Source organism: Fusarium tjaetaba, assembly GCF_013396195.1.
Source record: "Fusarium tjaetaba strain NRRL 66243 chromosome Unknown NRRL66243_c0000231, whole genome shotgun sequence".
Taxonomy (NCBI): domain Eukaryota; kingdom Fungi; phylum Ascomycota; class Sordariomycetes; order Hypocreales; family Nectriaceae; genus Fusarium; species Fusarium tjaetaba.
Genome location: NW_023501427.1, coordinates 43,980 through 149,811, shown reverse-complemented (window position 1 = coordinate 149,811; position 105,832 = coordinate 43,980). Strand labels below are relative to the sequence as shown.

The window sequence follows — 105,832 nt, the reverse complement described above, 5'->3', positions numbered from 1 at the left end:
GGTAATAAGTATTTTACCTATAGTTATATATTTATTAGTATCCTTTATTTTTATAGCCTAGAGGCTAAAGCTTCGTTTAAAACCTAAACCTTACCGCAGTCCTGTTAGCCATGACATTAGTGAGCTTGGATAAGTGGGCCACGATCTATGAAATAACGGCCAGACTTTCCTGTCTCTTCAAAAACAGGCTATTCATCAGAGGGAGTGCACCCGCTCTGGCTAGTGATGGCAGGGATCCTACAGCTTTCCTTCAGCACTCAACATGACCCATATCTTAGTCTCGGCTGCTTGTGCTGCTCCTAACTCCGTGAGTTTACAGTCCCACCGCCACAAACTATCCTGATCGACGGAAAATTGCGGTTGCGTTAAGGATCCGTTGGGAACTAGCATAATTATCCTTAGAAATAAAAGCCCTCGGTTGATGTGTTGCTAAGCCAGAAACAATGTCTATAAGTTTCTGTGCTGTTCGTGGCAAAGCCCCTATAGAAGGCTGTAAACGAACTCTGGGTAGTTTCGTATTTATACCTCCATCGGATTGTATAGATGTCGGAGTCTTATAAGCACCCGAAGCCCGACTGCAGCAAGACTTGTCGGCCATCTTAAGCGGCAGCTCTTTGTCTGAGACTCATCAACTAGTAGACTAGCTTTACTACATTTTCTTTATTGCCTTGATCTGTAATGTATTCTCTATTACGGCCAACACCAGGTGCAAGCAATAAGCCTCCCGACGACAAGTCACCCTCCGAGTGAACAGACCCCCATGCGACAGCTTTATCAATAAGTCGCACCTCAGGGGCTACATGCTCTAATTGCTAGAAGAAATTCAGAATGGAGGCTATCACTACTAAGCTCCTAGTTCGTCATACTAACACACTGCTCCCCTATCATGTCCTTCCACGCCTGAAAGGAAATGATCGCACCTCCTAGTATACCTGGTACCTATTATTGGCAACGCAATACTTGCTGGGAGCGGACGGACGTTTCTCCTCAAGGTGGCTTGATATGCTGGTCGTTGGTCATGCGGCTGAAACCTTGCCGTAGTATCTCACGCTTTGCAGCTGCTGGCTTTGCAGAGAGGCCAATCATTAAACATCATGAATCTCAGAATAAAGTGGGAATATGGTCGCTGCTGACACAGTGCCCAACTTGGGAATGCAATGTGACGAAATGTATAGCTACTTTTAGCTCACTCCCCGCGCATCACAAGTTTATACAAAGGAAGAACATTGCGCAACACAGCAAGCCAGCAAGCCAGAATATACAATACAATAAATACTAATGCGCTAATATCTGTGCCTAAAGGTTTATACGCACATTGTTCGAATTTCAGTTAATGATACGTTATAATACAAATCTCTTCTGTAAGTATATGCCAAGCAACAAAGCTCCTTCCATCCAATGAAATAAAACAGCTTCATACCTCCCCTATTAGCACTCCTGAATGCCTCTCTAGTTATCCTCTTCTGATAGGTTCACAACTGAAATATCCTCGTCGGCCACTGTACCAGAGGCTTCTGACTCCCCGGATGAAGATTCTGGTACAAGTTCAATCTCAATTGGTGGCGCGAGAAATTTACTCTGGCTTTGCCTTCTCTTAGGTGCCCCAGCTGCCATAGTTACTCTCAGACTTGAAGAGACTATCTCTACTCTTGAAGTGATTTCCTGAGACGGCTGTGCTTTGTTCCGTGGTTCCAAACGCGGGCTTCGTCTCGGAACGCTTAAAGAAGTCATACCTTCAGATTCAGGAGTAGCTTTCCGGGATGGTTCGCTAGGTGTCCGTGCTCTTCTGCGTGTAGTGCTGCTGGACGGAGCTCTTTGTTTGCCTTCACTTGATCGTTTGAGTTCCTCCGCGATCAATCGATCCACATCGTGGACGAATCGGTCGCAGAGGTCGACAAGCCTGTTTGTAATGGAAAGATACGAGTCCTCGCAGGACTTGAGGTCTGGCTGAGCATGTAGGCAAGCTTGAGTAAGTCGGAGTGCACACCTTGAGAGGCCCAGCCTCTCTTGCCGTCGCTTCATTTTCAGTTTTCCATTGCCAGTGATATCTTCAGCGCAGGCAAACTTCCACTGATCAATATATGTGGCTATCAATGGTTTGAAAACTCGCTTTGCCCAGGTGTATGTGTTTTCGAGAATAAGCCGGAATTTGATAATGTCTTGAGGTTCTGTCATGTCACCCGTCCAGATACATTGCATCATCTAGTTTGCGTGGTTAGTGCCGCTCAGCTGCTTAACCTGGATTTGAACTCACGTAGCCTTCTTTCTGGGGGCGATACTTTTGATATCCGTTAACGTCATAACAATATGCGCTAAAGTCTTCAGCAAAAAACGTTATCCAGACCTTGACTTGCGGCCCAACGGTAGTCACGCTGGCAACAGGGGGGATCTCTGCGTGATAAGCCAGCTTGATAGCATATTTCGCAGCATTCTGGTTTAACTTGACAGCACATCCACTGGCATTGGCTGCCTGGCAGTAAACGACTTCCCTCAATCGTTCAAGCTCACCAGGGGTGCGCTCTGCTTTCTTGCATTCGACAACAAGCCAAGGAAAACAACTGAGATCTCGTTCTCGAGGTTCTTGAGGCTCTTTACTACTAAAAACCTTAAAGGGAGTGACTAACAAGCCGGACTTATGTAGTTGCTTTAAAGTGGACCATGAAAATGACTCCACAAGGGATGGCGCTGATGCTTTATGCCACTGGTGGGCTTCGTGATCAGTTATCATAGGTATGTGAGTATCTAGATGATACATCGGGAGAGAAAAGACTAGATCGGGCTTGGGTGCCTTGACAAGTTCATTCTCTTCGTCGTTCTTGTCAAATGCGCACCATATAGCGTCAGTGTCGCTATTATCGTTGTGAGTTTCTGCTCTTCTTGCATTCGGAGTTGCTTACAAGACTATAGAATCATAGTAATAGAGGCATCTTGATGACCTAGGAGTACACCTGTTAGTTGGGACTTCAAATATAGCATTGTACTGACATTCGAGATCTTCGTCCTGAGACTGAGGCATGTTGCAGAAGCGGATTGAAGAAGTGTGTTCGAAATAAGTCAACCCAACGATCTTCTGAGAACCCCCCATTGGTAAGTCTTTCAGCCTCGCGTTGGATGTTGAGATCTTTCTTGGTAGGCAGGTCTGGCTCCTGGCACGTAAAATCAAGCATCTCTAGCTCAAGCCTTCGAACATGGGGCGGGAATTGTCTTTTGTCTTTGTCTTCTCTGTCTTCATTTCTTCTCTCGTCGCTTAGCAGGTCTTCATCATAGAAGAACCCGGTCTCAACGAGAGAGGAACGTTTCCAAGACATGATTGATAAAGCAATGGCTGTAGAGTTTGATGGTAAGAGAGAGAGATACTGTTAGACAAAGCTATCGGGTGTTGGGTTCTTGTCACCACTATATGCAGCACAAGGTTACATCTGTTGGTTGTCATGTTCAAATCCTTGCTTGGTGGCGTCACAGGATGCCTACCTATTAGCCTTAGTAACATGCAGCTGCCTCTTCGGCGAACCTCCCCGGCTGCTGTTGTGATGAAGTTCAGAATATCGCCATTAATATTGGATCGATTGAGTGATGAAAAGAAGCATACCCGAATTCTTGTAGTAGTCTAGATTCTCTGTATTATGCTTATATTTTAAACGATAGTCCTCCTTCTATAGTTATTTCACTGTAATGAGATCACCAGCTTTGTATTTCTGCCTCCTTGCCCTGCGCCTTGACTTCCAAACCACCTGCTTAGACAGGATAGCTAAGCAGGCTAAGGCACGCAAGAAATGAGCTGAAACAGGGATTGGCCACTGAGCCAATTAGACGTCATGGCTAATACACTCCCACGGTAGCGCCCGGACCACCCGGTCACCCGCCCGCTCTCCCGAGTCTAGCGACAGTTTCAAGTATCTATCTGCAAGGGAGATTACACTTTACAGATAAGAAGTGACGTGATTGTAGATTATATACCAGGGGAGCTAAGGATCTTCTAAGCTCTATGGCCTTGAGCCGGCTTTCCTGGAAAGGCAGAATTTTACTAGTATTAGATACAGAGGCTCGCAGGGGCTCGCATTGGCCTCATTCTTGGGTCTGGCAGCAGACGTAGAATGCATAATGCGCTTCTATATTGTTATTTAAGTGCGACGTCCTGATTCTCTAGACAAGGTGCGAAAATAAGGACTTAGTCATATTGAGGAAGCGAGAAGAATTCTAATAGAGAATCAGGTAATATACGTTCTTAAAGATGGTGCTGAAGAGGGCTTGGATACAGGAGATATTATTCAGTCATAGCTAAGGAACATGGCCAGATTTAAAAAGTATTAATAGAAGAATTATCCAGCACAGGGCATTGATGCACTTAACTAAACATTTACTTATTTACTCCTAGTAGCTGCTGTATAGTAGTTAAGGAAGTACTAGTTATATAAGTTTAGGTATTACATAAAGTAAACAAAACAGGACTCTGCAATGTCTACCTATAAATTGCATTCTAGGGTAGCTTTAACAGCCAGGGCCTAGAAGCTCACCAATTGAATGTCGACGGACTGGAAGATCAATCTACCGACCCGGCGCCAGTAGTGTTGTTTCCGGACACTTCTTTTTACCAACGGGCCCTTGGTGCCTAGAAGTATCTTACTCATAAAGCTGAGCTTTGTATCTCCTCAGTATATCATTAAAAAAATGCCCTCATTAACATACGTCGATCAGGCTGATCCCGGAGAAGACGGTTGGTTCACCCAGCACAAGATCTCTGATCTGATATCTTTGTTGCTGGAGTCGCAAGATGCCAGCGACGCTTTGCGACGAGTCAACCGCCTCATCCAGCTCCTCCTACTGTCCAACCATATTGATAAAGCTTACACACTCATCTGCGCCTTGTATGAATATCACAGTCTTACATCGAGCAACCAAAATGCCTTTCAACTAAGCAGTCGGCCTTTCGATAATTTCTGGGAGGCCCATTCTGAATATAATAATCCTTTTCGTGGCCATCACGAGAGTTCAGACGTGGCTTTTGGTCGGAAAGAAAGGCTCGAAAGACAGCAATGGTATGAGTATCGAGAATGTACCCGCACTGGCTGGATGCTTGAGCATTGCAACCTATCAGAGCCGGAGAATGTACATATATGGCGCGAGACTGATGACGAACCAACGATTGCAATGTGTGCGCGACTACTGGCCAAGAGCAAGACGATAGGCCAGTATCCTACTCGAGAAAACATGGAGGAAGCTCTCGCTGCATCAAAGAAGCTCTATGCACAGCCTCAAATTCCTATCACCGAGTGGGAACACAAACGGAACGGGCATCACCCTGTTAGGAGGCATTCTTACTTACTCTATCGACGACTCGTGGTGGAGTTGGCGATAAGACTTGAGGAATTTGATACTGCCGCCGAAGTTCTGTCCTTAGGCCTTCGGCTGGATGGTTTCAATGACATTGATGGGGGTCAATTGGACCGGTATTTATTCCTCCCAGGAATCTATAAAGTATCACCCCTTTTGGCTCAGAGTAAAAAGGAAGGGAATCCATTTTATATTGAGGCGGACGAAGCTGATGATATGGTTGAACAAGTCATAACGGCGTTGAAGATGCGCGCCGAAAACGGCCGGCAATGGTCACTCGCACCAGAAAGAGTTGGCTGGAAAGAGTTGCTTGACAGACTTGCCACAGCTGCATGGATAGTGAACCGCAAAGAGTATCGAGAACTAGGCCTCACCTGTGCAGAAGATATTCTCTATTCGCCAGCCACAGAGGAGGAGATATCAGAAGCTGAAGCTAAAGTTGGCGAGCTGCCATCTGACTTTAAGGACATGGTCCGTGTTGCAAACGGGTAAGTCAAGTATTGCACTGTCACTCATTAGCTAACTTCTTCTAGGTTTCAAGGAGGTTGGCATTTTCTCAATGGTGGTATCAACGGTCTTGATGACATTGACCTCGCCGATGATGACGTCGAAAACTACACGTGGTTTCTTGGTGACCTAGACCAAGATATCTATTCCAAAGTCATTGCCCTTTCACCAGCAACCGAGTGTGACGGATTCATGCATTTTATGATCTCACCAGCATATTGGCGAAATCCAGAAGATAGCAGTGGCGAGACTTTCAGTGACGGAGAATATCCGTACTGGCAATGGGCTTCTTGGCAGGCCGGTGAAACTTCTTGGCACAGTTTTCGCGAATGGGCAGCTACTGAGGTTGAGCAACTTGAGAAGATGGTGAAAAAGGGAAAGACGCTTGATAATGATAATTAAAGCCTCAGGGATGATAGTGAGAAGGAAGGGGAGTCTTTGAACTGCTCGTTTGGCCACGGGAGCAGTAGCTTGAATTAATTACAGTCTATTAAATGCTCTAAACCAGTTCTATAGTAATATTAATATTATTTAAGTAAGAATAAATCTATAAGCTAGAGATAATAAAGATAGTATAAAATATAGTTAAAGCTAATTAGATTAAATATAAAGCTATAAATCTATATCTTTAATTAAGTTAATCAAGCTTAAATCTCTTAAGAAAGTTCTCCTCATGGAGCCAAATTCGAATATCCTTGCCTTTCAAGTAAAGGCCAATTGTCGTCAAGTGAATGGCGATATTAATTGCAGCGATAGTCATGTAAACTGTAAGCATGCCATCACTTATGATCCAGTCGTTAATAATCCATGTCCAAATCCACGCCATGAGGGACTTGAGGGATGCGACTACGACCATCAACTCGACCGATAGCTGTGACTTGCGTTAGTATGTACTGGCGGATACAGGGACAGTAGCCACTTACCTCTTTGTGGCAGTCCAAAGCATAGCTCATTGACAGAGAAACACCAATCTGCGACCCAGCAGTCAAAACACCTAGGCCAATGACAGGCCCTGCCCAATGTGTGTGATAGTGATACGTTAGACTTGCGACAAGGGTTCCGAATAACAAGAGTAGGGTCCCCATGCATAGTGTAGGCAATCTCATCTCGGGCTCTCGAATACCATCATTTTTGCGTGTAAGATAGTTCGACCAAGAATCTGAGACAGAGCCACAGAGCCACGCGCCAACAAGTGAACCTACAAAAAGTGATAGAAATATCAGACCCTGTGCTTGGGAATCAAACCCGTAAGCTTCTCCAAATAACTGGGCCACGGTGGAACCGATTATGACATTCCATCCAAGCGACACGCCGTAGATCATAGAGGCCCATAGTACAGTTGGATAGCAAATGAGCGCAAAGGGTCGAAGGAATACCTTGAGGAGAGAAACTTGAGGATCACCCTTACGGAATGGTAAGAGTTCCTTTAGATAGCTTTCCTTCGGCGGAGAAGACTGAGATTCTGAGTCGTTGCACGAGCTTCGACGGACATCCTCGATGTTTTGAGAGGAGGTCTTTGTTTCCGGATGACATTCATTGGAGGCTTCCAAGGTGTTTTGATCACGAGGTTTCGTGTACTTTGTCTCGGTCATGAAGAAAAACATGGTAATGCAACTGAGACCAATGAACATGGCTACAATGTAGAATGCCCAAGCCATGTCAAGGTACTGGATAATTAGAGCTGAGAACTAAAAACCACATTAGCTCGGGCACAAGAAAGTCATGGTTTCCCTTACCAAAGGTCCAAGCTCATTGCCGCTGAGGACGGAAAGACCATACGCCGAAACCATGGCACCACGCTCATGAAGGAAGAAAGTATCCGTTATAGTTGTAGGAACAATCGACTCAATGGGTGCTTCGAATAAGCCCAGAAACGCTCGACCGATAACGAAAGGTGTGTATGAGGCGTTGGATGCAAGACCGAGCCAAATGCAAGCTACGCCCATCAGAAGATTGGAGAGCAGATATACCGGGCGTCTGCCGAACTTGATAGCAAAAGGCCTAACCAATTAGTCACAAACTAGACACGTAAATTGTCGAGCTTACATCCAAAATATATTCCCAACACCTTGACAGATCAACGTAGCACCATTCGCATACGTCAGCTTCTGCAGCGAAACACCGAATCTTTCTGTTAAGGGAATCATGCCAGCAGCCATGATTGGACCTGTGACACTTCCCATAAAGGCGTAAAAAACGCCGTTGAGGAAGACAATCCACTTCTTGGCCCTGGACCATCTGAGCGGGTCATTTGGGTCAGTTGTAGAAGGCTGGGGCACAAGGATGATGTGGTTTCCTTGTTTGTCTTTGACATATTGCAGATGACTTGTGTTGTCGTAGAGGAGTTCTGTGCCAGGTGGGCGGGTGCTGGCAGTTGTATCGACATGCGTCATAGCATCTGGATCTTGGTGGTTTGCCATGTTGCAGGTGGTAGAGACGAGGCAGCACAGATGATGATACAAATGGTGGGCAGGGATGGCTTTGGCTTCTGTACTCTTATAGCCCAGATCAAAGTCAGACCCCGCCCCCGGAATCTGGGGAAGAGGACTAGGTACTAAGATCAATCTGGCCCAATTCTGGTTGTTAGGCGACCCCAGGAGCTGGACGCCCTTTCCTTGTGGAAACAGACCGATTTGCTACTAGGTAGACAGATGATGCCGACTAAAGCGCCTATACGGTCTAGACAAGATGTGGAGAAGTCGCGGGGTTCGTGGGGAACAAGACTTGGGTCTGGAAACCAGGCTGAATGAGGTTACGTTTGTGGGGAGTTCGAACCATAAACTTGGAAGCGAGGAGATCGGGGACTGCTCACCAACAGAGGGGGTCGTCTTGGGTTGACCGTGCACCAAGTCCATCCAATGCTGGCCTAATAATCACCCCCATGGATCCTAAGTTACAAGCCCTTCCCCGCCTGCCTGTTCCCGCCGCTTAAAGCTGTCAAGTCTCAAAGCAGAGCATTGTAGGTATCTCTGCGACACTTTAGCGCTAATCGCAGCGGTGAAATTCGTACGAGTTGATTCAGTCGACAAATGCCTCGAGCAGTTCTTGCCACTGGACATTGCAGCTCTAAAAAATACCATGATAATTTCTCCAACATCTTAGAAATTGCTATTCATCTATGTTGCTATCTTTGCTTTGCTGGTAACAGATCTTGACCTATTACGAGTTTTTGACCATGTTTGTAAGAGTGCCAATGAAAGGTAGAATCTCCACTGCAAACTCATCTCCGTCTTTCAAGGTCTGTCGTGGAGACCGTCCATATCCTACCCCCGCGGGCGTTCCCGTTAAAATAACCGTACCCGCTGGCAAGGTAGTGTCTTCAGATAGATAGCTTATGATGCGAGGCACGTTGAAAATCAGGTCACTAGTCAACGTTAGAGGTCAATCGCTCGAGGTATGAGGCTTTTCTCACTCTATGCCACTGTCTTGAACAACTTGGTTGTTCCGGAGACCTCTCAGATTGAGCGTGCTTGGGTCGGGGATGATTTGGCTAGACACCAATGTCGGGCCTATCATGTTTAGTACCACTGCATAAATCGAGAGTTTATATGCTAGCTTACCTAGAGGACAAGCTCCATCAAATCCCTTGGAAAAGCACCACTGACTATCTCGAAACTGCGGTGCTCTGGATGACACATCGTTGCAGGCCGTATATCCAAGGACATAATCATAAGCCTCGTCCTCTTTCACATTGCGGCACGTCTTCCCAATGACTACTGCTAGTTCTGCCTCGTAATCAGCAGAATCGGACGACTGTGATATCTTGGGTAACGGAATTGGCGACGGGAAAGGATCGTTGAGGCTGGTGGCTGGCTTCCTATAAACATTTAGCTAGTATAGCAGTGATAAAGTGACAGTAACAAACAAGAAGACGGTCGGGACGGTCGGTATGGCGAGGTTGACTTCTCGAGCATGCTGTCTGTACTAAGAAGTATGAAGTGAGTAAACGACCATTGAATCATGCTGATAATTAGTAATCTTACATTCAGCCCAATGCACCTAATAGTGCCTACCTCTTGCTGCGCAAGAGGAGAAAGCAACCGATCAATTTGCACGATTTGCTGTGTCTTGTTTCCTGGTGCTAGCATGGAGGACCCAGTGAAGAGGTAGGCCCAGACATCCAGGCCTTTTCTCAGCGCTAAGCCTACGTCCTCACTGGCTGAGGTAGGCTCACCAATTAGAATCTTGGACGCATCATTCTTGGCGATGAAACGAATTAGTCCTATTTGTTCGTTAGGCTTCTTGGTTGGATAGCAGTGTTCTGCTGGGCTCGTGCTTACGGGTGAAGGAGGGTAGCGACATGGTTACCAAAAGAGTTAACGGAAAAGCCGACAATAAGCTCCTCGTAACAAAGCACGGCATTCCATAATAAGGCCACCATGCTTCCTATATCAGCCATGCTCCGTTAGAGCCGCAACGGTGGCCGAGGTGTTTGTGGAGAGACTGTTTCTCCACAACCTGTTACCTCCCCACCAACTTCTCCACGGACGGAGCTACTTTGCCTCTAAACAGTCCCCGCCGTGTGGCTTTCGAGTGTAGATCGAGCATTTGGAATTAATTAGCAAAGTCTTGCAAAGTGACTGGCGTTGCACTTTTCCCCTACTACTTGACCGAGCACATTCTAGCCCAATCTCTGGCCACCGAATTTATATCCCCTTACTATCTCAACCCGGTCAATCAATCTCAACCTACATCAAATCTAATATCGGCAATCAATATCTACTACAATGGGCATCTCACTTTTCAACTCCAATGCCGATGATAAGGTCTTTATCCCAGTATCCAGCAAAGCCAACTGCCACTATACCAATGGTGATCATAGCAAGGGCCATGGTGAAGCAGTCCAAGTCCCCGTTCTCATCATCGGAGGCGGTCCAAGCGGCCTCTTACAAGCCTACCTCTTATCCCAACTAGGCGTAAAGTCTCTTATCGTCGAGCGCTACCCAGAGAGACTCGGGGCTCCGAAAGCTCATGCTCTGAGTCCCAGATCACTCGAGATATGTCGACAGTTTGGTCTGGACACAGATCACATCAGAAGCCTGGGCACACCAAGGGACGATGCATACTGGGTCAACTTTCTCACAACGCTATCCGGTCAAGTCCTGGGACGGCTTCCGTACGAGCGCATGGATAAAGAGGTTCTTGACTTTACACCTGAGATGATCCACAATATTCCTCAGCCTGATTTTGAGCAATATCTCGCTGACAAGTTGTCGTCTGAAGACCTTGTTGACATCCGGAAGGGAGTTTCGTTTGTTTCCTTGTCCCAGACTCAAGACTCAGTCACGACTATCGTTGAGGAACGTGCCACTGGTCAACTATATAGGGTCAGCTCAAAGTACGTGATTGCGTGCGATGGAGCCAAGAGTAAAGTTCGTCAGTATGTGGGCATCGAGAGCGACGGCGAGGACTCATGTGAGTTTCGTGCCCCTATATTGTGTCAGCATAGACATCACTAACTTCCATTCAGACGAGACCATGATGACGATTCATTTCAGTGCTAACCTGCGTGAAGTTGTCGGTGATCGTGTGGGTATGCTTCACTGGCTATTCGATCCGCTTGCATCTGGCTTCATCATAGCCTACAATCTTGAAGGAAACGCCGTTCTCATCACCAATTTTGACTCTGACAAGTACCCTGTTGAAGAGTGGAATGAACAACTTTGCCACGAGGTACTCAAAGGAGCTATCGGCAAGGACACAGATTCCAAGGTACTGAGCTATCGCCCTTGGATCCTTAGTCGAAAGGTAGCAAACACATACATTCAAGGGAATGTGTTTCTCGCGGGGGATGCAGCTCACTCGTTTCCACCAACAGGCGGCCTGGGTCTCAACTCGGGTCTCGCAGATGTTCATAACCTTGCTTTCAAAATTGCCCATGCCCTAAACAATCCTACCAGTAATGTCATGCTGGAATCATACACCGAAGAGCGCAGGCAGATTGCCGAGGTAAACTCACGACAGAGTGTCAAGAACGGGCAAAAGATCTTTGGCCTCTTGAAAGCTCTCGGAACAGCGGGCATATCTGATATCAACGAAGGTCGAAAGAATCTACTGAAAGCTATCAATGATCCGGAAAAAATGAAAGAGGTCGATGCTGGAGTCGAAGACCAGAGAGAGCATTTCGATAACCTCAACTTACATATCGGTTATGTCTATGGTGATACAGAGTTTCCTGCTCATGCATCACACTTCAAGCCAGCCTTTCGACCAGGAGCAAGAATACCGCATGCATGGTTACGAGGCTCACTGCCATCCTCATTGCCGCAGTTGAAGCCCGTCAATCTCAGATATGTCAAAGAGTTGGGTGTCAAGGATGTCGAAGAACGACGGTACAGCACTCTAGATCTCTGCGCACCTGATGCGTGGACGCTTTTGCTGCCTGCGAACGACGATAAGGTACATGCAGCTTCTTGCATCATTACTGAGAGTCACAAGAATACCAAGTTCAATAGTCTTAGGCTGCGCAAAGACTTTGATGTAGTGACAGGAGCTGCGAAATGGGATTGGTTGAGCGAGTCTGGTTTAACTCTAGGACGTGCTTTGTTGGTTCGACCCGATCAACATATATTTGGGTCTTTCAGGACGGAGGGTGAGGTGAAGGCGGTGGGTCAGAAGCTGAGCAATTTCTTAGGGGCTTGATGCAGTACCTACAGTACCGTATGATATACAATGCTTTCGAGAGGTCATGTATCTACTTTCTACCTGCGTGTCAAGTGTCAGTATCGTAGCCAATACATCTTAAAACGGTCGAGATGCTATTCTAGTTCATTTCTTATATCCATTAACATCAGCTGACGTAGTAATGCCTTTAACAGTCTTCTTTGTCAGTCTGTGAATAAGAAGTGGATTCTAATTTCCTGGGCATCAAGTTGCTCATTGTTTGTCGAACCATGTGCGTCTTGACGTGGGGTGCCATTGCCGATCGTACGACGCGTGTCCAGGTCCAGAGTCGAGACCAGGCCTGGTGTGCCCCTCTCAGTACCATTCCCCACAGTATGAGCATTTTTTCCTCGGCCGCAAGAAGTAGCACGCGGCGGAGAAGCGATCCTCGCGCCGCCGCAAAGTTATGACGAACAAAACAGGTTCCACTAATCCTCAAGCTTGTTGTGGCGATTATGGAGACAGTGTATATGTAAAGTGCAAGTGTTCTGCGTATGACCAGACGAGATCATCACTACTTGCACCGTGCCGAGAGACTTGACAGTCACTTCAACCTACCTGGCCTATACAGAGCTTTCAACACCAAATTCTATATCTGCGTCGCTATCATGGAGACCAAGAATGTAGCCAGCCGAGGAGAGTTCCGCAAATACTTGCCCGACTTGTCAACACCTCGATTTGTCGCGATGCAGAAACAAGATGCGCGCTCATATGCAGCCGATTTCAAGAATAACAAAAACCCGCCATGGCTGCACGCATTATGGGAGCACTGGAAAGATCTCTATAAGGAGCCTTTCAGGGGTGTAACAAGTGATGGGGTTGTAAAACAAGACTTGTTTAGCTTGGAAGACAACCAAGTCCCTGTTTGTGATATCAGCACGGCTGCAAGACAAGTTCTTGACGCCTTGGACGAGACGGAGACGAAAAAGACACTTCATCATCTGGATGACCCGCAATGGCGTACTTGGTCGAATCCCGAGTTTCTTTTAAGTGACAAGGGATTGAGGTTAGACGAAATCGACGCTGACCTGAGGGACAAGATCCTTGAGGTTCTCCGTCTCACCTTTTCACCAGATGGATTTGCCAAAGCAAGATCAGCAATGCGACTCAATGGATTTCTCGGAGACTTGGTCAACGCAAAGCGAGTGTGCAATGAATTCTCATACAACTTTGCCATCTTCGGGTATCCCTCTGAGAATAAGCCTTGGGGCTTTAGCTTCTACGGTCACCATCTTTGTCTCAACATTTTCTTGTACCAATCGCAACTCATTATCTCCCCTTGGTTCACGGGTGCGGAGCCCAATGAGATCGACGCTGGTCCTTTTGCTGGCACCACTATTCTACAGCGAGAGGACAGGCTTGGGCTTGAGCTTATGCAGTCACTGCCAGCGGCACAGCAGAGCAAGGCTCAGATTTACAAGCTCCTACGGGACCCTTGTATGCCGGTAGGGCTTTGGAACCGAGATGACCAACGACACCTTTGCGGAGCATACAGGGATAATCGCGTAGTTCCATACGAAGGCATCACAGTATCTTGTATGAGTGGCGAACAAGTCGGCTTGGTAGAAGCTATTCTTGAAGAATTTCTGCTCTATCTCCCCTCCCAGTCCAGAAAGGCCAAGATGAATGACATACGTACCTACTACGACGAGACGTATTTCTGCTGGATCGGGGGGTTCACAGAATCCGATGCCTTCTATTACAGGATTCAAAGTCCTGTTATCATTATCGAGTTTGACCATCATTCTGGCGTCTTTCTCAACAATAGCGAGCCAGCGAGGTTTCACATTCACACGCTTCTTCGAACGCCAAATGGGGGCGATTACGGAAAGGCATTGATTCCGTTGATTCCGGGTGAGGAACAACGGTTTGTCTGGGAGGATCACGGGAGTAACGCCGTAGCCAAGCAGAACGGATTCCAGGAGAAATAGATATTGTATTGCTTTGTTCTAAACTGCACTTAGACTGATGATCCATGAAGAGATGTGATAAGTAACACCTGTTAGCGATACCTGACGGTGGGCAACTAAGCTTGCTCAGGTAGTTGGGCACAAAAGGTTGATGCAGTCACGAAAGGCCAGGATGCATCTTTATTTGTGTCAGTTGTCCTGCCTGTATGACATTATCCCATGATTCTGCAAGGAAAAGTCCGGAAATATTAGGGAATTACATAGATACATAAATCTTGGCATTTAGTAACTAAATCTGCTAACATTGAAGATTGTGCCAGCCTTTTGTCATTGTATCACCCTTCTTGCTTACCTAGTTGCCCACCGCCAGGTCTCGTCACTGCGTAGGCTGGCTGTGGCAGATACATATGCAGGCAAAAAGTCAAGGCGTCACCACATTGTCCCCGCCACATTCACGACCGTGCCTGGTGGAGAAATTCCCCGCCCTCTAGACCACGCTTGTCCACAATTGCGGAGAGCTCGGTGTACAGGTATGTACAGAAAAGACACCCGCCTCAATAGCCGTGGAATGAATCTAGTTGCACCTAGGAAAAAAGCCTTTCGAATAAGAATAAATAAATGTATAGGTTTTTTTTCTTCCCTCTTGATAATAAAAAAAATAAAAAAAAAACAATCCCTGATTAAGGCACTACACAACAGGTAGTCATCTCTATCTACCCAGTTCTTTCTTCTCCCAATCGCGCTCAAGAATGTCATCACGAGGTCCCTGGCGGTTGGTCACGGTCAACACAGCTCCCGAGAGAGCAAAAGTGCTCATACCCCGTGTCGCCGAGGCATTGAAATCTCAATATGATATTCAACATGTTGCAAATTGCTCCTGCAAGCCTCCTCATAAATCCCTCAAGCTTCTCAACTGACAACTGCAGCAATTGATGAGGTAGAAAGCACCGTCGAGCAATACCAGCCCAATATCTTGGTACGTAGCTTGCAATGCTTATCTGGTGAGAGGTTGGCTGGCTGATCTGGGACAGTTTTCTGCTTCCATGTGGACTCCAGATGAGAGCGCAAAGATACACTCAATTGCACAATCTGTAGTGCCTGATATCAAGTTGTATGCAATTCCTGAAGGCTTGCAAGTTAAGTATGGGCCGGACGCTATAGTGGAGCATCTGATAGAGAATGTTCCAAAGGTCATTGAAGGAAATTAGAAGCTGTCGATGGGTAACTAGGAACCGATACAGCGAGGCTATTGAGTTGCGCTTAGGGCTTACCAACGACAATCTGCGAAAGAGCCGCCTTGATCTAAAACGTATATTATTATGAATCTAAGGCGCGATAACCAGTATAAGGGAATATTTGTATGATCCTCTTCTCAGACTCAATAATGATGTGTTCTAAGCGTAAATAGCACTCCACGTACCTTACCCTAGGGACTCAGACCTCAGAATGTGGGTCACACGCTAAGGCCTGACTAATCCACTAAATCTCGAATCCCCGCAATCTACTGCCTTCCCCACGCCTCCGCATCCAACTTCTCCTCCAGGCCTTCTCGCTTCTCCTCTCCCCATCACCAAAGCTACCTTGACTGTCTGCCACCGTGATGCACGAGTCCATCATCTAGTATGGCAAGACATAACGCACGACCCCGCCATCAGCGATCAGCTCTTACATGCCCCACATGTCACAAGACGTATTCCAAAGCAGAACATTTGCAGGTCAGTGTTGCTTACCTCCCTTGAGTTATCGTAGGTAAAGCTTACCAGGTTACTAACATGAGCAGAGGCATGAAAGAACGCGTGAGTTTCCTCTCCGCCATTGTTCAACCCGGCATAAATGGCTGACCCTGGCTCCGCTCTAGACACTGGCTCCAAGCCATTTGCATGCCGCATCTGTGGACGACAGTTCAGCAGGCCTGACTCTGTCACGAGGCACCAAAAAACTCATAGTCAAACCGAGCAACAGCAACGTACACAGCAAGCTCAAGGTCAGCAGCAACATCAACCCCAAGATGGCTGGCCCTTGTCTCCTAGCATGTCGGACTATACAAGCATTCAAAGTGTTATGGAGCAGAATCAGAGCATTACCTATAACCCAGTATCAGATATGAACGAGCACATGTTCACCGATCCAGCTTTGTCTAATTCAGAGCTCGATATACACCTGGAATGGCCTGATTCAGAAGCCCTGTTGCAAAGCATAGTCACATTCGACTGGGGTTCTTTGACCTTACCACCAGGAAACATACTCAAACCTCAAGCATACCAAGAGGCAGCAGGACCCCAGCCAAATATTATCTCCGTTGCACAGCCCGTTGGTGGCAAGGAGAACCAGGATCCCAATCAGTTATCACCCGTCAATGGCTCCCGGGATGCCATCCAAAGCCTCAGTGACATGGTTACATGCCTTGTATGCCCTCTGCTGCCATAAAGCTTCCTGTGCTGACAGTGAAACAGTCACAGAATGTCACCTCAGCGGCAAAATCTTTACCAGAACTAAACCCTGCTTTTCTTGACAGCTGTCTTCAAGCATACTTTTCCCACTTCAACATCTACTTCCCTATTCTTCATCGACCAACGTTCGTATATCGCGATTGCTCACCTAGTTTAATCCTTAATGCTATGGCACTTGGATCATTGTTCATCGGCACAGAAGACGCCGCTAAAGGGGTTGGTTCACTACCCAGGGTTTTGTTGGGGTGAGAGATTTGACAGCTGACTAGACAAGGGTGAGGTATTATGGAGACTAGCTCACACCGCCGTGGCAACTGCTGTATGCACTAGGTGATTCAGCGGCGTTAAGGTCGTTTGCTAATATGGTGATGCAGTGGACGGCGCTATTACGCCATCGAGGTCCCTACGATTCGCATAGGGGCGTCCAGCTCGTGCTAACAGCTCTTCTTGGCCAATGTTATGCTGTGATGTCCGAGGTAACTTATTAGACTCGCTTAAGAAATGGTAACTGATTGATTCTTATAGAAAACAGACCTTAAATTGACCAGCCAAGTCTTCCATAGTCTGGGATTTAGCTGGGCACACCAGAACAAGACTTGCAGACCTCGATCATCTGAACAACAACCCGGAGAAATCAGCGATGAATATGCCTGGAAGCAATGGGCCGCAGAGGAAGTCTATCACAGAGCTCTTGTTGGCCATTACATACTCGACGGTCAGCTAAGCTATCTGTCAGGTAAACCAGATGCTGCTACGCTGCATGCAGCAAACACTCTCAGGCTTTCAGCTTCTTCAAAGGCATTTGAGGCCCGAGATCCTCAAGAGTGGCGCCGAATCATGGACGATGAACAATCCGAAGACCCCACGTTCTCCTTCAGTGATATCTACCACGAGCTCTTCGCCACGACCAATCCCGACGATGAGATTAGTCCATGCTTACGCAGTGTAAAAGCATCACTCGATGTGCGTGTCGTGCTGGAATGCCTACATGCCTTGGTCCTAGAGAACCGCGAGGCACAATCTCCAAAATCCATCGTCAAAATTCCGGCGCTGCTCGATGTGAAACATGCTCTGGTGCGGGTATTCCATCTTTTAAACGACACCTGGTCCTTCGATGAGAACGAGCGGCTAGAGTTAATGATCAGGTGGCATTTTATCTGTCTAGATATGGTTTGCAACTCAATGGAGCTTTTTGACCAAATCTGTCGACATCTCCAGATAGACCAGCACATTTTCAAGTCAAGAGAAAGCGGCAAAGAGCTTAAAGATTCCATCCAGTGGTTTAGAGGATCTACAGACGCCAGATGCGCCTTTTTACATGCCGCTGCTATTCAAGACAGCGTCAATCAACTCCCCTTCAACCGCACCAACACCTTCTGGATGCCAATGTCTATATTCGCCGCCTCCGGCATGTATTCATTCTCCCGCCTCAGCGGAATGGCATCCGTTTCTGTACCTGCATCGATTCACTGGGAGTCTACACTGGTTGATCAGTCAAACGTTGGGGAAGCAATGCAGCAGGATATTTCTTGGAAAAAGACCCAGGCTTTTATCTCCTCAAACATGAAAACAACAAACTACGGTATAGGACCAGCACGAAATCTGCCATTCGAAATGAAGAAAATGCAGACGTTGATGCGTGGGCTTGCTAGCCAATGGGGCGTAGCTGTTGAGATGGTAAGAATTTTGTCACAGTTAGAAACCTTGGGACCGATGCCAAGTTAAGCAAGGTCTACCGATTCATGGTTGATCAATAAACAGTACCTTGTTCATACTATTGAAAGAAAAGGCAGATAGCTATGAGTGGCGCTTGTGAGGTATATTTATCGAAAAAGGCTAGGGTAAGGCGCCAGGCGCTGATGTATTGCAACATGGTAAACAAAATCTCGCTGTGTTTTGGCGTCTTCTGGGCAGGCATATAAACAAGTCCTTTTGACTATCAAGTTCCGCCCTAGATATTATGAACATATACCTAAGAGCCTGCAGACCTATGATTCTTCTCTGTACTATAGCATGTCATTTCTTGTCAAGACGAGATACAAGTCATTACACCACTAATGCTCCTGGATAAACAAGCTTTAGCTAGGCTTTAACTCTCACCTAAAGATTTGTTCTAGAACATGAACTCAGGTGGAACAGCTGAAGAAGGATCCATCTCGAGCGGCCGCTCAATATTTGAATGGTGCACGAGCCAAGATCCTTCTCAAATCAATTCAAAAGAAAGATGCGATGGTTCAATATCAGCTAATTGATAAGCAGAGTGAAGGTTTGTTGTTCACGAAGTACATGTTTTGTCGCTATTAGCACCATGGTACTGTGACAAACGCCTAGCAGTCACAACATGTAATATGAGCCATGATCTGAAGAGTGATAATGCGATCTAAAGAAAGTCATTAGTATTAGAGACAAGCCAACAGGCCCTTCAACACTCAATAAAATAATCGTTATTATGGAAGCCACAAGACATCGTGTTTATTTCATGTCTTGGCTGCTTAAACCTTGTTGTTCTGCTTTACAGTTTCTCCCACAAAGCCCTTGATAACAGGAATAATCAAGTGGCTATTATACTTCCCACCGGTATGCAAACAATGCTGCCCAACATTCTCATCTTCCGGCTCAGTAAGTGCACACAGCTCTGTCTCAGGTAGACACATATCATGACCTGATATGTTCAGTGCAATACCCTCCCCAGCTTCAAAAACCATTCCGATAGGCCATATAGGAATCTCCAACCGCACGACGGAGCCTGGTTTAACAGGCTCCCGAACCCGATGGCTATATAGCACATCGGTCTCACTAGAGAGATCATTCGAAGGAACAGATCCTCCCTCCAGTGACACGTGATGTGATGCACGGAGGAAGCCTTGAGGACCTAGCGTCTTCACAATATTGGTATTGGGGACCTGGTCGATGGGGACTGGGCATGGATAGTTGAGGTGGGTAAGTTGTCTGTCCTCTGAGTCAATCTTACGGATCTGCACAGCGACGTCAAAGTCATCGTTGTCTGGGCACGACATGTACAGGACAGCTTTGGGATACCCGGCGAGTTCTGTTGCAGTATCGAATTTAGTAGTAAAAGTCTGCCTCATCAGTTAAAATCATAGTCCATGACTAAAAAGCCAAGTTAACGTACCAGCTGATCGGTCATACTCTTCCCCTTATAAGACTTCATAGTCTCCTGATCCTTTTTGACTTTGCCGAGCTTTCCTGTCTCAGAATCAAGGTAAAGAGTCACGAGTTTCTGCCTCTTGAGCGGATAACTGTCCTCAACTCTCTCGAGGATAGTCTTTGCGGGACTTCCGTCTGACTCGAAGCCAAGGAGTGAAAGTCGAACACGTGGTGTCGACTGCTCCCAATCTTTAGGAGTAACAGCTGGCCCAGGCTTGCTATAAGCATCGAAATATCGCTGAAGTTCATCATTAATTTCTGGGCGGTAGAGGTCGAACCCTGAGAACAAAATTGTTAGCGAAGGAGTTTGCGGAGAGTGTTGAGAAATCTTACACTCTTGGTATGGGTGAACTCGTAGCCACTTTCTCTCCGTCTTGGCTAGACGAAATGTCTGAAAGGATCCGTATGTATGTAACATGCTTGAGTAAGAAGCTACAACATACATAGGAATATCAATCTTCTCAACGGGAATCCTCTTAGCTTCCCAGTAATGATTATAAAGAGGATACTGCTCCAACATTCCAGCAATGTCCTCTGTACCTTCTGGTCCAGCAAAACCGCCAATTATCAACTTTTGGAAGCTAGGAATATGCTGACGACCGCCTCTCGCGATGAACTGGCGATAAGGATCTGTGAAACTCTCCCACGGTGCAATAGCTTTTAGCGCTGGATGAGATAGCCTTGAAGCAAAATTAATCTGGGCAATAGCAAGCCACGAGTTTCCAGCCATAACGACTGAACCGTTACACCATGGCTGATGAGAAAGCCAATCAATAACATCAAAAATATCCTCAGCCTCTTGGTTACCCCAAAAGGCAACTATACCCTCACTATGTCCGGCACCACGGGCATCGATATTAATGACACTATAACCGCGCTCTGTCCACTCTGCTGGATCAGGCGCTTCAAATTTCTCGTAGCCAGATGTGCGGTCAAGTTTAATACCGCAGTTATAAGGGCCCATCGTCTTGTAATTCTGTGGACCAGTGCCTGTCTTTCCGTACGGACTCCAAGGCAAGATACACGGGACAGGTTCAGAGTCTGCTGGACGAAAGATATCAGCGTAGAGACGTGCGCCATCGCGGACAACAATGCCTTGATCTCGGTTGTAGATAGTCCTGACTCCAAATGGCCTGCGACCAGGAGCCTTGACATGACCTACATCCAGGACTTGAAGGCTGGGGTTGAATCCATCATAGTTGTAGAAAGGATGTTCAGTTGCAGCGGGGATAGGCTTAATGATGGCTTCAGGGAACTGATCTTGGATCCTGGGGCCAGCACTTGGCGGGTTGTTGGTAGGGGAGGTCATATTGAGATCTTGGGAGTAAATAATCGTTCAGAATCTGATGCCTTTGTATTCGAACTAGGGTGAGCTCAGTCTTAACTTTAGCGCAATTATATATGAAAAATGAAGATCGTCATCATCGGATGTCCGGATATACAGTTGCCGGCAGTTACAAAACTTCTCCGCAACTCAAAGTCTCTCCACAACTAAGTTCTCCGCAAACCCAAAGTCTCTCTATAACTAAGTTTACACTATGCGGGGATGAGGTCATCTGTTCTAATCTAAAATCCAGAGTTGATAAAGCCGGTACAAAAAAAAAAAAAAAAATATCGTGTATATCTGTGTTTGCAGCCTAAAGCTTAACCTTATAGGCCGCCGTCATCCATAGCATGTGTGAGAAGAATCCGAGTGAGTAGTTGACTCCCGTCTTGGTGCACCCCTCATCATCGTTCTTGGTACAGAAGCCTAAGATCTCGCTGTTCTGGGAGAACTCCCAACCTTCGCCATTCCAATTGAAGTTGATCACGGAATCGGATAAATGATCCTCCTGACCCCCAACACTTTTATCCATCCCAACCCTATAAATACACTCACAACATTCAGCTCTGATTCTGTTCTGATAACGATTGGTCTTTGGCCTCTTGAAATGATAGTAAATGGCTGTAGGCAAGTAAAAAAAGAAATGATATGCACGCCAAGCCAGAAAGTGGAAATTAGCAACACATAGGCCAATCAGATGCATCACCTTCGCGCTCACCCTAGAACGGCTGAAGTGAAAGCGACAGGGGCCGAGGTCAAGTGCCAGAAGATAACGAAGTTAAAAGCCAGAAGACGCTGCCGGGAAATCGTGAACATGGAGAGTGAAGTCAAAGTTCTCCATTAAGCGCGCGAAGCCTTGTTCCTCAGGTTTTCTTCCTTTGCCTCCTCATTTTCCAAGCCAAATATTGAATCTTGACCATGTCAACTGGACTCCCAATCAGGCTTCTTTACAACGACAACGGCAACTTCTCGGTTGTTGACCCTATCGTTCACCATGTGACAAGATTTGACATCCTCTCCTATACCTGGGGTAAGGAAGTGCCAGCGTACAACTGCGGCCTTGGCGGCGTCACCTGGGAGATCAAGATCAATCACGACAAGCTGGAAGACATCAAGCGGCTCATGGTAGCAGCCAACATCAAGTACCTTTGGGCAGACTGCGTGTGCATAAACCAGACAGATGAGACTGAGAAGTCTGCTGAGATCCCCAAGATGTTCGAGTACTACAGAAACGCTGAGCGATGTCACCTTCTCATGGACATGAAAGAAGCCTGGATCCCGCAGGAGATTGTCGATGATCTAAAGTTCCTTGACCACGTCCTGTATCATATGCAGGGTACTGCTCTCGCCACCGAGGCCGTCGGTCTGACTGAGAGGGTCATCAACCTCCTTGACCGCTGGGCCAAGACAGACTGGAAGTTTGACATAGGCGCGTCAAGCGTGAGGTCTGCCGCCATCGACATGGGCGTTATCAACTGTTATTCAACCTGCATTGAACGTGTTACATCACTCTTCGACAATGACTACTTCACTCGTGTCTGGACGTTTCAAGAGATGATTCTGGGCAAGAATATCACGATGTGGGGGGTGAACCCTGACAGTATCTTCTACATCGGCCAACTCCATACCTGGATGGACTTGGCAATCGAGTGCGCTGACAAAGCGGCCAAACTGTACGACTGGATTGAGAAAGGCAGGTTCTTCAACACTGCAGGAGTAAACGCCATACTGAGGGTCATTGGAGAGGATATACTATCCCTCGTCAGCCTGCGAACTCAGGTGAAGGGGATCAACAGTGCAAGAACTGACATCATTAACGGTGGTTCCTACTGGTGGCGAGAGAACTACAAAGGGATAAGCAACATATTCTCTGCCATCTCCCTCAGGCCACGCAAGTGCAGAGACTCAGCCGACATCTTCAGAGGCCTCTTGGGCATCTTTAGCGGACTGTTCACCAAAGATGAGGTGGAAACGGAGTTGTCAGGAAAGGACATCACATCCATCTCATTCAATTTCTTCAAGAAACTGTCTTCTGAGACCGGGTTGGCATGGACCAAGCTTGGTGTAGCCAGCAAGGCAAGGGAAAGCGGATGGAACTGGATTCCGCTAGTTGAAAGCGACAACCAAGTCGCGTCTACCGATTGTTTCGCCGGAGTCCTCAAACTTGGGAGGCTGAAGAAGGAAGGGCGAGCGAAAACATCAGCCATGACAGGCCTGATTGGAACACCACGAAAGTTCATGAAGATCCGGCTAAGCCAAGGAAACGGAGACTTTCAGTTCATCTTCAAAGGCTGCAACTGTGGCAAGAAGATCAAGACTGGGCGGATTAGCAGGGAGCTCATACCCACATATGACCAGCCTAGAGACGTGGTCAAGGACGAGACGGGTAGGACCCTGGTACAATGCGCCACCATCTTAGGAGCCATCATGGACCCGGGGTGTGATGACCTTGTACATTATCGGAGGAAATTACTCGAGAAGCTGCAGCCAATGTGGGAGACTACAGATCCCAGTGCAAAGCCCGTGGGCTGGGAAGACCGGTCGGTGAGCGGAACGGCCTGGGAACATCCCAACGCCATTGGCTTCCGGGTGCATAATTGGTCCATGAACTACAGGATGATCTCGATGAAAAGGTGTGGCTCACGTCTTGCAAATGGGAGCACAGCGAGTATCACTTGTCATGTCAGTGTCAACTGCGGCTGTACCATCGTCGCTCCATTCGCACTCATCTTTGAAGCCTTGACCGCGGTCGAAGGAACCTCCCTAGGTCAAAAAGCAGCGAAAGGAGACAACGATGACAGGATAATCTTGCAGGATGGACTGGGACTTGTACAGATTGGCGATGTCGGCAAAGCCTTCGACGTGGTAGCGTTCTCGGGTAATGTGCAGGCCCACAGGCTGTATGCTGCGCGTTGCAGGAAGCGCAAGGAGACCGAGGAAATTGTCCACGAAGTGCCTGTTCCTAGTGGCAGGGTGCTCGTCCGGGAGGACTTTACCCATGCGGCTATGGACATAATGAAGGATTATGGGTATGTGCGTACAGGTGGATCTGGAAATTTGCTCTTGTCGCGAAAGCATCGCCTGGATCCCTATAAGGTTATTGGTGTTTGCATTGATGAGCATATTCCATTTAAGAATGAGAATCAGCCAGTCAAGATCGGATAAAATAACCGATATATGCTTTTGCTAACTTCAGAGAGGAGTAGTTATATTAAGAGTATTTTCTTTTCTTTTATCTATCTCTTATATATAGTTTGTTAAATAGAAAGTATATATTTAGAAATTATATCTAAGATTTAGTCAATTATTAAAAGCAGTTCAATTTATTAATAAAAGATCCAAGTTTTAACTACAGAGGGTACTTTATAGCTACGGACCTTGTATAACCCGGCTTACCCGACGCTTAGCCGGGTTGATCTAGCTAGCACATACTATCATTGAGCAACCAGGCTGTGGACTGATTGGGTCTTATTGTTTTGCATTTTCAATCCGTTGCTTACACCAATAGTTATGACTGAAAGTCAGCATGCATCTTGCACAGCCTCCACAACGTATTACTAGTAATCTTATATCAGGCTGCGTTACCCCTCCCCACGCAGACCTAATTCCTGTCTCTAATCTTCTGCCAACACCTTTCTCCTAAATCTATATGATCATGTCGTCCACGAAGCTTGATCAAGGAGAACACCCGCTAGATATCCCAAGGCCAGAGGAGAACGACATTTTCGCAGAAGTCAAAGACTTGGCTAGGCAACGGCGAGAAAGTGACGAGCGATTACAGGAAAAACTAAGCAAAGAAGTGAAATTGGCAGAGTTAAAGAAATTTGCCGAAAGTTTCAAGCTGGCCACTCCAGTACCATCGGACTTGATCGATATTCTTTCCAAGGATCCTTCCAAGCAGCAGGAGATAAAGGAAAAGGCTATACGTGCCGCAGAGGCTATACGTGCCGCAAAGTCTTTCGCGCATAAGAAAACAGAAGCAGCTGAGACTAAGGAAGCCGCGGAAGCCGAAAGGCAGAGCCCGCAGTCTCAGACAAACAACCAAGTCGTATACGAGCTCCCACAATCCAAATCATGGGCTGATGTAGTGCGTGGCACGTCTTTGAAAGTCGACCAGCCTATTGCACCCATTACTAGTCCCAGGAGCAATAACCCGTCAGCAAGTATCTTTTCTTCATCCCTCAGTGGCTTCACGAGGAGCAGTGAGGCAACGCAAACGACAAAAGTGACTTCGGTATCTAGTCGGTCTAAGACTGTTCGTCCCAGCCAAGTTCGGAATCCAAATGCTTCCTTGGGAATCCTCAGAGATATCCAAGAAGTTGAAGAGGATGCACCATCTGTACTAGGCCAGAACCCGACAAGACAATTTTTACAGGATGAGCCCTATGGCAAGGATGACGAATCGCTCATCTCGCAAACATCAACGACCTACACGCCAGAGCAGAGAGATGATGTAGTTGAGAGATTCTCGCAAGCCATGCTCAAAGGCCTCCACTCTCATGTCAACTATGGTGCAGCAAATAAGTCGTCAAGGCAACATGTCCTTACTCACCTCCGCTCAGCATTGAGGACATTTGCTGAAGCTGTTGAGGCGGATACGCCAGAAAGAACACAAGCAAAGGCGAGAAAAATGGTGCGAAGGCTGAGGTCCGAAATTGCTCGCAAACTGCAGGACCAAATCTTGAGGGACGACCAAGTTCAAGAAAGCAATCGCATGCCGATCAATTTGTCTGACAGGGAAGAAATGGGCGCTGCTGAGAAGATCAACCGCTGGGATATACCGACGCCTGATCTGTATCTCAAGACCGGGTGGCAAGCAGGACCAGATATACAGTCCAGGCATCAGTACCATTCAGAGGCATCTTTGAGCCTCCCTACAAGGTCAGAGAGCTCCGTCGGGCAGAGCGATGTAGAAGTGTCGCCTCGTGATACCACGCAGATATACGGGACATCTATCAATCCAGTTGAAGTCATGAAGCACTTTTCAACGCATCCAGCGTTTAAGGAGCTCCTCCAAACTACGCGGAAGCTCTTTGAACGATTTCACAGTCAAAAAATGGATTTGGTACGCCAACGCACGTCCCTCTCAATTCGTCGCCAATTGGGAAAACAGGGAAGCAATAACAGTGTCGCGATCTTCAACCTCGACTGGGACCTCCATGCTTTCTTAATCGGCAATTATGATGACGGCGTCCATCAAAACATTGACAAGATACTTGCTGTCACTGGTACAATGGGAAATGCGCAGCTATGCTCGGTTGGTCAATACTTTGCGTGGGCCTGGCCAAGTTACAAATTCCAGCTGTTGGAGGAACTACAGTCAAAACTGCGTGGCTCTACAAGCAAAAGTAAGCGGTATGCGCTTACGAGTAACCACTACTCTAGCTAATCTTCTATCGCAGATAGACGACACAAGAGGCTTCCGGCGGGACGCGTGATTGTAGACTCGACACTTCGCATGGTAACAGTCCATGGAGCCGAAGATTTCATCATTGCTATTGCGCAGCAGCTCTCTTGGTTGATAGCAGTTTGCCAAGAAAAGCAGGACCAGCTTTCTCATGCCTACGTGGGCTTCTTTGAGGCGAATAGTGCTGAAACGACTGCTATCGCCACCTTCGACATTGATGTTAAACTCGAAGTTCCATCGATCCGGCCTACTGACAGTTGCTGGAACACGATAGTTGGACCAGCGGTTATAGTTGCTGGATTTCCCCTTCCTGAGCGCCATCACAACGAACAGGGGCTTGAGATGTCGATTCCTGTGATGGCGGCTCTTGCGGACACTCCTCAGGCCGTCAGCTACAGAGGCGGTTTTGTTTTCAAGGCCAGACACCACGCTCTCGTACCCATCGAGGACTTTGGATCGTCCATACAATGGCATTTGATAGACACCTATCCTGAGAGGCTTGAGTGGACTCATATAGACAGAGCATGTCCTAAGAGACTTAGAGGCACGATGAACAAAGATTTCTGGAATCGCCGCTCATTTCTCGGGTGGTGCCCACAAGTCCTTGAGCTTCTGGCAACATCAAGCTTTGATCATGCGTCTGTACAGTACTCCAAGGCTGTGAAACCTCCAAGATGGGCCCAGATTGATAAGTTCATCATTGGGTTTAGTCAGTGGGGAACAGCTACTGCTGAAGTAACTTTTGGCAAGAAAGATGGTTTTCGAAGCTTGCGACCAGATGATTACGAAACGCTACTTGACGACGCTAAGGAGACTCAAGTTATTTTGCACGACACGACTCACAAACGCGCTTTTCAAACCAATGCGGAGGATCTGATTCTTAACATTCTTCTCCATCGACAGAATTTGCAGCTATCGGGACAATCACAAAACCCAAGAGAGAAGAATGCAGTAGATATAATTCATGGTGCAGATATAACCAAACAGAAAACCTCAACTCGTGCTGCTATGCTTGACAACGCTGAGAAGGTCTTTTCTATCAGAACGTCCATGTCAAACACTAAAAAGGAAGAAAGCCGGTTTAAACATGAAGTAAAACTGCTTTACTCGACAGTCGATGGGCTCTGGGCCGAATCATATGCAAGTGGCAGCACATCAGTAAAGCTCGGCGTCAAGTTCGGGCAGAATGTCACTGGATGGGAGTACATGGATGTTGTCAACAATGTCAAAGTGATACTGCCCAAGTCAGTCGACTTGAAAAAGTCATGCGGGCGCTGGAACGACTACGCAGAAGATATCCAGGCCGTTGTGCTGTTCGGAGGTGATTTTGGAGACATTCTCGCACCGGGGTCATCCAAGCTGTGCTTGAATTACAAGTCCCTGCCCAGAGATGAGTGCTACTTGGGTATTCGAGTAGATGCACTCCAATCGCTTTTTGATCGGCAGGGGTCATCACAAGACCAAAAGAAACTCTCGCCTTCGGGCTTTACGCTACAGGGATCGCAAGATGTGTTCAGGCCATGCGCGGGCATATGCTCCGATCATGTGGTTCGCATCGTGAAGCAGTCAAAAGGGCATTGTCCACTGCCTCTTGAGAAGCACGGTGCAATCATTATCGGCGAAGCTCGAGGGGGGCTTCTCCACAACATGTTTGGCAACAATCAGCAACCGGAAAAGAAACCTTCTCGAGCTCAGCGCCAAGAACGTCAGGCCTTGTACCGTACAGAAAGGGAGACGGCCCCGATAACAGCTACGCCGTCCCCAAGGCCTAACGTACTTCCAAACCCAATCGATTCATCCAACAGAACATCAGAGAATAGGAAAGCGAGAAGACCCAGATACGAAATGTCTTCGTCATCAACAGTCAGCAGTGGTCCCTGGAGTGGATCTTCAATCACAGATGGGGTTGTCAGTTCGTCGTCCATTTCTTCAAGCCCACCGATGAGAACTTGGAGTAGTATAGTCGCTTCTAAAACTAACGAGGGTGAGCTTGAGACCAGAGTGGATAACAGGGCTGGGCTAAGGCCAGCGACGTGATATTAAAGTTACTTGGACTCAAGGAAGGTCTTGCTGGAGCTTTTGGATATATATCTGAGATATAGGGAAATAGAACTGCATATGTTCGCCATTTTTTCGTTTCTACTTGCACGTCCAAGCATCCTCGTCACCTTCCAATTATGGGTTGAGGTGGGATGATCATCAAGCGACCTGCCTATAAGGGCATGTTCCTGTAATGCCGAGCCTGGTTACCCCTCACTAGGAACTTTTGAAGCGCGTGCTAAGAAGAGGCGTAGCGGTGAAAATCAAGGGAGACATGGTTCAATTAAGCTTAAATCTTACCCTTCAAGCTAACAAAAGCCAGGATTGATTCGAGTTCTGAGCAGAGTATTATGTAGATAGTCTCATAAGTTTTGAGACAATAGACACGTTAATTGAAGCAGTATCAATGATCATTCACTATCCGAGATGCGAGGAAACGCCAAGTGCCCAGCGTTCCTTGCATACAACCCAGGAACAAATGCTGACCCGCGTCATGTTTATCTCTGACCTTGTCACGATTTTCCACTAATTAACCAATGCCCTTCGATCCGGCCGCTTGGCTCTTTTGCAGTTCCCCTCATGAGCTTCCCGACGTGGAGTAGGCAATGCTACCGCATGACTTGGCAGACGAATCGTTTACCAAAACGTCGTATTGGCCGTTCTTTGCCAATTGTATCTTGCAGGGGATGGAGATATGACGAGGCTTGGTGGTATTGAGATTCGGGGCAACCGGAGTTTGCATTAGATCTGCAGGTATATAAAGGTGATGATTTATCCGCATCGATTATTTCTCAACCCACTTGTAAGGCCTCTTCTGCTAATAACCACCTGTCGCTACGACTTTCTGACCTTACTCTCCTCAACTACACATCATGCGTTACACGGTCCCTCTCATGGCGGCACTGGCTGCCTCGGCTACAGCTACTGCGCCAATTGGAACCGGAAAACGCGCGCAGAAGCTATACACTCTAGAGACAGCCCCTGGTGAGACCGTCGAGGTTACCGAGGATGAGAAGTTTCAGATGATTGACGTAAGTTCCTGTGTGACATGACCTCAGGTAGAGAGAATTGACTGCTGACTGGTTACAGGACCACATTCACTTCTTCGACATCACAGAGTGGAAAGACCACAGCGCCGCTTCCTCAGGTGCTCGCCTCGCCAGTACAACCAGCAAATTCCCCGAGGCGCTCGCTCACCAAACCAACGTCAAGAATATCGTCAAGAAGGTCAACGTCAAAAATATCGAGAAGCAGCTCAAGAAGTTCTCCTCATTCCACAACCGCTACTTCAACTCTGCTTTTGGCGTTGAGGCTGCTGAGTGGCTCCATAAAGAGGTCCAGAAGGCTATCAAGAAGAGCAAGCATCCCTATGCCTCAGTTCGACTAGTCCAGCACCAGGCTTGGTCGCAGCCTTCAATCATCGTCTCGATTCCTGGACAGGTTCGTCTCAAGACTGTTGTCACGGGTTCTCATCTTGACTCGGTCATCTCTAATGATCGTGGAGCTGGTCGTGCTCCTGGTGCTGATGATAACGGATCTGCATCCATCATGCTCTTGAACCTCCTATCAGCCTTCCTGGAGGATCCCCGAATCGCCAAGGGCGATCATCTCAACACTGTTGAGTTCCACTGGTACTCAGCTGAAGAGACTGGCCTCCTCGGATCTCAGGATATCTTCAATAACTACGCCCGACTCGGCATTCAAGTCGAGGCTATGCTGAACCAGGATATGGTTGGTTACAAGGGCCGCGATGGAGTTGAGCGCTTCGGCCTCATCACCGACAACACCAGCCCAACACAGAATGAGTTCCTTAAGCTTCTCATCGAAGAATACGCTGATATTCCCTACGAGGAGTCCACTTGCGGTTATGCTTGCTCTGACCACGCATCAGCTAACCGCAACGGCTTCCCCTCGTCATTCCTGTTCGAGACGTCTTTCGGAAACCATAACCCTTACATCCACACTCCTAACGATACTATTGCGCACATTGACTTTGGTCACGTTATTGAACATGCCAAGGTCACTGCTGGTTTTGTTTACGAGCTTGCCCATCGCAACTTTACTGCCTAAGCTGGCCGACAGGAAAAGAATAGAGATAGATCATGATTAAGTAATCGATAATAAACTCGAATGATATGTCAATGGTGAATATTCTGACAACGTTAATAGTCACGAGCGTTGCTTCTACGTAATTTGTTACTATTTTTTCCCTATGTTAAATGAGCTCAACATGTCCTGCTTTGAGTTGTTAAATTTACAATCCAGAATGTCGCGTGGGTACCTTGGCCACCTTCCGTTTTTATACGGAACTCCATCGCTATTTGACCAATTATTGTAGAGGCTAGTCCATGCGATAAGATGGGCTGCATTTTCTAATCCAGTTAGAAGCCCTGTACTCCGTAGCTGAAGTGGGCTTCTACCACTCTGCTTACTGAATTATCGTGCGGCTGAATTCCCCGCACAAGCTTCAACATAATCCTGCAATCTTTCTTTTACGGCGACAATCATGGATCCTTTATCGCTAGCTGCCAGTATCGCTGGCCTAGTGAGCCTCGCGGGTGCTGTTATATCGGCTGGTTACCAATTGAACTCCAAGTTGAATGAGGATACGAGCGACACCAAGACGCTAGTTACTGAGACAGCCAACTTCTCGGGCATCCTACTAGGTGTCAAGGCGCACCTAGAGTCCTTTAAGTCTCTCGATGTCGATCTGGAAGCTGTTCACAATACTATTGAAGACAGCAGACTTACGATAAAGCTTATCGATGAGTTATTAGCCAAGCTGTCAAAGTCGAACCGCATTGAGATGTTGATCAAGGCTGGTGGACGGGAGGAGCAGGCCGTTAAGTTACTTCGACGCATTCAGCAGTACAAAACGTTCTTTGTTCTTTGCTTTCAGCTCGGGCAGAGGTAAGCTGAGCTATTGGTTCATTATGGAGAGTCAGATTACTGACAAAACGCAAGTTCTCAATCCGAGAGCCTCCAAATCCAGATGCAGGAGATCGTAACTCAGTTGAAGTCATTAGACGAAACTCAGAAGGGCGTTGAGAAAGCAGTTGGTAAGTTGGTAGATGCTGGTCAAAGTAAGTACCTCTCTCGGCCTTGCAAAACCCGTGCTGAAATGATACTGCGCAGTTCAGCAACAGGAAAAGATCATCAAGTGGCTTGGAACGCCAACGGAGGATGAGCATGATGATTTATGCAAGCAACGCGATGCATCGTCAGCAGAGTGGATTTTGAAGAGGCAGGAATTCAACAGCTGGCTATCTTGCCCGGGCTCAGCATTGTTATGCCTCAACGGAACGCGTAAGTGCCTTAACCTTACTGACGCCAATGCTAAGTTTTATCCCAGAGGGCTCTGGAAAGTCAGTCATCGTGTAGGTTTCTCCAAAAAATATCATCCAGGAGCCATGGGGGCTAACAGGTTTGTAGATCCAAGGTTATCGAATCGCTTCAAGAGTCTACATTTGAGCCGGGTCGTAACGCCGTCGTGTACCACTACTGCCGCTTCACCAACCCATCCAGTCTCTCACCTACCAATCTGATCGGGTCGCTCATAGGGCAGCTCCTCAAACAATCTTATAACCTAGGCGCCCTCTTAGAAGTTGTGAATAAGATCTACGAAAAACATCGCAAGCGATCGGTTCACCCAAGTCTTCAAGATCTACAAGTTCTGTTCACTGATCTCTCTAACTACTTCGAGAGAATTCTCCTCGTCATCGATGGCTTGGATGAGATGAGTGGCAATTGGGAAATCCTGGACTTCTTGGAGAATCTACCCGAGGCCGATACCGAGTTTAAGGTTCTCATAGCGAGCAGGTCTGGAATGAGCCTTGACAATGCTTTTTCATCTTCTTTCAAGATCACAATCACGTCAACAGATGTTGCATCTGATATTGAGAGCTTAGTCCGCAAGAAGCTCAATAAGCGCCGATTTCGCGGATCTGAAGTTGAGGCTGTCATCAAAGAGCTCATTGTTCGCGCTGATGGAATGTGAGTAACCGCCAACTCTCACAATCAAATGCTGACGATCCGTCCCTACAGGTTTATCTGGGTTATATGTCAAATCGATCATCTCTCCCGCGTCCGAACAGCTCTTAATCCAAAACTTGTGCAGGCTTTACCCCGCAACCTCGAGAAGACCTTCGAGCAGGCGTTTCAAATGCTCGAAGACGAAGAAGAGAAGAAGCTTGCGAAGCGCATCTTACAGTTTGTCATGTTTGCTAACAAACCCCTCGATTTGTCGGAATTGGTTGAAGGCATTGCCATTACACCAGATACAAAGACACTCGACGATGTGCAATCCAACTCATTACGTGAGAAGAGCTACGTCTTCGAGCTCTGTGGAAGCCTTGTTCGAGAATCTCAGGCAACATCTAAGATTGATCTGGCACATTACTCTGTGTATCAGTTCCTCCAGTCTCCCAAAATTGAGGGGAACAGAGAAAACGAACTCTATCTTGACAAGTCGCTGAGCAACATCGAGCTTCTAACGGCTTGTATTCGATATCTGACCATCGAGAACATTTCTGCTGGTGGAATTGCCGAAGAGGTAGAGGCTGCACTAGAGGATGACGACCTGTACATCAGCCCCGAAGTGTTTGCAACTACGCCATTCCTTCAGCACGCTGTTAGTAATTGGCCCGCTTATACTTCAAGGCTCTCAGATACCGAGCTTAAGGATATCTGGATTTCTGTTTTCCTTCCATTCTTCGAGCCTAGTTCGAACTACTTCAAATTTTGGGTTCGCAAAGCGCGTTATCTTCACGGATACTACAAGTATCCTCCGGGAATTACACCGCTGCACGTCGCTGCTGCGCACGGGCTGCCAAATCTGGCAAGGATCCTTTTGGAAGACAGCCGTCTCAGCAAGGCAACCTGGCAGATATCGAAAGCCAAAGTAGGAAGTAGGACGCCACTTCATATGGCTATCGAGAATGGAGAAAACTCGGTGGTCGAGCTGCTTCTGGAACTTGATCTTATCGACTCAACAGATGAAAGAGGCAGAACCCCTCTGCACCTAGCTATTGAGTGTGCAAACGAAGAAGCTGTCTCTAGGCTTATTTTGGCTGGTGCAAATGTGAACCACTGTGAGGCTGATGGACGAACACCCCTCTTCATCGCCATCGAGAACCACTGGGATGGTCTTGCAACACACCTCGCAGAGATGGCGAGCCAGCATACTACCATGCCAGATGGACGGGGGCCATTTCACCTTGCGGCACAAACTGGAAGTGCGACTTGGATGAAGTGTCTGATGCTGGCATTTCCTCCAAGGGCCATAAACAATCGTGACAGTCGTGGCTGGACCCCTCTACTCTACGCTGTTGACAGAGGCCATTTGGATGTCGTCAAGCTTCTACTATCAAATACGAACTGTGTAGAGGTCGGCGATAAGAACGGATGGACGCCCCTGCATGCTGCTATCAAGCAACAGAACTTGGACTGCGCTACGGAGCTACTGGTATCTAATATTCCCAAGCTACCATTTTGGCAATATAGACCAGAAGAGCCTGTAAGAGGGATGCGAGAACCTGACCCTGAGATGACGGGGAAATATGGCGAGGCGTATAGGTCGAGACAACCTGCCACGGAGACTAGAGGAGGCCCAAGTGAGAGATGGAGTGCCTGGGGACAGCAATCATCATCTGAATCCCACCAAGCAGCGGCAGTCTCGTCACCATTACTTCTGGCAGTTTCGAGTAATTACAAGGCTGGGGTTGAACTGCTCCTCCGACATGCCGAAACCTACGGTCGAAAGGAAATAGGCCTGCTAGAGGAAAATGGTGAATGCCTCAGAGCATCGATGATGTTGACAGAGACCACCATCTTCAAGAAGCTCATCCCGATCTCGACAGCAAAGAGCATACTATCTGTCCTGCCTGATTGTCACGAGAAGGGTAGAGTGTTCATGGAGATACTGAAGCAAAGACTTGACAGTGCTTTTGCACACCAGGAGCTTCTACCAGAGGCTTTGTCGGACGGCAGGCTGACGCTTGAGATTCCGCATATGATACTGGATAACTGGCCCATCCAAGCCACTTCACTTCCGGACAACATACTTGACATCGCTGTAAAGGTTGGAAATGACCACGAGTTACGCTTGATGAAGCGTCTCATAGATGGAGGAGCCAACACCTCTTATGTCGACACGGACGGACAGACCCTGTTAGATACGGCAATCGATCATCTCAATTGGCCCGCTACTGCCTTTATGATCCATAGTTTGCCTTTCAACAAGGAGATATTATCCAGCGCTCTTCACCTTCTCGTTGACGAGGCTCCAACACAAGGAAAAGAAATCAGCCCTGAGATTCTCGCAATCCTGAATCTGCTTCTCGAAAAATGCGCTGACGTCAATAGCCTGGATAAATCTAACCGCAGTATCTGCCACTTAGCAGCTGGACGAGATGACAGTGCGTTCTTGATATGGGCCTTAGATAATAACGCGATAGTGGCACCTCCAACCTCGAGAGATGATACTCCAATCACCGTGGCTGTGAGTTATCGGAGACATGAGAACCTAAAGTGTCTTCTAGATGACATTCTTTTCACTGCGCCGGAGTCTCTGGTGGAGTTTCTGGCTACGCCGAGTACAAGCCATGGGACACCTCTCATACACGCCATTGAGATCTCGGACATTACCAGTTTGGCTAAGCTTGTGGAAGCTGACAGGATTGCCGAACCGCTGGTTGAGAAGGATATCGTTAAGTATCAAAGCAGGCGGCTCACTGCTTTTACTGATGCACTGTGTACTGCTATTAAGAAGCAATCGGATGAGGCTGCGATGCTATTGATCAGATCTATGAGCGACATCTCATCTACGAGCTCGTCAGGGGAGACGCCCCTGCATACCGCAGTGAAAGCGGAAGACGAGAAGATGGTCAAAGCGTTGCTTGAGCACGGGGTAAAGTTGAACGTACCGCATCGGGACACTGGCGAAACACCATTTGCAGCTGCAACAGTCGCTAATTTGACAAGTATCAAGGCAATTCTGAGCGAGAAGCAAGTAGACTATCAGCCCCAAGATATCATCGCAGCAGCCAAAGCTGGAGACGAAAGCTTGGTTGCAAAAGTCCTGGCTGCGTATCCTGACGACCAATACAATCAGAGAAAGGCACTATTCGCAGCACGAAAGCTACGACAGAAGAAGATTGAAAAGACCCTCTTGGAAATTCTGCCAGCACAGGCTCAATCTTCTCTGATAGACGATATAACTAGGAATGCATATGGCGATACAGTTCTGCACCAAGCAGTTCGTGCGATGAACCCCGAGAAACTCAAGTCCTTGTGCAGTGGGGATGATAAAGAGCTGTTGGATGCTTATGATCTTGGTGGTGATTCTGCGCTGATGCTTGCTATACGGATGTGTCACTGGAGCGGTGCTGAGGTTCTGGCTAAAGAAGGGGCGGATATAGATGAGGCGCTTGAGAAGGCACATGCAGCGAAGTGCGATATCTGGATTGATAAGCTTAATGAGCTTCAGAATCGTTATGGTAGGGTCAGGCAGCGCCTGTTTCCTACTGGGAGTGGTAGATTATAGGATAAGCTTTTAGTAGGCTGTCTTTAACCTGGCGTGGCTGTAAGCGATAGTAGTAACTATTATCTACAGATCTCCAGAAGGTTTAAAGGTGACAGCTAAACAAACATGAAACGACACAAAAAATAGTCCCCAGTAGATTATTGTATAACTATTACTAGACTAAGATGCTGGAGAGGATCAAGTAGACAGGTAGAAAGAATTAGTACATAAAGAGAATGGCTCGCACTCATAAATTCCGTCCAGGTGACATCGTCCGTTTTCTGTTAAGGATAGGTCAAAGTCTTCCAGGGACTATAGCATGCCAAAGGACGGACAGGCCAGCTTCACAGGCTCGACACAACAGGTACCGGTTACTTAGTGCTCCCGACTCCAAGTTTGTCCCATCAAGACCTGATCTGGCGAAACCCAGAATATACTCATCATACTGGAATGAGATGTTGTGTAGAAGTTGGAAGTAACACCAGGGGGCCACGGGCTGGCTGTAGTTGATAGCGCTGTGCCATCGGGAAGTTGTTTTGTGACAGTCCAGTCCGATATCTTCCCATCCGTTGATATATTCCCATCACCTCGACAGATAGCGCCAGCTGGAGTAATCCACCAGAGACACACAGTCGCCCTGTCTCTGTAAACTGCAGTCATATTACTTGTGCCGACACTGTCAGCGCCGGTAACGGATTGGACTTTCCAGCTGTCAAGATCTTCCCCATCGCGATGCGCCTCAACCACTCTTCCGGTTGCACTAGACCAGAAGATTCTTATTGGTGTCCCGACGCCGGAAACACATAGTGCACTTCCACGAGGTCTTGCGTCAGGGTCAGTATGAATTATAAATCCCTTCCACGTCATAGAGCCAGCGTCAGAAACGAGGTTACAGAACACGCCGCGGAGATCGCCACCTGTCCCACGGTAGAAAATGTGGACACCTTTTCCGTCTTGGCTGGTCGCCTTTATGAACCCGGCTTTATCGATGGTAGCCGACTGAGGCCCGGCGGCATAGTTTGCAACGGACCAAGCCCTTGTGCTGTTCCCCCATACAGAATATCTCAGAGCTCCATCTCGAGCGACCCAGCAGAGAAGAGAAGTGGTAGAGTTGGGAGATACAGCGTCGATGACCCCTCCATTGTTGAGGTTGGCTGTCTCGGTCGCGAAAGCATATATTTGCGGGTTCCAACCGCCCCCGGAGCCAAAATAGAGAAAACCTCCGATTATTCCATCTTCCCTGATGTAGAAGCATTCTTTGTGCCCCGTGTGACGCGATGTATTGGTAATGCTACAGAACCCCAGTCCATCGATTGACGGAGACGTGATAGTGCTTGCTAACCAATTGCCAGTGTTCCAGTCTAGCTTAGTTATCTTCTTGGCCGAGTTGCTGGCCCAGAAAAGTGTCGAGTCCATAGGTTGTGGAATAGAATATGCCGTCACGGCTGAGTACGTGACCTTGGTCTCTGGTGCGGGGATGATAAGCTCATGAGGAGTGCCCCAGCCCTTGTTCATGTCAGCGATCTCGTACGACACCCTAGTCGTGGAGCCTTCAATGTTATATAATCTGGAATTGCAGGTGAAGATGAGGTTCATCCCAGGGACAATCAAAAAGTCTTGACTGGAGAACATCAAGGATGTTGCAGATGGTGGCGTCATCTTGCTGCACAAGACTTTCATGGTCTTTGAGTCTTGCACCGACACCATCACGCGGACGTTTACAACAGGTATAGCCGGCCAAGCCAAGGTAATAATCCCTGCAGTGTACGATATCTTGGGCTGGGGAGCAGGGAGATCTTGCGGCACAGACGGAAAGCTCCAAGCGGCACCGAAGATGCCTCGGACTTGCGCGGCGTTTGTTGCGCGAACCTGCACCGTGCTTGGGTAAGGCTCTCTTAGGTTGTCAATATCCAAAACTGCTGACTGGTCCGAGTGTCGAGTGGTAGAAGAAGGGATGACGGTAGTAAGTCCTGAAAACAAAACGTCAAATGTCAAGGGTCCAGCCGCTCGCGAGTCGCTTTTGATGTTGAGAACTAATCTCTTAGAGGCAATAACATAGTGGGACTCAATGGCATCAATAGTCCATAGTGGAATGTTGGACACAACGAAAGGTAGAGCGGTGTAGAGCCCGACGGCCGAAATCTTGGTAGACTTTTGACGAGCGGCAAGGAAAATGTGGTACCCTTCTTGAAATGATGGGTCCTGTACTGAAGCAAGACGTTGTCCCTCCTTTGTTGGTTGGAATAGGATTGTGGCCGTGGTTACAGGCTCAACAGTCGACGCATTCAGGACCACCAGTTCGCAATCGTCTTGTGACTGCCCTGCAAGATCCCATGTCGCCACGACAGTCAGACCGGCCATGCTTGCGGTCAGATTGAGCGGTGCCGGCAATATTTCTATTGACTGAGAGGAAGTGTACGGCGAGTCATGGAACTTGACTGGCTCAGAACTCAACGTCTTTGCGACAGCGCGTATTCCAGTAGCGGTAGGAGGGGATGCTTCAATCTCTACCACGCGTACTTGTTTCGCAAAATCAGAAGTTGCAGTAATGTGTACACTGATCGAATACAGGGGCCGAGATGCGGTAAGATCATCTTGAGCGACGATACAGATCCGATAGTCTCCCGGCGCTACCCTTGGCATACTGACTGTGAGATAAGATCCGTTGATGACAGGTGGGCCCTCTAATCTGACTTCCTGGGGAGGGATCATGGATGGCACATGAGTAAGCGTCTGGGCTGGGTGCCACGACCCCTGCACCACAGTCTTGCCAAAAGTCGCCTTTGCCCGAACCCACATCCATATCGAAGGCGCACTAAGAAATACCCTAGTGGGCGGCGTCGTGAAAGTTCGTGAAGCACTCGCGGTTGACATCTCAATCGCGTCAGGATTATTTCTGTCATCTCTTGGACTAAAGATGATGTCCCAAGAGAGAGGAGTAGCATCGGCTTGGAACTTGAGAGGCACCTTGGACCAGTCCAGCATAATTGTCTCGTCGTCTTTGAAACTGGATGAGATTGGAACTCGAGTATCGAGGCTGAGTCCCTGGACAAGACGCTCCTTCAACTCAGCAACCTTGACCTCGGACTCTTCCTTCTGTTGCTTAGCCATAGCAGCCTTCTTCTTCAGGTCATCCGCTTTGCCAGGAGCCATGACACTGTAGACCCCAACCAGTGAGCCCATCAAGCCAAACAATGTGATTAAGCCGTCGAGAAGACCCTCAGCCGTGGCAAATGAGCCTCCCACGACGTCGATGCTGCTGCTCGCGCTGCTCCGAGCAACCTCTTCATCGATGCTTTGTCTGTTGCTTCTGACATCTCTCTCGTTCTCTTCGACCAGTCGATCAGCTCGGTCTCTGACGTTTGGCCTGTCCACTCCACGGCAAATAAGTGCTGTGATGGTCTGCTGCACGTATTCCTTTACCACCAGAGCTCCGAAAAACGTAGCCAGTTTCTCGGGCTGCTGCAACAGCTGCAAGGCTATAGATGAGATATTATCCACCAACATCTCCGCCATCGCCACTCCAAGCTGATCCAAGGATAGCTTCTTGGAGACCCTTATAGAGATTTCTGGTAAGGGTATTTTTACGATTGTAACTGGAGGTGTGAGGACAATCTTGACATCCCATGTGCCTGAAAAGTTCAGCAGAAGATGTGTGTCGCTAACTGACGCGCCCTTGAACTCCATATTGTACTGCGTCGTGATAGTCTCCTTGAAGATAAGCTGCACGATCTTCTCGCACGTCATCTCTCGGCCTGATGCTTCCTTCAGACCTTCTGCAAACGCCACGGTCGAAAGCCTGTCTTTCAGGTCCTGGTAGGTAGGCCAGTTGTTAATGCTCATCAACCCCGTCTTGTTGTCGTACGTCAGCGTCACTGTGGGATTTGACAAACCCAGGATCGTATCTGTGCCCCGATAACTGCCTGTAGCCGAGTATAGATCTCGCCCCCGCTCGTACTTGAGATCTATGTGGAACCCGCTCTTCATGAACAGCGTGAGATCGGCTTTCGCTCCGTATACAGTCTGCGATTACCAGGTTAGTTGTATTACTACGGTAGTCTTGTCTGGGTGATACTCACAGCACTTTCGTCCTTAACAGTGATAATCAACACCGTTGCTTTATTGAACTTGGCAAACGATAGGTCAACAGTACCTTCGTAAGTCGCGGCGACCGTGAGGCCAGACTGATCCAGGGGTATGCTCGCCGATACTGTAAAGTCATATCCAAAGAAGCTGACAAGTGCGCTCACATGGTAGCCCTGCTCGTAAAGCTTCTGATCACTATCAAGAAAGTCTTTGGAGGCGTAGTATACAGTTGCAGTTTTGAAGACCAGTCCGCTGTATCCTGTAGGCCATGAGGGGGAAGTCGCACTATTTGGCTGTATGATATGTGTGAACACATCATTAGTTGTTAGGTCCCGTTGTTTAACCGCCGATGATTTGGGATCAGGTAGCTCCTTGAGTAGAACCAATGCCACAACCGTAGGCTTCAAGTCTTGATCGAAGATGATGAGTGAAGAGAACTTCAAAGAAGAGGATCCAATGCTCCCACTGCCTTCAAAGGTATAAATAGCACTCTTTGGCTCCGTATGATGAATGACTCCCTTCAGAATGGCCAGTTCAATTTGCGCATTGAACATAGTGCCCAATGGCTTTTGCAAGGGACCGGAAGTTTTGCCAGTCAGGGAAAATTCGGTCTCGGTGGGTGTCACAGTAAGGGAGGCAGTTATCGTAAACGGGTCTTTGGTCAAGGATAGCACCTTTATTTGTCCGTCAACAGCAATTGTTGGTTGGCTGGCACCCGCAGCCGGAGTATACGTGCCTTGGCCCGATACCACCATGGTACCTCCTAGAAGGTACAAATTGTTCACACTCATGCCGTAAATGGTACGTGTCTGGTCGCACTTGTCGATGTTGGCAAACAGCGTAATAACTCCACCCTGATTCAAGTCCATGCTCCCCTCCAGAGCCTTTACCAAAGGTGAGGGTTTGGGCTGCTGGAGTTGAACAGTCGCAAAGAACCAGCCGCCAGGGTCCAGCTTCTTTTCTTTATCCATGGTATTAAGGATGGATGATGAATCCTCTATTTTGATGTCTTCAGCAATCGCTGCCGTCTTGATCAACAGGAGCTCGTCCATCAACCCACCGACAGTTCCGTAGTAACCTATAATCTGAGCTCCAATCTGACTCAGCTTGAATGTGGACATGACCGGCTCCTTTGTTTTGTCCCATATCTTGGTTAGGTTGGTGCATGATACGGAAAAGAAGTAGCTGTGTCTGGTGGGGTCGTTGGTGTCAGGGCGGGCGAATATCGTTGCATCTCCCAGGTCGTCAATATGCGCACATAGGAACAGTTTGCCCTTACTCCTGGAGAGATCGGCGTACAGGTAGACGTTAGTGGACGGGAAGCTAATATCGGCAGTTCCATCTGGCGAAACCCAATCCCAGGCCAGCTGTTTACTGGAACTCATGTTTTGAGAAAGCCGCACAAGTTCCTTGTTGTCGTTTGTCGTCTTTTGCAGTACAGCCGTCAACACTGGGTCGTGTGAAGATCCAATTCGAAGTCTGGCTCGGACCTCTGTCTTGCTGGCAAAGTCGGTCATGGTCAGCTTTCCCGTGATGAAAGCGCTATATTCAGTGCCTTCGGGTAGGAGGAGAGAGCCCTGGTTCGTCTTCTTAATGGTGATCTCCCCGCCTATCTCGGCAAGATAGATGGGAACGCCGTTGGACTCGTAGCCCCATTGCATGATCCCGACTCCCGAGATTTGTATTGACTTTTTGATCACCAAGTGAACTTCAATCTGCCGGAGACCTATCTTTGGCATTTGAAGATGCTCGGGGATAGCATACTTGTCTGGCGAGAGGAACTGACCCGCCATCTTCTCGAATGACAAAGGAGGAGCAGCATCCTGCTTGATGTAAAGACCATGAAATTCCCGTCCCTCCTTTGTCTGGATGTAAGCGACGCGTATGGGACCCTGGAGACCCTGGATGATCAGATCACCAACGACCTTGGCCGTGATTGATGCTGTTTCATCCTTTTTGTCCTTTGTGTAGTGTACTCCGAGACCAATATTTTGAAGAGTGACTGTATCAAAGATTGACAGCGTCCCGGTAGATACGGCCACGGCATCCAGTGCTCTAACAATAAGAGTGCCCCGTTCTGTCTCTGTCGCCTCACGAATCTCTATAGTTGCTGACATTTCTATTACGTTTAGGCTGAAGAAATCAGGGCACCCTTCGGGTTCGATAAAGGTTGGCCTGGAGAAGCCAAACAGTGTCAGAAGGCCAATCAGCGTCAATGGTTCCGTCTTGGAGATGGGTTCAAGCGATGCTTTGACCATCGCTGGCTCATCACCCTTCGCAATACAGCTGATGGATATCCTAGCTGCTGCCGTCCCATTACGTACTTGTCCCAACAACAGAAGTGAAGCGGGCTTAGGCTCTGGTAGCTTTGATACAGCAGCCTTGTACTCAATGAGAAGGGCAGTCACAGTCAGATTGTTCACCTTGACCGTCGCCGTCTCCTCCAATTCCAGCTTGAAGTACTTCACAACGCTGGAAGGGCTAGTATCTATGGTAAGCCGACCCTGGCGAAATGCCAGTGTCCCAATGGCTGGTGCAAGGGCGTTGGTGATCTTATCTCCAAGTAAGGTCTTGAGTATATCTGTGACGAGAACGGTCTGAAATGCCTCGATGTTGAGACTAAGTTCCTCGATTGCAGAGTCGTACGAAAGATGAGCCATGACAGCGTTCTTGTTGAACATAGCAGCAATGGTGAACTTGTATTCTGTCTTGCCACTTCCGAGCGGGCTTTCGCTGCTAGTGTAGGAAATGTCGACCTTGACTGAGTTGAGGCCAATAACACCAATCTCCAGTCCGTCATCCCAGTTGAAGCCGAGCTCACAACCCAAGATCTTAGCGTCTTTGCTACTGGCGACTGGATAGCCGATTGTGAAGCGGGCATACATGAGCTGAACCTCCAGGATGGATTTGACAAGGACCGGTAGGGAATGTAGGGTTCTGGGAAGCCCCAACGCATCGATCATGTCTAATACTGAGATTCCATCGGGGACTTCGATGCTGAGACTCCCTAAAATGTTGTCATTCATGGTTAATAGATGAGCGTGGTAGGTTCTTAAGAGCGATGGCAAGACTTACCAACTGTATCTTTTTGGGGTAGCTTAAAGGAGGCTCTGGCAATAGTTTTGATCTTCTCTATGATAAAGTCGGCCTGCATAGAGGCGTGATAAACTCCATCCAAATACTCCGTGTCTATAGTGCCATCCCTCACCGTTAGCACGTCTGGCAGTACCCTAAAGTTGCAAACACTGGTCCTAAGAGACCAGTCTCCAAAGCTCCACCCCGAAGTAGTGCTCTTCTCCACGGCGAGTGATATTTGGTGGATGAAAAAGGTGGTGTCTGGACTCGAATGCATGGGAAATACGTCGTTGAGATTTTCGAATGTAGCTGTGTCAGTTACACCCACAGCTTCGAGAAAATCGTATATAAAGAGGCTTTGATTCGAGGGCGATATCCAAAGCCGAAACTCATACGAGTCAGATTTGGGCAACGGGTTGGCGGAAAAGGTTACATCGATATCGCAGGGTGGCGTGGTTTTCATGCGTGCCTTGTAGTTAACTTGAGCTCCCACCGATATATGGTTTGCATCGAGAGGATTATACACCTGAACCTTGACGTCTCCTTTGACTGTGGGAACCGATGAAGGAAGAAAGTTTTGCCACTCGTCAAAGTCTGTAGAGGCCCATACACGCGACAATACACAATGGGAATGTGCAGTAACAGGCTGAGTTACCGCGAAGCCAACCTGAGATGGGCTAAGGGACTGCAAGGTAAAGCCCTTATCATTCAGCGGGACGGCTTCTGTAAAGCTCATGGTTCCTGAAAGCTCAGTGACGAGGTCGTGTAGCGATTGAGTGCCATCGATGGTGAACTCGACCTCAGGATGCTCCCTGTCTTGCCCTTCTATCACACATCTCAGGTTTACTATAAGGCCTTGTTTCTTGGCGGCTGCAAATTTGGCCATGCCTGTAAGTATAATAGTCTCACTGGGGCTTGTTGCATTGTATACTGAGAGACCCAGGGTTTGTATCACGAGATTGATTCCAGAAAACGAGATGTTAGGGTCGAAAGGCTTGGGCTTGGATTCACCTTGAAGCACGGCAACAGCCGTGTCGAGATTGCATTTGATGTCCACTTGATGAATCAATGGCATGTTACCTGGAAGCATGGTCACCCGGGCGCGTGAAGTGTCGAGATCGGGAACTAGACGTAGAATCCCTGAGAGCAGCAGTGAAGCAGGAGTCTTTTGATAGAGGAGTGAGTAGATTTTGGAGTCGGAATTGATCAGGTATCCGAGCAGTTTCGGAAGTCGAACCTTCGTAAGTTCTTCGGGTTTGACACCCATACCGATCAAGGACTTTCTGAGAGTTGAAGCATGCTTTGCCCCAGCTACCTGTCTCTTGACCACAACTTCAGTCTTTGTCGTGGTTTTGACGTCGAGTTTGGCTTTGATCAAGTCTTGCTTGTCCCAAGATAGGTCAAATGTAACCTCCTTGACAAGAAAGGTCTCGGATCCAAGCTGGATGGTGGCATTGTCTGGGATTAGGAAGAAAATGCTTGCTGATTGGACTTCAACACTGACTTCATCATAATCGTACTCAACGACCGACTTGTCAAGGTCGATTTGATAGTTGAGCACTGTAGTCTCGAAGTCATTATGCAGGTCCAGGGCCATCAAAATTTCGTTGCTTGTCAACGCCTTAATGGCCTTGCTTGCAGTTGAGATAGTAGTAGGGTCGAGCACTGATGCCATGCAAAACGACCTGAAGCTCTGAGGCCCGTGGGGTAGTCTGGGGATGGGGGGCATGAGAAGCTTTTTCTTCGAGTCCAACTCAATGACGAAATAGACTAGCTGGTAACCTGGTGGCAGTAGACTTTTGTGATCCTCGATTACGAGCGTTGGGACCAACGACACTGTCTTGATGTAAAAGGCTTTCTTTGTACCCGCAACTTTCCAGTACAGCAAAGTCTTTGTACCTTTGCCCCAGGCCGAGGTGATCTTTTCCATCCAAATATCCATCGTTTTCCACTTGTTTTCGGTGGCCATCCACTGTTTGACGACCAAATGACGGGCCTCGTCTTCACCTGTCGGGCCAGTCGAGCCTTGAGTGATCCAAGCGTATTCGACGAGAAGATTTTTTGGGGCCACAAAGGACCATGGGAATAGATCTGGAGTGTCCCCTGAGATGTCTAAACACATTCTCTGGGCGATATCGGGGGGTACGATGCTGCAGAAGATAGGTCCGAGGTCTCGCTCACCCAGGTGTGATGTGTCTGCCTCAACATCAGCACGGAAGTTTTTACGGTCGGCTATTTTCTTGCGATCAAAAGATATTTCCTCCGTGGCAGAAGTCGTGTCTCGATCTAGACCTTTGAAGTCGTCGCTGGCGTCCAAGCTCATGTAGCATCTGCCCTTCAAGACTCTGATGGTTAGGCCGGTTGACAATGTTTTCCAGCCGACACCTGTAGCTTCAGCCAGGCCCTCCAAACCTCGCAAGTCCACGGCTGATCCATCAGTCACGTAGAGTGTGCCGCCCTTGGTTCTGTCTTTGTTCTTCAGCTGATCTTTGATGGCCAAGGCCAGACCTAAAATGGTTTCCGGAGACGGATGCTTGTGGTGATAGTTAGCGCTGATGACATAGGCGTCGGCAACAAAGGTTGAGAAGAATTTCCTGATCTGGCCAACGGCCATATATCGCAGAAACTCCCTTCTCCCCGCTTCCCAGTCAGTAGACTTTTCCCACCATTCCGTTTTCTCCCCTGGACCTTCAAAAAACGCAGCATACGCTGGATCTGTAGCTGGGATTTTCTTGACTTCAGCCAACACCTCCTTGTATAATGTTGATGGTATTGGTCTAAGATTGCCAACGATTTCCCCCATTTCGTAGCCATCTTCCCAGCTCTGGGACCAGTAAGTGTATATTTTCTTACGCTTGTCGAGACTTTCTTTGTACCACTTGAGCCTCTTTTCGGACACGAATTTTTTGTGCTTCTTTTCGAGAATTTCTATGATTTTGGATGGTCCTTTTTTCTTGAGATTCCATTTGGGACTCAAAATGGCTTCAAACCAGTCTCGTACCACTGCCTCCTTGCCAACTTTGGCATGGATTATGTTGCGGTCTTCCTGAATCTGGCTATTGACCATACTGCCATGGTGCTGGATCTTGTAAATGGAGAGCTTCATTGGAGGCTTTTGCGCCGTGATCTTCCATCCGACATTGTCGCCAGTGAAATACATTGTCCCTTTCACTTCCATCTTGGCCGGAACAGTTCTCATCAAAATACTCTCCAAGTTGATCCAGGATTTATCTGGATTGTAATTTGGGCCACCTCCGAGTTTGGGTTTGGGATACCATTTCAGAATTGACTTTGGGTCGGGATAGTCAACCTTGATACCGTCATACTCAAAGCCCGTGCCCTCAGTCCATTCCAATTCATCGACCAACTGCTCCCGGGTGTTCTTGAGGCCCCTAGAACCGTCACAGAATGGCTGATAAAAGTTGCCATTGAACGTGAAATCATATGGCCTTTTGGCGAGAGCATAATTGAGGAATGCCAAGAGCCCATCGAGATGGTCATCGTGTGGATGTGAGTTGATGATGGCACTTGGTTCAAATTTGACCTTGTCGTCGTTGGAGATGCGAGTTTTCCAGATATGCTGCCCAGCTGCGAAAAGATACTTGCTATAGGGAGCATTATTTCCACCGAGTCTTTTTTGGTTTGTTTTTTTGTATAGGGTTAGCCCGGAAGGGTTTGGGGCAACCTCGTAAACTAAAGGCCCTCCATCAAGCAGAACAAGATGCTTTTTTTTGTTTGTATCGGTCCATTCTATGTACATGGCATCCCCGCGACCTGCGTAGATGACGTGAAGGCGAGGGCTGTAATCGTTCATGTTAAGACTCACGAATGTGTTATAATATTTCGATGAAATTGCAATAAAAGAAGAGATTGTAATTGAGTAGGATGTTAAAGGCCAAGGTCATCAAAAATATTCACTTCGGGACTATGACAAGAATCGCCTTTACGTTGCATTACTCTACGGATACCAAAGTACAAAGTAAAATGCATGTTTTGCCGAGAAAACCGTTGTCACATACCAGTCTCGAGTGTAGGTTTGGTCACAGTTTTGACAAGCGCCCGTCATCAGCCACATTCAAGGATTGGCTGTGCATTAAACCGCTTTCGCTCAGAGATGCATTCTTATGTAGCAGAACAGTCCATAGACCATAGTCCAGACTTTATAAACCCTGTCATGAGTCTCTTGTTGGGTGAGTACGAATACAGTGGCACGGACAACTAGTTAAGCCATGTCTCATGGTCAGGCCCTTGGCATTCCACATTTGGTTTGGTCTTATCCACCAGACCTCTCGTTTTGGTGGCATTGTTGACGGTGAACAGTTGAATGGAGCCTAATTAGGTTCAGCTTGGAAACGTCACTGAAGTCTAGACCTACCCTTCAGCCGTTCACGTCCGATAATCTCACATCTGGCCTGTGTACCATGCATGTGTGCGGCGCGATATATAGACTCTATACTCTGTAGGGGGCCTTGATTTTTTGAAAACCATGTTACGACAACTAACTCGTGTTCGAAACGCCACATAACTTTGTTGTGCTTTACGTAGTACCTATGGCACCCCAGGGCCTAATGCCATTCAAAGCACAGTCTAACTACGTCTCAAAGCAACAGCGCAGTCAGCAAGTTGCTTTTGAAAGCCAGGCTCCTGAATGTACTCATTCGCCTTCTTCTTCAATAGCTCTTTGATCGTGATATCATCCATCTCTCCCTCAGTCGCCTCAATCTTGGCTAGGTAGACCCATTTCATAACCCCATCCTCTTCAACCCAATCAGGGAGGCCATCACCGAAATCGAAGCGCCAGTATTTCTTTTCCATACCGCGTGGAGCAAACGCATTGATGAGTTCGCGGAACAAAACGTTAACAATATTCGTGTTGGTAAGAATACCTATCGGACCGAAGACGGAAACCGACGGCTCGCTAAGTGAGACTCCGGTGCCAATGCTCAGGAAACAGTCTGTTGTACGCACTGCAGTAAATACTTGGAGTACCTCGTTCCATAGCCTGGGTCGAGTTAATTTCGTTGACTTATAAAGATGACACATGGAGAGTACTTACCACCCGAGAGGATTGTTTGCTTGCACTCCACCATCGATAAAAGACATGCCATCGATTTCAATGGAATTGAAGTACCCTGGAGCTGCTGATGTGGCACGTGCTGCCTGCCAGAGCTTAACTTTTGGATGGTCAGGCATTGCATGCTTGATCGCATAGGACCGAAAGAGGACGGGCTCCGAGTTATTGGCACCCTCTGCTCTAGACGCAGTGACAAAGCTAACGAGAGTGATTAATTGGTGACTTTTGACCGTATTGAAACAAAACTTACACCTTGCACGAGGGATTGGGGTTGTGTGGATCCTGCAGAAGTACTTCCTCAGGGTCCTGATTGAGCACCCTGTTGACAAGATCCTTGATTACTTTTTCAAGGCCCTCAGACTTCCATTTCTCGCCGCTGGATAGGATGCTCATCCAATAGCCGTTGGTTTTCCAAGACGACGGATCCCAAGTCCACTTCTGCGGTGGCGGGAATACTTTGTCCATGAGAGTATTATATTCGTTGATGCAGTCATCCACTGACATCTCTAGCCGACCAAGCATAATAGCAATCAGTCTATAAGCGATCAAATTCCATTAGTATCAGAAGCACGAATGAATGCTCTCAAGATGTTGAGATTGCTTACCCTCCAGTACTAGTGCCGCCAATCATATCAAACACCTCGCAAGGCTTCTTTCCTGGGCATGCACGGTCCATGATTGCTTTCAAGACTATTAGGGACGCCAGACCACGTACGCCACCGCCATCTAGCAATAATTAGAAGCGATTTGTGTAAGTTGTTGCAGCGACTGGCATACCTAGTGATAGAACCCGGAGCGGCCGTTCATTGGCATCCTCAGTTCCCATTCTATCGGCCCTGAACGTAGTTGCAGACAAAGATGGAAATTCCTCCAAATCAGGAAACGAGAGTTCATTGACATCGTTGAAAGCCTCGAGAGTATATAGAACCTTGGCTGCGATAGTCCCGAAACTGAGAGGCTCCCTCTCCACTTAGGCAAACGACATTAGCGATCGTAGCATCAAGACAAATGAACTTACCTGGAGGACCGAATTCTACGACAAGGTATCCCTGCTTAGCGACCAACTTCCAGCCTGAGAAGCGAGAGCAAACCCTGACAGCAATGACATTTTGATCCTGGTGAAGCTTTAGTTTGACAATGTTTACCAAAGACACCAATTCTTACTTCGAGGAGTCGGAAAATATCATGGTCCTTAGGAAAGAGAGTTCCTTCAAGCTGTCCTAAAGTCAGTACAAACTCTACCAAGGTTTTTATAAAGGGCAAAATAAAACAAAGGCGACACACCTGCACAAACTCCCTAGACTCCAGCTGGTTTTTGTGACTCTCCCACGTCAGCTGCACGTCATCCTTCACCCTCGGCTCAGTCGCATTTGCGTTTTCCAAAATGGATATCTCAAACCAAGTCCAGTTACCCTTTGCCCTATCAGAGCAATAGCCTTGGTCATGAGACTCTGTAATAAGCTGAATGCTGCGTAGTTTCTGGATGGTCTTTCCATCAAGAGGCTACAATAGATAGAAAAGCATGTCAGTGACAGAATCTTCAAGGGAAGTAGGACAGAAATTGCCTACTGGAGTTTTGAACCAGGTGTTACTTTCAATGTCGGAGCCATAAGACTCAACGTATCCTCTCTCGGTTGATCCAATGGCATATTTACCGTCCAAGGCATCAGCAGGTGAAGAGGGATAGATTGGGAGAGCCTCTGCGTTCTTCAAAGCTTCCATGATAAAATATTTGTTAGATAATGTAAAGAACTTTCAATAGGATCGATGATGTAGGTTGGAAATTACAGAAAGTTCAGAGCGCTCAAGACATGAGTGACGGCGTTGGAAAGCTGGGAATATATGATAGAGGAACCAGCGACAGTATTCAGGCAGCCAGTCAATTCCGGACCATGATACGAGCTACCCCTCCCGGATTCACATGCCTACGCAAGCCACTCATGCACTATGATAGATCTCAGTTAGCTGCGTAAGTTTTTGTGAAACTCAAAAAGAAAGTTTACTTACAACTTGTCTCTGGAAGAAGCTGAAAATTTAGCCTTTCGGCCACAGTATTAAGAACTTATCGTAAACCTGTTACATTAATTAAGTACGACTTATAGAACGACAGCTGGTACCACTGAAGCCTGGACTGAGGGAGAATCAGTGAAAGTTTGCTCTAGACACAGCGTATCTTATTAACTGAGATCACAACTAAGGATTTCAAGCCTCGATATACCACTTCTGTCTCAGCTTCCGTATTAAAGCTTGCGAGTGATCATCCAGTCACATTCCTCTCTTTATTGTTATGTCTTATGTATTCAGAGATAATCTATTTTGGCGATAGCGCTGAGGAAACATTGCGTGGCACACTTGACGTTTTCGGGTTTTGTGGCGTCCTCGGGAACATCCGTAGTTCGCGATCGTAAGTTTCGGACTCACAGCAAATCATCGGTCGGTGCCGTTTCCGTCTCATATCCCCGGAAGCCGCGATAAGCAGTATTATGCAACGTGCGATTTATTTTAATATTTTACAGATATATCGATCACGAGGACAGCACCTTGCCTATGTTCGGGTTGCATGTATTACGATGAGGTGTCGCTATTGTCGAGCGAAATTATCAGAACACATTTAATGTCAAATGAGTCTTTACTGCCTTCGCAGAGCAGGCAGCTTATTAAGATGTTTTGAGCTACATGTAGATCCTAGCTATGGTATCCTGCCATGTTATGCGCACCTTAAAGTGGTAGCACAAATCTATGGTCTTTCTTCTAGGCTCCTAATATATCACAGCATAACTACCAAAGCAGCTTACTCGATACTCATATAATTAAAAGGCCAGATCCTACTTAAACAACGATATTTTAGCTATAGTGCTTTCTTCTTTTGATATTAATAGACGGCGTAGCACGCGAGCGATGATTTTTACCAAGACCGCTACCCAGGTTGTAACGCGGGCTATAAAAGGTCAACGTACCAAAATTGTCATTGATGTCTCTACAATAAAGGCTATCATACCAGGATGTTTTAGGCTGGATCCTGAGAGTTTTTAGGACCATTTGTTAACTCAAGGCGACTATATCAAGTTTATTCTTCGGATGTTTTGGGCGTTTAAAATGGTTCTAGCCAGCCACATAACTCAGGTACATAATTCCTGCATGAGCTCTCGGATGGAGCCAATAAGGGATGAACACATGGTCCATGGCAACATTTTGAGGCCTGACACGGGATTCAAACCACATTTCCTTACTTTGGCTATGCAGAGTGAGGCATTTATTGGTTTCGCGACTGTGCTTTTTCTTTTGCGCTGCTTTCAGCCTTCATTGGGATCTGTGTACGTGCCACGCAGGCCACTTATCTGATCGCTTACTTATGTTCCTGATGTCCCCGACCACCCCTCTTTTGACACGAACATCACTCTGTCGAAGACTCTAGTCTAGCATGTAGCCTTCACCATCCATTCTACAAGTGCCTCACCGCTATCAGCATACTCATAAATGAGCTGTTGAACTTTTGAAGATGAGTCTTTGCGAAATTTGTCAGAAAACCTTCCACATTCCAGTGTCAAGTAGCAATGCAGAGTTCGTCGCAGCTACTTCCAAGATACTGTCAGAACATGGAGAATGGCACAGAACTTCAGGTAATGGGAAAGAGTTTGACAAGAAAGAACACTCCTTTCTACATTCAACGTGGGATTCTCTTATTAAATCACTTAGTCATGACTGCCCTGTTTGTTGGACCCTTTGGCGGAACATCCGATCTTCTCCAATTGTGTCCCCAAACAATGAAAGAATAACGGACTTCAAGGCACAGATCACTGAGTTTTCCTTCTGCTGCTACAGGAACGATAGTTCAGTAAGCATATCAGTAACTGGTCACCCGCTGGAGTCGAAAACAATTACCATTTATATAAGTAAGACAACTGAGAAGTGCTACCTAGGTAAGCAGTCCCATACAAGTTCGAGGCGTCTTATCCTTTACGCTGAGGAATGGCAAATTAGAAGCCGAAAAGGAATTTCCTCTTACTGTGCAACATACACCAAAGTCAGTTGCTGAAGTTACAAACCGCTGGATCAAAACTTGCGAAGGACACCATGTGAGTTGCTTGAAGCCAGCTGCTCCACCAAGAGATGCAACAATGCCTACTCGCCTTTTAGACTTGGGTGATCCCAATTCAAACTTTTGGCGTCTTCATCAGGATCCAGGACATGTTCCATACGCTGCACTCTCTCACCGATGGTCCTCTGACACGCCTGAACTACACACCAGCAATTACGAGAAATATGGCAATTTTCAGCCCGATACCATCCTCCCACAAAGTTATCAAGATGTTATTTCTATCTGTCGCGCTATACCAATCCAATATCTCTGGATTGATTCTCTCTGCATTATACAGGATGACAACAGCGAGGAATTCTCGAAGGAAGCTCCACTTATGAGGGATATTTACCAATATGCATTCCTTACACTATCGATCTGCTGGGACTTCCCCGGTGTTTCTTTGTTTCGAAGGTGTCGGCCTCGAAGTGTACCTCGACCTTATCCTCATTTTTGTCAAGTAGAACATAACTGTGGACCAGTGTCAGATGAGTGGGTATTTATCACTGAGAGTTCAGGTCATAGATTGCGAGATATATGTGAAGCACCCGTCAACCGGCGAGCATGGGTGTTACAGGAACGCTACCTTTCGAGACGTCTCCTCTACCTTAGTAGTGACCAATTATACTGGGAATGCAGCAAAGGCATCGGGAGTGAAGTCTGTCCGACCACTTTTCATCTTAGTGGTGAGAGAGAGTCTATTGTGTATCTTACTGGGGATAGAAAAGTTTCGTCCTGGAACTCGACGCTTACAGAATACACCAAAAGCGATCTAACGTTTGAAAGTGATAGGCTTGTTGCCATTGCTGGCCTTGCTAAGCTAATCGCAAGTAGGACTGGTGGGACATATCTTGCTGGTATTTGGCTGGAGTCTTGGATGAACGGCCTTCTTTGGAAGCCAGGAAAAAAAAGATCCCGAAGCCTCAACCTCAAGGCAAAGGAATTAACCATGGTTCCGCCCTCGTGGTCTTGGCTGGCATTTCCTGGATCGGTGAAGACAGGTGCCGGATTTGGTGAAGAGGGACCGATTATCTCAATGTCAACTCCTAACTCATTCGAGTCAGATACGTACTGGCCATTAGCTCTTCTGAGCCAGGCTATAGTCATTCCATCAACAAGCGACCCTTTTTCGTCCTTCGAACGAGCTATTTTGAAGATTCGGTGCCTGCTCATGCCGGTAACATTCGGAGGTATTCCCCACAGAAACGAGCCAACATGGTTCTTCCGTCACGAGAGGGATGTCGAATTATCTTCAGTTGGGCTGAGTCGTCTCCGGCTTCGAGCTTGTGAGCGAGAACATGGGAAGAGATGTGCCATCTTTCAACTCCATTTTAGCGAGTATATTGACATGTCTGTGCAATATTTTCTCGTCCCACTCTATATTCGCCACCTTAAATCGCTGCCAAATATCAAGCGCTGGCCACATTGCTATGGGCTTGTGTTACAGGAACTCCCAGGCGGTAGCACCCGAGAATTCATCAGGGTCGGAATTTGGAGCGAGGAGCACAATTGGCCATCTCAGCTCATCCCTATGATCAGCAACACAATCGCCAAACTAGACCTGAAGAAATCGGCCTTGAGTGATGGAAACTTGACTGAAAATGAGCGCGTTTTTGACTTGAAGCTTCATGAGTATGCAATAGGTCATGCTGCTTCAGAAGTGGAAATTCCTACGAAGGTCGTTGAAGAGGTAGTGGAACATCAGCCAAATATCGAGGAACTCAAGGAGAAGGCCGCTGTTTCCGGGTCTGAGGCTGATGAACAAGAGTCGAATAAAGTAGATAAAGAAGAAGGGCCCTCAACGCCCCTCGAAGTGGTAGAATGCTCGTTGCTGCCGCATTTCACTACTGCAGAGTGGGGTACTATCTCCTTAGTATAGTTCTCAGAAGCATAAATCAGCTGATGAAGTTACGGCCCGGGCTCTCATCAATGAGCGTTGATTTATTGTATGTATCTAGTCGGAAAGATGTGAAGGATAACCATCCTACATTTCTCAAACGTTCAACATGTCACTACAATGGACTATTTACAATTGCTCTCATGGTGACTCTCAAAGCTACATGTCAATATCCCGAAGCTTCTCAGTATGCCATAAATACTTTACTCTTTGAGCGTTAAGTCTGTAGATAGTGAGCAGTGGGCGAGCAGTTGCGAAGTGCCCCCTTAGCAAGATATCGGCTTTATGCTATATTGATGGGTTATCGTTGTACTGTAATGTCTAAGTTGTAACCTAGATGTATTTGCAGTCGATACTCACACTTGAAGCTTAAATCAGCATAGGGAACTTGGTATTGAGTAACGTAAATCTAGCTCTATAGTATTGCATCATTATTGGTTAATCATTGCTGAGGGAGTCGAATAATTGGGTAGAGCCCAGCGAAATGTCATCGCGCAGATCGATGACGTGGGCTATCATGCTAGTCCCGTTATTCCAGTGTCCCAGCGTCATCAGACATCGAATCGCAGAGACTGATGCTGGTATTTGCAGAATATTACGTACTTGATACGTTTTCAATAAATCTTTCTTCCATATTTCTATACTCTGCGACATTGGCAACGTTATCTCGAAACCCTTGCAATTTCATCAGACTTGAAGCACCACGATCATCATGGCTACGCGTAAGTTAGGCCTTCTGGCCGTAGACCAACTAAAGTAAAAGCATATGCTGATTTGTTTCTAGACCACGCGAAGAATGAAGTTCTCAAGGCCGCTGCCCTATTCGATGTATCGCACATCACCGCCGTCGTAACAGGCGGCGCGACCGGCATTGGACTGATGATCACTCAAGCTCTACAGTCCAATGGCGCCAAGGTCTACATCACAGGCCGCCGTAAGGAGGTGCTTGAGCAAACCCAGAAGACATACGGTACAGGGCCTGGAAGTATTCATGTTCTTCCAGGAGATGTCAGTGAGAAGGATGAGGCTATTCGCCTGGCGGAGGAGGTTGCCAAGAAGGAGCCGAATGGTATTCACTTACTTGTTAACAACGCCGGTATTGCAGAGGATGACAACACCAAGTTCTGTAAGCCTACCCAATTCTTCGGATCGTAGCTTGTGCTGATGCTAACCTTTTTCAGCCTCGGCTGGCGAGCCCGATATGTCCGACGCCAAGGCTCTTTCGGAGCACTTCCTCAAGACTGAGCCACAGCAATGGGCAGACACACTAAAGACAAACGTGACTGGACCTTATTACATGTCTATGGCCTTCCTGCCACTACTCGCCAAAGGGCGTGAAAACACTCCAGGTTATTCCTCTCAAATCATCAATGTCTCTTCCATCTCGGGAGCGATGAAAGGTTCCAGCATGGGACAGCCAGCCTACGCCACCTCCAAGGCTGCTCTTACCCACCTTAGCCGTATGATAGCTACTCTCACCAAGGACGTCAAAGTACGAGTCAATGTCATCGCACCAGGCTTGTTCCCCAGTGAGATGACTACTGGAGAATCTGATGAAGGTAACAAGAGCAACATTGATAAGAAGATGACTAACCCAGCTGGACGACCGGGTCATGATACTGATATGGCTGCGACTATTCTCTTCCTTGCTGGAAAGGGTGGCTTGTTTTACAATGGCCAGATTGTTTATCCTGATGGAGGTGAGGCTCTCTTGATCTATTTATGTTTAGTTTTTATTGACCTTTAGCTCAGGCTCGACATTGATCAACCCTGCAATCGCGAACTGATACTGTTGAGATCAAGGGAGCGGAATATGTCACGTGGAGTTGACAGTAGATAGAGTCTTTATGTCACAAGTTGACAATTCTTTCATTAGTTGTTAAACCTAGTCTAACTATAAGCTCTACCAATCTAAAGCCTTATTGTATCGATCACTTTAGACCTGCTCATTCTCCTCAGCAATGGCTCGAGACTTCTCAGCAGTAAGGTCAGCACCCTCGGCGTTGCGTCGGAATTCCTCCTCCTGCAGTGTCAACTCCTCAGACAGTTGACCATGGGCCTTCCACACAGGCTTGATCTCAAAGAGGCGGTCCATGGTGTCAAGAGGCAGACCCTTGGTCTCAGGGATGAAGAAGAAGACGAAGATGGAAGACATGATCATGAGTGATGCGAAGAAGAAGTAGACGCCATAACCCATCTTGAGGAACATCTGGGGAGTAAAGCGGGAGACGATGAAGTTCCAGAACCAGTTGTTGGCGGCAGCTGAAGCTTGACCGAGTGATCTGCAGCATGTTAGTGATGTGTCGAAATAGAAAGATGGTAGAAGAAACATACCTGGAGTTCTCGTTGAAGATCTCAGAGTTGAGGACCCAGGGGATAGGATTCCATGTGGGGGAGTAGAAGGCAGTCCAGAGGTAGAAGAAGAAGACGGCAGCAATGCCACCGCTTGACATCTTGGGAGCCTCAGCTCCGTCGGCGGCAGCAGCAGCAACCTTGGCAGCGGGGTCGGCAATCTTGATATAGGCACCGATGAACCACATGCAGAGGGAACCACCAACTGAACCGATAATAAGCAACTTTCTGCGTCCAACAGTCTCAATCAGGAACAGGATGAAGATAATAGTGATGGCGGTTTTGACGACACCAAAGATACCGGTGGTGAGGAAAGAGGTGTTGGTGCCCTGGATACCGATGCTCTTGAACACAGTAGGGCTGTAATAGTTGATAGCGTTGATGCCGGAACCGTTCTGCCAGAGGAACATCATGCCACCAAGGAAGAATCGCCATTGAACCTTGCGGCTCTTGAGCGCAGTGAAGGGCTTCCAGAAACCAGGGCCGACTTCCTTGTTGTAGCGCTCGAGTTCCTGGTCGATGTAGCTGACCTCTTCGACGAGATAAAGATCGTTGGCAGGAAGCTGTCTCAACCAGCACAGGTTCCTCATGGCCTCCTCACGACGACCCTTGGAGAAGAGCCAACGAGGCGACTCCTTGATCCAGAAGGAACCGAAGAGCAGCAGGCCTGCGGGAATGAGCTGGACAGCGAAAGGAATGATCCACTGCTTGTGGCTAGGAGCCATGGTCTCAGCAAGTCCATAGTTGATCCAGAAGCCAACAAGGCCACCAATCTGCCAGCCAAGCTCATAGATACCAACAAGACGACCGCGAATAGCAGGAGGAGACAGCTCAGAGCAGTAAATAGGAACCATATTCGAACAAGCGCCAACACCAACACCAGCGAGAACACGACCGCCGATGATAAGACCCAAGCCACGCTCAGCATTAGCGCCAAGCATCATACCCGCGCCCAGCATGAAAACAAAGCTGAACGCAATAAGCGAGTATCGTCGACCGATGAAGTAGGATGTGATGAAGGCGAATAAACTGCCGAAGAAAGCACCGGCTTGATAGACAGAGACGATGTTGGACTTGAGAAGAGCGAGGTCATTGGGTTCGTACGAGGCAAAGTCGAATTCCTCCGTGAAGCTCGGCAGCGCGATCGTCGTGCCGATGAAGGCGGAGTCGTAGCCGATCATGCATGATGCGAAGGACGCGATGGCCGCGCTGGCGTATACACGCCAGTTGTAAACAGCCTTGGGAGTCGGCCTGTCCTCATTGACGGCGAAGATGTTGTTGATGGAGAGACCCATGATAGCCAGCACAAGAGAGGATAGTCTGTGTTGTCTGTGGAGGGAGATGAGAAGATCTGGGGTTCGAATTTTTATAACTATGGGGAAGCGAGAAAGGCTCTTTAATATATGCCTCCGGTCCAATGGCCACGAGCCAATTACAGCACCGTCTGCGCTTGAAAGTTTATCCCATCCCTGGTGTTAGTCTCGACTGGCGCGTCTTAGCGCGTGTGCGGAGAAGGGCTCGTGGTAGGACTAGAAAGGTCGAGATTGCGAAAACCCCGCATACGCTGGGGTAGCGCCAAGGGAGATTTTTCGCTCTAACCGTGACTCGTAGCGTAGAGGGTTAAGAGTTTACCCCCCTGCGGCATCGCACAGCTTGCGCTTAGTTTCCGTATGATGATGGGGGGATTAGAAGCTGTTGTTTGCCCTCATTGGGAAGTTCTGGGGTTGGGAGGCAGATTCTGGGGACCCCGCATGGAATTAAACTAGTGGGGTAAGTAATCATCCCCACGCGTCTGCTGATTCAAAGGATTCGTCGTAAGCTGGGGGGTAAGTGTTGATCCCTCTCTGTCATCTACGCCTTGGATAAGTGCCAGTAGCCAAGTGCCAAGTGTTCACCGATTTGATGTGATGTGTAAATGCTCATATGTGCGAACAACCACTTGAATTACCTCGGATGAAGAGATGTCTAATGGCATTGACTCAATAGGTTTAACTACTGCGAGTTGGTGGTGGAGCCGAACAACCCGTCATGCGACTTGAAGATCTTATCAAGGAACAAGAGTGACGACTGACAGACATGGATCTCAGAGCAAGGGCTCCGTATTGGACAGCGACTGTGGAGAAAAGGGCAAAGATCTCGCCAGATCAGGGGGTTTCGGTAGATTGAACCGGCCACGTTCCTGAATGGGTACACTGCAGCGTCGGTCATGCTTGCCTCTCGGTATTGATGACAGTAGCCAACAGTGTCTAGACTTCCCCATAGTTTATCCCCAACGCTAATTTTCCCCGCCGGCTGTTGACTTATGATCAGCTCTGGTGGAATTGGGGGAGATTACCACCTGATCGATTGGCTCACGCGCCTGGACATGGGCCAGCCATTGTAACAGGTTCGGGAAGGTTAAAAGGGATAAAAGAATAAGAGGAGTCTAGTAACCAGAGCTGAGTCGCTCATAGTGTGAGTCTGTTTGGTGATGTTTGGCCCTGCTTGTGAACGTGATGCAATAGTCCATAGGCAACTCATTGAGCTTTGTCATCACGTCAATGAGGCACGTCAGCCAGATAACTAGGAAAGGAAAGTAAAAAAGAAATCGGTACCTCATAACTTAGATACCAATGATTTATCAGGACATCGGATAACGGCTCGCAGGTATAGAAAGAGGCCTCATGATTTGAATTGACGAGATGATGTAGGGTAGGCCAGCAGGACGCGACTGACTCCCACCGAGAGTTAGTGGGACACACAGGGGTTTCGCGTTTCTCCACCTTCACAAGGGGTCGATAACGGAGCGAGATAGATCATAGATACGTCACGTAGCTCGATTGAGGATCGAGAGAGTGATAAAAAATATTTGCATGAATATTAATCTTATGTACAATGGTCTATTAAATTAACCGGTGTATCGGAGCGAAAACAGGCCTCGCTCAATGGAGCTGACCAAGATGTTGCCGCTCTGGAAGTAAGGGTAAACAGACCAAGCACCATAAAACTGCGCCTCACCGCCAACAGCATCATCCTCAGGGTGAACATCAAAGAAGCCAATCTCCTCGAACAGAGCACCAGTGTCATCCTGAGAAATCGAAGACACATTCACCATGCGGAGACCAGATCCGTAATTAGCCTGGTATGACACGCCGCCAACGACATACTGGTTATGATCGATAGAGCGAACAGGGCTCTTGTAAACACCACGAAAGACAGGGTACTCAAGATCCTGGATATCGACAATGTATGTGGTTGTGTGCTGGTCAGTTGCAGGACCAGTCTTTTCTTGCTCATCCAGCTCGTCGTCGAGGAGGAGATACTTGTGATCCTCTGTCAACCAACCCTGATGGGTATATGTTGCGCCGTTGTATGTAGTGCGCGATAGCTGGCGGGGCATAGTGCGACGAGAAATATCAACGATAGTGAGAGCATCTTCATTATAGTTGAAGCAAATCTCACGACCCTGGAAAGCCTTCTGGGGACCACGGTAAATAACGCACTGCGCGTCGTGAACGTAGCCATCCGAAGCGACACAACCCGCATCCTGAGGACGCTTTGGGTTAGAAACGTCAATCATCCAGAGACCAGCGCGACACTTGAGGTCGTAGGCTGTACCGACGGCGGCGATGAGGGCGGTCTCCTCGTTGGCGACGATGTTGTGGCTGTTACCGAAAGCGCTAAAGTGCGCGGCCAAGTCACTTCTGATGCTGAAGGTGGGAGGGTTCTTCTTGTCGGTGTTGAGGAGCTTGGTGAGGTCGAAGATCTGGAGACCGTGGCCAGCTGCTTCAGAGCCGATGTAGGCGTAGTTGCCGATGACCTTGATGTCGCGCCATGACGAAGCGACGGTCTGGGTTGGAAGGCGGCCGACGTAGGTTAGGCTGCCGTCGGGGTGGACTTCGGCGAAGGCTGTGCCGTCTGACTGTCCGAGAAGGGCGAACTCACGACCACTGGAGGCATGTGTCCAGCCTAGGAGATCAGTTAGCAAAAGGAAGCGTCACATATTGAAAGCAGCTAGTAACGTACCCCAGACATCGTTACCGACGCGAGTTCGGCTACCCATATCCTGGTGGCGCAAGAAGCCCAAGAGGTCAATCTTGTTACAAGAGTAGCCTCCCGCTTTACCATCAGCACAAGGCGTACCAGAGCTGAGGACCTTGTAGCGGTCTTTGTCAAAGACACCAGCCGCAGCTTCACTCTCATGAAGAGCCATCTTGCGCTGCTTAAGCTCTCCCATACCAATGGCATGAGGGGCACTCTTGGCACGGAGGTAGTCCTCATTGTACTTGGCCGTGTTGATCCTCTGGGTCTGTGCGACGGCAGAGCCCGCGAGGGTGGCTAGGAGGAGGGAGGTGATGCTGGCCTTCATGGTGACGGGTTGGGGAGGTTTCAAAGAGGTGATGAGTGAAACTACAGAGCCAATGCTACAAGGCTCACGGGGACTCTTTATACTTGGTGTCGAGGTCAATGCTAAGAGTTGGGAAACCGTCGACGATCATTCCCCGGATTGGAAGCTAGTTCTTTTGTTCTTGGAAGCTGGTCCTTTTGCGCTTGGCAGCTTATTCAATCGCGAATAATGCGATAAGGTCCTTGACTTGGTACGGGCCAAGGCAACACTATGGATACCAATACGACCCTGAATATTCACAGTGACGATTAGAATCAAACAGGCGGCCATTAAGATGCCCTCGAACCCCTGGAATGTTGTATATCGTATCTACATAGCGTTAGTGACCATCCCAAAGGTTCCCCAGAAATATCGGGCCAAGGATCAAAGATGAACAGGCACATAGATAGCCTGCGCATAGATACCACCAGTAACATCTCGTGCTTTTCTAAGCGACAGACTCTGCCAAGCCTTGGTGCCGATGAACTACCAGATTCATCTTAAGCTTAATATAAATATCTCACGGGTCCCCACAGCGACTTTTAGGAGATGCCTATTTGGGATAAAAGCCCGCTTCTGGCCATGTGACCCGGAACTTTTACCAAGACAAAAGGGCGGTCTTGGCGCTGTTCATCCTAGGAGTCCTCTGAAGAGTACTAATTACATGATCTTCCTTCTGCTATGCAAAAGGGTCATATGTGGATGAGAAATTTCGACATATAAATGAAGAAAGTTGAGGAAATACAATGTTACTAAAACCTCTCACTAATTCGCTTCATAACAAGCTGAAAGCAAAGTTCGATTCCACAATAATTAATCCATGTCGAATAGTATACAGCGTCATTTTACCAGTTGAATGGTGGTCGATGACCTCAGATCTTTCGAGCTGAACCCAACGCTGAGCTTTATGCCACCCTTAGGTACCATCCAGTCCTGAAGAGTAACATCCCAATAACTCAGATCCCGACGCCTTAGGGCGAATGACACTTTCTTGACCTGCCCAGGCTCAAGGTGGACCTTCTCGAACCCACGCAGCATCCGTAACGGGCTATTGGCTGGTACATTGTTCTTGGGCAAAGACGCATATAGCTGGATGACTGTGGCACCTGCAACCCGGCCAGTGTTGGATACCTCGACGTGGCACTTGACGACTGTTTCCCAGAGATGAGGGTTACCGCCTAGTGCGAGTGTAGCGTTGGAGAGGCGTGCGCGGGCTGAGATCTTGTTCGCTGAGGAGACGACGAGGTTGGAGGATAGTTCAAAGGTGGTGTAGCTGAGACCGTAGCCAAACTCATAGAGAGCCTCCAGGCCTTTGCTGTCGAAGTGTCTATAGTCAATGAATAGGCCCTCACTAAAGTCACTTTGCCAGTTCGAAGAGTCTTGAGCTGCGGAGCCAGTGATGTTGGTGATCTTTCCGTTGTAGTCCTCCTCTTTCTTGGCAATGGTATATGGGAGCTTGCCAGAGGGATTGACCTTTCCGGTCAAGACGTCCAAGATGGAATTGCCTGACTCCTGGCCCGGATAATGCGCAGCGACAATAGCGCTAACATTAGGGTTCGTCGCCCACGGCATCACCTCCGGCCCTCCAGAGTGAGTCACCACGACGGTGCGGCGAGGGCAGCGTGATGCAATGCTATTGACAACTTGGACTGAGTTGTCATCTGCCACAAGAGCCTTGCGATCGAAACCCTCTGTGGCGAAAGACTTGAGGAAGACTATACAGACCTCTGGCCAGGGGTACAGACCAGGCATGATGCTGAGAATAGCAGTATTGTTGGTGACGTACTGGAGCCGCTTGCCGTTGTCTTTCACGTAAGATTTGAACGCGTCCAAGGGACTGACAACGTAGCTTGGTCGGCCGCTTCCTGAACCTCCACCGGAGATAAGAGTACCAATGTCGATGCCATTGTGGTCGCTGAAGAGTGTACCAACGGAAGGATCAGCAGCATCGTTGCCAAAGAGACCGATGTTGGTGAGGGACTTGTTAAGAGGAAGGATGGAGCCTTGGTTCTTGAGCAAAACTGTTCCGGCAGCGGCGATATCACGGATGAGCGCTGAATGGTTGCCGCGGACATCATGGCCAACTGGAGAAGGGCCTGGATAAGGATACCCGAAGCCGTTGTAGACGAGAGGCTGGGACGATGGATCCACAGACGGGTAGTCTTTATCCTGACCAAGATAGAAGTAAGGCGTCAAGATGCGTCGCACCATTCCATCGAGATGCGACTCGGAGAGTGTCCCGTTCTTGACACACTCGACGAGATTGTCGCCCCAGTACGTCTCAACAAGGGGAATTGGATTTGCAGGTCCAGGCTGGTTCATATCAAGCCCTGCCTTGACGGGACCAAGTCCAGGCGGCGTCGCTAGAAAGTCCGACATGACATAGCCCTCAAAACCAAGCTCCTTCTTCAACAGGTTATTCATCAGATGCTTGTTCTCGCAGCTATAAGTCTCGTTGACTCGGTTGTAGCCACACATGACTGATGCTACACCAGCGTGGACGGCGTCTGCAAAGGGCCACATGTACAGCTCGTGCATGGTGCGATCGTCAATGTTGGAGGATACCGCGTCCACAATCTTTCCGTTGATGAGCGTGGGCTTGCGCTGCGTTTCTTGCTCGTTGCCGATGAGATGCTTGGCTGTGGCCTGAACGCCGGTGTTTTGGATTGCTCGGATTGTCTCACCCATGGCGATGCCGGTTAGGTACGGATCTGGCGAGAAGCCCTCCCAGTTGCGGCCGCCATATGGACTTCTTCCCAGGGCTCCCGCAACGGGCCTGATTACCGTCAGTAACTCCAATACACAGAGGAGTGACAGGTCTTACCCAAGAATGACGTGGGCACCCTTTGCCTTGAATTCCTCCGCCATTGCTTCTCCCCTCAGCGCCATCAGCTGCCTGTCCCACGTCGCAGCGGTAGTGACGCCAGATGGAAAGACACTGACTAGATCGCCGAGACGAAGCCCAATTGGTCCGTCTTGGATGCAAAGGCCGCCGAAGCCAATACGCTTGATGGGCGCGATGTACTCGATGCATGTGCCGTCAAAGGTGCCTGTCACCATCGAGGATTTTTCCTCCAGGGTCATCTTGGAGATCAGCGAGTCTGCTTTACCACGGGTGTTGAGCCATTGCGAGGGGTCGATTGCTGTGTCACGTCAGTCAGTCTTGGCCGATATGGGAAGGACGATCTAACCTGATGATGATTGAGATTCTGCTACAACGGGCAAGACAAGTGATAGTAAAGATGCCAAACTGAATCGATACATCTTGAGTTTAGAGTTTTCCGTGTCTGAGCTATCGTCTTAGTATAACCATACTATTTGCCAATGCTTCTGTTTATATACGCTACCAAGGTACTCATGCACTTGGGCACAAAATGAGCACCCACAATCATATTCTCGCCGAGTTCCGCACAGCCCCCCTAAAGAGGCCGAAATGAATCGTAACATGCCAAGAACAGCTCAACCCTCCTTCCTCAGCTCTGCTAGCCCCCAAATTGGTCTGTACAAGAATGGGCGCAAGAGTCTAGACCCTGAGGTCATCTTACGATTTATCGTTGCATCATGACTTCAGCTGACAAGGGGCCTCCGCATTTTCACAGAATACGACACGTCAATTTTGTGCCTAGATTATCACTACTCTACCAAAAGTACTCGTCAAATCCCTCCTGCAGATCCGTAGCTATCCAATTAATGCGCTCAGCTGCGCGTCCTTTTGGCACCAAGACTTGTACCTGGTATTCCAGGCTATTCGCGTCTCCTGCATTAGCAGCCTTTGCCGTATAGATCATGCACCATTTTCGGAACGGCAGAGCCTCCACTTCCAAGGGCTGGTAGAACATATGCTGCTCTTATGCAAAAGAAACTCCTCTATAGAAACTTTGGTCTAATCATCTACATACAAAGTATCCGTGTCAAATGCGGGGGCCAAGTCCATGAGCCCGTTGACAGCTTGAATCGACTGAATCCACGCATGGCCTCGATCCAATTTCTCTGGCGTCAGCCCAATTCCTTCACGAACTGCGAATGCCACTGCGCTCAGATTCTTGGACTCTGGAAAATATGGCATATCAGCAGCTGTGATGCAATTACCGAAATACTCTCTAGCCATATTTCTAGCCTTGCGTGCATCTGTTACAGTGACAATTAGCGTAAAGCACGGATGCAACGTGAGCTCGTTGTACATAAAATGGTTCAGCGCTTCCAGTAGGTAGGCTTTGAATGCATCTTTTGTTGAGCATGTCTCCAGATGTAGCGATCCCGTGTTTCTAAATAAGGATGCTTAGATCCTCAGCCGAGGCATCAAATCTTAGATATTAGAATAGTCTGTCCAGCCTCCATCAGAGCCTTGACTTTCGTATCGTAACATATGGTGAAGCTTGTGAGTGATGCCTTTGGACATGCAGAGGATGGGAGCCAGCGTGAGCGCCGTTTTTGTTGTTCTTGAAGCGCTCTAAGCTAGACATGCTGCGAGAGAATTAAGTATGTCTATACTAGTGAACACATCAATCGAGAAATGCCATGGCTGCCATTACTTATCGCTCTCGAGAAATGAAGCCCAGTTGGCACGGATTCCGGAATCTGAATACGACGTGAATTGCTGGTGCAGACGCAGAGTGGGCCGACTGTATGCGAAACACCCTCCACTTCGGCGGATTTAGCAGACAGGCCATAAGACAGCCAATCATAGGCCGCTAAACCCGCCGAGTGTTGGTTGCCATGTAAAGCGCTGACATTGCACTTTTGCCGAGATCGGGCCATCCGAGACACGACACTTTATTTCACTCACAAAAGCCCGAGAGAGATTAGATCTGTCGAGATAGTTGTCATCCAGCAACTGCCTGCTCATAATAGCAATTGAATTGAAGCCATGCCTAGTTCCGAGTTGGCGCACCCGCCCCGCAAGATCCTGCTTGTGGTGACGACAGGCGGATTCACCCATGCCAGTATGTTCCGTTGACCCCTCTCCATCCAATGTCACGCCACTCACTTCCAAGTTCTAACCCTCGCCTAGGTCCCGTATTCGAGATTGGCAAAGTTCTGGCCGCAAGAGGCCACACCATTGAGTTTGCTACGCTCGAGGGCCAGCAAGCTTGGACCAAGGGCTATGAGTTCATCACAAAGGTCCACACCATGGGCCCGGGCCCGACTCACGACCAGATGAATGCTCACTACCTGCGCATGCGAACGTGGGACATCTCAAAGGGCATCTCAGGGACCATGCCGAGCAAGTATCTATGGGACTCGTTCTGGCCACAGACATATCGGGGACTCAAGGCCATCATGGACGACCCGGAGACAAGGCCAAGTATCATGATTGCCGACTTCTTTGTCGACGCCGTCAAGGATATCCACGTCGAGTATAATCTGCCAATCGCTCAAGTCTGGCCCCAGATGCCCTTCTTGATGATGCCATGCTCGTACATTCCTGGCCAACCGGGCTTTCAGCTTGAGGGAACACTTACCTCGGAGCATGCGAGCCTCTGGCATCGGATCAAGAACGAACTCGTCATCTTCTTTGACCTGCCGGTCATCATGAAATGGATGGCGTGGACCAAGAAGATGCGCCTGGAAAACGGTGTCAAATATCCTCCTCACAAGATACAGAAGCCTGACTACCTTATCTTTGTCAACTCCTTCCTTGGTCTGGAGATCCCGCGTGATCTACCTCCTACCTGTGCCCCGGTTGGACCCTTGATCAGCGACGCTTATCCGCCACTCAACGAGGAGTGCGACCAGTTCCTGACCAAGCACATCAAGGTCATCTATATTGCCCTAGGCACACACATTATCCTCACCAATGCCGACGCAGCCAAGATCATCAACGGTCTGCTGCTTCTTCTTGAAGGGGGCTTATTGGACGGCATAATTTGGTCTATTCCCAAGAGTGGCCGCCAAGATCTCGATGTCAACACGGCCTATAAGACTGGTAACAAGACACTCCGTCTGGGGGATATTCTGGATGGAAAGAACCCTGACTGGCTGTGTTCCACGTTTGTCCCCCAGCGAGCTATCCTCGACCACCCCTCGACAAAGCTCTATTACACACACGGTGGTGGTTCCAGCGCCAACGAGGGTCTCTTTCATGGGGTACCCATGCTGTCGATGGGTGTTTTCATGGACCAAATCTCCAACACAGCTCGACTCGTCGATGGAGGCGTGGCTGAGCCGTTGAACAAGTTTCGCTTCACGTCCGAGGAGATCTATACAAAGGCAAAGAAGATTCTACTTGATCAAGACGGGAGCTACAAGCGCAATAGCCTACGGTTGATGCGCATCGCCCATGTGGCTGCCCGGCGGAAACACCATGCCGCGGACCTGGTGGAAGAGCTGATCTACGACACTGAGCTGAGGTTCAAGGATGGAAAAGAACTCAGGCCCATGCATCTGCAGACGGCGGATATGCGCATGCCAGTGTGGAAGGCCAAGAACTGGGACATGTGGGCTGTCGGCCTTCTGGGCATTGGTGCTGTCTTTGGAGGACTGGGAGTTGGCGGAAGAATGTTGTGGCTGCACCGGGGTTGGCTGACTGGATCAGTGAAGGCATTCATGGGAAGCCAAGAGTGGTTGAGGAACCTGATCAAGTAGGTTTGCTAGTTTAGATGTGTATTGGCCTTGTAAAACAACAAGATTGCTTGCTTAGAATATGATCACTATTTCTGGTATAGATACATAAAAGTGACCAGCAACACCCTCTATGAATCATCTCACTGGATTATACACGCCAACCGAAAAATTCGTAGAGCTCTGGTGGAGACAGGCCTATGAGTAACTTGAGCTCAGAGTCATACGCCCTTCTTCATCTCACTATAGCTCACTAGCCACCAGTCAGTAATTCGTGCGATATACTTGAGCCAAAGACGCATGCATACCTGGGAAATCCTCCTCCATCGCTGGCGGATGTGACATCCACCAATCCCACGCCTTGAGCGCCAGGTTTCGCCACCAACACTTCCACGGGGTGTCTCCAGCATTGAAAGTGAACTTTTGCGCAACCATGCTCTGCCTAGATGCTTCAAAGCCATGCTTCAGCATTTCCTCCTCATAGATGGATAGCTGTGCTTTGAGAAAGTCACCTTGACCTTGCTTTGGCTCGGATTTGAGAGCTTTGGCAAGGGACATGGCGTCTATGATTGCGCTGCTGGCACCCTTGCCTAGGTATGGGGTCATGCTGTCGACTTGGTCAGCACTCGATTCATTCTCACCGGTATCTAAGAGTGAGAGAAGAGACTCACCTATGAGCGGCGTCCCCCAAAAGAGTGACCCTTCCCGACTCCCACGGCTTAATCGGATCTTGTGTCTTGACATGCGACACAAACACTGAGCTGGGCACACTCAGCGCAATAAGAGCACGCAGAAGCGGATTCCAATTCTTGGCTCTGGCCAAACACTCATCCTTAAGCTCCTCGGGAGTCATTTCGTCGGGATGTTTGCTCTGGTTCTCGAACTCGTTGGTGTAGCAGCCCAGGCCGAACATGAGAAACGAGTCGGCAGGGTCAATCTTTTCCAAGTCATAAGGTCCATATGGTCTCTGGCGATCTTTGTAGTAAGCCACCACCATGGAACGCCTGGGTGTCATTGCCTGGCTGGACGTTAGCAATTCATCGCATCCAGCTACACGCGAATAGTGTGAATGAACCTACCACACATCCAGACTTCCAAGGAATCATGGCTTCGGTCTCGGGAGTAAATGGCGCTTTGAAGTAGACAACAGTAAGGCCACTGGCACTCCTTTGACTGTTTGGAAGCAACAGTTTCCGCACTTTTGAACCGGCTCCGTCGGCTCCGACTAGGACATCGCATTCAATCTCATCCCCATCTGCAAAGTGCACCTTTACCTTTACGTCGCCTGACTCTCCACCTAGTTGCTCATAAGACGAAAACTGTTTACCGAATTCGACAATATCCTCTGCACCGTGCATCAGAGCCTCCCGCAACTTCCACCTTGACACAGAGCACATGTCCCTGGACTGCTGCACATCCAGGCGACAGATGAGCCCGCATTTCTCATCCATGAACGCCACGCGATTCCCCTGGGCTTGTGTAATGCCAATGGCGTCATCGATAAGAGTCGCTACAGGCGCAGGAAGCTGGCTGCGCAAATCATCGAGGATAGAGGGAGAAACAAGGATACGGAAACCAACCAACGAACTTGTGCCGCTACCGTCGCGCACACCGCGCTCGTAGACAGTCACACTAAAGCGAGGGTCTTGTCGAAGTATCTGCGCGAGTACGAGACCACCTGGGCCGGCGCCAATGATGGCAACACGAATGGGTTTGGGTTTCTGGTCTGTCATGATGAGGTTTGAGCTGGCGAACCATCATAATAGCAGCAGCTTTGATTCAGTTTTAGGGACGTCTTGATAACTACATAGCCAACTCAAGGAGTACAGAATACATCATCATCCCATTTCGGAGGGAAAAAATGGGCATCAGCGCATTCTCGGCGGGTTTTGCTCACCATCAGTTGGAGGAGCCAACAGACCCGTTGGGCCGGCACGGATTTCGGAGTTCGGCTTACCGTACGTACCCACGAACTCCTTCTCTTCTCGCCACAAAAGACAATCAATGGCTTGATCCTGCCACTAACTGCAACGACAATGATGGCACCATCTTCAGAAACTCATCTGGCACCAGCGACAGAGCAGCCGGTCCAGCTCAATAGCTCCAGCGTTAGTTCGCTGCGAATGGCCTTGGGCGTCCTTGGGTATGATCCCTGTCTCACCTTGACTGCTTTGGTTCTGTGAGGCTTTTCTGATATGCGAGCGACAGGCTCTGGATATGCCTCTTTCTGTCTGCTCTAGAGACCACCATTGTTGCAACAGCATTGCGCACCATTTCTGATGATCTCGACGGCCTGATGCAGTCTAACTGGGTGGTTGTGGCCTACCTTCTCACCTACAATGGTAAAATAGACACTAAAGATGTTAATCAAAGTGTGATACTGACTAGAGTAATTACAGGATTTCTACTGTTGTTCTCCAAATTGACTGATGTCTTTGGCCAGAAGACGCTACTCATCGTCTCTCAGGTCATCTTTCTAATATCTTCGTTGGCTTGCGGCGCAGCCCAGACGATGCCCCAGCTGTAAGTCTTTCTTCTTTCGCTCATCCCCTTGCCTTAGGTGTACGTTTTCTACTGACTACCATGATGTCTATCAGGATTGTTTTCCGTGCCTTTCAAGGGCTTGGAGGCTCTGGCATCTACTCGACCGTCTTTATCATCATCGCCAAGATAGTTACAGTTGAGAAAGTGGGTCTTTACACCGGGATACTCAGCTCAGTATTTGCGTTGGCCAGTCTCCTGGGGCCGATCCTTGGCGGCGCTATTGTTGAAAACACAACCTGGCGATGGGTCTTCTTTTTAAAGTAAGCCATACCCTCCATAGGAGAGGTTGATCCGAGTCAGAGGCATGTTATACTAACACGGGCAGTGGCCCGGGAATCGCCATTTCTCTGGCCTTTGTCATCCCTGCCATTCCTGGTGCAAACCAAAGACTCTTCGGCAAGGACCAGATACAGCGCGTTGACGCCATTGGTGGTTTCCTTTCTTTGGCCTGGCCGATCCTGCTGGTATTTGCACTACAAGAAGCGGGTGATGGGTATGACTGGGACAGTAGCGTCATTATCGGGACGCTTGTAGGTAGCGTCGTTGGACTCGTTTCCTTCGTTGCGTATGAAGTGTGGGTTCAGCGACAATCGCACCCAGAGCCGATATTTCCCATTCGATTACTACGGAGTTTGAGCTTGTCACTCAACCTAATGTATGTCTTGATTGTCCCAGAGGTACCAGGAGCCAGCTGACACGTCACGAATAGAAACATGTTCGCTATGGGCGCATGCTTCTACGCAGCCATCATACTACTTCCCCAACGATTTCAGTCTGTCAATGGGCTTTCAGCACTAAGTGCTGGCCTCAGAATGCTTGCATTCACGCTAGTATCACCAGTCTTTTCTATGGCATGCGGTGTAGCATTGTCTAAGAGACCTCATGCTGTATACATCCTGTTGTTCACGGGGGCGGCTTTGACAACGGTAGGTATGGGCTTGTTAAGCAGTTTACCAGATTCGGGGCTCGTATCCAATCCAGTATATGGGTATGAAGTCATCCTTGGTGTGGGATTGGGCCTTATGATGCCGTCATTAATCTTCTTGCTCAAGGTTGAGTTTGGCGATGAAAACCTAGGTTGGTCCTCCCGTTGATCTGCTGTCTTACATTATTCCTGATGACATTAGCGGCTGTGATGGGCGCTAATAACACGGTTCGAACCCTTGGAGGCTGTGTTGCCTTGGCTGCCTGTTCAACTGTGCTGCACACGGACCTCAACAGACAACTGGCCACTTTCCTTACTCCCGAGCAAATAGCAGCTGTGCTCAGCTCTTCAGTAGCCATCGATGGACTCAGTGATTCGGAAGCACTGCAAGTAAGGAAAGCGTATGGTATAAGTTATGATACGCAATGTCGAGCTCTCTTGGCTTTTGCTGGACTGGGCGTTGTGGCAGCCTTGGGCTTGTGGTTGACAAGTAAGAAGTTGAGAACCAGGATGAGAGATTTGCGAGAAATACGGGAATAGGATTCATGAGTAGAAGACAAAGATCTATTATGAAGGCGCGAAGATAGTCAATGTGATAGGTGTATGGTAGAAACTATAGACTGAGATCCAGGATGAGAACAGCCGAGATACTTGATCGAACTTCACTGCTCCGTTCTAAAATACATTGAGCGAAGTTAACGAGGGGCTCCAAATCAAACCTCTTGAGAAATAGCTTGATATTCAAGAGCACATCGACTACTTGGTTACTATACAGCGGTCATGGCCTTATCAATTCCTCTCCTCAACGTCATTGCCATCTGCTGAACAACTCTAGTGGCTCTGGGTACCTCGTGCCTCCCTCCATGATCAAACTCAACTCTCCTCCTGGGATCACACATGTCCCTCAAGTTCAGGCTTTCCTTGACGGTGTGGTCCTTGGCCCCATAGATGTGCGCCGTGGGAATCCGAATGGTTAAGCCAGCCTCCCTTACTTTGTGGGCCACGAGCATGTTCCACTGTTCTTCAGGATGTGGCTCGTGGCCCGGTACGTATGGTCCCAGCCAAGGCTCCGTCAATGAGGCCATGCTGTCTACAGCGGGCTGGTAGTCGAGATTGTCCTGCTCTAGCGTCTTGGTAACAAGCAGGGGACTCCCGCCACAGATGAAGGCGGCAAATTTGAACAGGTTGGGCCCGAATGGGTTCTGTACCTGATGATCAATGATGACAGCCGCAAGTAGGGCTGCACCCTGCGAGAAGCCCATGCAGGCGTCGAATGGTCCCTCAGTCGCTATGAGATCGAGAAGTTCGGCCTTGGCTTCTGTGAGAGTGCGACCGCCGAGGCCAGGAGAGTACCAAGTGTAGAAGGGGCCGGCAAATATGTTCTTGATCTCTGATCCACTGAGTTAAGCATGACGGGGCATTATGGAGTTGAGAAGGCGAGTTACCTTGCACTGGTTCTACGTCACAAAACCCATCATAGAACTTGAACGTGGCGTTGCTGTCGAGCGCATTACGAATTGGCCCTGGATTTGGTGTTAAATAATGTCCTCTTAATACAGAGCATTTAAATTACCAGTTTGAATGTCAAGGACCTGATTTACAGATAGATCAGTCAGTGATGGACATGCAGAAGATTCAGTAGGACGTACATCTGAGTTAGTCCCGGCACCATGCAAGCAAAGAAACTTCATCTTGACGAGTGGGTTTGACTGAGTGTACTTTGACTGTAGGGCTGAAATCTGGGAGAGGCAGGCGAGTCCTGGTCAACGTGTGTTGTGTTGTGTTGGAAGTCGTCAGGTAACCTCTCCGTCACGGCCAGCCACGTGGTGTAAGCGCTTGTTCTCATTGCCAGAAAGATCAGGAATCTCGGCTGCCGTGTCACGGCGGGTTGAGGTTGATTCACGCCGTTGAAACCCACCGAGCGAATGGGCGTTGCTGCTGGAACCCGCCGAGATGTGGCGTGAGCCGACCAACAGCTTCTACCTTGATCTGACATGTATCACGGCGATAAGCTAGCTGTGGATCTAGGCACCGCACGGGTTAATGTCTGCTTATTTTTACGGAATGTGGCTACTTCGGGAGGATTGCGCGATATGTGAACGCAACTGGGGAGTTGAAACGAGGCGCAGGAATCCGAACCTGGTTCACTATTCCTCCGCTTATCGCCTTGCGGCTTTCACCCACCACCGTTTACGGTCTAGCCATCTCGGCGGTCCTTACCGGAGATCTGTTTGGCTGTTGGGACTTGCAGCTTTGTAGGGACATCGCGTTCTTCAGTGTGGTGCGTCTAGAAAGAGTGTCATATACCAAAAACTCCCGGCTCGCTGGGAGAGGACAACTGCAATCCTCACTTCTCTCACTCTTCTACTAGCCTTTGTCTTAAGACATCTCATAAGTCATCCCTTGACATTTGTGCTACGTCTTCCCTAAGTTTCTCCCCGTCGTCAAAATGCCGGCATACACCGAAGATATCATCAACAATGGCGACGCAATGCCAGAGCCTCTCGTTCAGGCTGTCTTGCAGCAGGACAAGTCCATGCCTATCGCCATTGTGGGCATGGCTTGTAAACTACCCGGCGAGGCCACCAACCCAGACAAACTATGGGAACTATGTGCCGAGAGGAAAGCCGCCTGGAGCGAGGTTCCCAAGGAGCGTATGAATATCGATTCTTTCTGGCATCCTGATGGCGAACGAGGAGGAAACGTATTGTCTTTTGTCCTTGCCACACTCTCAAGAGTTTTGATACTGATGAAGCCACTCTAGACAAACGCAAAGGGAGGCCACTTCCTCAAGCAAGACGTTGCCGCCTTTGATGCATCGTTCTTCTCCATCCCCCCCACAGAAGCAAAGAGCATTGACCCTCAGCAACGCATCCTGATGGAGACGGTGTATGAGGCCATGGAGAGTGGTGGAATGAGTATGGACGACATGGCTGGCTCCGACACGAGCTGCTACGTCGGAAGCTTCTCTCGAGACTACTATGAGATTATCGATCGAGATCCGGAAACAGCGCCTCTGTACTCGGTGACGGGTAACGGAGCTGCTATTCTGTCTAACCGCATCAGCTACTTCTATGATCTCAAGGGGCCCAGTCTGACCCTGGACACAGCCTGTAGTAGTAGTCTGGTTGCCCTACACCTGGCCTGTCAGAGCTTGCGTTCAGGAGAGAGCCATCGCTCCATCGTCGGTGCCACCAACCTGATTCTCAACCCTGACATCATCACAGCGATGTCTAACATGCATTTCTTCAGCCCCGACTCACGATGCTACAGTTTCGATGCTCGTGCAAACGGCTACTCCCGTGGCGAGGGTATTGCTTGTTTGATTCTCAAGCCCTTGGCTGATGCCATCCGCGACAATGATACGATTCGTGCTGTGATTCGAGGCACGGCTTGCAACCAGGATGGGAAGACCTCAGGTATCATGCTGCCTTCGCGAGAGGCCCAGGAGGAGCTTATCAAGACGGCCTACAGGGATTCAGGTTGTGATTTTGCTACCACGGCCTATTTCGAGGCTCACGGTACTGGAACACAAGCCGGAGATCCCCTCGAGTAAGCTCAATTTACAGAACTAGGGTCTAACAATACTGACCTATGTTAGATCTGGAGCTATCGGTAACACCTTTGGCCCCCACCGCCCCGTGGACGAGAATGGCCGGAAGCTTCCACTTTACATCGGCAGTGTCAAGACAAATGTCGGCCACACTGAAGGTACAAGTGGTCTTGCCGGTGTCATCAAGGCTGTCTTGTCACTTGAACGCGGCGCTATTGCTCCCAACGTGTACTTTGAGACGCCCAATCCGCAGATCGACCTTGAAGGCTGGAACCTGCGAGTCCCCACCGAGGCGATAGCCTGGCCTACCAAGGGGCAGCGTCGAATCAGTGTCAACTCGTTTGGCTTTGGCGGAACAAACGGACACGTCATTCTTGATGATGCCTTTCATTATCTGAATGCGCGTGGTCTGAAGGGTGCTCACCGAACGGCTCCTAGGCCACTGCTGGACTTGCAGACTGGCATTGCCATGAGCAACGCGATTGCTCCCGTCTTGCCTAATTCCAACGGTGTCAATGGGCATACCAATTGTCTCACAAACGGTCACACCAATGATCATACTAACGGTCTGACAAACGGCCATACTAATGGCTATACCAACGGCCACTCCAATGGTCACACTCTCTCCACTGCAAAGCGTCACCGCGTGTTCATCTGGTCCACTCATGAAGAGAATATTGCTGGAAAGAGTGCGGCCGTATATGCTGAGCATCTGGCCCACCGCAAGGAGGCAGACGAGGAAGCCTTCCTCGACAATCTCTCGTACACACTCTGCAGCCGTCGTTCCATGCTGCCCTGGAAGTCGTTCCTGGTAGCTCAGTCTCTACCCGACTTGGCTGAGAAGGTGGCCGCGACGCGCCAGAAGCCGGTGCGCGCATCCATCAACCCGCTCAAGATCGCCTTTGTCTTTACAGGCCAGGGTGCCCAGTGGTTCGCCATGGGTCGAGAATTGATCCAAACTTATCCCTTCTTCCAACAGCGCCTGGAATATTTCGATCGGTTTGTCAAGAGTCTTGGAGCCAAATGGTCTCTCGTTGGTAAGTAACGATGGATCGTGTATCTTTGTGGCCGAGACTAACTGGCATAGATGAACTGAACAAGGATGAGGAGACATCTCGCATTAACGAGTCCCTCGTTAGCCAGACTGCTTGCACGGCCCTCCAGCTTGCCTTGGTCGATCTGCTCGCCAGCTGGGGTATTCGTCCCCACAAGGTCATAGGCCACTCGAGTGGTGAGATCGCCGCCGCTTATGCTTCAGGTATCTTGCCCACTGAATCAGCCCTCAAGGCGGCCTACTTCCGCGGTCTGCACTCTTCTAGTCTGCAAGAAAAGCTGCCGTCAGCTGATGGCGCCATGATGGCTGTCGGCCTTGCTGAGGAAGATGCCAACAATTACATCAGTACCCTTGCTCCGGAGCTCGGCAAGGTATGCGTCGCGTGCATCAACAGCCCGACCAATGTCACTGTTTCGGGTGATCGACCTGCCATAGCCGCTCTGGCTGAGGCTCTTCAGAAGGATGCCGTCTTTGCGCGGTTACTCAAGGTCTCGACGGCGTATCACTCCCACCACATGGAGGCTGTTGCTAGCGATTACGAGTACTCTCTGGCTGGTATGGAGGTCAACACGCCCTCGGAAACTATTGAGATGGTCTCGACCGTTACTGGAGAGCTGTTGAAGTCCTCTGACATCCTTGGCCCTAAGTACTGGAGGGAGAACATGGTGTCCCCCGTCCGCTTCAGCACTGGTCTGCAGGCTCTCTGTGCTCCCCGCGCCACTGCCAAGCGTGCTCGTCGTCTTGCCGCCAATCAAGCATCGGTAGACGTCTTGGTCGAACTCGGCCCTCACGCTGCTCTGGCAGGTCCAATCAAGCAGATTCTGGGCGTTCCAGGCTTGGAGAAGAGAGGCATTGTATACAAGTCTGTGCTATCTAGGGGACAGGATGCTTGCTCGACTGCTCTTGAGGCTGCGGCATTCCTCTTTGCCAAGGGATGTACGACTATCGACCTCTACAAGGTCAACTCTCCAGCTGGATCACATATAGCACAGCCGCGTGTGCTCGTTGATCTGCCCCCATACTTCTGGAACCACACCAAGAGCCACTGGATGGAGTCGCGGTTGAGTCTCGAGCATCGCTTCCGCCGTCATGCTCGCACTGACTTCTTGGGATATCCTGTCAATGACTGGAACCCTATGGAGCCACGCTGGCGCAATCTCATTCGTCTCCGCGAGCAGCCCTGGCTGAAGGGCCATATCGTGCAGGGCTCATATGTCTACCCCGGTACAGGCTACATGTGCATGGCTCTCGAGGCGATGCATCACCTGCGACATATGCCTGAGTATACAGCACCTCAGGGTGACTTTGCGGGATACCGACTGAAAGATGTCAAGCTGATTCGCGCTTTGATGGTTCCAGCAAGTGAAGAGGGAGTTGAGACGCTGTTCTCTCTGCGCCACTACAAGGAAAGTACAGCTTCTTACTCCAACACTTGGTATGAGTTCCGTGTCTTCTCTTGGTCTGCCGCTGATGGGTGGGCTGAGCACGCTCACGGTATGATCACTGCCGTCTATGATGCCCCGAACACGGCTCATTTGAACCATATTCCTTTCAACCCGACGATGAATATTGCATTGGGCTTGGAGACCTTTTCGGGAACACGCACATCTGAGAACCTGTATGACATCGTGGATGCTGTGGGTTTGGTGTACGACGAGCCATTCCAGAACTTGACTGGAGACCTCGTGTCCAATGAGGGCATAGCAAAGGGGGTCGTCACTGTGCCTGATACAAAGTCCCTGATGCCTTTTGAGTTTGAGTATCCTTATCTCGTCCACCCTGCCACTATGGACGGCTTTGTCCAGATGGTCTTCCCCGCGTTACTACATGCCCAGACTTCCATCGCGTCTCCGTATCTACCAGTCTTCTTCGCCGACACTTTTGTCCGAGGCGATATTGCTCAAGCTGCGGGCCATCGGTTTGACTGCATCGCAACTGCGGGATACACCGGCTTTCGAGAGGTCACGACCAATGTTCTTGTCCGCGACGAGGACACCGGCGACTCTGTGGTCAGCTTCAAGGACGTCAAGTGCAGCGGAGTTGACTCTGGAGATAGTGCCAATGACTCTCTATCGGGTCGGGATGCTATCAAGAAGCTGTGCTTCCACTCCACCTGGCACCCGGATCCAGTGCTCCTATCTCAAGACAAGGGTGACGAATTAATGCGTCCTTTTATTCCTGTCCCTGAAGATCCTCAGCGAGTGGCTAACCTCGAGACGATCGCCTACTACTACTACTACCGGGTTCTGCAGGCTGTTACTGAAGACCAGGTTCCCAGCATGAAGCCTCACCACCAGAAGTTCTTCCGATTCATGCAGTACCAGCGTGACCTCGTTTTGGCTCACAAGAGCCCTCACCAAACACCCGAGTGGGAGCAACTTGATGACCCAGTCATCAGCCAGAAGATGGAGAATCTGGCTGCTCGTCTGGAACCCTCTGGTACCGACGCCCAGCTCATCTGCCGAGTGGGCCGAAAACTCGACAAGATCCTCACGGGCGTTGTCGACCCGCTTGCGCTGATGCTGGAAGACGAGCTTCTGTACAAGTACTACGAATCCGTCATGGGCTACGATATCATCTACCACTATGCCGAGATCCTTGCCAACAAGAACCCTAATATGCAGGTTCTAGAGATTGGTGGCGGTACTGGTGGTGCTACGGCCCCAATCTTGTCAGCTTTCGGCGGAAATAACGGCAAGTACCCCAAGTTTACCTCGTACACTTTCACCGATATCTCCTCGGGCTTCTTCGAGGAGGCAGAGACCAAGTTCAAGGACTGGGAGGGCCTTGTTGAGTATAGACGGCTCAACATTGAAGAAGACCCTGTTGATCAGGGTTTCGAGGCTGGGAAATACGATCTTGTCGTTGCGGCTTCGGTGTTGCACGCTACGGCCAACATCACTCGGACTCTGGAGAACACGCGAAAGCTGCTTAAGCCGGGTGGCCGTCTCATCTTGGTGGAGATCTCCAATATGCTCAACCAGGCCTTCCTCTTGTTTGGCTGCCTGCCCGGCTGGTGGATGTCTGAGGAGAGTTACCGCCCTTGGGGCCCTACTATGGATCAGGACATGTGGGCAGAGCACCTCGAGCGTGTTGGGTTCAGTGGTCTAACTCTCGCTGCCCCAGATAGCGAGGACCCCAAGGATGAGCTGGGTCGTGTCTTCTCTTGTGTTGCTGTTGAGCAGCCGGCCCCGCCAACCGTCGACCCATCTATTTCCTCGGTGGTACTGATCGTTGATGACGACGCATCTAGTGATTTGGTGCAATGTCTTGACGAGAGTATTTCCAAGCTGGGTGTTCCAGTTCGTAGGACTCGACTTGCCGAAGCGGCGGACACACCCCTCAAAAACGCCTGTTGCGTGTCTCTGGCTGAGCTCAACCGCTCCGTCATCAAGGATATGACCTTGGCCGAGTTTGAAGGCATCAAGGCTGTCTTCAAGTCCAGCCGGGCTTTGCTCTGGGTGACCGAAGGAGCATTCAACAACGCAAGTCGTCCAGAGTCGGCTCTCTTCCATGGTCTTGCTCGCTCGCTCCGGGCTGAGAACGAGACCTTTCCGTTGACCACGGCGGACTTTGCGTCCATCAATCGCGAGAACCCTTCAGAAACTGCAGAGCAATTGCTTGAGCTATTGCAGCAAGTCCTGCGGAGTCCCGGAGCTCAGGAGCCCGAGTATCACTATCAAGATGGCTCTTGGAAAGTCTGCCGCTGCCTCGAGTCTGTTGATGCCAGTGCTAAGATCCATGGCTGCCTGCACCATGAAGCGGCTGTCAGCGATAAGACAGAGTTGCAGCCCTTCTACCAGCCCGGTAGGCCCTTGAAGTTGAGCATCAAGACGCCCGGTCTTCTGGATACGCTGCGCTTCGAAGACGATCCCCTACCAGCCGAACCTCTTGGGCCTGACGAGGTTGAAGTTGAAGTCAAGGCGTCCGGCGTCAACTTCCGCGATATCATGATCTGCACGGGACAGATGTCTGACCCTTCGCTTGGACTTGAGTGTGCTGGTATTGTCCACCGCGTCGGAGACAATGTCTCTAATGTCAAGGTCGGTCAGCGCGTGGTAGCGTGGACTCGATATAACTACTCCAACTACGCTCGTACTCCCGGTTGCGTTGTCGAACCAATCCCTGACGACATGACCTACGCCACCGCGGCCTCCTTGCCCATCGTATACAACACCGTCATCTACGGGTTACAACACATGGCTCGTCTCCGCAAGGGCGAGTCGGTCCTCATCCACGCAGCTGCTGGAGGTGTTGGCCAAGCAGCCATCACCCTAGCCCAACGTCTCGGGGCGGATATCTTTGTAACGGTCGGAACTCAAGAGAAGCGAGACCTTGTCAAGAGAGAGTTTGGAATACCTGACGAGCGCATCTTTTCTAGTCGTGACATTAGCTTCGCGCACGACATCAAGAAGGCAACCAACGGCCACGGCGTTGATGTTGTGCTTAACAGCTTGGCTGGAGAGATGTTAAGTGCTACGTGGGACTGCATTGCTACATTTGGCCGCTTCATCGAGATGGGCAAGAAGGATATTGTAGACAACCGTCGTCTCGATATGGCGCCGTTCCTGCGCAATGTCATGTTTGCCTCTATTGATCTCATTACCGTCTATGAGCGGAACATCTCATTGGCAGGTGAGCTTCTCCATGAGACGATGGACCTCATCCGAACCAAGGCTATCAAACCTATTCCCCGCATCAAGACATTCTCATTCTCCCAATTTGAGGAGGCTTTTCGTTTCATGCAGCAAAGCAAGCATGTCGGTAAGATTGTTATGGTGCCTGAAGAGAACGACATGATCCCAGTAAGTTTCACTTTGCAATATCATTCCTGCTGGTCTAACAATTTCTACTAGGCTATCCCAGCATCCTCGGGTCCCTTGACCTTCCAAGAAGACGCGTCATATCTCATTACTGGATTTGGCGGTCTCGGTCGCAGTATGGCACGCTGGATGGCTTCGCGAGGTGCCAAGAACCTCATCTTCGCTTCTCGTTCTGGAGACCGCCGCCTTGAAGTGCGCGAGCTCATTGATGAACTTGCAGAGGTTGGCACGCGAGTCGAGGCTCTGTCGGTTGACATCACCAATGGGCCAGCACTAGATGCCGCCATAAGAGGCATCGCCGACAATTTCCCACCTCTCCGTGGTGTTGTTCAAGCTGCCATGGTTCTGGACGATGCCATCTTCGACAACATGTCTCTCGAGTCGTTTAACACCGGCATTAGGCCCAAGGTTCAAGGAACTTGGAATCTACACCAGTCTACGTTGAACCAACCGCTCGACTTCTTCGTCATCATGGCGTCTTCTGTCGGTGTTCTTGGTAACTCGGGTCAGGCCAACTACTCAGCCGGTAACGCGTACGAGGATGCTCTCGCACAGTACCGCCGCTCGCAAGGACTCCCTGCCATCTCGGTTGACCTGGGTATGATCTTGTCTGTGGGTGCCGTGGCTCAGGACTCTACTGGAATGATCCGCAACAATCTAGAGAGCAAAGGATTCGTGGGTATTGAGGAGGATGAATTCCTTGCCATCCTCGAGACTTCCATTCGAGAGTCGTCCTCTTCATCAGCAGCCGGCCAGATGATCACTGGCATCCAGACACAACCCACTGTTCCAGGTGACGACGGCGTTCCCGTTGACGAACCCTTCTGGAAATCTAGCCCAGTCTTCTCTCACCTCCCAAAACTGGGCGCCCGCTCTTCCGGTCAGTCCAACAATGTGGGCGAGCAGTCCATTCAGTCTCTCCTCAAGAGCGCCCTCTCACTAAATGATGCTGTGACGGTCATCATCGACGCAATGACAATCAAGCTCAGCCGCAGTCTGATGATGGACGTCGCAGAGCTGGACCCGACCCGACCAACCAGTGCATTTGGAATAGACAGCTTGGTGGCTGTCGAGCTCCGAAACTGGTTCCAGAAACACATGAAGGCTGATATTGCCGTCTTTGAGATTTTGCAGACGAACAGCCTGCAGACGCTTGCCTTTAGAGTTGCAGAGAAGAGTAGTTTGGTGGAAAACTCCCTGGCGGATGGACAGTGATGGTTTGTATTCTTTAGTTCCAAGGCATAATCGATCAATCTTTCTATGCTATTGCTTGATGTGTAGTGTTAGTACATTGGGTTTTCCTTGATTCACTCGAAGGCAAAGTTCATTTGCAGTCCTACCCTCTGACGCACTAGCTATGGTCGGCCTCTGCCTTTGGCGAGAGAAGTGTCTCAGTAATTATTTCATCACGGAATTCTGCCTTCTTGTCTCTATCATCCAATTAAACCTTGTACGAAGATCAAATGTCACTCTTATTGAGGCATCATTTTGGACATCTGCCCCAGTCCTCGAATGCTCCCGTTGAGGAAAATCGTAGACGGCACGCAACTCGAATCCTTCCGAAGTGCGGGTATTAAACGCCGCAGCAGGGATAGCATCCATGTGATGGCCGGAGATAATTGCATCGTACGAGCGTCTAACCCGGCGAGTTTCTTGGATCCGGCCCACAGATCCAAAAATTGCCGAGAGGGCACAAAATTAATCCACCGAGCATGACGGCTTTGGACTCGATTGCACATCTGAATTCCGTTCACCCGCTTCTTGATGAGATACAGCACGTTAAAAGAACAAATGAGCCTTAATCGGCATCATGATAGACCGCTAGAGATAGAACAAAAATGGACACATTCGACGTCATAATTGTCGGTGCTGGCTTGGCCGGTATTAACGCTGCGTACCGCCTCCAATGTGCCTTGCCGTACCTCAGCTACGCCATACTCGAGGCCCGTGATGATATAGGTGGCACATGGGACCTCTTTCGCTATCCGGGCATCCGCTCAGACTCGGATCTATACACCTTCGGCTTCGCATGGCAGCCGTGGGATCAGGGCACCGCGCTAGGTGAGGGCGGTGCTATCCTCAACTATATGAAGAAATGTGCGCAGACACACGGTATCGACAAGCATGTTCACTGCCAACGGCGACTGAAACATGCCTCATGGTCTACACCCCAGCAGACATGGACCCTTGAGGTACAAGACACTGGCGCACAAAAGGAGCTTCAGTATCATGCCCGGTTCGTCATGCTCTGCACTGGCTACTACGACTATCACAACGGCCGTGACACGGTCATCCCCGGTCTAGACAACTTCAAGGGCCAGGTGGTGCACCCCCAGTTCTGGCCCGAGGATCTGGACTACACCAATAAGCAGGTAGCGGTGATCGGCAGCGGCGCCACGGCCATCACGCTGATCCCCAAACTCGCCGAGGAGGCGGCTCGAACCACCATGGTGCAGCGGAGCCCGTCGTATATCTTATCCATCCCCAATGGTGGCAAAAAGGCCCCATGGCTGGTGCGGCTGCTCCCTGCGCGGTGGGCTCATGCTTACACCCGCCTGTCGTTCCTGATATGGTCCCGCTTCATCTGGCTCTTTTGCCAGACGTTTCCGGACCGGGCCCGTCAGCGGCTCCGCAAGGGCGTCGAGAAGGAGTTGCCGCACCATCTGCCCTACGATCCACACTTTAACCCACGCTACAACCCCTGGGATCAGCGTGTCTGCCTGACCCCAAATGCCGACTTCTTCAAGTGTCTGCACACAGGCAAAGCTGACGTCAAGACGGGCAACATCAAAGAGGTAGTCGCCGACGGCATCATGCTTGAGAATGCGCCCCAAGACAAGATCCCCGCTGATATAATCATCACGGCGACGGGCCTCAAGTTGCAACTCGCAGGCGGTGCCACCATTGACGTCGACGGCGTCCCTATCAAACCCTCTGAGCAGTATCTTTGGAACGGAACCATGCTGCAGGATGTGCCAAACTTGTCCCTTGTCATCGGCTACACCACTATCTCCTGGACTCTTGGTGTTGATACCGCCGCCATGCTCGTGTGCCGTCTGCTGCAGAAGCTGCAAAAGGCCAAGCTGTCGAGCGCCACGCCTCGAGCTGAACAGGGCCTCGCCCTGACGCCAAGGCGTCTGTTCAACCTCTCGTCGACGTACGTCACCACGGCAGAGAGCGAGCTCCCAAGAGCCGCAGCCCAAGCACCCTGGCAGCCTCGAACCAACTACCTCTCGGATTACTGGTTCGTCAAGCTGGGCAGATTGGACAAGGGTCTTCAGTTTGTGCGGGACGAAAAGCAGCTGTGACAACAAATGGGACTCGAAGGACCGTTCTATAAATGCCCAATTTAGGGCCGACAGAGATACTTATCTTTTCTTTCTTTTATAATAAGACAAAAGCGCTGTATTGATAAACGAAGCGAAGTTAATCATCATGACTAGGGAAGCGGCACCTTGAACAGCATTCAAGAGGGAAACGACAAAGCTCAGAGCCATTAAGAATTGAAGAACCAGGTCGGCTTTCAGTATTACAACTACTACATAAATGAAAAAGTGCCTTTGTGGAATGGACAGCATTCCATATTGTGAGGTTGGTCATCCCAAGCACATCTCCTAAAAGGCCTCTCGTAGCCCAGTGGCTCTGTCCGTTCAGAATATCATCTTGCAGCTCCCCATTCAATCTCTCAAGAAGAGTGCAAAGTTAAGTCTAGTTTGAAACGCCGACAGGGGTCATGCAAACAAGAGCTTGGCCAAGCTAAAGTTCGAGGCGAGTTAGCATCTACTATTTCCTGCCCAAAAATAAGACTTACTACAGGGAGAACACAGCATCGAGCTCGTTTACCACTGGCAGCGCAGATGGCTTGGAAGTTGGCGGCATCGGTAGGAGACTCGGTGGCTAGTAATCCCGTTAGCTACAAGATTTCTTATGAGGTCAATGGTATACTCACGTGAGTCACATTCAACGTCTGCAACCCCAAGAACATCGAGGGAGCAACACTCAGGGTTTCCATAGAGACTGTCGGGGCATGGATCAAAGTCGGCGGCCGCTGCGCTGGTGGATGAGCTGGGAACGGACTCTGTGGAAGAACCGGGGGCAGAGGTAGCCGCTGACGAAGCAGGGCTGGAGGTTGTGGGGCTGGCGGTGGAGCTGTTGTCTGCATCACTAGTTGAAGGGGTAGAAGAAGAGGTGCGAGAAGTAGTGGGGTTGCTTGTGTCTGCACCAGCACTGGAGGGTGCCTCAGACTGTGTGTTTGATGAAGCAGCTGAGCTGCTTGCTGGTACACTAGCGGAAGTGCTCGCAGGAGTATCGTCGGTAGTAGCCGGGCTGGGGCTGGATGTCTCAGGAGCAGAGGATGATGGTCCACTACCGTCAGTGTTACTAGTTGGAGCGGCGCTATCGCTAGGCCCCTGAGTAGCAGAGCTGCTAGGGCCAGAGGAACCAGGACCTCCAGAGCTGCCACCTCCGGGTGATGAAGCCGACGGACTGTTGGTTACAGGAGTGGGAGATGAGGCAGGTCCAGTGGGAGAGCTAGAGGGTGGAACCACCACGATGACTGTGCCTGTGCCAGTTGATCCAGATGGTGAGATAGTAGTCGTAGTAGGACTGTCTGTTGGTTTGAGGGTAGTTTCAGTGGTGGTAATAGTGGTAAATGGGACGGAAGCAGGAGAACTGGATGGCGGGACCTCAACGATGACTGTGCCTGTACCAGCTGACCCAGAAGGGGAAATAGTAGATGTAATGGGACTGTCTGTTGGGTTAAGGGTACTATCAGTGGTGGTAACAGTGACAAATGGAACTGAGGAAACAGATGATGCCTGGGAGCTTGGCACGATAACAATAACGGTGCCTGTACCAGTTGACGCAGATGGAGAAACAGTTGAAGTGACAGGATCGTCTGTTGGGTTGAGGGCAGTACCGGTCGTAGTAGTAGTGATAAATGGGATTGAAGAAACTGGAGAGTCGGAAGGGGGGACCTCCACGATGACGGTACCTGTGCCAGTCGACCCGGATGGGGAAACTGTAGATGTGATAGGATTGTCCGTTGGGTTGAGGGTGCTTATGGTAGTGGTAACAGTGACGAAAGGTATAGAAGAAGCTGGGGAGCTCGGCACTATAATGATGACAGTGCCAGGGTCGGTGGGGTTGCCGGGTGGAATAGTGCTCGTGCGAGGGTCATCAGTGGGAGAAAGATTTCCTGTAGTAGTACTGGTGACATAAGATGCTGAAGGAGAAGCAGCCTCGGTGTTTGGGACCTCGACGATGACACTACCGGTTGCCCCGGGCCTATCAGGCGTGATAGTTGTGGTAGTAAGAGAGGGAAAGTCTCCAGTGGTAGTGACCGTGACATACGGGACTGAAGAGGGAGAGACCCCATCAGCTCCGAGAGGAGATGTTGGAACTTGAATAACCACGATGCCCGGCTCACCAGGCTCAGTCGGGGGATAGGTCTTGGTGACAGGTTGGTTGCCAATGTCATCAGGGTTCGCAGGAACAGTGAAGGTGAGGTAACCTCCATCGGGAGGAGAACCGTTGCCGTTGCCATTACCATTGGTAGCACTATTTTGAAATGATTAGTTGGGTCTCATACAACTGTCAATGGCATATCGAACGTACCTAGTCAGAGTAGTCAAGCTAGTCGAGACATCAGTCAGGACAGTGCTCAAAGACGTGGGAGCATTGGTGACATGCACAACAAGACCATCATCAAGGACAATGTCAGTGTTGGCAGGGAAGTAGGAGTCGATGAGGATAGGCTGCTGGAACTGATATTCAATGGGCTGGAGATTGATGACGGTTGAGCAGAGAGGATCAGCGGAGGCTTGAGCAAGTACAAGCTCCATCATCGCTGAAGCAGCCATGACACTCTTGGACTTCATGGTGATTAAAGAGTACCAAAGGATAAGAATAAGCGAGTGATATGAAGAAAACGAGTGTAATCAGAAATTGATGAGAGGATATGATTGAGATTCAAGTGAATATCACTGGAATCATGCTGAGGGAGAGCTGTATATACACGTTCAAACCACTGAACCAAGATGTTGATTCTTGAACAACAACATCGCACGGCATTGAGGCAATTTCTCCTGTTTAACTTGACAAATGCCGACACGACCTCCATGACCCGACCTCCCGCCGCAAAAGTGAAGTCTTTCAGCTCCCATCGCAAAACTTTGTCTCTTGACAACCCAACCATTGACACTATCGCCTGCCTGTCTCACATTCTCTCCGCTAAGCTAGGTTCCATCGGAGATATTAGCCGCCGATCACCTTCCCGAAACAGGTTTGACAGGGAACCGTTATGCAAGGTAGAGATGATAGTATTGCCTCGTTTGGACGGATCAACAGGCATTGAGTTTTTGCTTCAGCTGCGTTGTGCATGTTTTGGTCTCAAAGTTGGAAGTGTTATGATATCGAGAGGTATGAAAGTGTCAAAAGTAATCTTGGAACAATTTGGGTACTGAGAGGTCGGCGATATATAATACTTAGACGAAGGGATGTTTTTGCAATGGCAGGCATACAAGTCCCTTACTAACTTTCACTCGTTCACACATTTGTCACTCGCTTCGTCGCTCGCTTCAAAATGCAAACCTTCAAGTCCCTCATCCCCCTTCTCCTGACTGCCAGTCTTGCAGTCAACGCAGAGACAACCTCCTGCGTTACCTCAACCAAGACCTTTCCAACCCTCACCTCCATCATCGTTGAACCGACCAGCACCTGGTCCGGCAACGGCACAGGTGGTGGTCCTCATACCGTGTATACCACTGAGTATCATGAGTTCTGCTCCACTGGTCTGCGTCTGCACACGTACACCATCACTGAGGCTTGCCACAAGGAAACGTGTCAGCCTCGCACTACTGGTGTTCCGCCTGGTTTTACCTCAACTGTTACTGTTTGTAACTCTTGTGGTGAGAAGCCTATCACTGCGACGCTTACTGTTCCGTGCCCTGAGGCTACACCTACCAAGGGCCCTAGCAAGCCCGAGCACTGTGAGACATGCCATGGTCAGGGTGAGCCTTCTGGCGAGCCTCCGGTCGAGCCACAACCTGTTTCATCTGCCCCTGCTGTGAAGCCAGTCCCCACGGCTCCTCATCCAGGAGAATGCACCACGTGCGGACCCAAGCCCCCATCTGCTGCTCCTCCTCAACCTCCCAAGCCAACCAATCCTGGCGAGGACAAGCCAGAGCACCCTAACTCTCCTGCATGCACTACTTGCGGTGCTCGAGGAGAAGCTCCTCAACCCCCTGCATCCCTGGCAACCTCTGTCGTCCCCGGCCTCTCTGGAGAGAAGCCAGCTACTAGCCCTACCAGCCCTGCTCCCGGAGAACCATCTGCTATCACTGCTGGCGCTGCCAAGTCTTCGTATGTTGAGTTGGGTCTCCTTGGAGTCTTTGGTTTTGGTTTGATTCTGTTGGGAGTTCATCTTTAGATTGTCTTAGTATAGCTTGATCATCTCAGTCATCTGGCTTAAAGTGTTGAGGTGGAGGTGGTTTTGGCTGGGTGTTGTCAGGGAATATGTAATTACTAATACAGCATTTGCTTAATCCCGAGCTTGGCTACTCGATAATAACTTCCCTTCTTGTACATAATGGCATGTTGAATTCTTAATTGAATGATTGAATCGAAAGTACTTTGTCAATGCTGCAATCAATGCTGCAAGTATGTGGATGTTCACTGTGCTACATACGCGATGCGTTGTGATAGCATTCAGTTCAGCTCCGCTGGTTAATCTCTGTATACACTAAGCGATGCAAAGCAGGGAATAATCCATTGAATGAAGCAGTGATCATCAACTAATATTTCCTTGCGGACACTAAAAGATATCCATGTCTATCTGTCAGATCGAATTAAGTAGAGATCTACAATCATTCTCCGACGTCTGAGACAATGTCAAGGGAAGAGCTGTCAGCCGTATTGCCGGTAACATTATGCGCGCGTGGAGAACTCTCCGCCGCTCCAATTAATTATATGAAAATTCTCCGCATTTAGGGACAAGATCGGCGGGTGGTTCCTGGTTTTGTCTAAGACATCGTCACGGCAGTTCGTTAGTCTGGATCGAGTAAGCAACGGCTGATTCATGACATGTCCCTCGCAGCTTCGGCAATTAGTTTTGTATGACAGCGAGTTCCGGAACTGAATCGAAGGGAGACTCCTTGCAGTTTTCTTTCCTGAATCTACCAACAACGACATTAATTCCTTTCACTTCTATCCCGTGTCTCAACGTTCTTAGCACTGCTTTTAGCAGATAGATTTATTCAGTTACTATTTTCATTCTATATCTATCTTTTACCGGAATCACCATTATGAGAACACCGAGTTCAGTTTACTCAAGACTGTATACAATTAATGATATCAGTTCGATTTCGAAAGATTACACAAAGCCCACCAGCCGGCGTGCTATAGGTTACTGAAATAAACTTGTTTATTATTATCTAGAAATTCAATACTCCGGGGTAGGCCACTTTTTAGACATTAGGACATGATGATCTGCAAATAGATCAAGTTAGCGGCATGAGTTTGACGACCTAGTTGACCTTATCGAGGGCACGATCCATCCTTGTGCATCAAGAGTGGACGATGCAGAGCTGAGGAGCATTCCAAGCTTCAACCTCCCTCGCCGAAAGTGCCGGAAACAGAAAGTCATCGTGTACAGCTCAGAGTTGTTGAGGAACGCGAGGCTGGAGAATGATATCCAGAATACCAAGACGAGATGACTTGTCTTACAGCTCTCGAGTATCTTTCTCTATAAAGACCGCATCTTGCGCCAGCTTTCCAGATATTTCACCATCATCACTCAGCATCCCAACAATCCATCACACTCACTCTTCAATCTTTCCAATCCAATCTTTCAACTCAGCAACCATGCAGTTCTACGCCATCGTCTCTCTCTTCCTCGCCGGTGCCGCCTACGCCGCGCCCGCTACCTCCTCCAACGGCTACGATGCTTGCCCCGATGGTGGTCTCTTCGGAAACCCCCAGTGCTGCAGTCTCAACCTCGTCGGTGTCCTTTCCGGCGACTGCCGCTCCCGTGAGTTCACCCTCCACCGTTCATGACAGGCAACTAACTAATCGTGACAACAGCTACCAGGACTCCCAACAGCGCCAAGGAGTTCCAGGAGATCTGCGCCGAGTCTGGCCAGAAGGCTCGCTGCTGCGGCCTCTCCGAGATTGTAAGCTACCTCTTCTCTACTTTCAAGATAATAGATTGGCTAACCGTGATGTAGCTTGAGCTCGGCGCTTTCTGCCAGAAGCCTGTCGGTGTCGCTGCTTAAGCCCTCGAAGGGGTTGTCACTTGCTGTTCGGGGTGGTGTAGTCCGAAGTTGTCGGCGCGTGTTCTAATATTTGTGGAGGATCCTGAAAACTGCAAGTAACAGTGGGCTCTACTCTAGATCGATCGCATGATTAGGTAGCAATCTAAGGTCTCTGTTATCATTGCAAATGTGCTATCTGTCCACCTGCCTCAACCTACCCGTGCTAGGATTTTGTAGTCCAAAGATAGGAATGACTTGTATTCAGCAGCCGCTCGAAATGCCAACGGTGAGGATCTTATCTAGGCTTAGTAAGACTTCCACTTGAAACGCCTAAGCGAGAGTGAGAGATGGCAACGCTGGTTGGAAGATACTTTGTTTGTTACGCAAATGTCATCCGGCAGAATTGGGTAATTATGGACCATTTAATTTAATGGTCCTACAAAGGAGGGCGGCGCAGGTGACACAAAACTGCCAAAAGTACAGACTCGCTAGACTCGTCAGTCTCCGGAGGCCGAATGAGGCGTCTGACATGCATCAAGAATTCCCCGTCTGTAGCCACCAAAGGATATCCCTGTAACCTCGCTACCAACCAACCGTCATGCAGACCAGACCAACACACGTTCTGACCCACTGGCTAAAGCACACGCCTCGCGTTCTTGCGCCTGCGATTGGTGCATGAACCTTGCCTGCAGGGTAGACGAACGGAAGACTGGAGGAAAGTTTGCTCCGTCCAGAAAGAAAGATTGAGGCGCAGGAGACAGAATACATAAAATGATACTCAACAGAATCGACAATGGATTGCTTACGATGGGTCCGACTTGAGAATGCCCCACTGAAGGCGACTTAACGTATGATCTCGGAATGCCAAGCACATGATTGCGGTAGACATAGGAATCTCTCTTGTTGGGGGCCGTGGATTGGAGATGATGACAGTATTTGCCCAAGAGTACGTGGAATGTACAGTAGCACGGTCACATTGACATGTACTCATCGCGCTTCAAAATTCGACGCTCACAAGTTCAGGTCAATAATCACAAGAAAACCTCATTTCTCGAGATAACCTCCGGCTGCACGCCAAGATATGATCGCCCAGCCCTGTTTCGCCGCAGCGTATCCCCAAGCGAGATTGGCGGGCCGCTAGGAGAGTTACAAGCTCCTCTTCCGCTTGAGCTTCCCACGCTGTACTAGCTTGGCAGACGGGTAAGCGGGAGCGGCACAGGAATTATCGGAAGCTAAGGACCTACCCGGCCACCGTGATGGCTGCAGCGCATGGAAGGATTCTTTGCTTTGCTCTGTTTGACATGTTATGTTTTGGGGGCCAGATATGGAGATGCAACGTCGCGTAGATGCGCTGCGTGACTTTTGGGGTGATGTATCGGATAAGAACAATGTCTTTCCGCATGGATCTTTTGCACAACTTCAAGAATGGAAGATGCCGAAATTCTGTGCCGTCCAGGGGTTTAGATCCTTTACTGTCTGTGGATGGTACGATGAGTGCGTTATTGCAAGCATATGTCCCTGATTGTCGCAATTGCGAATGCTGAGGGTTTTTCAAGCGCCCACTAAAGATGGGGGGTTGCAGGGGCCTGTTTGCCAGAACCAACATCGAAACCTTTGCTCTCGACTTGGGCATTCGTAAAAGCATGTCCAGCAGCGTAACGAGGCACCCGAATCCCTCCATTTGGGATACTGACTCAATTGCTACATTACCATGCAGCAGAACAAAAAAATCCGCCGTCGGTTTCTTTCTGCGTTCGTTCTCGTTTCCATAGCTTAAACCCCAAATTAGTTACCGCATGCCCGCCCTTTTCTCCGCAATAATGCACAGTCCATCCGGAACACGACCCAAGAAGAGACTCGCCTGCGATAGATGTCACGCTCGTAAACTACGATGCTCTAGTGACCTGGATGGTTGCACACGATGTCTTGGTGACGATCTGGTCTGCACCTATAGCCCTGCTCTCAAGGTCGGACGACCTAGCAAGGCGTCCATGGCTGGCAGAGAGATACTACAGCAAACACAGTCTGTTTCTGACGCTGCGTTTTATGGCATTTCCGATGGAGATGCAGTGACTGCGGATTCGGGGATATCCATGCCGCCATCACCTCCACAGCTCGGCGATAGTTGCATTGCAGGTAAGTCTCCGTCCTCCGCCAATCTTGTATGCATCGCTGTTGATCTCGATTCAGATCATACAGCACTCTTCAGCTCTTTCGACTTTGCCAACACCCTCGACACCTTTAACGCCACACACCCGTTCCTCGACATGCCCATGGGTGAAGACCTGTGGCCTCTGGCGACAAGCCCACCTGTTTCTTCGAACGATCCCAACATCGATCCACGTCTATGTCCAACAAATGAAACAACGAATGCATCTAGCCCGCTTGACAGACTATCGAGCCTCCAACAGGAGCTTTTACGCACGAAACTGCCACCCGCTCACGCGAGGGGCGTCGGCACTAAACCTCGGCCGGCGAAATACACAGAAGCAGCCATGCGACCTATCCAAGAGACCTTGGGCGCAGTCACCGAGCTATTACAACAATGTGTGAAAGGTAATGCCGATGCGGCAGACCCAGCGTGTTCGAATTGGCAAACAGTCCTTCACCTCGTTCTAACGCCCCTGTCTCTTCTACTATCTACCTACGATCAGATACTACACGAGATCCGCAACGCGGCATCGTCATCTATATCGTGTCAGGATTGCACGCTGTTCGACTCGCTGGAGTGCCGCGTTGCAGGCCTGGAGATCGATCCGCCGTTGAGATTGATCTTGCTGGCGACTGTGGTGGACTACCAATTGAAACATCTGTACCACACAGTGAGGACGTTTCAGTCCAAGTACATGCATTCGGGGAATCTGGGAATAGCGGATTGCATGTCGTCGTCGACTATGGCGGAGGTTCAGTCTACCATTCGGTCGCTGCTGGCGGTGACAAGAAGTACATTGCAGCAATCGCAAGAATCATAGATGAAATTCCATCAAAGGTTAAATAAAACAAAACGGAGAATAGATGGCGGTGTTTGTGCTGATGCTAGAGAGGAATGACATCAAATAGACGAGTAGACTTGGGCAAAGTCCTTTATAACGCGATAAACAGGTCTTGTTTTTGCTCGATCATAATCGAAGAATTTCGCTTGCCCTTTCAGTTAGCATCATAATCTCATGAAATGTTATCTGAAACGACTCTAAACATCGTCGATAGGCTGGCCGTTATCAAAAGCTATCAAACAAGCAAAAGAATCAATACAAGATAATCTGCACAGTTAGAACCAAGTATCCGGCTTGTAGCCCGGAAAATGTTAGACAAACTGCTGGGGATAGCCTAGCGGCGCCGGGACCGGGACCGGCTGGCAATTGCCTATTCAGGAAAGCGGGGAATTGCCGCGCTCGACCACGAACCGTCGTATCCGACGATCGGCAATTTATTTTAGGCTGTAGCATGTTGATAGAGCTCGCACGGGTTGGAGGATAGATGACTACTTGAGATTCGTGACAAACCTTTTACTGACTAACAGCCGGCTTGGCTAGAGGACCAGAGTAACATGGAGCTGTTGAACTCGGTTGTCGTATCCGGTCGTCCATAGGTTGTGAGAGAAGGCTGTCACCGTACATCGTGACAGGGCCGGTCGCACTCTTTATCTTCAAGACAGCGTCCCATTTTAGTCCATGGGCAAAATATATAAGGCCGTTTGGTATTCGAGATAACATTATACATACACTCATTGAGTTCCATATTCGAGTATTCACCATTCACAATAGCACTATGACGCGAAGCTTCCCTTTCAAGGTCACGACCCTTATTACCTTTCGATATATCCTGCTAAAGACTAACAACTGCTACAGCTGGACGATCCGTCCCTCCTTCACGAGGAATCACTATTGAATGGCCAATGGGTCCAAGCTCAGTCCGGAAAACGGTTCGACGTTGAGGGTAAGCTGTAATCACTGCGAGCAGAAAGAACACAGCTCATATAATGTTTTACAGATCCTGGCTCTGGTCAAGTCTGGGCCACCAGTCCCACTAACGAAGTTGCCGATGTGGACAAGTATGTTGAATCGTCAGAAGCGGCCTTCCAAAGCTACCGCCATATGAATCCTCGCCAACGAGCCAAGATTCTCCTCAAGTGGCACGAGTTCATCACCAATGCACGGCAAGACATCGCCAAGATTGTCGTCTTCGAGACCGGCAAACCTATGGCAGAGGCACTCGGTGAGGTGGATTACGCCCTTGGCTTCGCTTGGTGGTTCGCCGGCGAGGCTGAGCGTATCAGAGGCTCTGTTGCTCAGCCCTCTATCTCCAACCGCCGAACTTTTGTTATCAAACAGCCGATCGGTGTATGTGTTGCTCTTGTCCCTTGGAACTTCCCTGTCGCTATGATCATCCGCAAGGTGTCGGCTGCTCTAGCCGCAGGATGCACCATGATTGTCAAACCGTCGCCTGAAACCCCCTTTAGTGTTATGGCCCTGGCGGACCTTGCCCTTCGCGCGGGTCTGCCTGCAGGAGTACTGAACGTTATCTCAACTGATAACAGCAATACCCCGTCTGTCAGCGAGACACTCTGCAAGCACCCCCTTGTCCGCAAGGTCACCTTCACGGGTAGTACCTCTGTAGGCAGCATTGTTGCAAGGCATTGCAGCGAAGGTTTGAAGAAGGTCACCATGGAGCTGGGTGGAAATTGCCCTTTTATCATTTTTGATGATGGCGATCTTGAGCAAGCAGTTGCAGCACTCATGATACTCAAGTGGCGAACAGCAGGCCAGGCTTGCACCCACGCCAATCGAGTCTATGTCCAAAGTGGTGTTTACGACAAGTTTGCGCAGATGATGCTCGAGGCGACCAATAAGCTCCGCGTGGGACATGGAGCTGATTCTGGTTCTACTATGGGACCGCTTACTACTAGTCGCGGCGTTGATAAGGTCAAGAAACATGTCGAAGATGCTGTCAGCAAAGGCGGCAAAGTCCTTTGCGGCGGCAAGCAGCCGGAAAATCTGAAAGGGTACTTTTTCGAGCCTACCATCATTTCGGGTATGACCGCAGACATGCTCACAACTCAAGAAGAGATCTTTGGGCCTATACTAGGTCTGTACAAGTTCGAAACTGAAGATGAGGTTGTGAAGAAGGCAAATGACACGTCGATGGGCTTAGCCTCTTACTTCTTTACCAAAGACGTCTCCCGAACCTGGAGACTTTTGGAAATCCTAGAAGCTGGAATGATCGGGATGAATACTGGTATGTTTCTCTTTGTCACTGTTGTCGATTGATACTAATCACTGTTTACAGGGAATGCCTCTTGTGCTGAGTCTCCATTTGGTGGAATCAAGTTGTCGGGATATGGCAAGGAAGCAGGCAAGGATGTGGCTATCGAGGAATATCTCATCCAGAAGACGGGCACTTTGACTGTTGACGATGGTCCCAAGTTGTGAGCTGGTTGATATGCAGTTTAGGGAGTCTTGTTAAATATTATCAAAGTCGACGTTGGTTTACTCGAAAATTGGGTAATTTTGCGTAAAATGGTGCATACTTAAGCAAACATTGATACCCTTGTTCTCCGAGACTGGGGTTTTGGCGAAATCAAATCCTGAGCCTGCATATCCTGTTGCATTGAGCAGCAAAGCTGATGAAGTCTGGGTTGTGATTTTGCATCAAGGCGGCGAGGCGTAATCGAGAAACATATTGATATAACATTCCGCCGTGTTCATCCGCGACGTGATGCCGATTCGTCGTTTAAAGTGGTTGCAGGCCACTTCGTTTGGCTGTACTGCTACATATCATGCACGGAAATCGCGTGTGTAACTAAAGAATTCTCATTCTGGGCAGCAGAATCTAACAACAAATCCCCGATCGCAATACATAATAGCAAATCTTACCTACGCATGAACCCACTAACACGGTGCACTACTGTCCTCAATTTCTGACCTCTCAAGTGACCTGCTTGCTATCAGGTAAATCGCCGACGGGCTCCACATCTATATCGGTTGCAGCGGGAGCTTCAGGAACAAGCTTAATCAGGAACACCATGCAAGGAATAGTAAGGCACAAGACCGCAGCGTGGACATAAAATGGAATCCTGGCATCGGAACCGCTGTGAGAGTTGATCGCATAAGACACCGTCTGTCCAGCTGTCTCAAAAGCTCTAAGCAAACCGCCCGAGCGGGCAGAAGATCCAGCTTCAGTGGAGAAAGTACCGAGGATCCAGTAGAGAGATAATTGGCATACGTAGCTAGTTGACTGCATTATCAGATATGGGAGGTAGGCCTCGGCCCATCCCCAGGTATTGCTTTGAGAAAATACGTGTTAGTAATTAGTATAGGAGGAGACACGGGACCAGCATACTTTTCATAATCGAGAGCGTTTTCGAGTTTGCCTCCACCAAACTTGGCGTACTCGATACCGATCCAGATGAAGCAGGCGGCTTGTGGAATCAACCAGCAGGCGAAGGATATCCATGCTCGCTTGGTCTGAGACCAGCGGGTCCTGTCTAGGAGCTTTCCAAAGGCCACCACCTCGATGATAGAAAGGGTTGCTAATAGATAACATCACGTTATTATCTTGCGCTTCATCTTGGTTGATTATGGACTTACGGAGCAGAAGAGAAGACAATGCTCGTGCACGCACTGAAAAGTGCAAAGATAGATAAGTGCCCATGGTTCCGCCACAGAAGAAGGAGTAGAAGGCCGGTAAGGCCATAAGCCAGGTCTTAATTCTAATATTAGCGAGTGTTTGTAAATAGAGATACATAATAACTCACCTTTCTGCGCTGTAAATGCTTCCATAAGGCAGCAAACTCTTGCTTCCAGCTGACTCTCTCGGACATGGAAACCTTACTGCCATCAACGCGTCGGACCCGTCTAGTTGGCGAGAGCAGGAAAGCCCAAACAAGGCCAGTGCATTCTGTTGGAATCTAGTTAGGCACTTCAAAGAGCGGTCATTGATCAGCGTGGCTTACCGAATGCAATAAAGACGAGGTAGGTAGACCACGCAACACCTCCCGCTTTGGAGTCGCTGTGATTATTGGAAAAGTTGATTGCACCTCCAATAACACTACCCGAGTTCCGCATGGCAGACCAGACACCTGGGGAACTGTCAGTAGCTTCCTTACACGTGGTTTGCCGTTTACTCACCGAGATAGAAGCCTCTGTCGTTTGCGAGGGGATACGACAACATGGCCGTAGACTCTGCGACGTATAAAAAGCCATAGGTGAATCCTGTGAGTATCTATAACACCTGTCAGCGACGGTAGATCGAGTTGAGATATTAGTTGCGAGATGTACCTTTGCAAAGATGAGATACCAATTTACACGGTACTTTGCGCATACGTAGTACGCAGAACCAGAAAGAGGCATTCCCACCGCTGCTATAATGCAGGACCACTTGATACCAAACTTGTTGATCAAAGGACCACCGAAGAGAGTAAGTAGACAGCCAGCCGTGTAGTTCAGAGACGTCGCCAAGTTTGCTAGATATGGAGTTGAGAGACCGCCGCCTCCGAGGTTAGAAATAGCATCGGACATGGCTGGGCCAACGCAGGAGAGACTGGTAGTATGCAAGGATTAGTAAGTGGTGGTTTTGGAGAAGTGATGGATGGCTCACAGTCCAAGGAGAATCATCTGGAACAAAACGCTCCTGTAGAGCTTTGTGGGCTTTGAAGCGTTTAGGTAGCCATAGTCAATTCCTGCGTCGAGAACTTCGCCATCGACATAGCTAGTGGTTGGAGCACGATCATTATGTCCACTAATCTTGGTATCGTCCTTAGGGACCGGAGTCGCCATGTTATGAATAATGTATTTCGCAACAATTGGATATTGAGAACAGGAACTTGAACTCGTATAGAGTCATTCTTCATGCAAAGGACAGTAATGGCATATATATCATTGGTTATCACCTCCCAATCTTTGGGAGACCTCACTGCTCAGATCGTAGGGTAACACTGAGCAGTGGGAGGGTTGCCCCGCATAGGCTGGTCCAACTGCTTATCGCGGGGTACGCCCAGATTTGGTCCAGCTATCTGACACTAAAATGCCGTGCTATCCTGCTAATACTGATCAGCCGTGTAGGGTATGTAACGGTAGATAATCGCGTTACCTTGCATTTAGACCGGGCCGGTGATGCCTGATACGGTAATTCTTTAGTGCTGTTCGGGCCCACTCCATAAACGATATGGCCTGTTTGCACTATGAACGAGACGCTGTTTCTGCATCGATATCTATTTAGATGAACGTTTCTGCTACCTAAATAACCGGGCCGGTCAATAAATAGTCGTTATCATATTATGCTTTACCCGTAAGTTACATTAGTCCTTGTAACCTCTTTGTCTTTATATCGTGGTGGGTTGCATTCACCTGGTTTACGAACGGGGTCAATAAAGTGGGGGTTACTGATTGCTCACGCCTATTTTACTCAACATCTTACTACCTTGTTCTTCAAAGATTGATAACAGCCAAACCAAGATACCAGTCCGCAATTCATTCAGCCGCAATCAAACACCATGTCGCCTTCTCCTCTTCCTGTTGATAACGCCACAACCTCCTTTTGGAGGTCAGACCTACACCCTCTAGATAACCATCGCTCAACGCCTGAACTCCCTTTCCAAGTCGACATTGCCATTATCGGTGCGGGATATGCAGGTGTCGCGACTGTCTACCATATTCTCGAGCAATGCAAAGCTCAAGGCGTCCCTCCGCCAAAGGTTGTGATTCTTGAAGCTCGCCAAGCTTGTTCGGGAGCTACCGGGCGAAATGGTACATGATTCTCTATCTCCTATGTAAAGTTCTACCTCGTTAATCATTGATGCAGGCGGCCATTTGAAGCCAGATCCATACAACAGACCAGCCAATCTTCTGGCTACTTACGGCATTGAAGCTGCAGCTGAGGCTGCCGAGTTCGAAGCCAAGAATCTCGCTGCTGTCAAAAAGGCCATTGAGAAAGAGGGCGTTGACTGCGACTTTGTTTATACCCGTGCTGTCGATGCGCTCATGTCAGATGATATACTGAACAAGATAAAATCGGGAGTAGACGCTCTCGGACAGAAAGGGGTGTCCGTTATGCAGGATGTCTTCTTTGCTCAAGGTGCTGAAGCTGAACAGGTAAGTAAGATCCGATTTCCACTCGAAAGCTGAGATGGTACTTACTATCAGTGTCTTAGCTATCGGGTGTCAAGGGAGCCAAAGGCTGCTTCTCGTACACGGCGGGCCACTGCTGGCCATACAAGCTCATTCTCCAACTACTGTCCAAGGCTGTCGATGCCAATGTCAATCTGCAGACCAACACGCCCGTCACTGCAGTTACTGAAAAGCCTGATAAAGAGAGCTATCTAACACTGACGACTCCCCGTGGCTCAATCCGCGCTGCAAAGATCATCTACGCGACTAACGCCTACACATCATCCATATTACCCGAGTTCGCGGACAAGATCGTCCCAGTGAGGGGAATCTGCAGTCATATCAAGCCCAGCAAGACCCCGGCACCTTTACTGCCTAATTCGTACATTATTCGCTGGTCTGACACCAAGTACGAGTATCTCATCCCGAGGCTTGATGGTAGCATTATAGTTGGAGGAGCACGATCGGTGTACTACCATGATCTTGACAGCTGGTACAACAATGTCAACGACGATAAGTTGATTGAGTCTGCGAAGAATTACTTTGATGGATATATGCAGCGTGTCTTTCACGGGTGGGAGGACAGCGGCGCGTATACGTCTAAGGTCTGGACTGGAGGTGAGTTGACATACCCTACTTGTTTAGTGACCTACTAACACTTGGACTAGTGATGGGCTACTCGTCTGATGGCCTGCCCCATGTCGGTGCTGTCCCTGGAAGACAGAATCAGTATATGCTCGCTGGTTTCAACGGACACGGGATGCCGCAGATCTTCCTGTCAGCGAAAGGCGTGGCGTCTATGGTCATGGAGGGCTTGAGCTACGAGAAGACAGGTATACCGAAACTCTACAAGGCTACTCAAGAGAGGCTGGATAGCCCGAACAACACTATACTGGACACTTGGAAAACTGTGCAGAGGAGGGAAGGGGCAAAGTTGTAGAGAGTGCTTTGGAAGCAGGATTTGTACACAAATGTCGATTATCGTGGACTGCATCTTGATCCTGGCTGAACTTGTCGTTACCCTTTAGCAGTATTTGGCTCACTCGTTTACCCCTCAAAGTCAAATCATTTACCGATCATTCGGTACTTACTCCTCACTTTGTGAGATTATATTACTAGACGTCGCTTGCACGAATTACCAAAGAGGTCCTCAGCTCGCGCACAAATGCCATGTAAGTTCATCATGACGGGGCTAAACCCGAAGTAGCAATTTTGATCCGGTGGGTTTGATCGGCAGACCCTTCAGCGCGCAACAGACTGGTATGTTGCAATACTTCCCAATCTATTTTGGTGAATGTTACCCTATCCCGTATCTAAGCTTATTCCCCACTATTGCTACAGAAGTTGATATCACCGAAAGTGCGCCCTCCTCTTACAATCTGATAAAGACGAGAAGAGGGCCGGCATAGTCGATCCGGCTTGATACATGGACTCGTTATCTGGGGAGATTGTCAAGCTTCCATAGCCAATGGTCCAAGGCAAATGAGTATCACCTATCATTATCCGTCGCATAGTGGTTAACAAGTATGAAGCTGAATTTTCCAGGATATGGTGGTTCTGGTTGGTGACACTAGAAACAAGTCTCATTTCTAGCTCACCAGTATTCATCACGTTAAGCTCTGAATAGCTGCATGTTTGATCCCGAATGATATAGACTGGGGTACAAATACATGGGCTTGACCTTCCAATATCGCAATATCGGATAATGACGGGTAGGCATAATAACGGTGACTACTTCTATACAAGCCAAAAAGCTGAGTTGTCCAAATAGTCCTTACTCTGTACTAGCTTCCATCTCTAGTTTGTAGATATACAGAGACTTCTGAAGATTCGCTGAGCGTCTGGAAAGCAGCATAGCTTAGGCTTCAATGAAGGATGATTATGGAACGTATTACGTGACTTTCGACAGGCTCGAAAGTATCGCTCACGTTCGGTGGATGTGATATCCTCGTCTTATCGTACTTCCTGTCGAAGACATCCCAACTGTTGTTCGAAAGATGTCCAAGGTACAGATTCGACGGGTATGTTGTTAATCCGAGATAGTCCTTGGAGGGCGTCGACTTCTGCTCCGTGATAGCCGTCGTCATTTTTCCATAGGCACCTCAAACGCGTCCGGACCGGCCGTTTGTTTAATGTTATCATCGACAGTTGAACCAAGCTGTATTCACCGGGCCGATCACTTATGGTCTTGATCACTTGTTGCAAAGTCAGGGATCAATGAATGATTGATAAGGTTTCATGAAACTTTGATGTCACATGAATACCTTAATACTACACTCTAATGCAGGGAAGATACATCCACATACTCTGATTGATAACGACAAACCTACTATTTAATACCCGTCACAATATCAGCCAAACCCTGTGCAGGAACCATATTGAGCCTTATCTATCTCTTTCAAGTTTCCATCTATCAATAGCACTATCAAAATAACTCAAACATAATGACACCCCCCAACAAAAACGTTATCTTCGATGTAGTCGGCACCCTCGTCAGCTATGAGCATCTTTACGAAGCTATCAAAATTCGCCTGCGAGACAAGCTCTTTCCCCGTGGCATTCAACCCACGCTCCTCGGAATATGCTGGCTAGAAATGGCAGAGCGCGAGTCCACATACTTATCTCTCCACGGCCATTACGTGCACTTCCTCAAGCTTTTTGAAGCTCTATTCTACCGCTATCTTCATTACGCTGGTGTTGAGAATCCCCGCTCTGTTGCAACTGCGGAGGATATTGCTTACTTGATGGACGAGTTCAAGGAGTTGAAGCTTAGGAACGGAGCTGAAGAGTGTGTCCGGAAGCTCCGCGATGCGGGCTTTACGGTCTGGTACTTCACGACTGGTGATATCTTTCGTGTTGCGGAATATTTCGAGAAGGCTGGAGTTGACATGCCGGCTGAGAATCTTCTATCTTGTGATACGGCTGGAGTGGCGAAGCCGTGTTCTGAGGCATATGGGCCTATTTTGAAGAGGCTTTCAACTTCTGAGTCAAAGCCTTGGTTTGCGGCCGCGCATCTTTGGGACGCTTCTGGTGCACAGTCTGCTGGGTAAGTGGTACTCTTCGTGACGCTTTATGTATGGTATGACTAATTGGAGATGCGGTAGGTTCAAGACTTGCTTACAGTATGGTATTGGAAGGTGAACATCTGTATGAGATATATGGAGAGCTGGATGTGATTGCTGAAACGCTACCTGCAAGGGCGGACGGGATTATCGCGGCCAGTAAATGATAGGGACAGCATTTCAGAGTAGCCAACGTTTAGGGTGTTGAAGATACTGTGTTTTAAGGAGCTTAGAGTTGTGATATGCAAAATCTAAAAAAGGCAAACTCTTCTAGGGCTAATAAGTTGCTATTATAATATCTGAATTAAGTATCGCTATCGTGCGCCTTCTAGATAGTGGAGTGAAATTGCGAAGAAGTGGATGTGGTGATTACAATTATTGTTTTGCAAAGTATTATATTCTTATATTGAAACTAAATAAATGAGCGGTGGCCCATGATCATCCTATCATCGCAGTAGACCATTATGCTAAATACTATCAGATATTAGGTAATTCGATCGAGTGATACTCTACAGCTCTCCAGGGAACCGAGGCATCTCGAGGAAGCGCTCAAGATTGACGTTGAAGGTCTTTGGGTCTTGCATGAAACTGTCAAGAGTTATTTGATATCGCATATAAAGGTGCCTTGATGCTGTGACTTACGCAAAGTGGCTGACTCCGGGCAGAAGAAGAAGATCCGAACCCCAGACCTAAAATATCGTTAGCAAAAGAAGAGAAGCTAGCAACGGTTGGTGAACTTACCCAGCTATGGATTTCACCGGGAACGGTGCGATTGACAGCCTCCTCAGTGGCACCATCGACAATCCACATGATGGGGGCATTAGGATCAGAGTATCGCGTAGGAATCGTGGCAAACGACTTTGCATCCCAGTCTGGCAGAGCTGACCACATTGTGTTCATTCTGTCCGAGAATTCTTGGAATGAGCCCTTGGATGGCGTCATCTTCTTCCACTCCGCCTCAGCTCTCTCCAGATACTCGTTGAACACGGGACTATCTCCGATTGTCGAATTGATGTTCGCGGGGCTATAAGTACCGCCGAATGCAAAGGTACGGTCGAGGCGGGAAGTAAAGTTCATTGCGAGGTCGAAAGAAATGCACGCGCCATCAGACCAACCGACAGTTGAGAACTTTTCAATTCCAAGGTGATCCATCAATCCAATGACATCCTCAGTCATGAGATCGTAGGTCAAAGGACGGCTTGTATCATCTGACGAACGACCTTGAGCTCGAGAATCGATTGTGATCAAAGTATAGGGGTGATCCTTGAAATAGCGAATCTGGTTGGCCCAGTAATCACTATTCGCAAAGCCACCGTGGAGGAAAACAACAGGGCTCAGGCCTTTCGCCTTGGTCTCCTTGAGCGGTCTTCCGAATGTCGCGTACCAAAGATCAATGCCGTCAATTGGTGCTGTGCCCTTAAAGTTGGCCTTTGGCATAGGCGGAAGTTCAGGGAGCGTCTGCCATGGCGCAGTATACTCACAAGACTTTTCGGCCTTGGCGTCGAGTTTGATGCTGAGACTTGAGACCATGTTTGCGAGTATTAGCGCTGAAGCTCCGAGGTATGACCAAGAATACATGGTGAAGGTCTGCGTGATGACTGAAGATATACTTGAGTGGTGACGGGGTTGAGCAGTATTGCATAAGTTGTAGGGGCTATGTGGAGCTATTTATCTTTTTTCAACATCCCAGAAACTTAAAAATGCGTGATTCAGTTCCTGACCGCTCGGTTCGCGATTAAACTTTTTGCAGCATGGATAGATGCACGTTGATCGTTCAAGGATGTTTTAGCTGACGTTTTTTGAAAAACGTGTAATAGCGTTACATGGCAGTGTCGTGCTGAAGATCGGCATTAGATGCCGCTGCAAACGAGATTTGATATCACGACATGTTATTGACAGTGAACCATGTTGCCAAGTCTTGAGCTGACGAACGACCCTGAGTTTCGGGAATTGACCTATCAGCAATTAGTGTTCCGACGAATCCGGCCCAGCTATCCCTGTAAGGGTCCTGAATGTGGGGGATTTAAAGAACGACGCTAGTGAACACGGAAAAGGACGGAGAATCCGAGAATTCCTGATAGCTACAGGGTACGAAGTCTAGAAGGCTAGGCTTGGATGATCATTCCATCTTGGTGATAGTATCGAGCTGGCTCTTAAAAGAGGGAACAGTTACCGCGCTATGAGCCTGTTGGAAGCCAATTAAATATGTATGTCATGAGTACTAAAACGGTAGATCATTTGCGCTAACCCGCATACTACTGTATACCTGTGTGGACAATGGTGTGAGTGGATCGCCTACGTGTTATCAAACCTTTGGCAAATATATTCATTGGACAGCACGAGGTTCTGTTTACGGTACTTGATAAATAGTCTCAACTGACATTGCACTAAAACAACTACAAGCTCCCATATCAACAACTATTGAACAGCGGGTGACCGAATGATGTCACGCTTCCGTTAACCCTAGGTTAGTGCAGGTACCTACTCATCACATATCCACGAACAAACAGGGCAAAGGTGCAATTTATCAGCAGGTGGAGCATTATCATTCAAGGCTAATCATTCTAATGGCTTTGTGTAAACCATTGGTGGAAGCTCATTGTCGGGAACCCAGATCAGCTTGTTGATCGTCGCAGATTCACTGGCCCGGAATTCGACCTTCCAGAATGTTGCGCCTTGGTCGCTCCCAACCCATCGACCTCTTCTCGCTAGCTCGTCTCGAGGTTGGAGCCATGTGAACGTATTCTCATGATAGTGAGACATCAAATATCTCTGTTTCCAGACCTTGCATAAGCCAATACAACTTATCTCCGACAAGTTGGACTCCAATCCTGAAGATGTGCAAGTCATCCCAATAGGTGCCGACGTACTCTGTGAATGGCTTTGGTGATGTTCCCGCTTTCCTACCCTTCTCCAGTTCGTCCACCACTCGGGGGTACCACTTGAGATTCTCAGCAACAGCCGCCTCTGCCAGCCCAATAAAGTCGGTTCTGAGCTCTGAAGGTACGTTGACAATCTCCTCAATGATCAGCTGACCGATCCAGTCCGCTGTATCGTTAAGAGCGAGTGAGTTGGTAAGCACCACGGTCACAGTCTCCGTGTCGGGCAAAAGGCCAACAAAGGTGAGTGAGCCAGGAAGGCTTCCCTGGTGGAACAGAACGAGACTAGAGGTGCCTCTACCAATTGTAGGCATACCTTGGGGGAGGAGTGCGGGGTTGAGGCCGATCTGTCCGAAGCGGCCTGGTAGCTGGACTCTTCCCCATCCAAACGCATGCGAGGCCTCGTGCTGTGATGGCTGGTCGAATGGAATCTTTGCAGACATGATGTGGTTCAGTTGCTTGAGGGGTGAGGCATCGTCGGGGGTAGCACTCCCACTGAACTGGGTATTGAAACCTTTGATAAAGCTGCCGTATAGTTTGACCAGGTCTTTGACTGACGAACGTGACCCGCCACTAGCAGCCCCGTGCCCGCCATCGCCCATCTTGAGAAAGTCAATGGGGACCGTGGATGCATTTTCGAGGGCGTTGTAGCATACGGTTACATTGTCGACACTCTTTGGGGGCGTCTGAAAGGAGGTCCTTTCCATTCTCAGAGGGTCCAGAAGGCGGTTTTGCATGAAGTCGAAGTAGGACTGTCCACCGACTTGTTCAATGACAGAGCCAGCTAATTCGTAGTGGAGGTTGTTGTATCGAAATTGAGAACGGA

At 49.0% G+C, this 105,832-nt stretch overlaps 33 protein-coding genes across 33 annotated transcripts; 19 read left to right on the top strand and 14 right to left on the bottom strand.

The window, feature by feature from the left end:
- Positions 1 to 1,449: 1,449 nt before the first annotated feature.
- On the bottom strand, positions 1,450 to 3,308 carry FTJAE_10070 (uncharacterized protein; the record flags this gene model as incomplete). Its single annotated transcript, XM_037342875.1, has 3 exons — positions 1,450 to 2,202; positions 2,255 to 2,849; positions 2,986 to 3,308. 3 exons carry the CDS (start codon positions 3,306 to 3,308, stop codon positions 1,450 to 1,452), a joined length of 1,671 nt encoding a protein of 556 aa, XP_037202920.1.
- A 1,360-nt stretch (positions 3,309 to 4,668) lies between these two features.
- FTJAE_10069 (cell wall assembly cell proliferation coordinating KNR4-like) lies at positions 4,669 to 6,240 on the top strand (the record flags this gene model as incomplete). Its single annotated transcript, XM_037342873.1, has 2 exons — positions 4,669 to 5,819; positions 5,865 to 6,240. 2 exons carry the CDS (start codon positions 4,669 to 4,671, stop codon positions 6,238 to 6,240), a joined length of 1,527 nt encoding a protein of 508 aa, XP_037202919.1.
- A 235-nt stretch (positions 6,241 to 6,475) lies between these two features.
- On the bottom strand, positions 6,476 to 8,258 carry FTJAE_10068 (major facilitator superfamily domain protein; the record flags this gene model as incomplete). The annotated part of the gene is made up of 5 exons (XM_037342872.1): positions 6,476 to 6,709; positions 6,762 to 6,850; positions 7,037 to 7,526; positions 7,575 to 7,839; positions 7,885 to 8,258. The coding sequence occupies 5 exons, from the start codon at positions 8,256 to 8,258 to the stop codon at positions 6,476 to 6,478; spliced, it is 1,452 nt and encodes a 483-aa protein (XP_037202918.1).
- A 988-nt stretch (positions 8,259 to 9,246) lies between these two features.
- On the bottom strand, positions 9,247 to 10,140 carry FTJAE_10067 (fumarylacetoacetate hydrolase; the record flags this gene model as incomplete). Its single annotated transcript, XM_037342871.1, has 5 exons — positions 9,247 to 9,347; positions 9,399 to 9,655; positions 9,704 to 9,762; positions 9,822 to 10,060; positions 10,119 to 10,140. The coding sequence occupies 5 exons, from the start codon at positions 10,138 to 10,140 to the stop codon at positions 9,247 to 9,249; spliced, it is 678 nt and encodes a 225-aa protein (XP_037202917.1).
- A 425-nt stretch (positions 10,141 to 10,565) lies between these two features.
- FTJAE_10066 (3-propionate hydroxylase) lies at positions 10,566 to 12,480 on the top strand (the record flags this gene model as incomplete). Its single annotated transcript, XM_037342870.1, has 2 exons — positions 10,566 to 11,253; positions 11,309 to 12,480. 2 exons carry the CDS (start codon positions 10,566 to 10,568, stop codon positions 12,478 to 12,480), a joined length of 1,860 nt encoding a protein of 619 aa, XP_037202916.1.
- A 629-nt stretch (positions 12,481 to 13,109) lies between these two features.
- Positions 13,110 to 14,432, top strand: FTJAE_10065 (uncharacterized protein; the record flags this gene model as incomplete). The annotated part of the gene is made up of 1 exon (XM_037342869.1): positions 13,110 to 14,432. The coding sequence occupies one exon, from the start codon at positions 13,110 to 13,112 to the stop codon at positions 14,430 to 14,432; it is 1,323 nt and encodes a 440-aa protein (XP_037202915.1).
- Positions 14,433 to 16,244: 1,812 nt separating this feature from the next.
- Positions 16,245 to 19,245, top strand: FTJAE_10064 (C2H2 type zinc finger domain protein; the record flags this gene model as incomplete). The annotated part of the gene is made up of 6 exons (XM_037342868.1): positions 16,245 to 16,817; positions 16,865 to 17,077; positions 17,236 to 17,337; positions 17,387 to 18,538; positions 18,992 to 19,127; positions 19,196 to 19,245. The coding sequence occupies 6 exons, from the start codon at positions 16,245 to 16,247 to the stop codon at positions 19,243 to 19,245; spliced, it is 2,226 nt and encodes a 741-aa protein (XP_037202914.1).
- Positions 19,246 to 19,353: 108 nt separating this feature from the next.
- On the bottom strand, positions 19,354 to 21,338 carry FTJAE_10063 (cocaine esterase; the record flags this gene model as incomplete). Its single annotated transcript, XM_037342867.1, has 3 exons — positions 19,354 to 19,941; positions 19,995 to 20,308; positions 20,363 to 21,338. The coding sequence occupies 3 exons, from the start codon at positions 21,336 to 21,338 to the stop codon at positions 19,354 to 19,356; spliced, it is 1,878 nt and encodes a 625-aa protein (XP_037202913.1).
- A 933-nt stretch (positions 21,339 to 22,271) lies between these two features.
- FTJAE_10062 (uncharacterized protein) lies at positions 22,272 to 24,518 on the top strand (the record flags this gene model as incomplete). The annotated part of the gene is made up of 1 exon (XM_037342866.1): positions 22,272 to 24,518. The coding sequence occupies one exon, from the start codon at positions 22,272 to 22,274 to the stop codon at positions 24,516 to 24,518; it is 2,247 nt and encodes a 748-aa protein (XP_037202912.1).
- Positions 24,519 to 25,008: 490 nt separating this feature from the next.
- On the top strand, positions 25,009 to 28,718 carry FTJAE_10061 (alcohol dehydrogenase; the record flags this gene model as incomplete). The annotated part of the gene is made up of 3 exons (XM_037342865.1): positions 25,009 to 26,701; positions 26,756 to 28,533; positions 28,581 to 28,718. 3 exons carry the CDS (start codon positions 25,009 to 25,011, stop codon positions 28,716 to 28,718), a joined length of 3,609 nt encoding a protein of 1,202 aa, XP_037202911.1.
- A 954-nt stretch (positions 28,719 to 29,672) lies between these two features.
- On the top strand, positions 29,673 to 30,870 carry FTJAE_10060 (bacterial leucyl aminopeptidase; the record flags this gene model as incomplete). The annotated part of the gene is made up of 2 exons (XM_037342864.1): positions 29,673 to 29,831; positions 29,890 to 30,870. The coding sequence occupies 2 exons, from the start codon at positions 29,673 to 29,675 to the stop codon at positions 30,868 to 30,870; spliced, it is 1,140 nt and encodes a 379-aa protein (XP_037202910.1).
- Positions 30,871 to 31,306: 436 nt separating this feature from the next.
- On the top strand, positions 31,307 to 36,343 carry FTJAE_10059 (ankyrin protein; the record flags this gene model as incomplete). Its single annotated transcript, XM_037342862.1, has 6 exons — positions 31,307 to 31,710; positions 31,765 to 31,883; positions 31,936 to 32,106; positions 32,153 to 32,177; positions 32,233 to 32,793; positions 32,845 to 36,343. The coding sequence occupies 6 exons, from the start codon at positions 31,307 to 31,309 to the stop codon at positions 36,341 to 36,343; spliced, it is 4,779 nt and encodes a 1,592-aa protein (XP_037202909.1).
- Positions 36,344 to 36,697: 354 nt separating this feature from the next.
- FTJAE_10058 (uncharacterized protein) lies at positions 36,698 to 47,297 on the bottom strand (the record flags this gene model as incomplete). The annotated part of the gene is made up of 3 exons (XM_037342861.1): positions 36,698 to 40,345; positions 40,402 to 43,415; positions 43,484 to 47,297. The coding sequence occupies 3 exons, from the start codon at positions 47,295 to 47,297 to the stop codon at positions 36,698 to 36,700; spliced, it is 10,476 nt and encodes a 3,491-aa protein (XP_037202908.1).
- Positions 47,298 to 48,070: 773 nt separating this feature from the next.
- Positions 48,071 to 50,279, bottom strand: FTJAE_10057 (calcium-independent phospholipase A2-gamma; the record flags this gene model as incomplete). The annotated part of the gene is made up of 9 exons (XM_037342860.1): positions 48,071 to 48,485; positions 48,540 to 48,755; positions 48,808 to 49,092; positions 49,163 to 49,283; positions 49,335 to 49,526; positions 49,576 to 49,672; positions 49,722 to 49,772; positions 49,842 to 50,060; positions 50,127 to 50,279. The coding sequence occupies 9 exons, from the start codon at positions 50,277 to 50,279 to the stop codon at positions 48,071 to 48,073; spliced, it is 1,749 nt and encodes a 582-aa protein (XP_037202907.1).
- Positions 50,280 to 52,675: 2,396 nt separating this feature from the next.
- FTJAE_10056 (uncharacterized protein) lies at positions 52,676 to 54,514 on the top strand (the record flags this gene model as incomplete). The annotated part of the gene is made up of 1 exon (XM_037342859.1): positions 52,676 to 54,514. The coding sequence occupies one exon, from the start codon at positions 52,676 to 52,678 to the stop codon at positions 54,512 to 54,514; it is 1,839 nt and encodes a 612-aa protein (XP_037202906.1).
- Positions 54,515 to 55,244: 730 nt separating this feature from the next.
- Positions 55,245 to 56,319, top strand: FTJAE_10055 (NAD(P)H-dependent oxidoreductase; the record flags this gene model as incomplete). Its single annotated transcript, XM_037342858.1, has 4 exons — positions 55,245 to 55,254; positions 55,317 to 55,658; positions 55,714 to 56,232; positions 56,285 to 56,319. The coding sequence occupies 4 exons, from the start codon at positions 55,245 to 55,247 to the stop codon at positions 56,317 to 56,319; spliced, it is 906 nt and encodes a 301-aa protein (XP_037202905.1).
- A 149-nt stretch (positions 56,320 to 56,468) lies between these two features.
- Positions 56,469 to 58,179, bottom strand: FTJAE_10054 (quinate permease; the record flags this gene model as incomplete). The annotated part of the gene is made up of 2 exons (XM_037342857.1): positions 56,469 to 56,814; positions 56,867 to 58,179. 2 exons carry the CDS (start codon positions 58,177 to 58,179, stop codon positions 56,469 to 56,471), a joined length of 1,659 nt encoding a protein of 552 aa, XP_037202904.1.
- Positions 58,180 to 59,771: 1,592 nt separating this feature from the next.
- Positions 59,772 to 61,232, bottom strand: FTJAE_10053 (regulatory P domain protein; the record flags this gene model as incomplete). Its single annotated transcript, XM_037342856.1, has 2 exons — positions 59,772 to 60,832; positions 60,890 to 61,232. The coding sequence occupies 2 exons, from the start codon at positions 61,230 to 61,232 to the stop codon at positions 59,772 to 59,774; spliced, it is 1,404 nt and encodes a 467-aa protein (XP_037202903.1).
- Positions 61,233 to 62,090: 858 nt separating this feature from the next.
- Positions 62,091 to 64,514, bottom strand: FTJAE_10052 (glycoside hydrolase superfamily; the record flags this gene model as incomplete). Its single annotated transcript, XM_037342855.1, has 3 exons — positions 62,091 to 64,026; positions 64,075 to 64,393; positions 64,442 to 64,514. The coding sequence occupies 3 exons, from the start codon at positions 64,512 to 64,514 to the stop codon at positions 62,091 to 62,093; spliced, it is 2,328 nt and encodes a 775-aa protein (XP_037202902.1).
- A 1,603-nt stretch (positions 64,515 to 66,117) lies between these two features.
- FTJAE_10051 (UDP-glucuronosyl UDP-glucosyltransferase) lies at positions 66,118 to 67,835 on the top strand (the record flags this gene model as incomplete). Its single annotated transcript, XM_037342854.1, has 2 exons — positions 66,118 to 66,193; positions 66,262 to 67,835. 2 exons carry the CDS (start codon positions 66,118 to 66,120, stop codon positions 67,833 to 67,835), a joined length of 1,650 nt encoding a protein of 549 aa, XP_037202901.1.
- Positions 67,836 to 68,032: 197 nt separating this feature from the next.
- Positions 68,033 to 69,544, bottom strand: FTJAE_10050 (monooxygenase FAD-binding protein; the record flags this gene model as incomplete). Its single annotated transcript, XM_037342853.1, has 4 exons — positions 68,033 to 68,064; positions 68,120 to 68,418; positions 68,483 to 68,829; positions 68,891 to 69,544. 4 exons carry the CDS (start codon positions 69,542 to 69,544, stop codon positions 68,033 to 68,035), a joined length of 1,332 nt encoding a protein of 443 aa, XP_037202900.1.
- A 303-nt stretch (positions 69,545 to 69,847) lies between these two features.
- Positions 69,848 to 71,935, top strand: FTJAE_10049 (major facilitator superfamily domain protein; the record flags this gene model as incomplete). Its single annotated transcript, XM_037342851.1, has 9 exons — positions 69,848 to 69,954; positions 70,020 to 70,153; positions 70,211 to 70,334; positions 70,409 to 70,615; positions 70,681 to 71,010; positions 71,065 to 71,285; positions 71,337 to 71,432; positions 71,483 to 71,670; positions 71,900 to 71,935. The coding sequence occupies 9 exons, from the start codon at positions 69,848 to 69,850 to the stop codon at positions 71,933 to 71,935; spliced, it is 1,443 nt and encodes a 480-aa protein (XP_037202899.1).
- A 112-nt stretch (positions 71,936 to 72,047) lies between these two features.
- FTJAE_10048 (serine hydrolase FSH) lies at positions 72,048 to 72,971 on the bottom strand (the record flags this gene model as incomplete). The annotated part of the gene is made up of 4 exons (XM_037342850.1): positions 72,048 to 72,670; positions 72,726 to 72,803; positions 72,854 to 72,872; positions 72,930 to 72,971. The coding sequence occupies 4 exons, from the start codon at positions 72,969 to 72,971 to the stop codon at positions 72,048 to 72,050; spliced, it is 762 nt and encodes a 253-aa protein (XP_037202898.1).
- A 758-nt stretch (positions 72,972 to 73,729) lies between these two features.
- Positions 73,730 to 81,925, top strand: FTJAE_10047 (polyketide synthase; the record flags this gene model as incomplete). The annotated part of the gene is made up of 5 exons (XM_037342849.1): positions 73,730 to 73,984; positions 74,045 to 74,832; positions 74,882 to 75,870; positions 75,921 to 80,692; positions 80,744 to 81,925. 5 exons carry the CDS (start codon positions 73,730 to 73,732, stop codon positions 81,923 to 81,925), a joined length of 7,986 nt encoding a protein of 2,661 aa, XP_037202897.1.
- A 623-nt stretch (positions 81,926 to 82,548) lies between these two features.
- Positions 82,549 to 84,018, top strand: FTJAE_10046 (FAD-containing protein; the record flags this gene model as incomplete). The annotated part of the gene is made up of 1 exon (XM_037342848.1): positions 82,549 to 84,018. The coding sequence occupies one exon, from the start codon at positions 82,549 to 82,551 to the stop codon at positions 84,016 to 84,018; it is 1,470 nt and encodes a 489-aa protein (XP_037202896.1).
- Positions 84,019 to 84,418: 400 nt separating this feature from the next.
- FTJAE_10045 (uncharacterized protein) lies at positions 84,419 to 86,589 on the bottom strand (the record flags this gene model as incomplete). The annotated part of the gene is made up of 4 exons (XM_037342847.1): positions 84,419 to 84,466; positions 84,522 to 84,607; positions 84,660 to 86,269; positions 86,327 to 86,589. 4 exons carry the CDS (start codon positions 86,587 to 86,589, stop codon positions 84,419 to 84,421), a joined length of 2,007 nt encoding a protein of 668 aa, XP_037202895.1.
- Positions 86,590 to 87,293: 704 nt separating this feature from the next.
- On the top strand, positions 87,294 to 88,139 carry FTJAE_10044 (uncharacterized protein; the record flags this gene model as incomplete). Its single annotated transcript, XM_037342846.1, has 1 exon — positions 87,294 to 88,139. The coding sequence occupies one exon, from the start codon at positions 87,294 to 87,296 to the stop codon at positions 88,137 to 88,139; it is 846 nt and encodes a 281-aa protein (XP_037202894.1).
- A 1,433-nt stretch (positions 88,140 to 89,572) lies between these two features.
- FTJAE_10043 (hydrophobin precursor) lies at positions 89,573 to 89,982 on the top strand (the record flags this gene model as incomplete). The annotated part of the gene is made up of 3 exons (XM_037342845.1): positions 89,573 to 89,738; positions 89,792 to 89,880; positions 89,935 to 89,982. The coding sequence occupies 3 exons, from the start codon at positions 89,573 to 89,575 to the stop codon at positions 89,980 to 89,982; spliced, it is 303 nt and encodes a 100-aa protein (XP_037202893.1).
- A 1,799-nt stretch (positions 89,983 to 91,781) lies between these two features.
- On the top strand, positions 91,782 to 95,390 carry FTJAE_10042 (succinate-semialdehyde dehydrogenase; the record flags this gene model as incomplete). The annotated part of the gene is made up of 6 exons (XM_037342844.1): positions 91,782 to 92,097; positions 92,152 to 92,517; positions 92,616 to 92,950; positions 93,810 to 93,897; positions 93,952 to 95,196; positions 95,248 to 95,390. 6 exons carry the CDS (start codon positions 91,782 to 91,784, stop codon positions 95,388 to 95,390), a joined length of 2,493 nt encoding a protein of 830 aa, XP_037202892.1.
- A 496-nt stretch (positions 95,391 to 95,886) lies between these two features.
- FTJAE_10041 (major facilitator superfamily transporter) lies at positions 95,887 to 97,736 on the bottom strand (the record flags this gene model as incomplete). The annotated part of the gene is made up of 8 exons (XM_037342843.1): positions 95,887 to 96,244; positions 96,301 to 96,490; positions 96,549 to 96,663; positions 96,716 to 96,858; positions 96,914 to 97,039; positions 97,089 to 97,182; positions 97,239 to 97,500; positions 97,558 to 97,736. The coding sequence occupies 8 exons, from the start codon at positions 97,734 to 97,736 to the stop codon at positions 95,887 to 95,889; spliced, it is 1,467 nt and encodes a 488-aa protein (XP_037202891.1).
- A 716-nt stretch (positions 97,737 to 98,452) lies between these two features.
- FTJAE_10040 (FAD dependent oxidoreductase) lies at positions 98,453 to 100,005 on the top strand (the record flags this gene model as incomplete). The annotated part of the gene is made up of 4 exons (XM_037342842.1): positions 98,453 to 98,705; positions 98,761 to 99,050; positions 99,110 to 99,683; positions 99,734 to 100,005. 4 exons carry the CDS (start codon positions 98,453 to 98,455, stop codon positions 100,003 to 100,005), a joined length of 1,389 nt encoding a protein of 462 aa, XP_037202890.1.
- Positions 100,006 to 101,509: 1,504 nt separating this feature from the next.
- Positions 101,510 to 102,115, top strand: FTJAE_10039 (2-haloalkanoic acid dehalogenase; the record flags this gene model as incomplete). The annotated part of the gene is made up of 1 exon (XM_037342840.1): positions 101,510 to 102,115. One exon carries the CDS (start codon positions 101,510 to 101,512, stop codon positions 102,113 to 102,115), a length of 606 nt encoding a protein of 201 aa, XP_037202889.1.
- Positions 102,116 to 102,636: 521 nt separating this feature from the next.
- On the bottom strand, positions 102,637 to 103,657 carry FTJAE_10038 (uncharacterized protein; the record flags this gene model as incomplete). The annotated part of the gene is made up of 3 exons (XM_037342839.1): positions 102,637 to 102,715; positions 102,770 to 102,816; positions 102,869 to 103,657. The coding sequence occupies 3 exons, from the start codon at positions 103,655 to 103,657 to the stop codon at positions 102,637 to 102,639; spliced, it is 915 nt and encodes a 304-aa protein (XP_037202888.1).
- Between the last annotated feature and the right edge of the window lie 2,175 nt (positions 103,658 to 105,832).